Source organism: Indicator indicator, chromosome 6, assembly GCF_027791375.1.
Source record: "Indicator indicator isolate 239-I01 chromosome 6, UM_Iind_1.1, whole genome shotgun sequence".
Taxonomy (NCBI): domain Eukaryota; kingdom Metazoa; phylum Chordata; class Aves; order Piciformes; family Indicatoridae; genus Indicator; species Indicator indicator.
This window is the reverse complement of record NC_072015.1, coordinates 23,122,903-23,267,081: the sequence shown is the minus strand read 5'-3', so window position 1 is coordinate 23,267,081 and position 144,179 is coordinate 23,122,903. Positions and strand designations below refer to the sequence as shown.

The 144,179-nt window shown below is 39.2% G+C and overlaps 1 protein-coding gene and 1 non-coding gene across 2 annotated transcripts; both read left to right on the top strand.

Annotated features, from left to right (window-relative positions):
• The first annotated feature begins 23,905 nt into the window (after window positions 1–23,905).
• COBL (cordon-bleu WH2 repeat protein) lies at window positions 23,906–134,736 on the top strand. Its single transcript, XM_054381982.1, is given in 16 exon segments — window positions 23,906–23,961; window positions 25,409–25,615; window positions 34,008–34,218; window positions 34,856–35,084; window positions 37,161–37,205; window positions 39,625–39,719; window positions 42,791–42,874; window positions 64,919–65,113; window positions 84,354–84,492; window positions 87,174–87,341; window positions 113,439–113,739; window positions 126,004–126,107; window positions 127,359–129,373; window positions 130,016–130,135; window positions 132,183–132,483; window positions 134,483–134,736. Coding segments are annotated over 16 exon segments (4,524 nt in total).
• LOC128967800 (small nucleolar RNA SNORA16B/SNORA16A family) lies at window positions 109,003–109,134 on the top strand. Its single transcript, XR_008489127.1, has one exon. It is a non-coding gene; the product is annotated as a small nucleolar RNA SNORA16B/SNORA16A family (small nucleolar RNA).
• Window positions 134,737–144,179: the final 9,443 nt, after the last annotated feature.

The window sequence follows — 144,179 nt, the reverse complement described above, 5'->3', positions numbered from 1 at the left end:
ATGAAAATACAGGGTCTTCCCTCTCCTGCCTCAGGTATTTCCATTTTTTTTAAAGGTTTCTTTTTCTCCAGCCACATATAAGTCAAACCAGGGATTTGATTTTTTTCTTAGGCATGTGCTTCCCCCCCCTCCCCCCGCTTTTTCTTTTTCTTTCTGTCTTTCTTACCCTTCTTAAAAAAAAAAAAAAGTGTAGCATTGTACAGAGTGACTACTAGGGGATGGACATATTCAGAGTCTGTCTGTTCTCATGGTTTATTGGACTCTGCTGGGACAGAGATGAAGAAATTGCTTGTACTTGCCAGAGAATGAAGAGCAGCAAAATCACTGCTTAACTGTTCAATGCAATACTGGAAATGGAACTTGGGTCAGGTGCTCTAAAGCAGCTTGAGTTTGTATAACCCATTCAGCATGCAGGAGAATGAGCATGACTATGCCATGTTCACTGCCTCTGTTCCCCTCTATTCGCCACCTGTGGTAGCTTTTCTTTATTTATGTGATGGAAAACTTCAGTGTGCCATCTTTCCACTTGTATATTACAGCTAATGACCTCTTTGACACTAGCAATATATTGATCATACTGGTTAAGGGTAAGGAGGTCACTTGTTCTTTTCTTAATGCCAGATACTGCTAATACTTCTTTGAAAAGCCTAAAACTTTATATCGTTACACCCCAGCCTTATTTAAGAATACTGCTCATCTATATAATTATTATTTATTATTGTGTATTCTCAAATTAGCCATAGCTATTTTGGAATGAAATCTCTCTGCATTCAAGTGGTTAAATACCATACTTTCTCCTATTAAAAGTGAGATCCAAGCCTACTGGAAAATATTTTACAAATATAAAACTGCCTGAAGTATAAAACCTGTTCATACAGTTACTGTGGGTTTCTTGCCATGAAAAGCACCGTAAATTCCCCATGCTGCTTCATTTCCATAAGGAGTTACTTGGAAAGAAATATCGCTTGCGGTGCATTGCCAATTATTTATATACTAATTTGCTACCTGAGAATAAATTCTGTATCTTTGAATTCAATTTAGTATTGAAATTAGATGGGGTGGGGTGGAGGGGACTAGGGGGAAGGTGTTAAGCTACTTCATATCTTACAGTTTAGCTTACATTTACCTTGAAAGAAACTTGCAACACTTGTTTTTGTTTGTTTGTTTGTTTTTGGTTTTGGGGGTGGGTGGGGAGGGGGAGTGGAAATTAGCCTTTAAAAAAAAGTTGTATATGAAGTTTTCAGTCATTGGTTTTAAATTTAAATCCCCACTTAGCTGTAGCGTTACAGGACAAACAAATCTGTGCTGTTTATAAAATATTAAGCTGGTTTAATGTAACTAGTCTGTGTGCAAAACTTAGGTGCCAAATTTGATTTGGAGTCCATATATAATGACTGGGAACAGAGATCTGTTCAGACATTTTTTGAGAGGACAGGCACATCAGCCTCTGGTACAGATCAGCCCTTCTAGTGAATGATCCAAATAACCAAAAAAGAGGAAATAAGCTATTTTGCTTCTCTTTTGTAGGTTACCTTTTATACTTCAGCCTTTTGATTAATCTCAGAGAAATAATCTAGCCTGTGCTGGTTTTTTATTTTTCTTTTTTTTTTTTTTTTTTCTGAGCAGATGGTAGTGAAAATTACACTAATTGTGGAGATTGAATTTTCCTTCCCACCTTAGCCAGGAATTGGATAGGTAGAGTTACTTGGGAGAACATAACGCAGAAGCTCAGATGGCAAAGGAATTCCTCATGCTCTGTTTAGCACCTGACTATACCTGTACAACAGTATTCAAATATTCATAAATCGTTCATAAATATTGTTTATTTGGAAACAAAATTCCAAATCACCAACGGGGGTTTTCCCTGCATTATATTGCTTTCACCAAGCATTAAGGTTAAAACCTTAAAACTTTCCAGAGGGATTTTTCTCAGTTTCCTATGCTGCTTTGTCTATTTAACCAGTGATACCGTCACTGTGTATAGAAAGAAGAGCAGTAAGTTTGGTGGCATTCAATTGTGCTGTAGTGATGCAGTTAAGAGACTAAAAAAAAGTACTGTCTTATATGCTAGCAATCAGAAAAATTTTCTCATGAAATTTGTGGAACTAAATGAATTGGAGACTTCACGTTCCTCTTGTGCCTTCTGAGGTGCCTATGATTTGTTCCATAGTGCTTATCACAGAAAATACCTCAGTTCTCCATAATTAAATTATATAGGTGTAGAGGCCCACACAGGAGCTGTTTTGGAGGCTGCTTTTCATGATGGTGGTGAGCAGTATGCACACAACTGCTTGGGAGCAGTGTGAGGAAAGATTAGAATATCGATGCTTCATGCACAGGTCTAGTCCTTGCATACAGGTGGTGCCAGTTAGCAGCCTTTGCACTGATGGGTGGAATAAGGGAGAATGAGCACATGGCACTGATCTGGTTTTAGTGCTCTTAGAAAGAAATATATTGTTCTGTGATCCTATTGGTTTGGTAGGCTCTGGTAGCATTTAAAAACCACTGTGTGTGACTATTTTAGAATCTCTGAAAATTTAGCCCATCTCTAAATTAATTTCATGTATTCATGTTTCACGTGGAGTTCCAGATGGAAGCTGAAAAGCTGTACTTTGGGCAATATGAGTTGAGTAATACTGGAAATAAATGGGACCTTCCTTCTGGAGCCAGAGTGTCCATTGTGTTGTATAGCTATGCTGATCCTTCCAGAATTATTTTGCAATCTATTTGCATCCAGCAAATGTTGCAGTTATGGGTGGATTTATGAGGATGGGGATCTGACAGACCATGTAAGATTGTATATTGGGAAATTTGCTCTACATGGGGAAACTAAGTGTTCCTTGATTATACTTTACATATTTAGGAGAGTAGTACTATGAGTTGAAACAAAATTTGGGAGGTGACTTGTGTTCCTCAAAATACATGTAGAAAACGAGGACTGAGGGATATCCAATTTTACTGCTGCATGGGTGCAGCAGTGTTGGTATCTGATGCAGACTCAAAATTGCCTGAAATTCTGTGTTTGCTTGTATAGCTTCATGCTTACGAGATACAGTCACGGTGTTTCTGTAGTTTGGCTTTGGTGTCTGCAGATTTCACAACTAGCGAAGTTTGGGTCATCATGGTTTCATTGGAATTGCCTAAAAGTACATTTACTTCCCTGGGAGCTCAGAGAAATAGTGTTCACTTAGAGAAAACAAGTGGAAAAAAATGAAACTGCCCCTTCCTAGTGGAGTTTCTTTCTCCTGTCTTTTTTTTCTTGTCTCTCGTAAGTTTCTAATTTTGCGGTATGACAGAAGAGGAAGATTGCATACTTAAATTTGTATCTGGAGTAAAGTTATCCCTGTTCGGGGGCTGCGTTATAAAAGCATTGGGAGGAGCTCCCTCTGCCATGGCTTGCGGTCTGATGGCCACATTCTGCTGGTCTCATGCTCTTTGGTCCTTCCAGGTCTCATCCACAAGCCTGTGGCTCTTGGCAGAGCTGTGGCTCCCTATATAGGTTTCAGTAGCGTTTTGATGTCTCTAATGATGTCCTTACTGCTGACAGTATCCCAGAAAGTTCTGAACCCAGCAGACTCAGGGAGTGGGTGTAAAGTCACAGCTAGGCATGTGATAAAGGAAAGGTTTAGAAATACACAGCTATGTAAATCACTTTCCTCAAGCTGCTTGTCTTTAATTTTTTTCAGTTCTTTCTGCTGTCTTCTTTCACTAGGATTTCCTGTGTTGCAGAAAGAGGCAAAATGCACTCAGAAAATAACATGTGAACTTGTGTAGCTATAGTAATAATCATAAAGTTTTACATTATCAGATTACAATACAAATTTTCCAGCTAATGTGTTAGAAGAAACACTTAGATTATGCTTAGAGGTAGGATTTAGATAATTTTGTTTTCTTGCTTAGTCTGATTCCAGCTCCTTTCAAGTTTAGACAATAAAATTGTAATTACATAAAATTTTTAACAGGCCATATGACATCAGTTAATTTATTATTTCAGTGTCTCTGTGCTTAAATAAGTCTGTAATTCATAATGTGCCAACCTTATGCTTTGTATAAAGATGTGTTCTAATAGAACAGTATTTCAGTGAAAACAAATGGGAGAATTGAGTTGGTGATAATGCACTTCTGTTTTACAGTGAAAAATATTTTCCTTCTTAAGTAGCATTTAATGTTCATTGTATTGGATTACTTTTGTCACAAAGTGGCTCAATTTGTGCATACATATTCAGTAGGTGGAGTTATATTGGTTTAGTACTTGAATATGTTACTTTTTTCACCCACTCTCAAAACTTAAGAGTCAAAACAAGTGAATGTTGTGTAACTCTTGCTACCCTTATGTAAGTCATGTAAGTTTTAGGAATGAAGTTAAATGTAATATACAAAGATCAGGGATCTTTTAATCTACAAAACTAACTTAGTCTTCAGTCAAGGTTCAGAACTTCTCTTTGCTGGTGACAGTTTCATTTTCCAGCAGAGCCAAAAGTAATGTTTTAATGTCTGAATATTTTTTTTTTTTTAAAAAGCACTTGTGACAATATGAGACTTTTCACTGTATATAGCAAAACCATGTATCATTTCTTGCATAGTTTAGTTTCATATAGAAGAAACTAGTGCAAGTAAACTGCAGCAAGTTACCTCATCTAGATTGTTTTAATATACAAAGCATTTTTTTTCTCTTTCAAGTACTTTCTGAAGTGACCAAATAAAAATACTTTTGTGAAGCCTGCTTTTGATTAATTTGATTGAGTTCTACTTACCTACTTAATCTGAACCATGCCTCCTCCTTGTTGTGTAAAGTCGCTTACTGTTGCTAAATATACTTGCGTATTTTAAAGAAGCAAAGCTCTGCATGAGTTTGGCCCATTCAGAGCGGGGTTGTGGGGTAGGGAGGGACCTGCCGGTAACCCGAGAACAAGAGCAGATGCTAAATTAGCAGCTGGATCGTCAGTAACCAGTCCACAAATGTCTGTTGGAAAATGATCTTCTTTGGACACGTGTAGCGTGGGTGTGTGGCTTATTCAGAATTTCTAGCATCTAGTTGCTCTTTTCTTATGACTCAGAGGAAAATTGTGGGACCTTTATTTTTATTTGTGGAGTGACTGGCTACTTGTTTTCATTGAAAGTGCACTCCACGGATCTGTCAGGAAAGTGCTGTTTATTTGGGAGACAAAGTTCAATGTGTCTAAGGCTCTTGCTAATACATGCTTTGAAATCTATGCAAATATTTAGTGTGGTTTGCCTGCAGTCTGCTTTTACGTGGCCCCCAGCCACAGCACACCTTTCCCACTTCAATACAGTGGACTCAGCTATGGCCAGGGGTATCTGTCTGGCTTTCTTTTATATTGGAAACCAATATATTTCTTTATTGCTTAAGCCAATGATTATATTATGTATGCATCTACAAGTCACCATTTTCTCACAACATATTTGTGGTGTTTTTCTAAGCTTGTCAATTTGGTGAAAATTATTCCATTTCCTAGGTACAAAAAGGATATAGATAGGTAGGAAGATGGTGCATGCATACCATGGCCTTAGTGTTCAGCAAAAGATTTTGTGATTTCTTTGTTAATCAGGGAAAAAAAGCCTTGTTGTACAGGGAGGAAAAAGCCTTCCAGATGACTAGTGTGACTACCAGTGATATCCTTGATATTGGCAGGAATTTGTACTCAAGAAAGGGAGTTTATGGCATTCTGATGTCATTTAAACCTCTGAGAAACAACCCCGCCCCCCGCCCCCCATCCCCCGCAAATGAACCTCCTCCCAAATCATGTCTGCACGCCCACGCCACAGTATGAAGGTGCTGTATCCTGTTCAGTTAGCCTCCTCTGGTATTTCCACTCCAGTGCCAGGAGCTGGTTGAAGGTCATGCAAAAGTTAAGGCTTTGGGGCTCACTGCAAGGTTCTCAGTTAAGATGTCAGGAAAGGCTCCACAAGTTGCAAGGAAGATTCTGACAGGACCTCACTTCTAGACTTCTTGGCTGTTTCAGAGAGGGATGCACAAACTGGATCTCCAGTTCAAGACTTTCCTATTGTGGGGAGGATGAAGAAGAAATTTTCAAACACCTTTTTTCATTTGAGAATCCTTTTCTGATAAACAACGTGGCACCTAGACTAGATCATCTCTCCTTTTCCCTAAGAATTAAGTGTCTGTGCGAAAGAGAGGGAATGAGTCAGACAGTGGGTTTCAGCTGGAGTTCAGAAGCCCAAGAAAAAAAAAGCATAAGCAGTTTTGGACTCTGTAGTGGCTATTTATAATAGCCTAAATATAGAAAAATATAACTGTGGAGTCCATATAACTTGTCAGCAAAAGGTGGAGATAGTGCTTGGTTTTTGTGTATGTGTACACACATTATAAACTTGTAATTAACATGTTACTGTCTATGGTCGAGTCATGTATATGACTGCATGTCATATAGTGTTATTTATTCCCAAGTACATGCATGCATGGAGGTGGTTTTATTTTAGAGGGGGAAAAAAAAGAGTTACTCCCCAGTAACTTTTTTACAGGGCAGTTAAGGAGTGTGATTCTTTAGTTGCCTTTTGACAAGGAATTGCTTTTCTGTCTTTGTACACATGACTGTAATTTAGCCTTAATGGAAAAACAGAGTTGCTTGGTATAAATCCTCTAGACAATACACTCTGTTCTAGTGGGGATTCAAAATGTTTTTCTGCATTAGCTGATATGCTAGATGAGACCACTGTCTGTTGTGTAGCAAGTCTGATGGAGAAGGGAGAGAGCAAGGCAGTTCTTTGTGATCACCAAGCCAATAGCAGCTACAAGTTTGGTGTTTAGGATTTGATTTTGATTTTTGGTCTGCTGTTTTTTGGGGTGTTTTGTTTTGTTCATTTGTAGTTTTTTAATGTAATACTTTTAAAAAAGTAATTAGCATCAGCAGTTTACTATGAGCTTTTATCACTAGCAAAGAAGATTCTTCTGGGTAATGCACTTGGAGAGCAGTCAGGCTGTTTCTGTGTACAGTTGTATAGGTTAGCCAGTTCACTCTTTATACTTTCATCTTCCAGTAGTTGATGTAGTTCATGCAGCTGACCTACATGTTTTTCACCAAAACAAAAAATAACCTTTGCGTTACTGACTGTAAAATCATGTAGTTATTCAAATACTCATTGCTGTAATTGTTTCTGTTGTCTTTTACTTGGCTTGTTTTGAAACTTGGGGGAGTGTCTGGGTTTTCTTGTTTGGGTTTTGTTTTTTTTTCAGTGTTTAATGTCAGGTCTAAGTACGACCATGCACTGCATGGTCTCTGCATATGAGACTGTGAATCTCTCTATTACAGAATTTCATATAATTCTGATCACTCTCCAGAAGGTGGATCATCTCCAATGTGTTTAATACTTCTTGAACAACTATATTTTTTTCATAAACAGGACTTAGATATTCTGGACCTATTTGGTCAAGTTCTCTTTGACCTGTTTGTGTCAGTGTGCATCATCTTCTAGTGCTTCTAATTTCATGGATGATATGGAGTAATGCCATCGTGAATGGCCTGTAAAGCTCGGGATCACCCCCACATAATTTTGTAGCAGGGTGCTGCCTGTTGTACATGTATGGAATAAAACAACCAAAAGCTGTTGTTTTATTAGCAATTTATATAATTTATGTAAATATAAATCAGGAGTAATTCAATCTCAATTGGTGATTTGAGAGAACTCACCTTTTTTTTTTAAAGTGATGTGAACCTTTAATGCAGTGTTTTAACATAAAAATATAGTCTTTTTAAAAAACACTATTAATATGGAAAAAATGTTTATGATTTCTCATAACTGAAATTGTTGGAGCTAGCCTGGAAGGTCCAGCTCTTCAGTCTTAAGCTTTGGTATTCAATGCTGACCTTGGGTTATGTACAAGAGCTAGCAAGGTTACTTAAGGAGTCTGCAGAGCAGACCTTTTAAGATCACATAGACATGAATTTAAACAGCACTTGGGATTAAACTGTTTACCCACATGTATGCATCCACATTCTGTCAAATTTTATATCCTTTAAAATTTTGGTTAAAACAGACTCCTTCTTGGACGTGGTTGATTGAAGTCTGTCTATGTAGTTTATGCAAAAACCTGGGGACTGCTACAGTGTTGTGTCTTCTAGGAGAGAAGCAGCACAGAAAATCATAGCAAATGCATGATGGTTTGATGCCTCCATTATCCTTATTCTAGTTTTTGAGCTGCTACAGCCTGAATACCTCAGGTACAAGTTAGAGCAGCCCCTTGAAAAACTTTACTTGTACATCTAAATGTTGTATATGCCTTTTCTTTTTCCCCCAGCAAATTCCTTGCTTTGGGTTTGCAGTGGGAAACATTTACCCTTAGTGTACAGCCTAGCATATTTTCATACAACTTCTTTGCAAATTAGGATCGTTGCACAAGTCTTAGACTCAGAAGTGGAGTCAATTCCTGTCCCCAGGACAGGTATATTCTACAAACATGGGCACAACAGCAGGTGCCCTCACTCTGTGAAGTCTGGTCCTGCAGAGAGAACCTGTTCTTGTGCCCACATTGCACCTGGATGGTTCTGGATGTGGTGTGAATGAAGCAAATTTATTACAAGGTTGTGGGAGTGCAAGGCTAAATTAAAATAACAAATATAATGCGCAAAATTCATTCCAGTAAGTACATCACTGCCATCAGAAAGGAGAAACAGTCACTCACACTGTATATCTTTGGTTTATTTATTAATTTCATTATAGTGTTATCCCAGACACTGACCAATGCAATAGGAGTCTGTTACAGATAGAGAGTGTCTTCTCAGCAAGTTTGCTGATGCTATGAAACTGGGGAGGCTTGGCTCATATACCTGAAGGCTGTGCAGCCATTCAGCAAGACCTGGACAGACTGGAAGGCTGGACAAGGAGGAACCTTGCCCAGCATGGACAGCAATGTGCCTTGGTGGCCAAGAGGTCCAATGCTGTCCTGGGGTACATTAAGAGCAGTGTGTCCAGCAGATCAAGAGGGGTTCTCCTTCCCCTCTACTCTGCCCTAGTGAGGCCCCACATGGAATATTGCATCCAGTTCTGGGCTCCGCAGTTCAAGAGGAACAGAGATCTGCTTGAGAGAGTCCAATGGAGGGCTACAAGGATGATGAAGGGACAGGAGAGGCTGAGAGACCTGAAGCTTTTTAGACTGGAGAGAAGACTGAGAGGGGATCTAATAATGCATATACATATATGAGGGGTGGGAGTCAAGAAGGAAGAGAGCTTCTTCTCACTTTTGTCCTGTCATAGGACAAGGGGTGATGGAGGTAAACTACAGCACTGGAAGTTCCACCTCAACATGAGGAAGAGCTTCTTTACTGCAAGGGTCACAGAGCACTGAAACAGGCTCCCCAGAGATGTTGTGGAGTGTCCTTCTCTGGAGACTTTCAAGACCTTTGTGGATATGTTCCTGTGCTACCTGTGCTAGATTATATGGTCCTGCTTTGGCAGGAGGGTTAATCTCGAACATCTCCTGAGGTCCTTTCTAACCTTTTAAAATCTTGTGATACGCAGAGGTGGTGCTTTTTGCTGTTGGAAATTGCAGTTTTAACGCACAGGGAGCATAATGTAGCGATTCTCCTCCTCTGCTCCCTCCAACACATTTCATACCCTTTCATGTCTACTTTGTCACAGTTCTGCTGGCTACACTACTGCTCAGAGCTGAGTTTGTGGCACGTCACACCCTGCCAAGTTACTGCTTCGACTCCGTTGCTTTATAGGGAAGCTCACTGATGTTGACTTCAAACCTTGTGGCCAGGTTACATGCCCCTGTGTCTTCATGGGGCAGGTGTAAAAGAGCCTCTTCCTGTGTGAAGGATTATTCTTGGCCAAACACAGATGTTGCCATGTATAAACCTAAATCAGAGAGGTATGGCAGGCTTTGAAAGGAACCAGATATAAACAAGGTAGATCCTGTGCATTTCTGTGGCACTGTGATCTCATGAAACCTGCCTAGAAGAGAAGCCAGCTTGTGGAGCTGTGTAAATTGAGCCCTGGAAGAGGAATCTGTCCCTCCTGTTTCTTTCCCCACCCCCTTCTTCCCTCTCCAGCCCCCACCTTCCTTTCCCTTTTATATGCTTGCAGACTGCAGACAGAGAAGCTGTTGTAATCTAGCTGGCAGAGACTCGCTGATGATCAGATATGAATATAAATCTAGTATCAAGAAAAGCAAAGCAGGGCTCTGGTCCTGCTAAGAAAATGGTTTTTCTTTCATTGTCCTGGGAGGATGAATGAAGGAGGCATGATACTTATGCAGTTTGAATTAAGCTGCTGTTTGGAGTGATTTCAGGCAAAACTCTCACTCTTAGGTAGATCACATGGTGTACTATATCTACCTGAAAATAAAAATGGCATAAATATACAACCTCATGGGTCATTTTGGAAAAGTAGCATAACCGTCTGGATTTTGTATTTGAAGAAACATGTATAGCAATATGCCTGAGGTAACAAGAGAAGGAAGTCTTCCCTTCTACTTTTTTACCCACAATTCAGTTGAGATTTTCAAATTCATACCACTTTTTGTATGAGTTACCCCAGCAGGTGGGTAGGTACAGGTACAATCTTGTAGGTTTGTGCTGAAATATAGTGGTGAGGTCACAAAGGGACGTGTTAAATGGCAAACTGCTGATTATATCTCATGTGCTTTGCACATCTTAGATCCTCAAAGTACATGAGATTTTGATTTGACTGGAAAGGGTAATTGAAAGTACAGACTTTACAGGCAGTTTTGTTTGCCAGCTTTGATCAAAGGTGAAAGCATAGAGAGAGTTAGTGTAGGAGGATCATCCAGTACTACAAAACAGGGTAATTTTTGTCCAGTGTGTCTTGATGGCACTGCTGTGAAAAGCTATGAATTTAATATTTCTTGATGTTGAATCTTTTTATCAGACAACATAAAAGAATACCATTTCATTAACTTTTTTAGGCATGGTATTTTTTTTTCCAGTCTGAGAAAACAAAGTACACGTGCTTTATTTTGTGTGACAGCTGTGTTTAGTAATATGTGATACTGAGTTGTCAGTCCTTTTTTAATGCCACATCTTCATCATAACATACAGAAGTACAACTTGTCTTAGAGAATATGACATCTGGAGGCTGTGACTTTTAGAAATGCTCCTTAAGTTTTTGTCCCTGTATAAAATGGCAGTGTTCTGTAATTAATCTATAACCAGACTGGTAATGTGTTGCAGCCAACATTCTGAGGGCAGCTGCTGGATGCATGCAGAGTGTGTGATTCCTTTGATGACCAATTCCTTAGCACGCTGCGTAGAGCAAAACAGTAACTTTCCATGTGTGCCAAGAACAACATCCTCACATTGGCACTCTTTGATTGGAAAATGCTACAGAAGCCACTTCCTTGACATGCTGGCACCTCTTATTGGGAAAAGATTTTAGCTTATATATATGTGGTTAGATTTTACTGGTTAAGGGACTGATAACAGAGAATATAAAAAACAGCCACTCTGAGCAATAGTTACTTTGGTTAGGGACTTATGTTAGGAACAGCTTGTGGGGTTTAGGGCTGCTAGGGACTTCTACTTCTTCTGGGCTTCAGTTTAGGGATGCTGCTAGGGATACACTTGGGACTTCTGTTAGCTGCTTTGTTAAGGGCTTCTGGGACTTCTGCTGTTAAGGGCACTCTGAGACTCTCATAATGCAAGGGATTCTACAACGCAGCAATAAAGGACTTCTGGGAGGACTTCTGAGATTCTCTACCCTCTGCGTTTCTGGAATCTCGTTGCTATATGTCAGTGGGGTTCATGCCTTTGTTTGTCACCCAATGGCCCCCGAATCAGGGAGTAAAACAGTAATGGGAGGGAATATGGAACTCACTTCCAGGAATTAAATCAGACTAATAGCAGCAAGGTTGTTCTGCCTATAGCAGAATATCAGTGGCTTTTCTAGCATAAATTTACAACAGTATAAAATATATTAAAAACATACTCAGTGAGGTTTTTTTCTTTTGGGCTGTGAGTAATTGTTCATCTATAACCTCACTGTGATCTGGGCATCCTTGTTTTAGCATATGTTATTCTTAGGAACTCGCATGTTCTTCATCTGCTGTGTGCTGTCTTGGTGAACTTGTAATCCAGTAGCTAAAAGAAGCCTGGCTGTTACTATTAACAACCAATTGCTTCCTTTTTTGAACTAATACTGAAGCCAGCAGAGTTCCCCAGTTTTCGAGTTGAAGATCTGATTCAAGACTAAAGTGATTTTGCATTTGAGTGTATTAGAAACTGATCTCTACCACTGCAGTAACTGGTGAGAACATTATTTCAAACCCTGGACAGATGTCAGATCTCTTTGTGTTAGTCCACCTTTCAGCTTCTCTGCTAGTGCAATATTTAGAGTGTTGTTACGTGCAAGATGTAACAGCAAAGTGGGAAAGAGCAGTTTGTTTTAGGGTATCCCAAAGTGCAGAAAAGTATTAATGTGCATGATTTCTTTCTCTCTTCTTCGAAGCTTATGTTCAAACTTGAGTATTCTGTTAGTTTTCTGTAGTAGTGGTTGGCATCATATGGAGAGATCATGAGAAATTGTGAATTATGATGCTGATTGACTTCAGTTCAGCCACTGACACTACCATGGTGTCTTGCTATCTGGAGCAGAACAGAAAATAAGTTCAGAATATCTAGTTAAGAATTTAACCAGATATGAATAAGTTGATGTGAGGAAAAATGAGCAGCCACTACTTCATGATCTGGGTCTAACTGTAGAATAAGTGTGACTGATGCAACATTAAGCATTTTTCTGTTGGTGAGCTCTTTCCACAAAATGCTAATAACCACTCAGGAAGTCAAATATGCTTAAAGATTTATTTTAATTCATCAATTTCTTATCCTCAGCATTTTATAATGGATATGTGCCTTGTGATGCATAATCCTACTATACTGACTGTAAAAAAGATGCTTCTGCTTTTCTTTCCAAAATGGCGTACTGTAGAATACTTGTTGTACATGCAATAGGAGTAGAGACAGTGGTCTTTTTTTTTTTTTTTTCCCCACACAATGGCTTATTTGTGATGCTGAAGATCAGCTTTCAGCAGATTGCTGAAAAAAAAAACAAACAACATAAAACCCCAACAACAAAAAAAGACCCACAACAGAACAGACACACTGAATATCTGGCAGTACTAGTCTTCTCTGCAGATGTCATCTGAAAAGCATGACATTTTAAATGGCCTTCAGTTAAGTCTGCATGGAGTGTCACTTCAGTTCCTAAATGATTAAAAACATAGAAGTGAGTTATTTTAAAGTGAGGGCCAGTTTGCAGAGTGGTAGATTTCTTAGATTTAGCTAATGAAAGTGTTTGTAGGTAGGTTTAGAAAACTCCAGCTCTTACCCACCCTGTGTGTGCAGAGCAACAAAATCTAGTAGTTCAGGCATCATTTTTTTTTGGCAGCCCTGCTGTTGATTTGTTGCAGGGAGAAGGCACTCGCTCCAAACTCTTATTTCCCAATTTCCATCTTATCAAAAAGAGATAGCTTGCCTATCAATGGATAAAAATTTTGCTGAAAATGTAATGTTATTAGGAAGTGTGATGAGACTGAGTGGTTCAGCAGTAACATAAAATGTAAAATGTTTCCAGAAGAACAGATATATTTCCTCTTGCTTGTTTCCCAACTGAATTTTTTTTTTACATTCTTTTATTAGTTTTTCAGGTTTTTGCAGTACTCCACAGTTCTTTGTAAGTGTACCTTCTTACCAGTGGTCAAAAAGAGAAGAATGATCTGGCAGGCCATGTCTGACTTTTGCTTCTCTTGCTGTCTGTATCTGTCTTTAATTTTTATTGCCTTTGTTGCTCTAAATTTTTTTCCTCTTTATCCAGTTTGTACAAACACAGCTTTCATATTCTTTTTTCTCTTGATGCCTTCCATCCTAAAGATACAATTCATGTGTTAGTGTTCTGTCCCAGGCTGCTAGATTTTAGAAGGGTTATATTGCTACTGTTGTATCTTGGGTTTCTTGTGCAATCAGGAAATGGTAATTAAAAAAAAAATCCATTGCTCTCCCATTATCTAATTAATAATAAAATTCTATAAATTAATTTCATATGTATTCATTTCTATGTTCTAATTGTACACATTTTTTAGTTCTGTTGGTATAATGACAACTTGTGCCTAGTTTCCTGCAGTTATTATTTTTTTTTTAATGAAAACAACAAACAAGAACGCTCTCAATTTCACTGTTATTTTGACACACAGATATTTTGCTCATAAATAAAATTGGGTAATAAGATATGTATGTTAAGGACATTGCAGGAGCAGATGATTTCATTGCTTAAGATATTCCATTGGTGTAGTAGATGATGCTGACTCATATACCAAGGGAATTAACATTTATCAATTCTGTTTCTGTAAGGATTGTTACAAAATCAGCCAGACTCTTGTTGCAAACCCCTGCCTCCTGGCCAGCTTAGTTATCTGAGATGCTCCTTTGCGTTTTGTGATTGAGTAGATTCCTTCTCAAATGATTGTGTAATTAGCAGTTTTGCCAAAGGAAAGGGGATTTCTCTTTCGGCTCTTGTATTTGCTTTTTCCTTGTGAACAATAAGAACCCAGTAACTAAAAATAGCGTTTAAAAGAGTAGGAGTTGAAACGTCCTCTCAAAACGATGGGATAGTGCCCTGGTAGAGCAGCTGTTGCCAGCCTGCTAAAGCTTGGGTTTAAATTCAGACGGAAGGGGCCCTGCTGCTTGGGCGGAGCTCCCCCGGGCGGCACCTTAGCTGCACTGGTCCTGTGTCCACGCAGATGTGCTCGCTTAAAACTGCAGTTAAGCACCAGATCAAACTGTTGATTCCTTTAAAATATTTACCAACATTGAGAGACAAGTGTTCAGTATTAATATGAATAAATAACTTTTTCCCCCCCTTCTCCTGTTCTTCCCTCCCAAGAGAAATATGACAGGTTTTAAAGCTCTGATAACAGAAGCAAGACTATGAGTCTTTTAAATAGATGCATACTCCTTGATGGTGTTTTTACACACCCGTTTTACCAACAGGTGGTTATGAATTGAATTCTGAAACGTTAAGAAGGCAAATATTATATTAAAATATTAATTATTATTTATAAATACAATTTTTTTCCAAAACCTGATTAATAGGTACGGGTGTCAAGCTGTAGTATATTTATAATGTATATGTACAGTATATAGGCAATATTAACAATTTAAACAGTATTAAAGCAGACCGTGAAAATAACACCGGGAATGTGCGGCGGTGTCCACTAGGGGCAGACTCGACAGGAACCTTGCCAAAACGGCGGCGGTTAGACAGACAGAACCTGTTTCAAAGAGGCTTTATAGAGATAATCAATTACTCACAATATTATTTCTGCGGAATCCTCTCAGGGGCTGCAATATAGTCCAGGTTACACAGAGCAATGGGGAGTTCCACCCAAGTGGAGGGGTGCTGCTCCTAAACCTGTCCCATTCTTTTCTGCAGCAGAAATTAAGAGGAATGTTAGGCTATATGCTGTTTTCTCAATATCATGGGTATAGTAAGTTTTTTCCTTTTTTGTCTTTGTTTCTTATTTCATCTATCTTTTTCAGCTAGCAGCTATGCAGGCAGTGCATGAAAAGGGTGTGTGGAATTACTTTTTAAGCCCAGCTCAGATATTTTCAATTGTTCAGGCTCTTCCAAGTTTAAAATAAGCAGTTAGACTTGTTATGCGACACTGTCTTCACTTATGTTTGATTTAGTTGTCGTTTGCCAAGACTATCAACATGCCAGATATTCAGTGAAAGATATTAAACTTTTAATTAATTATTTAATTAATTATTTACTTTGAGAGAACAGTGTGAAATGAAATTCTCACTTTCCTCTTCCTACCCTTCCTAATGGGGGAAATATTTTTAGCAGGCCTGTGGTGACTGGACAAGGAGTAATGGTTTTAAACTGAAAGAGGGTAGATTCAAATTAAAAGGAAGACATTTTTTGCAATAAGGGTGGTGAAATTCTAGCACAGGTTGCGCAGAATGGTGGTAGATACCTCATTCCTGAAAACATTCATGGTCAGGTGGACAGGGCATCTGATACAGTTGAAGATATCCCTGGTCAATGCAGGGTGGTTGGACTAGATGGCTTTTAAAGCTCCCATCCAACCAAAGCCATTATGATTCTGCTGCCCCATCTCTCTGGACCTAATTGTGCAGTCAAGGACATCTGTGATAAAGCATAGCTTGAACAGCATCAAGGTTGATCCATTTAATAAGTCTTTGGATATTGCCAAGAGAAATGGCACTGTAGTTTTGTCTCATCTCTATATGTGTATGCATACATGCATGTGTTTGATTCGCTCTGGGAGGACTTTTTGTGTTGCTGCTTATGTCAAGCTTATGAATGCTTCCAGGCATTTGTTTGCTACCTTACACAAATAATACATGATGCTTGATAGCAGGGAGCATGGGTGTTGGTACTCACAGACCAGACAAAAGCTTCAGTGAACTTTGTTACCATGCTTATGGACCTAGCAGACCAAGTGCCCTGTTAAGAACAGGCCACCCTCTTGAAAGGATTTGGCATTGACAAGATAGCAAGCACAGGACTTGTGCACAAGTTCCTGCAGTGTTCTCTTTCCCTAGCTCTGAAGGTAGGCAGTGATGACACACAGATGGTTATGGATCTCTTATGTCTTCTGTTATTGCATGGTAATACTTTTGGCATATAACAGTCTGTTTGATGAGGGTGCAAGGAAAAATAAGTTTGTTCTAGCAGTTTCCTGAGCACATCCATTATTTGCTGTTGATCCCATTCTCTGATCTTGTGAGGTTGAACTTAGCCTTTTAGGAGGCCTGCGGTGGCTACAGTCTGGGTAGAGGCATTCTTTCTTTGCCAACAGCATTCTTTGACATCCTTCTGTAGAGCAACAAGGAGCAATCAGCTCGTTTTGCTTGTGCCTCTGCTAGTAGACATCTCTAATCATTTTTTTATTCAAAGTACTGTAAAGGAATATAGTATCAGGAATTGCATAGAAGATAAAGCAATACTGCACAGAGGTAGCTGAATCTAATTACTGAATACAATTTATGCAGTATTTAATCCTGTTTCTCATAGTTTACACCTGCCTCAGAAGCAGAAATGATGGCATATAACCTGGTAACATTTTTTTCTATTTCAAATACATATGTGTGGTATCATTTGGCTAAAGGGAAAGCAGCATTTATATGGTGTGTATCCTATGAATGTAAGAAGTAGGCCTTTGCTCTTTTCAATTAAAGTGTGCAGCAGCTACAGCTGTGAGATGCTTTTGTTTCCCTGAAAGGAAACTGCAACATAACATTGCACCCTTCCCACATGGCCTCATGCTCATTAAGTGTTCTCTTGAAGGGCAGGGGCTGGGTGAGCTTGCAGGAGTAACTCAGCATCACTGTTGTTTCTTCAGGGCTAGAATTAGATTTAGGACACAAAGTTCATCAGTGGGTTGTCGCGTGTGGGAAGAAGCCTCATGATCCTAGTGCCTGTGTTAGTAAAAATTGCTCCTGACTCTTCCACTCTGCTCTGGTTTTAGTTACTCTCTGCTTTTCTGCTGGGTTCAGCATTCTTTCCGCAGCCAGGGTGGTGAACGGTCCATGGTGCTAAGGCTGGTTACTGTTTGCCTTCCAGCTCTAGGAGTGGGTTAATGAATCATTGTAGGTGGATATGCATGGGATTAGGCACATGTATTCTGGCATACCTGCTAACCAGGTAGGCAGCAGAGGAGTAATTTTTGTTTATCAGTGCTGATGAGGAACAAACCCCAAAATTTAGATTTTGAGTAATGAAAGCTGCTAATGCTTTTGTTTAGTTCTGTCAATGTATGAAGCACAGAGCAGTAATGTTTTGGGATACATCATGAGTGTGTGATGGCCCACCAAGAGTAAGATTTTACCTGCTCTGTTGTAGTAGGATAAAGAGATTTGCCAAAATGATAAAACTGAGCTCTTGTAATGACATGGCTTTTAAATAACCTTACTTCTTGAGTAGTTTATCTTTTAAAGTAGAATTTTGTAGAGGAAAGAAAAAGTATGTTTTACCTATATATACCAGTATTTTTTTTTTGCTGCACACTGTAATATAAAAGGGGGTGCAAAAAGGGAAAAAGCTTTAGTTTTGGCTTTGCTGTGGCCTGTGTTTCAAGCATGGCGCTCAAAATTATAAACAAGGTCTGGTACTGGAGGTTACTACTTTTGCTTCAAGAAGTGGAGAAAAATATGCATATATTTTTGATTTAGTTCCAAAATAAGAGGTAGCATTTTTTCTGCAGGATCTCTTAGAACTCTGTGCTATGATGAGGGACCAGGTCTGGCTTTCAGAAATTTTGAATGCTGTCTTTAAGTCTTTCAGCTGCTTTTTCACCATCTGTGCTTCTGTATTCAGTGTGGAAAACCTGAGACTCAGCTAGGAATGTGGGTCTATCACTTTTGTTTTGATAGATTTCACTGTGTTTCTCCTGCCTTGTGACTTTGTTTGGGTGTAGTTTGTGTTTGGCTCCACAGAAGAGTATTGTTGGGAGGAATCTTGCTCTGTAAGCTGCATCCAGGATTTCCCTGGATGGGAATGTCCGACTAAACATCAGAGAGGATGCTACATCTGCAAGTGATTGTCATTTCTCTTTAGGAAGAACAGTGCCAGCATGTATCAAGTGAACAACTGTTACGTGCTGTCTCGGGGAGTGCTCTCTGTATGCTGGTAATTTCACCAATTATCACTATGCCACTGACTTTCCTATTTCAGAGGAGGTGATCAAAGAGTTTGTGGTGTGGCAATACCAACTTTATCTTGCATCCTCAGATTTCCTTGACCTCTCGGACTGATTTTAGAACTGGAAATGATATAAAGTCAGGATGGCAATGCACAAATATAGACTTACTTGGTTTTTTAATTTATTTTTTTTTAATCTGCTTCTTTTTGCTACCTTCCTTATACTTGGTATTTCCAGTTTTCAGTAAGAGGTAGTAAGAACATAAGAGAAATGTGCCTTTGCAGATCTAAAAGGCAGCTGTTTGAATATTCAGGGCAGTACCATGCAGTTGCTCTCTTCATCGCAAAGCTTCTCTAGGTGTGATTCTGCTGGTGTTCTGCTTTGTTCTGCTGCTTGCAAGTTGTGTTCAGACTGGAGAAGGCAGCAAGTGGGGCTGTCAGCATAGAGATGAAACTAAGCTCTGCCAAGGTTCTGGCAGGCTGAAAACTTGGCTTTTTGCAGGGTCAATGGCAGAACTCCCACTGACTTCTCCAGGTCCAGGATTTCTTTGTTTGGATTTCTTTATTTTGGTTTTTATTGGTTGTGAGGAGGAAAACAAAGTTAATCCCTTCCCTCTTCCGTTTTCAATCAGTGTTCCCAGGTGGCAGCTTTCAGATGAGACAGACACCCTTGTTTCAGGATAGTCTGCCAAAAAGTTGTGTAGCCATGCAATGCCATATTTTAATGTGATTTTCATATAAGATGAAGTATAATTGATTATGTTCTTTGCCTGTATTTTTTGGCAGGGAAAGGTTTGTTGTTTTTTTTTTTAGCCATTGGTTTGATTTCAGTTTAATTGACAGAGGGAAAGATAAGTCTAATATAATTGCTTTTTATAAGTCTGTGGAAAGTTGGTAGCTAGTAGTAAGGAAAGGCCTTGTAACCACCTGACTGAGAGCACAGTTGCAGGATAAGGTCTACAGTTGGTCATTAATGCTGCAGAAGTGAGCATTAATTTCTTTAGAACTGAGAAAACTTTCAATGAGACTTTTTTATATCAAATTCAGCCCTGACAAGACAAGGAAGCTGAAGGAGATCAGACATGATTATATTTCTTTGGTTTTGACAAGGGTACAGAAATATTTTCTATTGGTTAAAAGACCAGCTCTAAATGATCATGATTTTGGCACTTGCATTTGAGATAAGTGCACCTTTTGCCGTTTCTGGTGTAATTGTGGCAGTTCATGTTACAAGGCAGTCTTCATGTGGGTTTTGTAGACTGCTGAGTTTGCAGCTAGCTCAGGCTGTCACTGCTGTGATCCCAGTCAGTACTTACAGAGCAGCCTCAAGTATGCTTTCACTGGGTCATCTCTGAGTAGCATTTAGAGCTTCCAAATGGTAGATACCTTTGATCTCTCTGTAATATTTTCTCATACCTTAAGATGTAACACCATTCCCATGGCTTCTAGTCTGTTGTCAGGGATGATGCACGGTCTGGGTTTTACTCTGGAAAGTCTGTAATGGCTCTGACTCATCTGTCTCCTGTGTCCTGAGCCAGTGTGGCACATCAGTAAGATGCCCAGCATAACTGTCCCTGACTTCAGTATGTGTGATAAAGAGGGTGGGTATTTGGCTGCTTCCTCTCTGATTTGAAACTATCTGGGTGTGTGGACATGCCTGATTTATCAGGATATCCTTCAAGGCATGAGGCTGCTAAGTGCTCAGTTGATAACATCCTTTTTTGTTTTGTGAGATTTGAAGTTCATTAAGTACCACATGTGTCTGCAAAATACATTAAACAGAATTTTAAATGGAAACTAAGTAAACGGGTGGGGTTTTGTTGACATTTAAAAAGCATGAAAACATTTCTGCTCTTACTTGAGAAGTTTATGTCAACGTTCCTAGTTTTTCACTTAAGGAACACTTACTGTGAGAGGAGTTTCCACCCAAGGGACACTTACTATGAGAGGGGTTATAGAGGAATGGTGTGGAGAAAGCCTCTGCAGCTGTTGCAAGTCTTGTGAGCTGATAAGACTGCAAATGAGTTTGACTAAGTTAGAGGTTCTGTACTAGTTGCTCTCTATATCAAAGCTGAGTGTTGTCCATAATTATGCAGTGTTGAGGGTAGGTTGGCTTTTTTTTGTGGTGGTGGGTTTTTTTGGGTTGCTTGTTTGTTTGGTTTGGGGTTTTGGTTTAGTTTGATTGTTTAAAATGAATAATTAGAGGGAAAATTGATACAGAAAGGACTAGATTCTACAAACTGTTGTTGTATGGATGAGTTCTTGCCAAATTCCTGCTGGAGTCCATGGGATGAAATCTGCTCTGTACCTGTTAAGTTGCCTTTGCCTTAGAGGGCAGAGAGGATTCCAGAATTTTTTGAGCACTGTGAAAATACATAGAATCTCTACCTTTTTTTTTCTTTTTTGTCTTTCCATTTTATCTCATCTGAAGAAAGACAATCTTTGCATGACGTTGCCACAAAGGTGGAAGAACCAGGACCACTTCTGTTTGAAATAAAGATCATGTTTTGTCAGCATAGGATTGTAAAGTCCAGGCTGCATCCTATTACTTGGTAGTTATATATTAATAAAATATAGGTCCAAAGGGCTTGTGTTACCTTGTCTTGAAGTTCTTAATCTGGTGAATTTTTTCTTTGTTTCTCTTGCATTTCTTCTATGTGCCGTACTACAGAAACTCTGCTCTTGTGGTCAGTTTGTTTTTCCTCTTCCACTTTGGGAAGCCTGATGCTGTTACTGAGAACAGTGCTGGTAGGTTATTTTTTTTCATTGTACAATAAAGTGAGCCTTGGTAAAAGGCACTGTATATTTGTGTATTAGAATCAGCTGCTTGTTTATATTCTTTCTCATTATCAAGGGCTGGATTGAAGCATTTATGTAAGCCATGAGTTCCCACTTGTAACTTTTACTCACAGACTAACAGCAGCACAGACTATCCTCAAGTATGAAGAAGGCTTAGCAAGTGTCTCTGTACTGAGCGAGTGAAAGATGTTTGTGGAGAAAATATTTCTGTTGAGCTAAATTTAGTTAGAGTTTAGCTCACACAGAAGAATGCAGCTTTTTTTATAGTGTGCTGTGTTTATAGTATGGAAAGTACCTACCCTGATTAAAACAGGCTTTTAAATCACATACTTTCTCTGTGAACAAAAGGCTTTTATTACAGAGTGCATTTGTGTTGTCCTTTGTAATCATCGTAGCTCTGACAGAGAGAGATGAATTTTTTCTCTAACTCGCTTTCAACAGCATTAACAGGCTTCTTGGCACCTTCTCAGACTGCAGTTGCTGGAGCCCACTAGAAAGTAGCTGCTCCTGCAAATCCACGGTAGAGCTGTGGATTTCAATCTGTGGTTCATGAAGCTACTCTCTACTACTGAGATGTTTTAAAAGTTGGCTAGGAAATGCAAATTCGTGCCATGTATCACTCTGCAAATGTGAAGTTTAAGGGGATTTGCTTAAACTGAAATAGCTTGAGACCTGTCATTTGGGAAAAGGTTGAAAACTAGGCATTTAAAGCAGTTGCAGTGTTTCAGGAGAATATGTAATCACTATTGTGGAAAAGTTTCTATGAAGTCATCTGAACTGTTGCTAGGTAAGAGAGACTGTAGTGGGAATTTTTTCCCTTTTCCTTTCTCTGCTGTCTCTTAAGGAAACCTAGGTCTTCCAGGCTCAGGACACTTGCTGCCTTCTTTTTTTCCCATCCTGTTTGATTCATTGTGAGGAGCACTGTATTGGAATTGTCCCCTACATGATAGGACAAGCTTCAAAACCAGAAAGCCTGTTTGTGTCAAGAAACAAGTTGATGTGAGTCTCTGAAGCTGCTTGTATTGATGCAGCTGATGTTATGGAGGGCAAGAATTACATAATTTATAAATTGATCTGGGGTCCTTAAATGCTGCACCATGTGACTGAAAAGCTAGTTTGGCATGATCTAGTTTTATCCAAAACTCGCATGTTTCTCACCACCTGCTTACTAATAAAAACTGTAGGCAAACATAAAGGGATCTGAGCAGAAGATGAATCCAAATTTTTTTCTTATTTTTGTTTTTAATAGACAGGTAAATACCTGAGGAGTTTGATTCACAGACATATAGAAAGTCAAGGTAGTTTGACAAATGATAAATCCTTCACCTTTTTTATTATCACTTCCATGAGGAGGAATATAGAAGCTGCAGATTAGTGACTGATGACTCACCAGGTGTATATGGGATAAAAAGTGAATGTTCAGGGAAGATTTCCTATGGAAGAGAAATTGCAGTATGCAAGTAAATATCACAGTAGCTCTCCTTGCTTATTTGTGGAGAAAGTGATTTTTTTATGCACACAGGAACTGAAAGTATTTTCATCACTGCATCAGTGTCCTGCTGAGCTCTCACTGACGTGCATTTTCAGGGCAGTGTAGTGATTTCTTGCAGGTTGAAACAGATCATAAAAATTGTTGGTCAAACACAAATATTGATTAAAAACTGCAGAGGATTCAGATTTTTTTTCTGAACTAATTTTTTCATGATGTAATGTTGCTTTTACTTGTTTTTCTCTGCCAGAAGGTTTATATTGTTACTCCAAACAGTATGTTTAGTCTTTTTGTCTGTGAGACTGCAGATTGTCTCGAATTAAAGAGTTTAGTTTGATAACAATCCTGTACAGTTTGTAATTTTACTTTTTTTTTTTTTTCCCTGAATACTGTTTTGCCCTTGTCTGATTCAACCACTAAGTTTTGGAGGCTTTATGGTTTAGAGTGCTGTTTCTGTGCCATCACACAGCACATACAAGATAATAAGGTTATCAGGCCCAGTCAGCATGGGCTTAGGAAAGGCAGGTCCTGTCTGACTAAACCGATTTTCTTCTACAATAAAGTGACCTGCCTGGCAGATGAGGGAAGAACTATGGAGATTGTCTACCTGGACTTCAGTAAAGCCTTTGACACTGTCTCCCACAGCATTCTCCTTCAGAAACTCATGGCATAAGGCTTGGATAAGTGTACTTTGCATTGGATAAAAAAGTGGCTGGATGGCTGGGCCCAAAGAGTGGTGGTGAATGGAGTTAAATCTGGCTGGTGCCCAGTCACTAGTGGTGTCCCCCAGGGTTCAGTACTGGGGCCTGTCCTCTTTAATATCTTTATTAATGATCTGGATGAGGGTATTGAGTGCACCCTCCATATGTTTGCAGATGACACCAAGCTGGGTGGCTGTGTTGATCTGCTGGAGGGTAGGGAGGCTTTACAGTGAGGTCTAGATGGGCTAACTGTATGAAATTCAATAATGCCAAGCGTCAGGTCCTCCACCTGGGTCACAACAACCCGTGGTAAGTTACAGATTTGGGGATGTGTGGTTGGAATGCTGCAGCTTGGAGAGGGATCTGGTGGTATTGATTGATAGCTGACTGAACAGGAGTCAGCAGTGTGCTGAGGTTGACAAGAAAGCCAATGGTATCCTGGCCTATATTAGAAAGACTGTGGCCAGCAGGAACGTGGAGGTGATCATCCCCCTGTACTCAGCACTGGTGAGGCCACACCTTGAGTACTGTGTCCAGTTCTGGGCCCCTCACTATAGGAAGGACATTGAGGTGCTGGAGTCTGTCCAGAGAAGGGCACCAAAGCTGGTGAAGGGCCTGGAGCACATGGCCTTTGAGGAGCATCTGAAGCAGCTGGGGTTTTCATTGTAGAGAAGAGGAAGCTGAGGGGAGACCTTATTGCTCTCTCCAACTGCCTCAAGGGTGGTTGCATTCAGGATGGGGCCAGCCTCTTCTCCTTGATGACAAGTGACAGGACTAGAAATGGTTACAAGCTGTGCCAGGAGAGATTTAGACTGGATATTAGGAAATACTTCTTCACTGAAAGGGTTATCAAACATCAGAATAGTCTGCCCAGAGCAGTGGTGGAGTTGCTGTCCCTGGAGATGCATGTAGTCCTGGTGCATAGGGACCCTTCAGTACTAGGTCGAAGATCGGACTGGATGATCTTCGAGGTTCTTCCAACCAGATATATTCTGTGATATGTTGCCTGTCTCTCTGGCAGCTTGCCAATAAAGTAAAAATTGAGTTTGTGATGGTTTTATATCTTTGTAAAGTATACTGCTTGTTTGGTGCAAGTTGTGGCTTTTCTGTCTGTCACACATGGCACGTAGCCTGGTACTGAAGAATGAGTTGTCTTCATGGTGCTTTCAAAGATCTATAGTTTTGCAGTGTTGCATGCTAAGAAGTGATATCGTTTATAGTTGATCTTTTCATGATTCTTCCTTATGAAGTATGATGAGCCAGATTTAATACTACTTAGAGCAGAGGAAGAGCACAGAGTTTGTTTCATGTAGAGTAACAACCCAAATATAACTGGATGAAACCTCACTCTGACTCCACTCCTGCTGTTCTGACTTGGAGGAATGTAAATATAACTCTTCCTTGAGTTAGGTCTGGACTTGACACAGCATTTATGTTTGTGTCTTCATAGGAGCACACTTTATACCTGACAGAACAATGGTTATTTCATATCCTAATCATGGAACTGATTCATCACCCGGGACATAGAAAGCAAAGAGTAGGATCAAGTGCATCATTAAAAAATTAGTTTATTTTTAGATAGGATGTAAAAATAAAATGCAGCTTCATTGAAAAATGTCATTATACAGAAAAATGGCATGTATTAGAGGAACTTTTTTAAGCAATCAAAAATTACGGCTGAACAAACATATTTACTTATTCATGTGTTTATACTTTGCTCATGGGAAATTGTTTCTTTTTGCTTTTATTTCTCAAGGAGAAGAATGAAGGCTCGCGCTCCTCCTCCGCCAAATCAACCTTCTGCAGCAAGTAGAATTCACAGAGAGCAGAAGTCACCTGCAGACACAGCTGTAACTTCTGATCAGAACCTTGTTAGCATGAAGGAGAACATGATAAACAGATGGGTGGACTTCACAGTCATTTTACCCAGTGGAGTAGAGCAGAAGAGCACAGTACAAGGAAGGTAATGCTTTGATTGGTTTCTACTTTCTGGAGCCCTCCATTCCCTGTGGGATTCTTGCTGATATTGATGACTCCCTTTCTGAGTTGATGGGGTTTCGCTGTCATGCTTCTCTGGAGCTGTTGTACCAGAGAGTCCTGAGAGCCATGTGTTAGGAAGCCTCTCTGCTGGGGCAGCTCTTGTGTCACTGTTATCCCCATGGATCACCCTCAGCATGTGTATGGATCCTTACCTTCCATGGAGTGCTGCTGTGCTAGTCTTAGGTTATATCACATCCCAGTGTGGAGAGGTTTTGATACAGTGGAAGTAGGTGCTGCTGGCAAAGAGCAGTCCTGACAGCATGCCTGTTTGGAGTCATGCCAAGAAGCAAGCTCAGATGAATGATTCATCACATCCAGAGATCCTGCCTTCACAAATACATTGTTACTGTGTAGACAGCAAATCATCTGGTGGTGGTTAGGAAGCCTTTTCTACATAAAGTGTGTTGTTTTCCACAGGAAGAGTAGAGGCTTCTCCTTGTCACTGTGTACAATCAAGGGCAAACAGTATTGCAAAGACCGTTTTGAAATAACCTTCTTCATCGTGGTCTCTTTCTTCTTATGATCTCTGTGAGAACTGTTTTGAAAGAGGGAGACTTAGTACTTTAAGAAATAATTTGGAAGAGTTTTAAAAATACGTTCAACATTATGATGGAAATGTTTCAGACAATGCTGTGGTAAGTAGTGGTCAAGAAACTGTAGAAAGTGATGATACCTGATTAGGATGATATGTAGATGCCTGCCTGTGCTTATTTAACACTTGGGGATTGCAGTGGTTAGGCTGCATTCATTGCTTGTATATTAGTCTATTTTGATAGCTGAGGAGGGTATGTACAGCAGCTATGTAGTGTCTGGTATTTTTTCTTCCCCCTAATTTTATTGTAGAAATTGCTGTTCACTTAACCACTCTCAGGAGACAAATACAACTTGTATGGGTCAGCCCCAGAGCCAGTGTTGTTGAAGGTTTTAAAGGAAAGCAGTGCCTGTCAGATCTCTCAGATTACACATGTAGTGATCAAGTTTTTATAGGGAGGTTTGGATTTAAAGAGAGAAAGAAGACAACATGAAAAGTAGAACACGACATCAAACCCACCATGAAACAAACACTTCAAGAGCCCTTCATAAGTGGTGTGTTAATATGACCTTTTGAAGAACATACAAGCTACAGGAGCAGAGAACAAATGGGAACTCACAGGAACGCAGGATATTAGGAGTTGGAAGGGACCTCAGTAGATCTTCCAGTCCAACCCCCCTGCCAGAGCAGGACCATAGAATCTAGCACAGGTTGCACAGGAAAGCATCCAGATGGGTCTTGAAAGTCTCCAGAGAAGGAAACTCCACAACCTCTCTGGGGAGCCTGTTCACAGTGCTCTGTGAACTTCTTCCAGACACTCACAGTGAAGAAGTTCCTCCTCATGTTGAGGTGGAACCTCCTGTGCTGTAGTTTATACCCATTGCCCCTTGTCCTATCACAGGGTGCAACTGAGAAGAGCCTGTCCCCTCCCTCTTGACACCCAGCCCTCAGACATTATTTATAAACATTTATTAAATCCCCTCTTAGTCTTCTCCAAACGAAATATCTCCAGGTCTCTCAGCTTCTCCTCCTAAGGCACATGTTCCAGTCCCTTAATCATCCCTGTAGGACTCTCTCCAGTAGATCCTTGTCCCTCTTAAACTGGGGAGCCCAAAACTGGACACAATATTCCAGGTGAGGTCTCACTAGGACAGAGTAGAGGGGGAGGAGAACCTTGCTCAATCTGCTGGACACACTCCTCTTAATGCACCCCAGGATCCCATTGACCATCTTGGCCACAAGGGCACATTGCTGTCCCATGGATCACTTGTCCACCAGGACTCCCAGGTCCTTCTCCACAGGGCTGCTCTCTGATCACCTCCTGACCTGTACTGGTGCAGTTTATTATTCCTTCCCAGAAGAAGGACTCTGCATTTATCCTTGTTGAACCTCATTAGGTTCCTCTTTGCCCAGCTCTCAGTCTTGTCTAGGTCTTGCTGAATGGCCACACAGCCTTCACAGATGTGTCAGCCAAGCCTCCCAGCTTGGTATCATCAGCAAACCTGCTGAGCAGACACTCTGACCCCTCATCAATGTCATTGATGAAGATGTTGTACTGATTCCTGGGGGATTCCACTAGTTATAGCTCTCCAGCTATTCTAATGCAGTGTTAGAGGGGTAAAGAAATCCTGCTTTAAAAATGCCAGGTAATAGAATCATAGAACCACAGAATCACAGCATGGTTTGGGTTGGAAGGGACCTTTAAAGGTCACCTAATCAAACCCCCCTGCAGTCAGCAGAGACATCTTCCACTAGAGGATGTTGCTCGTAGTGCCAGATAATCTGACCTGGAATGGTTCCAGTCTAACCCATGCTGGTGCAGGGGGTTATTCCTACCTCTCCTCCCAGCCAGTGCTCAGAGAGGCATTTGAAGGCAGGATGCACCTCTGCATGTCTGATCTTTCAGTAAAAAAAAAAAAAAAAAAAAAAAAGTACTTTATCACCTGGGTCATAGAGTATTTTAAATCAATTAGAGAGCTGAATTCACGAGTTGTGTGTATAAGAGATACAGGCAGTGTGGACTTTGCTGCTTCAGTGTACACTTGATTTTACTTATAGGCAATTCTGAAACAATGGAAGGCACGTTAGCTTAATTTCAAGTAGATTTACTCACTTGAGCAAATATAATCTGCTAATTTTTCAACATTTCCAGACTTTTCTCCTTGTGGAATAAGATAAATTTCTTCCACTAGAACCAAAAGCATCAAAGTAAAAACACTGAAATCAATGAGAAAAATTCAGATTTACTATCACAATCCCTGTATAATAAACATTGTCTCATACAGTGTTCATTGCCACCACCATTGCTATCACATACCCTGAGACTTAGTATTTTTATTCTAAGAGTCTTTACTTAGTGGACTAAATCTTGAAAGAAATGTTTAAAATTAAAGCTTAGTTTCTGTGTCTGTCTATGTCAATCACTCTAAGCAACCAAAATGTTTTCTGTTCTGTGTAGGTATCCACATCTTTCCATTGTCTCTGTGACAGGTCTATGCCCCTGATGTAGATGGCAGTTAAACTCCTGCTTGTGCTAATCTGCTAATCTGAGTGTTACCAGTAGCATCCCTCAGTGCTGTCTTGAGCACTTGGAGCAGAGAGTGTTGCGGTCACTGGTTCAGGGGCCGTTGGTGACCAATGATGCACGAACCCTGTTGCTGCTCCACAAGAGAAGTCCAGAAATGGACACAGTAGAGAATCTCAGAAGTCCTTTACTACAGCATTGCAGAATCTGAGAGTCTCAGTGTTCCTAACAGAAGTCCCAGAAGCCGCTTAACAGAATCCCTCTATTCCCCGAAGTAGCTGATTATGTAGTATTTCTTATCTTGCACATTAACTCACTTAACCAGTAGAGTTCAGCCCTGACCACAAGCTAAAAATATTCCCCTATAAAAGGTGTTAAAAATAGCTCTATATAAAAGCAAGGCCAGCATGTTGAAGAATATTTACTGCAGAATATTTACTTTTGGCACTCATATGATGTTTTGTTTTGTTCTTCATAAACAGGTTCACAGCTTGTAATTGTTTAGTTAGGGAATCTTGGAAGCTTTGGCTATTTGCAGAAGCAGCAGCTGCCAAAGGAGAGTTAGTGACAAATGTCAGGCACTGATAGCCAGCTGTATGAAGTGGAACATTATGGAAAGAGAGGAGAGGAGCAAATCATCCAAGGAAGTTATGAAATAAGAAAAGGATACCCTATAATGAGCCCTTGTATTAGAGTGGTATCAGCTCCAAATTAGAACACAGGAGGTGTCGCTTGAACTTAAGGACAAACTTCTTTACTTTGAGGGTGACAAGAGCGCTGGAACAGGCTGCCCCGAGAGGTGGTGTAGTTTCTTCTGGAGACTTTCAAATCCTGCCTGTATGCGTTCCTGTATGACCTGATCTGGGTCAACCTGTGTTAGCAAGGGCATTGAACTAGATGGCCTTTCGAGGTCCCTTCCAATTCCTATCATTCTGTGATCTGTGAAAAGACCTTGTGTGTGCTTTGCTTTTCGACCGGTGCTTGGGAACTCGCCACCGATCCAACAGGAGCTGACTGGGCTGGCACAGAAGCAGCATTGGCCGCAATTGTGGGCGTGCCCGTGGCGACCCCACCACCGCCGCTGGACTCATTTCCATTCCAGCCACTGCGGGCGGAAAGTCCCTGTGCCTGTTTAAGCTTTGTTACTCGTGGCACTGTCAAGCACCTTTCTATAATACAGACTGTCTGAACCGCATCTTGTGCAAAGCAGTTCTTTCACCTCCTTTGTATGAGCGACTTTACCATATCCGTCACCACTCACAGCTGAACTCACCGCCGCCGAGGCTGCCGCCGTTTGTGCAGGCGCTGCCGGCAGAGCTGCCGGAGCCGCTGCCGCCGTTTGTGCAGGCGCTGCCGCCGAAGCTTTACAACTACTGCCGGCGCCGCTCTCCCCTGCCGCTTTTGCAGGCGCTGTCAGCACTCTGCTACTGACACTGTCGCCACCTGAGCTTTGCTTCCCTTCTTTCTAACCGGCAGTGAAGGAACCCAAATTGACTCCTGCCTCCACACATCTGGATCAGTGGGAGTTCAGGCATCTGAATAACGTGTTCCCATTTATAAAGGTGCTGTAGCTGTGCATTTCTTGGCTCGACGCTGTGGTCTGAGACTGTTTCTGCATGAACCCCTAGCACCCTGCTGCTGCCTGGAGAAAAGTTAAAAATCCCAACTGGAGCTTGTTTACTCATATCTTTCTCACCACAAACCTATCATAACAACAAGGAACAGCAAATTCAGGCATAGTAAATAGACCACTGTAAAGTTCAAATCACCTAAATATCTCTCAGTTACAGGGACAGTAAATTCAATAAATTCAGATGGGATATTTACAGTGACATTACTATATACCTCATAACCTACAAGTCCTAGGGAATAGTCACCAAACCCCCCAAACACTGCCTTCACCCAACTTCAAGTTTTCTGGCAAAATATCTACAAACAGAAGAATACACTGATGAAATAATCCAATTATAAAGCAACACACTTAAACCAGAATAGACCAAAGGCCACAAAATCCAGAATAACTTCATTTTGGCTTCCTTATCCTGAGAGATTATCAATTAATCAATCGAGCAAGGCCCCATGTTGGGTGCCAATTATTTAAATGCGTTGGGTTGAAATTACCTCCCCACTAATTGGAATTTACCCCCAGAGTAAACTACCCCCCAGAATAAAAAAATCAAACTCAGAACTCGGAAGCAAAATGAAACTGTAACAATGATTTATCAGCAGTCGTGGCTAACCAAGGAGGTCCCAATGGAATGGAGAATAGCAAATCTACAAGAAGGGCTGCAAGGAGGATCTGTGCGACTACAGACCAGTCACTCTGACCACAGTGTTAGGGAAAGCCATGGAGCAAATAATTTTGACTGCCATAAAACACCATTTACAGGATAATCAGGCCATCAGGCCCAGTCAGCAGGGGTTCATGAAAGGCACTTTCTGAAGTGTTACATTTAACACACATTAATTAGCAGCAAGATGAAATCTCAGATTTGGCTGGATTTTGAAATTGTTAGTTGTTGGACAAATTTGTGCAACTTGCATGACTGTCAGCAACTCATTTTCTCAGATGGTTTTGTTAGATGGCTGGTGTCAATTCTTGTTGAAATTATCGTACTCTTGCTGCTGAACATATTTCATGATTTGTGTGGAAGGTGCATGAGTTCATGTAATTCATCAAAAGAGAAGTTTAGTTTTCAAGTACTGTTTGTTTTTTTTAACGATTGAAATGAAATCATTTACATGAGGCAAGATAACTGTCCACATTTTAATGAACTATCACAGTATTATGCACTGCAGAAATACAGTACCATGCCACTTTAAACATCAATGTCTAGCATAGAGAATGCCCTATATTGTGGTTCTGCCAGGTTACTTGTTTTTCTCTGAAACACAAGGACAAAAAACCCATGCAAATTTGAAAGAAGTATATCTGTAAACAAGTTGAGATCAGTATCAGGCAGACTGATACTTTCTTAAATGCTCACTACTGCACAGCGTAGTGAATATTTATGAAAATTTTGGTGTGGGTGGGGTTCACCTGTAGTAAGTGTAAATGTTTCTGTTGGGTTTATGTTACATATGAATTAAACATAGTTGTGAAATACGGATGTTTACAGCTTGAAGACAGTACCAGAATGAGTTTCCATGGCCTGATACCCTTTCAATGTAGATACTACACTTTTATATTTAAATGTTTTCTATGTTAGCAGTTATAGCAGTGCTCTGTTTTCTGAAGCCTTCTATACATCTTAATGACATCGGTTTTCCTTGTTTGATCTTCAGTCATCATCTTCTTACTGTGTTATCTTTTCAATGCAATAACCTATTTCAAAATTTCCACACTTGCCATTTTTTTTCATCTCACACTGTTTAACTCCATTAAACTTGAAATAGGTTACTGTAAAGAAGGTCCTTTTTCATCCCTTGAGGGGAGAGCTATCACCTACATGTTTTAGTCTCTCATCTACCCATCCGTCTGCCCCGACCCCAAGCAGTTTCTCTACTGCTGACAGCTTGCACCTGACCGACTATTCTTGAGCTACAGATGTAATGGTGCTAGCTAATAACCCATGAAGGATTTTGTTTTCTTTGAATTTGCTTCCATTTTAAATCTGTATACAGTTTTTCCAGTCTACACCTCAGAAGGGATGCCAGTTCCTTTAGCAAATATGTTGGCTATGCACCTATTTTCAGTTCTGCTAGAAGAAAAATACCCCTGCGTATGACAGGCTTCAGGTGTGGCTGGTCATTTTTTTTCAGCTTTCCACTGTTTTGTTGATGACAGATACTGGTTTATGAAACCAAAACTTTTTAGAAACATAACTAGTTTTAATAAACCTGTTTTCTCTAATCCTAGGTATTGAATTTTAGGGTGGAAGACTGAAAAAAAAAAAAAAGAACACTTTACTACCTTGTTAGAAGAGAATTTTTGAAAGGTGGAGGAACATAGCTCATATCTGCTGTGTTACACAGTTTCAAGCTCCAGTGAATGTTGAGATACTGACACAAAACAGAATACCTCTGTGAAATGCCATGGAATAAGAGAGGAAAAGTGGCTGACTTTTAACCTTGTGTTTTAAGAATCACACCTGCACTAAGAGTTCTTGATAATGCAAATACTTGAAACCAGATGGTTTTACACAGGGTTAATGCAAAAGAGATCTCTTGTACTTGGAAATACTGCTGGTGTCAAAGGGATTCGAGAGGGGAAGGGGCAGGAATGACCTGAAAGTTACAAACTTGAAAAAAAAAAAATCCTGTCTGCCTTTTGTTCCAAATTTAAATATTCCACTTTGAGTTGCATTATGTGAAGGTTCAAATCTAGATAGAGTTTACAATACTGTAAGTGCATAATTTATGCATATCTTGCTTTCATATTAAAAGGGTTTGAATTGCAGAATTTAACAGGTGGATTTAGCAGATAGGATGTACTTTGTCTGTTCTTGTTATTACAGAATCACAGAATGTTAGTGGCTGGGAGGGACCTTGAGAGATCATCCAGTCCAACCCCCCTGCCAGAGCAGGATCACCTAAAGCAGGTCACACAGGAACACATCCAAACAAGTTTTGAATATCTCCAGAAAGGGAGAGTTCACAAGCCGCCCTGGGCAACCTGTTCCAGTGTTCTATAACCCTCACAGTGAAATAAATTTTCCTCATGTTTCCATGGAACTTCCTGTGCCTCAACTTCCACCCATTGCCCTATGTGCTGTCATTAGGCATCACCAGGCAGAGCCTGGCTCCCTCCTCTTGGCACTCACCCTTTACATATTTATAAACATTAATTAGGTCACCCCTCAGTCTCTTCCTCTGCAAACTGAAGAGCCCCAGCTCCCTCAGTTTCTCCTCATAAGGAAGATGTTCCACTCAATCATTTTTGTGGCTCTGCACTGGACTCTTTCAAGCAGTTCTCTGTCCTTGAACTGAGGCACTCATAACTGGACACAATATTCCAGATGCAGCCTCACCAGGGCAGAGTAAAAGGGAAGGGGAAAACTGTTGTCTGCCATATTGTGAATAGCTAATTGCCAGCTGGTAAGCACACACTGAAGTACAGATATATTTAATTTGTAGCATTTTATCTGATCTGTTTAGCATTTGAAAACATTAACACCATTCCTTCCCAAAGATGGTTAACTAGTGACACATCCACAGCTTATATTGTCTGTTTTTCCCCCATATTAAAACTGAGGTACATTTTTTAACAATTGTTTTTTTTTCCCTCATGCTAACAGTGGATGTTTTTTCTTTCTGCAGTAAAGCTGTGATGGATCTCTTGGTTGATTTATGCAGCCAGTATCGCTTAAATCCATCCCAATATAGTCTTGAACTGAAGTCTTCGGGAGCTCAACAACCTCTGAGTTACAAGCCAAACACTTTGATAGGAGCACTGGATGTACAGATGGTATTTTTGAAAGAAAAGATTCCTGAAGAGAAGACAAAGAGAACTCTGCCAAGGGTCCCTGAGGTTGGTACACTTTAGGGTTAAAATGGCGTCAGGAAACATCATTTCATTCCTATGAAAGCAGTTCTTCCCATCTTTGCATCTTCAAACCAAACGAGAAAGGCCTGAGATTGGCTATAACCTGCTTTAACCTCTTCAACAGATTTGCATGAAGACTGGCAGGTGCCAGCATTTAGACAAAATGTATGTTGCTTGTAGTTCTTATAAATCTGTTCTCATAAAGATCCTTGATTGAAGACTGAGATGATTGAAATGTATAGTAGTGGCTGAAATTCACAGTATTGTGAAGATTCAGAAGTAGCCATTTTCCAAATATGTTTGCTGAAATTGTTGTTATTCTAAATCAGTATAGCTAATTACACTGTCATGCCTTTCAATGTGGTACTTTTAAACATTCGCACATTGTATCTGCCTCCAATTTATTTTCCTTATTCACCTCTTCTTGTTAATATCTCCTTAGTGTCAGGGGAGTTCTGCAGATTTTTTAATAATACTCTTTGCAACAGTGCATGTGGGTAAGTTTGCCCAGGAATAGTCAAGACAATATGAAAGTCCCCAATGCCTTTCTCATTGTAAGCAGAGCTTAGCTATCACAGATGGAGTGCTAAGAGCTCATGTTTTTTTTTTTTTTTTTCTGCAGAAATCTGTGAGGCTGGTAGTGAACTACCTGAAGACGCAGAAGGCCGTGGTTCGAGTTAGTCCAGAGGTGCCTCTCCACAGCATCATCCCAGCTATTTGTGAGAAGTGTGAGGTCAGTCAAGAGCACATTGTTCTTCTGCGAGATGGCATCACTGGGGAGGAGCTGGAGCTTACTAAGTCTTTGGAGGAGCTGGGGATAAAGGAACTGTATGCCTGGGACAGAAAAAGAGGTAAGCTGAGACTGAAAGCATTGGCTGTAGGGTTAGATGATATGCCAACAATATTACTGGCAACTTGGAAGCATTTGTGCTTTTGTTCTTTTGGGGCTCAGCTGAAACAACAGTGCCATCTCAGTCTGGAGAGCAGCATGGATTTGTTCAGTGAGCTGTGCCAGAGTGGCAGCCATGACAGCATCGTGCCCAGCCGTCCCTGGCTGCTTTTGGGCCCTGTGCCAGGCTGGGTTGGCCCCAGGCAGGGCTCTAGTTGGCCTAGGGCAGGACTAAAGGAGGAGCTTTGCTGTCTCCTGGGTTCCTGCTATCTGCTGCCAGTACAGTTGTACATAACATGGAGACTTCATCTAGGCAGAGCCTGTGCTAAGGGTTGGAGAGAAGGAAAGGAGAGACATGTCATAGTTATGGCAGCTGCAAAAGCTGAAAGGCAGAGAAGCAGCAGACTGGAGTTTCTGAAAAACATACTTTGGATAGGTTCAGAAGACAACTCATCCAAAGAGTGAAGTTATTGACAGTTTAATGAAGAGGAGCTAAGAGGTATTTGTATTTCAGTTTTTGTTCTTTTGATTATTCACTGTCACTTTCTGTTCCCATAGACGATACTGTAGTGGCAGCTTCTTGGGTTTGAGTTTTATCAGCCTTATTGTGCCTTCAAATAACAATGTGCTTTAAAATATACCCACTTTAAAAATACACATTGACAAATGCCACTTCCTTTAAGGTCAGAAAGTGATATTCATTAAAACTTTCCCCAGCAGTTTATCTCAATTGTTTTTCACCACCAACACAGTAAATGTCCTTATTTATTGTTTAGATAATGTCAGTCTTGTAGGTGGTGAGTAGCTGGCTTATTTTTTATTTATGTAATTACTTATTTATGTTGGCGTTCTGTATCCTCTTTCTTTGGTAAGTGACAGTTCTACCTCTGTGTGAGTCAAATTTCATGAGTTTAGACTTTTAAGTAAACTAAATGTCTCCTTTTCCTTTGAATTCTAAGGATGCTCAAAAAAAATGGCTGACAACATGTGATAACTCAGTTGCATGTTTGTTTGGGTTTTTAAGATGTGTTTACTGTAATTAAGCTAACCATTTTGGAGCAACATATTTGAACATGCAGAATATGCAACAGGATTCATTCAGCATGGTTCACGGACAACTTGTAGAGTCATTAGCCTCATCTTTCTGTAACCACTTTTCCTTTAAAATGAAAGTGATTATATATTTTCTGATGTGGTACTGGTCCTCAAATCTGGTTGTATCCTGTATAGTCAAAACCAAGACTTTATGTCAGGGCTGGGTTTACAGTGACAAATTATGTAATACTAATTGTATGTATTATGTAGCCTTCCTGCATTTTATTTGCAAAAACACTTCTAGCATGCTGCTCTCTGTATCAGAATTGGTTTTTTATATCCTATTCTTTTTTAACCTTTCAGTATACCTTTCATTATGATAAAATCCCTCTGAATCCTGAGAGTGTTTCAACTTTTCTGCCTTCCTTTTATTCTTCACCACTGCTGTCTGATAAGAACCCTGGTAAATACATATAAAATTTATAAAAGGTTTCCTTTATTCCAGCAAATTCCTTCTTCCCATGTTCTCATTGTAATCTCCAAGAGGACTCAGGAACAGGTGGTCAATGCATTGAGTAGATGTCCAGTCTGTTTAGTATAGGACAGATTTTTAAAACACATTCCCACTAATGAGTAAGGCATCAGAGGTGCTGGAAGCACAGGCTGTGCTCATAACAGCAGGTTCTAGAAAAACTTTGCTCTTGTCAATCTTGCCTTTTCTGAAACAGAACTACCAAGTCTTGAAGGATTAGTAAAAGAGAAGCTCTGCTGCCACCTGCTTACTTAATGTGATTTCACAGTAGAAGCAGCTTCACAAGTGAATCGGGAATAAATGCAAATGCTAGGAGTAGCAGCTCTGCATGTCTGTTGTCACTCAACATTCTTTTTCTGTAATGTTTAGGAAAACAAGTACTGGGAATAGTTAATGAATATTGTTGCTTATGGGGCAATATTAGAAGTTTAATATGTCTTCTCTTGTGCTTTCATTGCTTGCCTTTTCCAGTTCCTCCATCAAAAACTCAGTCTGAACCTACTCTGAACTATAGAGGTACTGTACAATGCTGCTGAGGGAAAACTGTCTTTCCCTTCACACAATTTTATGTGTTTGCTAGATGGATCTTTATGAATGTTGTGTAAAATGCTGTAGAGAAAGAAGATATTTTAGATCTGTGTTGTCGTTTGTAAAGTGTCTATGTGCCTCTACTTTTGGTCAGAACAAGCACACTTCTGTGCATACTGCTTCTTCAGTCATTGCTGTTAAAATCCCAGCATTAACAAATCCTGTCAGTTAACTCTTCTGTGATATGCTATGTTTCTTTATGGATCCCAAACCTTTTCAGGTTACCTAAAACATGATTAGATGAGGAATACTAGCATTTTAGCAGTCTCTTGTGTTCAAAACTAGCATTGAAGGAATATTTTGAGGTCTATGAGATCTTCCACTGATTTCAGTTTACATGCAGTCAAACATTTTAATATCAAACCTATGTGTACACATTAGAGAACTCTGAACAGATAGAGTCTTCTGAATTGCTATGGTAGATAGGGTTTGGTTAAACTACATCTGCGCATCTGCTTCTGGTTAAACAGAAAATGTGTAAGTTTGTTCTATCCTTTCCGCCCACTGAGTCTGTTATGACACATTGCTTAGATTCATTATCCTCAAGAAAGGTATGGTTGGTTTCTAGCTGGCTTTACGTCTTTGTGTTGCTAGTAAAACCAGCGTAACAAAATAGAACTGTGGATAACTTCAAATTTTCATGAAGGAAATCCACCTCCAGTAGTTGACAACTGTCAAGTGAATCTTAGCTCATGGCCTATTGCCCCTTGGCTTCAGATATGCCAGTGCTTTTCCCCCTGATCTTAGTCTGTCATGACTTGCTGTGACTTGCTCTTATACAGAGCATAGTATTGAGGAGAATATCTACTGTGTTTATTTCAGAAAAGGTAATACAAATTTGTAAAGTTTCCTTGTTGTTTTGAAGTGATGTGCTGTGTTCAAAATTCCAATTTACTCGTTTTATACGATGTTTAATGGTGATGTTGATGATTGGCTGGTACTGACAAAAGCTTGTGCTAGCCTTTCATTGTCGTTATTAATAATTAAGGACTATGCAGGGAAAGGAATCGTGATCCACACCTAATTGCAGCCCAGCCCTGGGCAGAAAAACAGCAGTTTCTGGTGAATGAGGATAGGCAGCGGTTAGTATTTGATGAAAGTATTAATTTGTTACTGTATTTTTTTTTTTTTGCAGTGGATCTGCAGCCTTTCTTAAGGATAGTTTCTTCCTGTTTTCCCCTGAGTTCATCATCTTTACTCTTTTTGTCCTGTGAACTACTGTATGTGCTTAACAGCTTCTAACACCCAGCATTTTTGGTTTGCAAAAGAGTTCTATGTGAAAGGTTATGTGCATTGTGTGAATTGCAAATCAGTTTACAGGGGTTCTGGGATGAGGGTGTTTTTTGTGTGTGAAGTAAACCTTTATTTTATGTCCAAAGAAAGTCATTCTTCATTTGCTTTTTAATTGTTACTAAACAAATAGAGCAAATATTTATGGGACAAAGCAATTTTTCTCTGTACATTAAACTTACTATGTGCAAGTGAGATGGCCTGGGTGGGTTGAACCAGGGAAATCTTCATTGCATCATGGAGCATCCATTAAAAAAAGAGTGAGCACTTCACGGTCTGGGTACTGAATGTCAAACCAGCAGATGTTCTCTGTAATGCACACACTTTTCATTTTGCTCATCCAGCTTGGCTGGTGTGGGGAGTACTGGGGGGAGGCTAAACGGTCAGAATTCATACAGTTATTTAGCTGGTTCAGGAAGATAGACATGGTTGAACTCTTACCAACTGAAATGCCTGTAAACTTGCCTCTATTCCCACCTAAAAAAAAAGCACCAAGATAGGAAAAGATAATCGTAGTTAGCTTGTTTGAAGTTCTAAGGAGAGCCTTTATATCAAAGCAAAGGTCTCTTTCCTTTTCATGTATCTTTATCCCAATCCCCATTAAGAGTTTTTCCATTAACTTCGCTGTGTTAAGTCAGTCCTGTGAATTGTTAAAGATAGTGTTTTGTTTTGTTTTGTTTGGGGTATTTTGTGGCTTTGTGGGTTTCTTGTTGGGTTGTTTTTTGTTTTATTTTTTTCAGTGAGTTTTAAGTGAGACATCTAACAAGCATTTCTGAAGATAAGCAACTTGAGCATGTTTTGCCTTTTATTAAGGATGAAATTCTGATTGAAAACATGCTGCAGTGTATTAAATTATTCCATTTGTCTCCATTAGAGTTTGGAACAAACAAGTTTGATGAAAAAGAAAGTGCAGTATCTGGCAATTACTTAGATAATTCAGTTTATAACATCTACAGCTCAGAAAAATACAGCATTAATCCAGGATTTCTTTAAAAATACTGTTCTTCTGAATGTTTATTTTAGAAATGTAAAAAATACTCCAATTTAATTGTTTCAGAACCAAGTCGAAAGGCTTCAGTAAGCAATGAAGCAATAGAAAAAGAAAAGACAAGACTACTGGGGTTATTTAAAACTGATAGAAGAAGCAGCAAGGTAAGTGTTCAGCAGTGTACTACCTCACTAAAGAGTTGTTTTCTTCTCAGAGCTATTATGTCTGTAGGTGGTGGAATTTGTTTTAGACTTTTCTTCATGTTATTTTTGTTTTCTTTTAATTTTTCTATTTACTCCTTCTCTGCCCACCCTTCCCCCTGCCTTTTTTTTTTTTTTTCAAATCTTGTTTCAGGTAAAGGGTTTGCAGATGCACAAACTTTTTAATCAGTACAGTATGATGGAAATAATCAGCTGCTTATTGACGAAGTCAGACACATTGATCATTTACTTTTTTTTAAAGTGCCTAAGGGGTTAGCACAGAGCAGCAGTTTCAAGCCGTCTATTAGTAGTGCTCAAATTACAAAACGCTTTCATGAAAGAATTGATGTAATGTAGAATATTTAAGATACCAAGCAGAAATGATAATCTGTTTTAAAGCATTTATATCTTTAGGAAGTTCTGTGCAGCCATGCCGTTGCCATCTCCAAGTCTGTAAACCAGGGAATCAGGTGTTGAAGAAATAACTTGCACTACTAAACTGAAGGATCAGTATCTGCTAGGATGCGTGTTAGGAATTTTTAATTTTAAATTTTCAAAATTAAGATTAAAAGTAAAGAAATCTTGTATAAAATAATTTTCTTCTCTTGAAATGCCTTTATGAAAAATATGTCATTCATCACAGAAATTAACTATAGAAAATTTTTTATTACTCAAGAACAGAGTAAAAATACTGAGATTTTACCTTCATACTTTTTGTGTCCTTGGCTACAAATACCAGTGCCAACAGATTTTGATTGTAAAGTATTGAATACTCCAGGATACCAGAATAAAGAGACATTTTTTTTCTTTCTAGTTTAAAATGCTGTCCAAGGCTTGTGCAATGGAATCATAAAATGTGTGGTACTAAGAAACATATTCTTGTTAATGGACTGATGTTTCGCTTACCCTTCCAGGCTTCTCAGTCATGTTCTTAGAACTTGAAAGCTTTCCAAAATCTTTGTTAGTTGTCTGTCATTTTGATTATGATCAAATTCAACTTGCTTTTACCGAGAAACAACTTCCTTTACAGACACAGGGAATTACAGTGTTGAAAAAATGGATCTATCCTGGATGATGAGCTATTGTTAACATCTTATAAAGGACACAGGGAAACTGTATTTTATGAGATAGGAAGTCAGTCACTTTTGGAGTCTTTATTCTGCATAAGAAAATACATCCCATTTAGAAGGGGAAAAAAAAGCATAATCCTGGAAGAATTGAGTAAGCAAGAGGTCAGATGGAGCCTCTAGAGCACGCTGCAGGGCTGTATGATGTAAGAACCAAATCTATTGCAGCATGCTGACAATTTCTGCATTAAGCTTGTTCTCTGATTCCATTTTTCTGAACTTCAATATGAGGTGTGTGCTCCTGGGGTTGAAACTCCTGAAGCATCTCAGACTTAACTTGTGAAGTATTTACACTTGCAACCTTAGAAAAAGTTGCTATGAAGTATCCCAATTCTGTGGTTACTGCAGTGGATTTCCCACAGCTGAGTTCGAGATGAGTGTCCCAAGACTTCAAACTCCTCCCTCTTCTCCTGTTGTCTTCTTAATGCTAAGTCAAGCATTTTCTTTACTCCAGGAAGGAAGTCATTGTTACTTTTTCAATTCAAACATCTAGGAGTTTGAACAGAGCTCGATGGGAGAATTACTGAAAACAGAAGAGTAGCACAACGCACAGGATCAAACAGGTGTTCACTAGCCATAATACACCTGTCTTGTTATTGTGGAAGACTTCTAGCCAAAACAGCAGTGAAATTGCCGAACAGACTTAACAGAACAAGTGCAAATTAATGAAGTTCTTTTAAGAAAGAATTTGATAGGCTGGTGAAGAGGTTATATGATGGGGTGCTCTGTGATTTTAGGACACAGGGATCAAAGGCCTGGAGTTCCTGGAGAGCTCCTCTTTATGGTTATTCCTGTATTTTTTACTCCTCCATAGGACTGAAGTTGGTTCTGCTCATTCATTTTTTTTGTTTGCATTATGATTTGCAGTGTTCATCTGTGTGTGTGTATGTCATCCTGCATATTCTGTATTTTACAGCTATTTGACAGCAAGAACTGTCCAAAGTCTTGCATACTTGTAGCATTGCAGAGCTGTAGGCTTTCTCAATGACAAGGCAATTTCTTTTGCCAGGGAATAAGAGTATTAGCCTGTGATACAGACTCTCTTGGATCAGGTGTCGCTGCATGCTACAAGCCTCACGCTCAGATTTCCATGCTCACACACATGCCTGCCATCTTGGCTGCATGCTGAGAGGAACAATTATGATATGACAATGGTCTAACTTTTGGAAAAAACTTTCTGCTGTGTTGAAACACCATGACACAGAATGAAAGCAGAGTCCTATTCTCATGATTGATACAGATTTGTTGACTATATTTCTTTGGTTAACTTTATACTGTCAGGCTTAATGCCAGATCAGGTATGATCTTGTTCTCTTAGTTTTAATTTTATGCTGGCTCAGTTACCCTCTGTTCTCCTGCTGCTGGCATAAAACCTGTAAAAGTGGCATAAGGTCTGTTTGATGTGAAATGTAGTCATGTGCCTAAGGCTAAATTCAGATCAAGTCGGCACTGCTAAACAATACAGTAAAGCAGAGGTCCTGTACACACAATCATGGGATCTAGACTTAAGTGAGATGTATGCTAAGTGCACAGAAACAGTCCTGCCATTGACAAGTGGCAGGGAAAATATTCTCTGCTTTCTCCCTTGTGCCTGTGGACATAACAGAGACTTGCAATCTGGTTCCTGGTGCTACAGGAGTAGCTTGCTACCTGTTTTCCTCCTCACCCTAAAATTTTTCTGTTTCTTTATGTTCTTGTTCTTAAATCTTTCTGCTAATGAATTTCTTAGAGCCTTACCTACATCAGATAAATTTTATGCATTATTTCAGAGTTTCTTAGCAATTCGGTCCAGCACTGCTGAGACAGGTTGTCTTGGTTCTGTGATGAGGTTTGATGCTTTGCTCTGGCATGTTTTTGCTGTGTTGTTTCCTTTGCTGCTGCTGTGTAGGATACTTGTTTGTGTTGCAGACAGAAGAACATTTGAGGATGTACAGGGACTGTGGTGAGGAGGATGTTTTTAGTTCTACATCTACAAGTGAAGGAAGTTTGGATGTAAGTACTAACAGAGCTTGTAGACGCTATTGCATTCCTATTAGATCCTGCAGTTTGAATACCCAGAAACCACTACTATTCCTGATGCTTAGCAAAGCAGTAGAAATAGCTTACTTCTTAGCAGGCTTAGTTGCAGTTTGTGTGTCTTGGTGAAGTTAAAATGTGATGCACTTTCTTCAAATAAAACTTGCTAGCTTTCCTATAAATTTTCCTTTGAAGTTCAATTCTAAGCAGAAGTAAGCAAAAAGTGTTCTAACCAAAGCTATGTAAGTGTTGTTAACTGTAAGACAGTGACAATACTGCAGGAAGTAAGAGTATATTTGCCCTGTCAGTGACATTTAGAGATGGCTTTCTTCTTATAAAATCACACCTCTCAGTTTTATCCCTTTGCATGTCTTCTACAGCATGTCACATTTAATTTGTTTCTTAAGTAGGTTGAGGGAGCAGACTACTTTTGTTTTAAACACTGGAAATAACAGAAAGGATTTTTAAGTATTTCAGTGGGTTTGGGGGTACTAAAATCACAGAATCACAGAATATATGTGGTTGGAAGAGACCTTAAAGATCATTCAGTCCAACCCTTGACCCAGCACTGAAGAGTCAACACTAAACCATGTCCCAAAGTGCCAGATGCATGTGCCACTTGAACACCCCCAGGGACAGTGACTCTACCACTGCCCTGGGTAGACAATTCCAATGTTTGATAACCCTTTCAGTGAAGAAAGATTGCTTAATATCTTGCCTAAACTTCACCTGGTGAAGCTTGTAACCGTTTCCTCTAGTTGTGTTGCTTGTCATCAAACAGAAGAGGCTGGCCTCCTCCTCACTCCAAATCTCCCTCTGGGTGGTTGTAGAAAGCGATAAGGTCTGCCCTCAGCCTCCTCTTCTCCAGACTGAACCACCCCAGCTGCCTCAGATGCTCCTCGTAGGTCATATGCTTCAGGTCCTTTACATGAACCACATTTAGAAAGACATTAAAGTGCTTGACAGGGTACTAACCTATGAGAATTTAGGTTTCTAATTAGGAAATGTGAATCCTAAATACTTTTGTAAGGCTATTCTGGTGGATTAGCAATCATACAAATAGTTTGACTTTTTCTTGCTTTTTTTTTAAATTACATGGCTTTTTGTTATCATACTTTCAAAACATGGAAAGGACTCTGTTACTGACATGAGAGAAGCCTGAAGTGTGAGGTTCAGCTCTGAATCCTTCTTTCCCTTTTTGAGAATGGGGGTTATGTTTCCCCTTTTCCAGTCAGTGGGGACTTCACCAATATGCCATGACTTTTGGAATATAATAGAGAGCAGTTTAATGACCTCGTCCACCAATTCCCTCAGTACCTATGGATGTGTCCCATTGGGTCCCATGGACTTGTACCACACTCAAGTTCTTCAGATGGTCATGAACCTGATCTTCACTTTCAATGGGTAGTTCCTTCTTCAAGCTTCTGCCATTATCTTGACTTCAGGAATGTGGCTGGAGCCCTTGCTAGTGAAGACGGAGGCAAAGAAGTTGTTGAGAACCTCAGCCTTCTCCACATCATTTGTTGCCAGTTCTCCTGTTTCCTTTCTGAGGGGGCCCACACCTTCCCTTGTGCAAAGGATATCTGTACTTGCTTACTTCAGTGGAATTGAATATCCTTATTCAAAATAAGTGATAACTTACATAGCCATATGTGTGAAATACATAAATAGAGTTCATTTTATAAAAGTTTCATTGAGCTAAGACAGGGTGGTGATTGTCCCCCTCTACTCTGCACTGATGAGGCCACGCCTCGAGTATTGTGGTCATTTGTGGGCCCCTCACTATAGGAAAGACATTGAGGTGCTGGAGCCTGTCCAGAGAAGGGCAACAAGGCTGGTGAAGGGCCTGGAGCACATGACCTGTGAGGACAGATGGCTGAGGGAGCTGGAGTTGTTCAGTCTAGGGAAGAGGAGGCTGAGGGGAGACCTTACCACTCTCTACAACTACCCTACAGAAGATCGGAGCAAAGAGGACACCAGCCTCTTCTCCTTGGCAGCAGCACCAGGGGAAATGGTTACAAGCTGTGCAAGGGGAGGTTTAGGCTGGATATTAGTAAATACTTCTTCATTGAAACAGTTGTCAAACATTGGAATTTGCCCAGGGCAATGGTGGAGTCACCATACCTGGAGGTGTTTATTTGGTGTGTGGACCTCGTGCTTAGGGACATAATTTAGTATTGATTCTTTAGGGCTGGGTTAAAGGTTAAACTGGATAATCTTGAAGGTCTCTTCCAATCAGATACATTCTGTGATTCTATGAATTTTAGCAATGTTTCAAGCAGCAGAGACTTCCTCTTTTGCAACATCCTCAGGATTATTTTCTGTTACTGTTTTGGGTCACCAGAAAGTATTTTGCATTTTCTATGTGGGAATCGAGGCCAAAGTTTCAGATTTATTTCTGAAAGGAAAACAGTTTGCCTTTCCTGCCTATAAGGAAATAGACAACTCCTGAAGTGCTATGAGGTAAGGGCAGGAACTTCAGTATGCTTAGTTTAAATCCTTTTCTCATTATGTGGTGATGTGCACTGAATTGTAGCAAAGTAACAGTTTTACTATCCTCTGTATTAATTGAGGGCTTTTTTTGAAACTGAGTGTATTGTAAATGAAGCAGTAATTCGCTCTTAATCTGTTTCAATTTTGTGCTAAGCAGATAAGCTTTATATCCCAGTTGACTTTTCACAACTCAGATGCTATTGAAATACACTGGTGTATAAATGCAACATACTAATAAAGCAGTTGGAGCTGCAGCAGAGTTAACTGTATTTTACATTTAGTGTGCCCAAGGCAGAAAGTCAGAGCTGGAATTTCAAACAGCTGGGGGAAGAAAAATACTTTAAGTCATCTCTGCCGCCTGGTGTCACTCTCCTCTAACAGTTGATCCAGATGAAACCCGGTATTTGGAATGCAGGCTAAAATTAGCTGGATTTATTTTGAAGTCCTTTGTGTTTTCATAAATCAAGAGCTAAAAAACACATCCCAAACATAGTTCTGATGTGGACTTTGTTTATGTAATAAATCAGCTTGGGAATGAAATATTTAGAAGTACAGCCAGGGGCACTTATGAGAGGATTTAAAACTTCAGCATGAAGTCTTATCACACTAGAGTTTCTCTAGTTCAAACAGGGCTTCAGCAGAGCTATGTTAGAGGATTTTCCTCAGGATTGTTTTTTAAAAATCTCATTCTCAGTGTATGTCTGAATATAGGTGTTACGCATAAGAGAATCAGTGAACCTAAATGAAGCAGATTGGTAGGTCTCTGAGTAATAAATCTATCATGGCTATTATTATATATGTCCATTAATAACATGATTAGAGAAAAATGATGTTTTAAATTCATAGCAGTTATGAGATACAGTTAGGTTTTTTGTTTGGTTTGTTTTGTTTTTTCATTTTGTTTTGGTTTTTGTGTCTTACTATAATTGTGAGATGATGTTCAAGAAGAAAAATACTGTGCTAGTGTATGAAAAAGGTCATCAGGAATTCTGGGCCATTGGTAACCTTGGCAATCACTTCTTCAGTGATGGGAGCAACTGTATCCCCTGTAAAGGCTTTAAAAAAAATACATTATTTGCTTTTTGAGGGTCATGTTTGCTCTTAATGTAATACAGTTTTTTATGCCCTCATTGATGACAGCAGTTATGTCATTCAAGAATCACATAGAATTATTGAGGCTGGAATAGACCTCTGAGATCATCAAGTCCAGCCTATGACCTAACACCACTCACTTCCATCCCTGGAAAAATGATGGAGGGGCTCGTCTGGAGGTCATCTCCAGGCACATGGAAGAGAAGAAGGTTATCAGGAGTAGTCAGCATGGATTTACCAAGGGGAAATAATTCTTGACTAATCTGAAAACATTCTGTGGTGTTGTAACTGAATGGGTAGATGCAGGGAGAGCAGTGGATGTAGTCTACTTTGGCCTTAGCAAGGCTTTTGACACTGTCTCCCGTAACATCCTTGTGAGCAAGCTCAGGAAGTGTGTGATAGAAGAACAGACAGGGAGATGGATTAGGAACTGGTTACACAATAGAGTGCAAAGAGTGGTGGTCAATGGTGTCGAGTCCAGATGGAGAGCTATAATTAATGGAGTCCCTCAGGGGTTAGTGCTGGGTCCAATCATGTTCAAGATCTTTATCGGTGACACTGATGAGGGGACAGTGTCTGCTCAGCAAGTTTGCTGATGATATGTAACTGAGAGGCTTGGCTGATACACCTGAAGGCTGTGCAGGCATTCAGTGAGACCTGGGCAGACTGAGAGCTGGGTACAGAGAGGAACCTAATGAGGTTCAACAAGGATAAGTGCAGAGTCCTTCATCTGGGAAGGAATAATAAACTGCACCAGTACAGGTCAGGAGGTGATCTGCTATAGAGAGCAGCCTTGTGGAGCAGGACCTGGGAGTCCTTGTGGAAAACAAGTTATCCATGGACAGCATTGTGCCCTTGTAGCCAAGAGGGCCAATGGGATCCTAGGGTGCATTAAGAGGAGTGTGTGCAGCAGATCAAGGGAGGTTCTCCTCCCCCTCTACTCTGCCCTAGTGAGGCCCCACATGGAATACAGTTCTGGGCTGCCCAGTTCAAGAGGGACAAGGATCTACTGGAGAGAGCCCAATGGGGAGCTACAAGGATGATTAAGGGACTGGAGTATATGACTTATGAGGAGAGGCTGAGAGTCCTGGGGCTTTTTAGACTGGAGAGGAGAAGTCTGAGAGGGGACCTGTGATCCTGTGACTCGACCATGTCATTAAGTGCCGCATCCAATCTTTCCTTCAACACCTCCAGGGACGGCAACTCCACCACCTCCCTGGGCAGTCCATTCCAGTGTCTAGTTACCCTTTTCATGAGGAATTCCTTCCTAACATCCAACCTAAACCTCCCTTGGCACACCTTCAGGCCATGCCCTCTCATCTTGTCACAAGTTGCCTGAGAGAAGAGCCTGACCCCCACCTTACTACAACTTCCCTTCAGGTAGTTGTAGAGTGTAAATAGTTCCCCCCTCATGATATGCTTTGCCAGTTCAGAAGTAGTTGGAAAGAAGGATTGAGTAGACTTACGCAAAAATGATTGGTAATGTGATTTCTCTTCAGCTATGTCAGGTCCCAGGTGATCAGTTAATACTATCTGCTGTCAAGGATTTCACCTCATGTGGTAGGTACTGTTTAGTGCAGTAGGAATAAGAATACTGCCCATGTCATGGAATTATGGAAGGTAACAGTCATCTGCTTCTAATAGTTCCTTTCGTCTGACAACCACATTCACTTCATGTTCCTGCTTTCATGTTCTTGCTTCTGAGTCTTCTGGCAGTGCTTAGGATGATGTTGATTTTGTGTGTATACTTGGACTAGCAGGGTCAAGTCCTGGTATAGTTCTGTTGCATTTCATACAGTTAGAGCTATCTGTGTATGCCGTTAAAGGTGTAGATTGTGCAGTGGCCTTGAAATAATTTAGCTTACTGTTTGTTGGCAAAATGTGAAACTCAACACATGTGAGTAGAGACAGCTATTTAAATACTACAGTAGACTGGTTTGTTCCCCCTATTGACTGGAAAAGATAGAGTATAGTTAAAAGTGTTTTCATTTGTGCAACTATTTACATGATTAAAAGGAAAATAGATTTATTAAATACAAGATATCTCAGGATGAGGTTCACAATCACAGTAGAGTTAGTTTTATTTTGATATCCTGTGGTACCCTCTGGAAAAAAAATATGTGTCATTTTACTGTTGGCTTTCCTTGTTAAGAAAAAGTTTTGCCAGACCAATCTGGCTTGCGAGTGGCACTTGGAGAATTCCAATAGGTAGTAAAAATGACAGTAACCATCTTCTTGTCTGCTGAGGACAGGACAAGAAGTCATGTGCTTTATATAAAGTAATAAAAATTTAACATAGATATTAGAGGAAAAAAATACCTGATTGCAAAGAGATTTCACAAGGGAGCAGGTTCTTAGAGACTTAAATTCATATCATCACCTAATCTGTAAAACCTCCAAAAATGTCTAGGTGATGAGCTACACACTTGACACTTTTACATATAATCAGCTTTTTCTTATCTTATGTGATAGAAGGTAAGAGCTTGAAACGGTGGCTGCCTGACACCAGACTTTAATTTCTTGCTCCAAAGCGTGATGTTATTAGACCTCTTCAAAGAAAATGTCCTGGGAATTAATGAAAATAAATCCAAACAGTACAAATCTCAGAACTAGCTGAACTACTCTGGCTAAAAAAAAAAAAAAAAAAAAAAAAAAAAGCCTGAGGCAGACACCTGGAATGGAAGTTCTCTGTCTATGGTTAAAGCATGGTAAAGTTAAAAGCTATTAAAACTAGTATCTGGTAAAGAGACATGCTGGCTGACCCCTCTTATGCCTGTGCTGCTTAGCTTGTACTACCACAGGATTGCCAACATCATGCATTCAAAAACCACTTGTCAGCAGTTGCCCTCTACCACACAAAAGTGGCTTGAGATCATGAGTTTTGAAAACCATTCAGGGTGGATGTCCCTTCCTTCTATTTGCCCTCTGAGAATTAGATTTGTAGAAGTCATGTTTCTGAACTTCATTTCCTTTTTTTTATTTATTTTTGTAATTATGAAGGTTTTATTGAAAAAATACTATCACATAGTCAATGTTTGCTGGAACCAGCATCTTTGTGTAAGACTGCATGGCTCAGAGTAAAATCATGGCAATGCATTACATTCACGTTGCTCCTTTTAAAAAGACAACTTGGGAATTTCAGTTTCTGCAGTGGTTTTTGCAGGACATTTTGAAGGAGATATTCTCAAGAAACACTTGGAGATGAACAGAGAGAATTGAATATGTTGAATTGAAAGGGCTTGAGTAGATCCATATCTACAAAAAAATTGGACACATCTATGCCTCTCAATGCCTGTTTTAAATACCCAGCAGTGTGGACTGTTGGACACTGGATGTAAGCATCCCAGAGTCAGACTTCCCAAGGTTTGAAGCCACTGAAATCTGTACAGCATGAGCTGTACATTGAACTGCCGCTTCTTCATCTGCAACCTGCTTCTGATCAAGATTGAAACTTTGACTCAGCTGCTAGCTTTTATGCTAAAAGCTTACCACCTACCAGTACTAGCCAAAATGAGAGCTAAGTTCAGTTCTCTTCTCTGCCTTTAGAGATACCAGCCAATCTTCTCTCTCTCTCAGGACCATTATTGGTCATAAGAGAATTATTTCCTCCTTTTGAAAGAAAACCAAAATGCTTGCTGGACTGGAGACTGCCTGGAACAAAGCTGTGAGGTATTCTTGATGTGGGCAGCACCCTTTTGTAGAAATACGCAAGTATTCAGTGACTCAGAGAGAGCAAAAGCAAGCTTAACTATGCAGACAAGTAACAACTTAAGTGTGGTGGCAGCTCTGGGTTCCAGTGTCAGCACCAGAGATGTTTTTCTGTTTTATGCTAAGGAGATGTTAGATCCAGCCTGTAAGTAGTCACTGAAGTTATCAGTAGAGGAGCCAAATGACTGTTGCTCCCTGCCCAGACAAGTGCCCTAATCTTGGTGTCTTTATTCATGTCCTTGAACAGAGTATAATCTTCTTGTCACAAGAGGGGAAAGTTTGTTTCTTTCCAACTAGAAGTTTACCAACCTGGATTTACCATATTCTTAGAGAATCATTGAGCTTGGGACAGAGGGGAGGACAGGAAAGAAATACTTTAGCTGCCTTCTAGCAGCTGCATTTTTGGGGAGCCAGATTTCTTCATTATGCTTTAAAGGCACCCTTGGCTGATTAAGAGATTTGCCTATTTTTTGGATACTGATAGCATTTAGACAGGAGGTTAGAAACATGGTCTATCAGCAGTTTTCATGCTCAGCATGGCCAAGAGTGGATTCAGGCACCAAATGCGAGCAGGCACATCTGGAGGGTATGTGTCAGGCTTATTGAAAAAAGGCACAAAGCAGTGTGTGTTAGGGAGGCTCAGACGACCACGAGCACAGTAAGTCAGGCTAGTGTAAAGCTTTCAGAGCTGAGCTGCATGGCATCCCTCTCAATACTGTGGATGTACTCAGTCGGTCTGGTGTAAGTTGGCTCAGATATCTCCCTTGGATGTTTAATTAAGACCTAGTGACACACCCTTAACCACCTAAATCCTTTTATGTCTGATTCATCTTGTTACTGATTTCACTGAAAAGTTCTGAAGTCAACTCACTGGAAAAAATACAACAATGTGGCAGCTAATAAGACCAACGACTTTTAATTTGCATTAATAAAAGGACATTAAGAAAGCAAACAAAGACAAACTTGAATTCCATCTGAGATTTCTCTAGTGGCATCTCAACCGCTCAGGCTTTGCTTCTTTGGTATTTAATATTAGCAGAGCCCCTTAATAGTGTATAATAGCCCTATAATTCATGTTCAGTCATAATTCATTCAGCATATTGTTCTTAGTGTAACCTGCAAGCATGCAATGCTGTGGAAAATGCCACCTTTAAAGAAAAGTTTATCCCAGCATCAGGCTCTTTTGCAATTAGATAAAGCAGAGATGTAGTCCCTTAAAAAACTCTTTTTAACATATTTCTGTGCACACAAAATGCTTTTTATGTTTAGTATTGGGATGGTCTGGGAAGAAGTCAGGGAATTGTTAATTCCACTGCAAAGTATATTTCTGTTTGATTTAGAATCATAGAATCAGTCAGGGTTGGAAGGGACCACAAGGATCATCTAGTTCCATCCCCCTTGCCATGGGCAGGGACACCTCACACTATATCAGGCTGGCCAGAGCCTCATCCAGCCTGGCCTTAAACACCTCAAGGGATGGGGCCTCACCCACCTCCCTGGACAACCCATTCCAGGCTCTCACCACTCTCATGGGGAAGAACTTCTTCCTCACGTCCAGCCTGAATCTCCCCACTTCCAGCTTTATTCCATTCCCCCTAGTCCTATCACTACCTGATATCCTAAAAAGTCCCTCCCCAGCTTTCTTGTAGGCCCCCTTCAGATACTGGAAGGCCACAATAAGGTCACCTCAAAGCCTTCTCTTCTCCAGACTGAAGAGCCCCAACTCTTTCAGTCTGTCCTCACAGGAGAGGTGCTCCAGCCCTCTGATCATCCTGGTGGCCCTTCTCTGGACACCTTCCAGCATGTCCATATCCCTCTTGTAATAGAGGCTCCAGAACTGGACACAGTACTCCAGGTGGGGTCTCACCAGAGCTGAGTATAGGGGAAAATCACCTCCCTTGACCTGCTGGCCACACTTCTCTTGAGGCAGCCCAGGATCTGGTTGGGTTTCTGGGCTGCAAGTGCACATTTAACAGCTCATGTTGAGCTTCTCGTCCATCAGCACCTCCAAGTCCTTTTTTTCAGGGCTGCTTTCCAGCCAGTCACTGCCCAGCCTCTATTTGTGCTTGGGATTGCCCTGACCCAGCTGCAGGACCCTGCACTTGGTCTTGTTGAACCTCATGAAGTTGGCTTGTGCCCATCTCTCCAGCCTGTCAAGGTCCCTCTGGATATTTAATTTATATAATTTATATAATTTAATGATATTACAAAGCTTTCCAAATGTACCTACTGTAGTAAAAGGATCAGTGTGTATTTATGCCAGTGCCCTTTACAAAACAAAATCAGACATGGCTAATTGTTTGCTGTTGAATCCATATTTTTAGTATGCAGTGTATTATTTTTTTTCAGACACCAGCATTTGGTTTTGTTGTGGCATATCTGAATCATGTGTGACTGTAGATTTATTGTATCAATCTAAAATATATTATTCCCACATGTATATTTTAGATACAGTGAAGATTTTCAACACCAGTTAGGGTGTTCTTTTCTTTTGCAAACCATTTCTGAGGCATGAGCACTAATAGGATTTGATTCTTTTCCAGCCTCTTCTGTGGACAGTGAATACTCAATTTCATTAAAACTAGTGGCAAACAATAACGTTTCTTTTAATTAGATGATCTCATAATTTCCACACATATTTGTTCTGTGCATTATTGTTCGTTGGCAAAACTGAGCTCCTTGGTAGCGTGTGAAACCATATGTCTCAATAACATCTTATGGCAGGTGAGAAAGGATTTGCAAAACAACATTTGCTGACAGGACAGAATGCATTTTACTTTGATGGGGAAGTCTTCCTGAGTAAATTTTATGGCTTAGTTTTCTCATGCAAAATCAAATGTACATGAGCCTTAGCAAGCCTTACAGGTCTCCCTTTAACTCGGAGAGAAGTTGTGTGTGTGAAGCAAAGACTGTGTACCACTAAGTAGTGTTTCTGCTGCTCACTAGTTCATTGCTACAGAAAGAGACCTTCTAATGCCTGTAGTCTCTATAGCTGTATCATATTCTTCTTTTTTGATAAACAACTGTTACATTAGGTTTAATCCGTCTTTTGCATGCATCTCCAATGCTGATCTCCCCTTTGAGCTTAGTGGATGTGATGGAAAACAATTTCAGGCACTACTTTTTCTCTTACTCTCCAGTGTTAAATATTCTACTGGAATTCTCAGCAACATTTTGGGATGCAAGTTGAAGAGGGAAAAGAGTGTGACAAATAGCTGCTGGCCTATTTAAAGACTTTTACACCAGCATAAAGTAGTAATCGCTTCAGTCAGATCCACTTTCTTGAATTTTTCTTTTTATTTTTTTTAGTATAATTTACACTTCTAAGTAGATCTGAAAATACTTGGGAAAACTAAGGGAAGTATTTCTTGTTTTACAAATGGTCAGCTGGAAGTCCAGGAGAGAAAGTAGATCAAGGCAATAGCAAAGTCCTGCAAAGTTCTTAAATAGGTGAGTAGCTGTAGACATCGGATCACTGACTTTTCCAGTGTCATAGCAAGTGCCTGTTGAAGAGTTTTGTTGGTTCATTATCTCAATGATCTGGTGAGAGAGCCAGGTGTGACTGATGTCTGGGACGTGAGCTGTGTAGTCAATCTCTGGAGCATATTGGCACAGCAAGATGTAGATATTACCAGTAGATTTATGATTGTTAGTGTTTATTTCCCCCATGCCTGCCTCCTCTGATTATAATATTTTCTTCTTTCCATCCCAACAAATGTGCAGGCACACATCTTGATTTTAATCTCTTCTACCTAGTTTCACGACAGAAATGGTGTGAATTCATTGAATCTTGTTCTGATTTACAGTTGTTTGCATTGGACGAAAGTCAAGCCAGTAAAATGCACTGTGGAGGTTCACCTTATAAAAACCTAATGTCAGTGGAATTGACAGAAGGGGGAAGGGAAGAAGAAACATTTAAGAGTATTTATTAATCAAGAATTCCAGCAGCAAGGCTTCTCTTGCCTTGATTCTGGCAAGTGTACAGATGAGAGATAGTGTGCAGACCGTTTCTGCACAAACAGAAAGCTCTTCAAATGTAAACATTTGAGCAGCTGGCTTGGGAGATTAGTGCAGCAACGGTGGAAGGGGGGTTGGGGGGTAATAGTGAATAGTGGTGCTGTCTAAATTTAACAAACGTTAAACAAGGTCCTTGTTCTAGTTGAAGGGTTACAGGTCAGAAAGACAATATCAAAATACTGGCAATTGTGCAAGCAGTCAGAGTCATTAACTAGTTTTTAATTAAAAGCAACTTGTCTTTCCAAAGTTGTGACATCTTCCTCCCCACCTTAAAAGAAAAAAAAAAAAAAGGGCTTTTGAAAGAAAATGTTCTCTGCAACCTGTCTGAATTAAGAAAAAGACCCCATTTGATCCTCTTTGGAAGGGCAGCACTTTGAGACTTCCTAATGTTTTGCTTTGGATTTTGAATTGTCTTAATATATTGTTCTACTTTTCCTGTGGCTGAATATTACATCAAAAGGAAGCATTATGCTGAGAGTGGAAGTAGTGTAGGGTCTGTTAGCCTTGTAGATGTGTGCTCGTATGCTGCTTAACACCATCTGGGGTGGTTACATCTTGGTTTCTTAAACCTTCGCCAAGTAGTTACACAACTAGGATCAGGGTATTTGATCATGCATTGGTTTTTTTTTGGATTTTGTGTTTTAATTTGTGTTTTGATCATGCTTTTAAAACAACTCCTTGCCTATTGCTTGTGATCCAATTCAAAAGTGTTTTGTTGGGGGTGCTTTACTTCATTTTCTTAGCAGTAGAGACTGGAGTATGGGTATCTAGAGCCAAATTTTATGTTTAAAAAAATCAGAACTATGCTTTCTGTTCTGTTATTGTTAGGATTTTCATTGAGTTTGAAAGTATACTGGAGAAAATTATTTCCTGGAGAAATGACAGCTGCAGCATAGTTTAGAGCATTACTATCTTTTGGCATTGTAAAATTGGAGTGATCTTCAGAGAACTGATGATGGCTTCGCTACAGCCAGTGGAAGAATTTCTTGTTTTAACTGACTTTGGATCATGTCTTTTATGAGTTGCTAGCCATTATCTACACTAGGCTGTTTTAAAAATCATTCTTTCTTGTGGTACTTCAAGGTGTCTTTTGCATGGACAAAGATCTGATGCTTTCACCATTGTCTCTGAAGGTGTAAGGCCTTCTTTCCTTTTCAATGGACAGTTGACACAGATAAACCTCTTTAAGTTGCTTAATTTAATTCATGAGGTTCACCAAGAGCAAGTGTAGGGTTCTGTGCCGGGGCCAGATCAGTCCTCACTATCAATACAGCCTGGGGGATGAGGTGATAGAAAGCAGCCCCACAGAAAAGGACTTGGGGGTACTGGTGGATGAGAAGCTGGGTATGAGCAGACAGTGTGCGTTTGCAGCCCAGAAGGCCAATCACATCCTGGGCTGCATCAAAAGCTGTGTTGCCAGCAGATTGAGAGTGGCAATTCTGCCACTTTATTCTGTTCTGGTTAGACCTCACCTGGAGTACTGCATCCAGGTCTGGAGCCCTCAACACAGGAATAACATGGACATGATGGCATGGGTCCAGAGGAGGGCCAAGAAAATGATCAGGGCATTAGAACACCTCTGCTGTGAAGACAGGCTGAGGGAGCTGGGGTTGTTCAGCCTGGAGAAGAGAAGGCTCCAGGGAGGCCTTCCAGTACCTGAAGGGGGCTAGGAGAAGTTCTGAAAATCTTGGTGAAAATTTGCCTCAGAATGTAAGTACAGATTTTCTCTGTTCATCGACAGCTGTAACACGTAGAGATTTTCGAAGGCTGAAAGTCATATGTGTCACAATTTCATCAGACCCTTAAAGATGATGAGAAATTAATGTTTCTGGTCTGCGGTAAACTTGTGTAAGGACAACGCTTCCTTAAAATAGAGGGAAACCACTTTTTAATTTTAACTGGAGTAAAAATACTTGCAGTAAAAACTAGAAGTTATTTCTTCAAAACCAAACAAGTACACATCCAAAAAAAATCATTACAGGACCTATTCTATTCATAATTCTGGTCCCTGTGAAAATTTGCTATGCAAATATTAGACCAGATATTTTGAAATTGTATGTTTTATGCAAAATTTCCATCTCCTCTTCCAGTATAAATTTGCATATCCATAATTAAAATATATTAGAAATTATCAACTCTTATGGTTTGATAGTTCCTATATGTTAAAAGAATATATTGCAGAACAAGTTCTCTGTAGTGTTTCAAAATATTTTGAATTTCAGAAGGGCATATCCCAAATATAACAACGCCTATCTTCCATGAACCATGTTGTCCGCTTGATTTAAAAGAATTAATAAGCTTGGGGAAAATAAACTCATTGCAATGATTAATTCATTTCACTCAAGACCTCTGATCCTTATTGTGTTTATTTATGACTGATGAGTGCTTAACACCAGTGGAAATTACAAAAATAATCTTTTGTTGTTGTTGTTGATTTTTGACCTTTTGAACTTCCTTGTTTCCTGAAGTCTTTTGCCAGACCATTAATAAAGATAGTTTTTGATTTTCAGCTTGGTTGTTCAGCACTATTTGATTAAGCTAAATTATTTTCACATAGGGCAAAAGTGTTACTGAAAGCCTATTCAGACTTAGAAAAATGTGGCTTTTTCCATCCTTGCTCTTCCAAGATTGCTCTCACCAGATCTCTTAATGGCCTTCCAAGTCCAAGTGTAAATAGCCTCCTTTCAAATGTTCTTTCCTTATTTTCCTTCTGGCTTGGATTTTTATGTTTTTTCTATACTGGGATTGAATTGAGTTTTGGAGTCCATGTGAATTTTCCTCTATAATTCCTTCTTCTTCAGGTTTCATTAAAATCCATTTTTCCATTAGAGTCTGTCATTAGTTTTTAGACATCTCTTGGAAGGTTTTAATGTGTTTTTATGCATTAAATCCCTACCACAGAAATATTTATTATGCATTCACAAATCTGCATATTAATCCTTTGTTTGTGCTACTGAATCTTCATCAGCTTGAGTTCTGTTCATGTGACTTTTCTTCCACTGTCTTCATGTCAATAAATGAGTATTAGCATCACCATCTTTATGGGCTAACATATGACCAATCACTGAGTTTTCTTGCAGAATATGGTTTCTGCCCTGCACGGTCTCCTTAGTTCATTGTTCCTTCCTCAGGATATAAGGCAGTCAGTAATCTATCATCACATTCACTGAAGTCTTCTATGTTTTACATTGCTGCTCTCCTTTTCCAGCTTTTTGTCTTTGGGTTTCTGCAAGGGCCTCCTCTCAGCTCAGATCTGTTGAATATATTCATTGCATTCTTCACTATAATGACTGTCATTTTGTTTCTTTCTTCAGTTCTTTCTGTCTGCTTTTGTACTGCTTGGCTAAGTATACAGGAGACCTGTAGTGTTTTCTTCATTGTTTTCTGTTTCCTTTTTATAATTCACCGAACTCCCTGCACATCTCTTGTTACAAATCCATTTTCTGTCCCATTTGATGAGGCCTTTCATGCTTTTCTATACAGATTAACTTTTCTGGGTTTTTTTGGTCTAGCATAATATGTGGCAAAAATTTTCCTTTGTCATCCATCTACTGCACTATCAAGTAGTGCTATGCTTACTTAGCATATATGCACATAGCTGTCAAAAAATTTGTAAGTTATCTGAGTAGCTGAATTTGCTGACTGCCTATTTTTTTGTTATCCATTTTCATTTTGGGAATATTTTCAATTCAATCTTTCTCCCCATATTGCCATTATATATTTGTCTTTTTGACAGTCATGAAGAATCTATTTTCAAAATACAGTCTTCTTTTTTTATAGGCTGACACATTTTGACAGTGCACTGTGACAAAAAGAGTTAGATTTGTGGAAGTTAAAATTTTTAGCAGTCTAACCAGAAAGATGTAAAGCAGCCCTGAGAGAGGGTACATATTATATATATATCTATATATATATATATAGATATATATATATGTATAAAAATCAATTCTGGTGTTTTTCCAAAATGATACTAAAAAAAGGAGGAAGGGAAAAAAAATACAAGAGCGTTCTAGCAAATTAAACACAAAATTCTCCACATGCTTCTGAAAGTCAAGATAAACAATTTTGCGCTTGTAAGAAACACAAACAAAGCTTATCCTAAGCATCTGCTGGCATCCAGACTCATCTATAGTTCAGCCTGACTTTAGAATTCACTTCAGATTGTGTCTGCAGCCTGCACTCCTCTCTCCCACTAAATGATGGACTTGTCCTTTAACCTACCATGGAGCATAGAAAATACCTCCCTGGGGTTTGCATATCCAAAACAAAAGCAAGAATATTTACATTTTAGGGTATTTAAAATATATCTGTCATCCGGAAGGTTAAAAACAACAGACTGTGGTATCAGGTGCATAACACAAGAAGGGCATGAAGGAAGTGGGCATATTTGGGAAGCTTGTGCATAAACACCTGTGATTTCTCTGGGATGTATCTGTCGCTTTAATGTCCTTTAAAATGGCACTGGACATCCATGTGTTTTTTTAAAAAACATGGATTTAGTTATATCCACTTACAAAGATACATGTAATGCACGTGTTCTGAAGCTTATGGCTGTTTCATGGGTGTCAGTGAATTTATACCAATGCTCAAATGTCGTCCAATAACTTTGTTACATAGCTCTTAGCTGTATTTCTGGAAGTTGAGAACTTGATGGATAGCAGAATATTAAGTGGTTGTGAGCTGAAGTTTCTGTGGTTTTGAGCTGAAATTTGCTTTTCTGAACATAGATGTACTTGCTTTACAGTGAAAGCTGTTAAGAACAGAATGTTTAGCAATCTAAGTTTCTTTCATTTGTGGGTAAATGGCTTTAGATTTCAGCAAAACAAATTTTCATCCTTCATAGTACATACAGTGACAGAAATTAAACAAATTATGCATTAGAAAGATTTGTACCAAGTGTATTTTCACTGGAGTCGCAGCTGACAAGTTTCTCAGCTGATTCATGAGGTCCACAGAATACATACGTGCTGGTTGCTGCAATGACTTGATTGTCCAGCTTGGTAGGAGAAGACACAAATTATTTATGTGTGCTTTCTGAAGACTGATTTATAAGTCCTGGTATTTTTATTTGCACCAGGCAGCATGCTGTCTGCTCCCCACTTCTGAGTTTTTGAGACACGGCTCTGCCTGCTTTCCCTCTGTGCCACCATTCAAAAAGGGCAGTGACTACTGTCAAGAAAGGTTATTTTTGCTAATTCTGTTGGGATTTAAAAAAAAAACAACAACAATAAAACCACACCAGCAAACAAAACCCAAGGAATTTATATGAAATGCTGTCAGTTAAATAAAAGAGATGATATGAGCACGCAGATGTAAATCAAGTTGGCTTGTCTTCCTTTTTCTGTATGTATCACTATGATGAAAAAAAAAATCATTGCATCTATTTCCTTTGATACACTATGACTGTTTTCTTCATTCTGCCAGGGAGACTTCTTCAGACTGGCGTGACTGATTTAGGGTAGCAGTAATAGGCAAAGATTTTGCTAAGAGTGAAGAATAGTGTGACTTGAGAAAATGTGGAGTGAAACATGGAAACCAAAGAGATTGTTTGGAGGAGTTAAACAATTTTAAATCACCAGAGGTGTTTTAAATGCTTGTATTCTCTAAGCATTGAGGAATCACATCTATCATAAAATCTTCCAAAAGGTATAAAAAATTTGGTGGCCCCTGAATTGCTTGAATATTATACGTACATTGTTGAATTTACAGACTTGTATTCCGCTGCTCTACGTGTATCATCTCTCACTTTTGGAGAATGCAGATTATATGTGTGATCTCAGACTGTCTGAAAACTGAGGGAGGTGGTAGTAGTAGGTGATTCTTACATGAGCAGTTAGGTTTGGCTCTACTTCATCTGTTTCTTCATATTTGTAAAAATTGACAAACATGTGCATGTTTAGCTTTTTTTTCCATGTTCATTCAGTATCCATCTGATCTTCAAATGGAGTTTTTAATATTGCCTCGCACACAGGAAGTGTAACAAGATCAAAAGATTCTTGGAAGCTCTCTCTGCCCAAGTACTTCCTCACACACTCAGTGTTAGCACAAAGGACTTGAGTTAATACCCACACTTGTTCCCTACTTAAAAATTCACAAACAGTGAATTTAAGTCCCTTGGTTTGTTTTGGAAAGCTGTGTGGTTGTTCTTCCAGCTTTTCTACTGGAGAAGAGTTTGGACAGCACAAGACATGAGAAGTGAACATGAATCAATTGGAGCTTGAAACCAAGGCTGCACTCCTAGCCGTAGAGACTCTTTACGTCACATGACCTTACCTAAGTGAGGACAGGAACTAATCAGATAAATTTCTAGGAAAGGAAATTATAGTTAAGGTACAAGGAAAAAAATACAGGGATAGTTAAGCAATAAAATAGCATGATTGCAGATTGTGCTAATCTGTGTTACAGGAAGGTTGTAGCAAGTTCTGTAGCAACAGATTGGTCATGCTACTTCGGTGTGGGAGATAAAATAGAAGACTTTGTAAAGGAGATGGCCTTCTTGCACCTGGCACTGCTAGGATTTCTGATCAACAAACTTTGTACTAAAATGAGAGAAATGTGTTTGGCCACAGTGAGGGAGAACTGGCAGAGGCACAGGAGAGGGAACATTGTCAGGTATTTCTGATTCTGGATGTATAAATTCTAGTGTCCACCAAATGGACCCTGACCACATGATCTGGAATTGCTGGCTAGATACTGCAATAGACTTAAACCAGCATAAGATAACACTGTCGTTGTACAGACTTCAATGTATAACCGGAAACATTCACAGTGAAACCTTGAAAGCCTAACTGCCAGACATACAAAATCAACATGGTGTTGCCTGTATGAATTGATGTTGTGGAAATGAAATAGTTCCTTCTCTTTTAATGTTGCAATGGGTGATCATGTAATTTCCTACCAATAGCAAAATGCAAGGAGATAATAGAGCAACATAAAGCAAATTGAATAAAAATGCATATTTCTTTTTAAGTTCAGAGCAGGAAAAGGTTAACTTTTCCCCCCCCTTTCTGACTGTAGACGGTGTGCAAGTACCAGAATCACAAGTGCTTCAGAGAGTACAAAACCCAAACTGTATTCTGTGTGGCTGGTTAGAAAGGAAAATCTGAGTAGTCACAATTTTGCTTTTTTTTTTTAAATTATGTCTCCAAGCAGTCTCATGACTGCAGTATTATACTTTGGTTTTGAAGCAGGAGCTTTGATTAATTCAGTGTGGTGTTGTCAAATTTAGTGCTAGTATAAGGAATTTTTAGTATCATGTCAAGGAAAGCATCCAAGTTGTGCAGTAGGTCTGACATAAGCTGTCTGGCATTTTAAATGGGCAGTTGTAATCAGTCGTCGTGTCATTCAGCAAATCAGTAGAAGTTTGCATTAATTGAGTTTACATGTCCAACAAGTATACATATTCTTGCTGTCACTGAGTAGATGGATTTGTCTACTTGCTGTAAATCTTACCTTTCATATTTACCCATACTACACCTGAAGAAAATATTTCCTTTGGGATACTTCTGTTCCTATTTTTTTGGTCTCGGTTTTGGAAGACAATAAAGCCGCTTAAGTTTTGCCTTATGCATTTGGTACTTCAAGTACCAAGCTCAATTGATTACTTCTGATTTTAAAACTCCTCAGAAGGAAATTGCATAACAAGACTGGGAGCTCAAATATGTGAGTTTTGGCAGACAGCTGCAGAATAAAGGGCCTGGCTGTAGCAACCTCACAAGAAAAGAACTTGACATTTTAAAAAAATTTTATTGTCCAGTGTGAACGGGGAAAGGGAAGTCAAATCATTCTCCCAGGCAAACTCTTCCTTACTGACCTTTAAATGCCATTTTGTGTCATCAGAAAATCAAGGAGATGCTAATAGCAGAGCTTTGAAAAAGAGAGTTTCATATATGAGTGATACATTTTGAAAACAAACATAAACTGACTTACATTTTTAGACATACCTGTTTTTGTGTGCAGTTACATTTTTAGTAGATTAATCTTACATTATTTCATTAATATTAGTACTAAAATTTTCAGATATAATAAGTAGATACCAGAGCTTCTGTTTATTCTTGGAAAGGGAGAAGTTTGCAAAAGAAATTTTATAGTTCCATTCTAGGTTGATAACCTGCGAGCACAGACTGTCCTCTGCGTTAGGCTCTTAGTCTAGCTTGTGTTAAAGTCAGCAGGCAATGGATTTTGGTAGTCTTGTAGAACACTGATTTCTTAGTGTCTTTTGAAGATGGGGCTGGTGTGCCAAAGTCACCAGGTTATTCTGAGACTTCGTACTTTTATGGTTTTAACTAGCTCCTCTTGTCCTTTCCAAAAATATTTTTCAAACTAGAAGAGCTAAAAAAAAAAAAAATCCTAGAAGTCAAGTATTGATCCCAGAAAAGCATCTTAACTATTATTAAAAATACAATATTTTTTGGATTTTGTAAGTTTAGTGAGAGGGAGAAAGCCAGCTGACAAGTGTAAAGTGAAGCAATGGATCTGTGAAACCTTGTGGTTTCTGTGGGTACTACAGCTGTTTCTTGCCTCCTTCCAACACCTGCTTTATGGAAACTAAATAGGTTATAGTCTATGGTTGTGGTTCCTTACATGTTCAAGACTTTTTACTAGAACGGAGTATAATTTGACTGCTAACCTATACTTCTCTGTCTGTGTTCATACTGCTTTTATCAGGTCATTACAAGTTTGCTTAATTAAGGTTACCTACTCTTAACAATTGCCTTACTAACCTGCCTGAAAACAAACCTCCAAACTCCAGTGGTTTGGAAAGAAGCTGCACTGCACCTAACACAGCATAAAATATGAAAGCTGGGTGAGGTGTTGTCTCTCTAGATTAGGTTTAGAACAAAAGATGAGTCATGCCAAAATAGTCCTGAAATTAAATTAATTGTGTTTTTCAGTTTGCTGCCCCATATTTTTAATTTTTACCTAGGATTAAACTTGGCAGTTGTAAAACAGAGTTAGGAAGCCATGTCACAAGTCACATTCACTGAGTTACACTTGCTACAGAAATCCAGATATTCACCACAGTGATGAGGCAGTCATAAAATTGAAGCAAAGCATTTTCCTTCAATTTTCAGATTGGAGAATTTAGGTTCACAGAACTGCCTCTCTGAAAATAAAAATGATGGGATTTTTGGTTGCCTTGAGTTTTCTGACAGTATGTATTCTGTGGTTTGGGGCAAAATTCCTTGTGAGAGCTTTATGTCCTCAGTGGGTGATTTTTGCAAGAACAGATTGCAAAAGGTGAATTGTAGATTTGAGGGAAGAGTTTTTGCAAGACCTTTATTAGCAGATTCAAAAAAATAATTATGTTGAATTTAAGAGTCAAAACTAAATTAAGACAGAACTAGACATTTTTAAGCAGTCATGTTTCTTAGTCTTTCCTATTTGTAGATTTACTAATGTATGGGCCCATCTATTTCTGTTTGTGTATTAATATACAAGTATGTTAAGGCCTTGATCTGAAATCAATTAAACTTTTAAAATTGATTTTATCAAGTTTTCAGTGAGAGTTAAAGTAATTTTTAACATTAAGGAATTACTGAAATGGTTTCTGTTTCTCCTGTTGGAGCGAGTCCAGAAGAGGGCCCCAAAAATGATCCAAGGGATCGAACACCTCTGCTATGAGGACAGGCTGAGGGAGCTGGGGGTGTTCAGCCTAGAGAAGAAAAGACTCTTGGGGGGGGCCTTAGAGCTGCCTTCCAGTACCTGGAGGGATCCTCAAAGAAGGCTGCAGAAGGACTTTTCATTAGGGTGTATAGCAACAGGAAGAGGGGGAATGGTTTTAAGCTGAGGGATAGTAGGTTTAGACTGGATCTTAGGAAGAAGTTCTTCAGCACAAGAGTGGTGAGACTCTGGAACAGGCTGCCCAGATGCCTCTTCCCTGGGGGTGTTGAAGGCCAGGCTGGATGAGGCCTTGAGCAGCTGAGTCTAGTTGAGAGGTGTCCCTGGGCATGGTGGGGAGTTTGGAGCAGATGATCTCGGAGGTCCCTTCCAACATAGGCCATTCCACGATTCTCCTTCCATCTGGGGCTGTTAAAATCCAGAATAGTGCCTGTTAATATGACTTCTTTTGACCAGGTTAAATGGTTATTTTCAGTAGACTGTGAATGATTATGCTTGATCGGGCAGGTAAATTGGAAATAGTTTGATAGTAGCAGTTTCTCTTGTGTAAATCTGCAGAGGAGACTTAGGTCAAATCAGGCAGATTGATAATAAAATACACAGACAGCATATGATTAATGCAGTGTCCTTATTTAAGAATAAATCTTTCTTTCAGAAAAGTGTATTGCTTCTAATTTAAAGACAATTGCAAATGCATTTGTATAACCATAATTATGTGTCTTGATGAAGCTTGTATTTTAGATAGCAAGCAGCAGTATTTTTCCCATCAATCACAGAATTATAGAATGCTAAGGGTTGGAAGGGACCTCCAGAAGTAATTGGGTCCAGCCTGCCTGCAAATCTATTAAACTGCAGTAGGTGCTCATTGCACCTTCTGTCTTATTAATATTGCCTGTAAGCTTTGTACCAGTTGACCTTTAGAAGTTTCCAAAAGTTAGAGTGTGCAATTCAGAAAGTTTGACAAAAGAACATACATGATTATTCATATCATTGTTTAAACAGTAACCACAGATGTCTTGTTTTTGTATTCTTTTTTTCCCCACTGTTTTTTAAAAGTGATTTTAATCCAAGACATTAATCCATTTACAGGGTTTTTCCACAGCCCCAAATTCCCCTTCAGTGAATTCTCGCTCCAGTTGCCTGGGTCCATCACTGTCGCTTGGTAACATCTCAGGAATGACAGCAAATGCAGAAGTGAAGAAGCGCAGAGCACCTCCTCCACCAGTTGTGACACCTGCGTTGCAGAACATGAATATGAGTGAACAAGAAAAGACAGCAGCACAGGTAACAGTGATACCAAAGAGTGGGCTTCTTTGCTTGATGTGCTGGGCTACCATTAGTTCATTCATCAAAGCTAAAGTCATTCGCAAATACTTTGGCTAGCCATTAGCTACAGCTTACCAATACTCTTCATCTTAGAAAATGAAATTATCAAAAGTCTTGGGAGTTTTGTACATATTTACTGAACTTTCTTGAGACTGCCTCAAGGTTTCTCCCATGTCAAGAATCTCTTTAAATCAGAAAAGCTTTGTGAGGTATTAGGCTAAAAAAAAAAAAAAGTAGAGTGAAGAAAAAGTAAGGCAGGAAAGCTGGAAATTGTATAGAGTGACTAGGTATCCTGAGTTGCCAGGACAGTCTTGGAAAACCAGGTTCTAATCACTGACAAAAACCTTCAGCATATTTTGCCCAGAGTTGTCAGGCTGTTGTCTACATCCATGTTTTCAGTGCTGCTGTGGGATACCAAATAATCTGCTCTGCTTTCTGTTTTACAAAACCTTTTAAAACAGTGTCCTGTTTTTGCTTTTAAAAAAGGTCACTGTTCTGCAATACAGAGAAATAGGGTGAAACCTTTGGGAGGACCTAATCTTTTGTAAATTTAATTAATAGAGGGAAGAGGAAATAGTTCTTGGTTTTGTAGTAACATCCCGGTATGTGTGCTACTAAATATGTGCAAGTATATTAAGACTTTGGGTTGCACCATCAACAAAAAGTATTCCATTCTAAATGTAAACTGTAAAAGTCAGTGTGTGAAGCTATATATGTATGCTAAATAAGAATGCAAGGAACCAGTACCTTCGAGGTTCTGTAATGTGGACTGACTCTTACTCCATTATGGCTTGTCACCTCTACAGCACACTGATCTTTGGAAAATCAATCATATGACTGGGAAATAGAGTAAGGAAGTCATCTTTGAGTTCAGTATAGTGGAGGAGGAGGAATCTAGTGCTCAGTCTCACCGGTCTCACTCCCTGTCACTTTTATTTATCTGTGTTATGGTATATCTTAAGTGCTTTCTCCAGTGAAGTACTGTGTAAGGAAAGCCGATGCACACTCTTGATAAAGGATCACAGGATCTTATTTTCCCATTCTTAGGATATCTAAAGGTGTGACATCTTTCAAAACTGGAATAAAGGCCTTTGAAATAGTAATTATTTATAGACACAACTGAAGAAAACCAGTGTTTTCTTGCACATTTGATGCACTTTCTTTTTTAAAACTTCCTTTTCAAATTCCTGCTTTAAATATTATGATGAAGTTTCTTGTGTTCCCCAGAGTTAAATATGTGTTTAAGATAGAAAGATCTTTTTGTACAAAGGTACTATGACATTCTCTTAAATTTATACAAGTATGGTAATCAGATTATATCATTTTGCCATTCTCTTAGGGTTATCTTCTGGTGGTGTGACATTGAGATTTTAAATTGTGTTTCACAAAACCACCAAAAATCTAAACTCTCTTTAAACACATTAACATTTCGATTTGCAGCATTGTTGCAAATAGATTAAATTGCTGGCTTTCTCAAACTGTTGGGAAACAGTCTGTTTATTGGGTGTAGCTTTGTGTTGACTTCAAAATCTCTTAGTCTAAAAAAAAAGGTATTTTGAAGAAGGGAAGCAGATGAAGATTGTGTCAGAAAATTTTCTATGATGAAGTTAATTTTGGGCAATAGAAATGTCTAGCATAGACAACAAATTCAACGAAGAGCAAGGTAGATTCTGAGAACGGTTGCTAAAGTCTGTTTGACTGCATTTGTTGGGTAAAGGACATCTTTCTGAAAATGGTTGAATAGGTCCAAATATTAAACAGTTATGTTCTGCTCCCGAAGCTTCCAGTCTGAAGGTTACTCAGAGGCCACCCTGTAGTTTGAAAAAGGACGTGTGGAGTATCGTTGAAACGAAGCATAAGTTCCATAAAACAATCAAAAAATGAGGGAAGGGATTAATTATTATGTGACAAGGTAGCAACAGATGTATTGTTTGTAAGAAAATCCAAACAGTTCTGGTTTATCTACGTGCAGACTATGCAAGTTTACTGTGAAAATACAGTGAAAAATCTCAGGGTGTAAGTTTATTTCTTTAGTTTATGGGAAAGAATTAGCACTGATCTTTTTTTTTTTTTCAGGGAAGGACGTAAATTCATTATTAATGGACTTCCTTCCATAAAAAGATAAGATGTTTGTTTAGAAAACTTTATTTATATGCAACTGTTACTAACAGGAAGATCCTGCAAAAGGAGAACATGTTTGTTTCCAGTGAGCTAGCACAGTAATAGAAAATTTGAAGGGTGGTATTCTAAGCTTTCAGAAGGTTTTGGGTTTTCTTTTTTTTTTGACTATCTGGTTCCATTGAGTTGTCTGGAAAAAAGGAAACTGTAACTGTTATGAATACCTTAGTTTGACTTTCTAACCCAATCAGCCCATCACTTCTAATTGATTGGTAAGATTCAGGGCATTCAATTTTCTTTACAGCACAGATGATTCTTTAGAAATTTATTTCTCATCTCCCTGCCTATTTGTTGCAATCAGAAATGTCTGTGTATATGAAAACTGGTATGTTCTAATTTATACTTTAGATTTTCTTCACTCACTTTTCTGAATAGGTGGATTACTGCAATAGAATTATGTCATATTGCAGGTCTTGTTTCTGTGGGATTTACAGTAATTTACCTCCTTGAGGGTAAGACCCCTGCAATAACTTGAGTTATTTTTTAGTGCAGTATCATTAGTTTTCTTTGTCTGTTTAAAGGTAGCATTCCCTCTGAAACTGTTCTAAATCTGTTCTAGAAAATACTCAGTTCTCTTCAGAGCACAGTTGAGCAATGCTGAACATTCACTAAGTCATTTGCAAAGGAATGCAGACTCAAAAGAGTCTACACATTTCTTCCCTGAAGATTCCCCCCCCCATATTTTTTTTTTTTTTTTTTTGCTAAACATCTTCTAAATGATGCTATTTAGAATAATGAGAAGTCACCTGGAAAAAGTATTCTTCAAAACACAAGGGTATGGTGACATTTCCAGTATGGAATCCATAAGGTTAATGCTTTAGAAGCAAGGAGGTCTCTTCCTTTCTTAAGTTGCAATGTGGAGCCCACACCATCCAGAGAGCAGAGCAGAACAGTCTGGGGGTGAACAGAAATGGAATCCTCTATGCAAACAAACTCTGTCCTCTGATACAGTGCTTCAGATGATGTGCTAGCAGAATGTAGGACCACTTTAAGAGTAGTCACAGTGTAAACTGAGTCCCCACCCCAAAAGTCATACACTGTATAGGCACTAAGAGAAAACATGCATGAGAGAGATCACTCAGGGAAAAGCTACACATGAAGTCTGGCAGAGTTAAACCCATCTCCTGAGAGGCTTATTCATTGACCTCTCTTCAAATGCAAAAGGAAGTGTGTTTGGTTCATTTCTTGTAAGACCTCGAATATTTGAGTCTTTTGGAGGTCAAGAGCATTGCGCACCAGCAAATGAGTTTGTGGGAACTGGAGTGAGGGTGAATGATACAGAAAGCCTTAAGGATTTTCTGTAAGAGACTTTTCTACGAAATGGAGTGGTTTATTCGGAAAAAAATCATGAGGCTTTTTGGAGACAACATCAACACTGAAAGAGAGCTCTTCAGTGCCTTCATCAGTAGAATAACTCTGATGTCAGCTCCAGAAATCAGAAGTGCAACCTGTAGGTTGTAATAAAGGAACTGTGTGCTATTTCAGCCACTGTGATTTTCAGAACAGAAGCGCTTTGTACATATGTAGATGTAATAGGAGGTATCTGGGACTTGTTACTAACCAGGGAAATTCCTGCAGTAATAGAGGAATAGGGCAATATAACAGATACAACATTTATATAATGGACTTAATCTTAGTTGTTGTATGGCAAGACAGTGGATTTAAATAAAAATTATATTGTGGTCCAGTTGAAGAACTAGCCTTACACTTTCAGAGTGTTCTACTGTAAATTTTATACAATTCTCAGGTTTTATTTCCATGTTTACATAATTGCCTGGAGGCTGCTGTAGACAAAATAATGTATGTGAAATACCATGGGGTTTGCCCTGCTTCTCATGTTCCTCTCTTTACCACTAGATCTCATACTTGAGTTACAGAGCACAGTTGTTGACGACTCATTCTTCATGAGGGCCAGACCTTTACAGCAGACTACTTGCCCCCAGTAGTTTAAGTAAGGCTAATATATTCTTACCAAGAATTCAAGTGGCTTCATGACATGAATAAAAAGGAATATTGCAGCCAAACAGTTACAGACATACTCTGTCATTGCTGGCAGGCTCCTTTCGCCCTATCTCCAGTTTGGTTTTGACCAATTTTATGCCTAAATGAGAAGTTGAACTTTAAGAGAATCATTTTAACTTGAACAAATATAAATGAGACTTACATATCTTTCCTGGAGAAGATAAGGTACTCGCACTAAAAATTTTCCAAATTTCTTCTTTATATAAAGAAGATACTTCCAGTATTTGCTGTACGTGTTATTAAATGGAAAGAGACTACAAATGTGGAAATGGGGAGGAAATGGTTTTTATGCCATCTTGGTTGATGTTTTCTTGTACTAATCCATATAGCATTTTCCTTCTTTCTTTTATTTTCATTTCTGTTCTCCTGTTGGAAATAGCAGACTCCAGAGACATATGTTCTTCTGTTCCAGTGCATATTGCACGTGAAAGAGTTATGATTCTGCTTGCAATTTTTGATAGGAGTGCAGTGGAGCTGACAGGACATGGGGTTGAGCATCCTAGCCACTTAGCATTTTCATCCCTTTGGTAGGGGTGCCTTTCTTACAGCAGAATTTGTGTTGCAGTACTATTGACTATCCTTTTATATGTAAACCAATATAAATAGAATACACTAGTGACTGAAAGCTTAGGTCACCTTTAGTTGATTGAGCATATTAAGAATCTCTCAAAAGGAGGAAATACTCAAATGTCCTGCTGAAAGCCATTGAATTTGTGACCATCTGCAGGCAATCCTGAAATATTTCAAATGGCACTGCGAGCAAGCATAGCCTATAGTGAAGGTATACCTAGAATGCATTGTGCCAGCAAGAACCATAGAATAGTGTTCAAGTACTATCAATATAGAAGAAATTAAGGCAATGTATGGATAAAATTATATTGAAACCACAATGAACATTGTAAATCCATTCAAAGTGTTTTTAAATCATTAGACTCTCCCAAATTTCCAGAATCTGTCCCTGAATTTGCAGTTCTCACATTTCCCATGTCTATGTGTGTATGCTATAGGTATGGGACTTGGAAGCCATTTGGAAATGTGACTCATTATCTTCCTTAGAAGTAAAATGTATTTTAAAACGGTGGCCAAGATTTTTAGAAATGGTTAGCTCAGCTGTCAGTAACTAGGAAGCTGAGTTTATAGCTTGATGTTGTCTGAACTTTTAAGATGTCAGAAGCTACATATGGTTGCTCAGCAACTCGGTATCTGGCCACTGTGATTTTAAGATCATATTATTTTTCACTGTGCCACCTTCTGTTGCAAAAGGAATTTTAGGTTGAGATCGTTAGTATAAAAATCTGAGCAAAGCAAGCATTTCTTCCATTACTGTCTCCCTAGCACAGCAGGGTTTTTTTGCAAATATCTTTCTTGTGTGTTTGCACAAAGTGATTACCACTCTTCAACCCACCTTACTTCATAATCTAACACCAGAGATTTGTGGTGAGCTGGCTTCAAGAATAACCTTGACTGATGCGCAATCAGACTCAAACTGCTGCGCATTTTCAAAATAACGTATTACCCAGGATATGCAAAATGAAGCCCTTAAGTCATGAATACACATCCTGGAGAACAGTGTAGGCTATGTTCCTTCTATGCACAGCTATGTCAGTAAGGATGCCATCAGTAGAGCTTTCCATCTGTGTGCCCTGTGAGTTAGTTTCTTGAATCTCCTTTGTCCCCGAGTATTTTGGATAAATCTGGTATTTCAAATAACAATACTCCTGTGGTTGCCTTTTCTTTGAGGAGATGCTGAGTGCTTAGAAAGAACCTGTATTTGTGTGGATGATAGCCTTTTTTTCCTTTCATTTTATGGGAGAGGCATGGTGCCAGCAGGGACTGCTATTGTAGGGAAGTTGAGGGACAGAAGAATCATAACTGGATGAGAACATCTACCACAGTTACCTACAGCACTGAGAGGTGGATAAAACCTGCTCGATTAACATCTGCTGTGATCATCTCTGTAAGCACTGTACTCTTACCAGCTTGCTGTCATCTCCTCATCCTTTGTGCATCTGCTCTAATTACTTACTGTGAAAACTCCGCTCTGATCAGACTCCTACATCCTAAGAACAAGAGTTTCAAATTTATTTGGTTTTATTTAGTTGGATGATGCTACTTTTGTAGAAAATATTGTAGTTGTACTTGGGGGAGGGGTTGTATGCTTTTTTGTTCTGCGGCAAAATAGCCTTATGCAGTAGGTATTTTCTTCCCTTTTCACCTCACAGTTTTTCCTGTATTTCTGTATACAGTGAAAGGTAATGAGCAGTTTATGGTGGGAACCATCTGACAGTTGTATTCTGTTTTAATAAGAGCAGATTCAGCAAAAGGGTGGGTGGACTCAGATTAGTTATCTCTCTTTTCACAGGTTACACCTAAGCCAGAAATGTCTACTAGAAATCAATAAGACAGGAGTGCATGGCTTTTTTTATCATCTTTCAGAGAGGAAGGGAGGTTTCTTTTGACTTAAAGGTCTTCTGGGTGAGGTCTTTGCAGCCTTCTCTTATGACACATTTCCTTTCTCCCTGAAATGTTCTGTGAATGTGGGTTTGGTTTTGGGTTTGTTTTTTTTTTTTTTTTTGGGGGGGGGGGGGTTGTTTTGTTTGGTTTTGTTTTTCCTATGGAGCATCCAGAAGTCTCCTTTGAGAATAACAGATACTTTTTTCAACATTCTGAGGAAGGATGCAATGAATCAGTTTCTGCTGTTTTTCAAAACCTTGTCTTTTACTTCTGCAAAATACCGCATATTATAGGTCACTTCTCAGGTTTTGGTAAGTTCCCTGAGGATACGAAAACAGGATTTGTTCTGAAGGAGGAGGGACAATACTTTGTCAGTCAGTTGACTGACTTTTTAATGTTTTGGTTTTTGGTTTTTTTTTTTAATTGATTAAAAGGAGTTTCATGACTGTTTGTATATCTTTTTCATTTGTTACAGTTTAATTCTCTTTGTGTGGATGAATAAGGCCTCAAATGTGAATGCTTTGTATTAATAAGTTCCTTTGTCTTTGATCATTAATGGCAGTATCATGAGTGTTAGCTGTGATCTCCAGTTTTGGTAGCAGACCTGTAAATATTCTCAGGCAATTCATGGTATCTCTCAACAGCAGGTATTTTTTGACAAGGGGAGAGATATTGAATCTTTATTAGAGGTGCTCTTTCTCCATAATGCTGTTCAGATGCTCAAGTTATACAAGCCTTAAAGATGAAAACTTTTTTGTTGGTGTTTTTTTGTTTTGTTTTGTTTTTCAGAAGTCACCAGGTAGTCAGGAATGTATGAGATGTCCTTCCATGGTTTAAGAATAAACCTAATGCTAATTCCCAGAGGTCTGGAGATGATACAGTAATACAGCTGCTAAGAAAACTTAACTCATACTGTCCTCCTATTTTTTGTATTAGAGTTTGGATATTGTGTGCTGGATTGTGTATGATGCCTGATTAGAAGGCAGGGGACATAATTAGCATGATGCAGTATTTTGAGAAAGTCTATCTCTCATTAGAGATAGGTAATTAATAGATAAACCCATCAAAAATGGAGATTCTCTCTTTCTCTATATATTTTGTGTCACATTTGTGCAGCAATTGCTCATTTGGAGTGTACTAGGCTGTAAATACTGCATGGTAATTATGAAACTTTCCATCAGGCTTTTAGTACCCTTGTCTTCTAGAGGATTTTATACCAGTCGTGCTATCTGCATTTCTATTTAGAAGTTTATTTACCTCAGTGATGCATTTCTGTAGATGTTGAGAGTTTATGAGTATGGTAAGACATTTGAAAATTATTTATTTTGCCACACTGACATAAATACTGCTTTACTCTTTCACCAGAAAATTGCCTGCTATTCTCGTAGGATGATAAAACAGTTCAGCATTGCTTTACATTTTTCACAGGTGGATAATGAACATAAAGCTTGTTCAATAACATAGAGAATGCACTTTAGTTTCTTTGTCTAAGGAGCATGCTGTAGTTCCTTTGTCTGAGCAGCAGCAGTGCAAAGTATTCTCAAGATGATGTGCTAGAGTCTGCAGTGCTGTCAGAAATTGAAAAGGCACATAAATACATCTCTATTAGGTCTCTTTCTGCCAAGAGGAACAAGGAAATACAGAAAATATTACTGAATGGTATTGCTAAATGCTACTAATGCCACTTTTTCAGTTTCCATAAAAAAATTCAGAGGAAAAGGGTGAAAGTATAGTTGGTGTTTGCAAGGTATGGGGGAAATAAGGAAAACTGTGTCTCCTCTAAGAAGCGAGGAGAAGTAACACACACACAAAAAACCCTCAGGGTTGAGATAAGGAGTTGAGATAAAAAGAGTTTAATATAAATGAGATAATACAATGCACCTATAATTACCTTAGCCCTGTTTGCAGAAAAAGCACAACAAAATGCAGAAAGCAGTAGCAAGCAGAAGGCAGTGAGCTAATACACTATCCCCCAAACCCACGTCAGCCTCAGCAGAAGAGACCCACACCCCCAAATCCAGACACCAAAAGCTGTACCCGGAACAGGAAACCTCTCAAGTTACAATCTGAACTTCAAGCCCCATAGTATTCCAGTCATCACTTTCATTTTGAAGCTGGCATGATGTGAGCATGGCATGAACAGCAGCAGATTCAACTCAAGCCACGACACTTATGTACTGGAAAAAACATTAGAAATATAATAGAGAATTGAACTATTTGGCATCTCTGCAAAGATAATGAATAGGATAAATGTAGCTTTACAAAACCAGAAATCCTGCCTTACAACTCTCTTAGAGTGTTCTCGACGCATTCAGCACACAGATGGATGTGTGTGATCTGATTGATTTGTCTTTTTGGGTTCCCACAAATTTTTCACCGAGTTCCCTTACCATGGATTTTTAAAGGAAGTCAAGTCTTGATTCTGTAAAGAGGAATGTCATTTTACTCCTAAGTAACTGACAGTAAACAAAGAGGAATCTTGGGTAAGGAGTAAACAGCCTGCACACCCCTGGGGGACATCACTAGTGATTGAGTGCCAGCCACATTTAATTCCATTCACCACCACTCTTTGAGCCCAGCCATCCAGCCAGTTCTTAACCTAGCAAAGCATCCACCCATCCAAGCCATAAGCAGGCAGTTTCTCCAGGAGGATGCTGTGGGAAATGGTGTCAAAGGCTTTACTAAAGTCCAGATAGCCAACATCTACAGCCTTTCCTTCATCCACTAAGTGGATCACCTTGTTGTAGAAGGAGATCAGGTTTGCTAAGCAGGACCTCCCCTTCATGAGTCCTTGCTGACTGGGCCTGATCATCTGGTATAATGGCTGCATAGTGGTACTGAAGCTGACCTGCTCCATGACCTTCCCTGGCACGGAGGTGAGACTGACAGGTCTGTAGTTCATCACGTCCTCCTTTCGGCCCTTCTTGTAGATGAGTGTCATGTTTGCCAATCTCCAGTCAGCTGGGACCTCCCCAGTTAGCCAGAACTTCTGGTAAATGATGGAAAGTGGCTTGGTGAGCACTTCTTCCAGCTTCCTCAGTGCCCTTGGGTGTATGCCTTTGGTTAGGTGTCAGTGGTGCTGCAGGTCACTAATTATTATGGATGCTTCATTCTGCTCCCCATCCCTATCTTCCAGCTCAGGGGTCTAGGTATCTAGCAAACAACTGGTCTTACTATGAAAGACTGAAGCAAAGAAGATATTAAGTACCTTAGCCTTTTCCTCATCACTGAATCATAGAATCATAGAAAGGTTTGGGTTGGAAAGGACCTTAAAGATCATGTACTTCCAACCCATCTGCCATGGGCAGGGACACCTCCCATTACATCAGGTTGCTCAAAGCCCCATCCAGCTTGACCTTGAACACTTCCAGGGAAAGGGCATCCACAACAGGGCAACCTGTTCCAGTGTCACCACCTTCCAAGTAAAGAATTTTTTCCTTATATGTGGTCTAAATCTACTCTCAATTTGAAACTGTTACCCCTCATCCTATCTCTATACTCCCTGATCAAGAATCCCTTCCCATCTTTTCTGAAGGCTCCCTCGAAGCACTGAAAAGCTGCTCTAAGATCTCTCTGGAGCCATCTCTAGGCTTGACAACTCAAACTCACTCTGCTTGTCCTCATAGGGGAGGTGCTTCTGCCCAGTGATCATCTTTGTGGCTCTGCTCTAGACCTGCTTGAGCAGGTCCATGTCCTTCTTATGCTGAGGTCCCCAGAGCTGAATGCAGTTCTCTAGGTGTGGTCTCAGGAGAGCGGAGTAGAGGGTGAGCATCCCTTCACTCAACCTGCTGGCCACGCTTCTCTTCAGGAAGCCCAGGATGCAATTTGCTTTCTGGTCTGTGAGTATACATTGCTGGGTCATACTCAGTTTTTTATCCATCAGCATCCCCAAGTCCTCTACACGACTTCTGTCAGTCCACTCTCTGCCCAGCCTGTCTTTGTGCTTGGTATTGCCTCAACCCAGGTACAGGACTGTGCACTTGGCCTTAACTTCTTCAGATTTGCACAGGTGCACCTCTTAAGCCTGTTAAGGTCCCTCTGGGTGGCATCCCTTCCCTGCAGCATGTCAGCTTCACCACACAGATTGCTGTTGTGAGCAGACTTGCTGAGGATGCACTTGATCCTACTGTCCATGTTGCCAACAAAAATGTTAAAGAGCATTGGTCCCAGCACTGACCTCAGAGGAGCACCATTCATCACTGGTCACCACTCAGAGATCAAGCTGTTGACTGCAATTCTGAGTGTGACCAGCCAGCCAGTTCCTTATCCATCAAATGGACTGGTCTATGCATCAAATCCATGTCTCTCAAGTTCAGAGACAAGGATGTGTAGGACAGTGTCAAATGCTTTGCACAGCTCCAGGTAGGTGACATTCATTGCTTTTCCCTTACCCACCAATGCTGTAACCCTGTTGTAGAAGGGCACCATATTTGTCAGACACAATTTGCCATGTTGGTTCTCACCAGTCACCTCATTTTCAATGTGCCCTGGCATAGTTTCTGGGAAGATATACTCCATGATCTTGCCAGGCACATAGGTGAGGCATGTCTGGCCTGTAATTGTTTAGGTCTTTCTTTTCTCCCCTTATATACATGGGGGTTATGTTTCTCCTTTGGCACTCCATGGATTATCTCTTATGAATGATTGATCTCTTATGGAGTGCTGCTTTTCTGAATCTGTCCAGTTTTGCTACTGGATCTCTGCCACTTTTCTTCAAGAAGAGCATATAACGATGGACCTTTTCTTAATGACTTCCAGTTAATTCCCTTGTGTTGAAAAAGCCACTTGCAAACTGGAAAATCAGTGGTGACATATGTTAAATGTTATAGAAATTATCATCTTTGTAACTAGTCATAAATCTGAGTAGTTTTGTCTTTTTAATATTTCAACTGGAGCTGAATCTGGCTACTGCTAACCTATTGCACAGTCCAAGATGTACTATAACCAATAAGCAGAAAGAAAAGTGAGTAGTAGAAGAGGTCTGTGGTCCTTAAAATGTCCTACACTGCAGTAAATGGCTAAGAAATTAGAACTCAGAATAATTAATTTCCAATTTGAAGGGGATTTGTTCATTTTTCCCTGAAGAGCTTTAAACATGACATTCAGTTAGCTGAGTGAGAAGTATTCAGACTTTTCATGTCTGACAAAACAATGCTCAAATGGCAAACATGAAGCCAGCTGACAGAACATCAGATAATATTTGCTGTGCAGTCTGGCTGCTTAATGTAGCTGAATAAGTCTGCTGTAGCTTGGGTAGTTGATGCAGGCCCAAATTTAAAGAAAGATAAAAGTACAGTGATGGCTGAAGGCTTAACTTGCTGTCATGTATAGCATCCAATTTTGGCAAGCTTAAAAAAAAGCTGCTAGTGAAAGGAAGTAATTTTTATTTCTTTTATGAGAAAAACAACTTCAAAATTAATTCTGGTATATGCACACTTAAACACACTGATTCTCTTAAAGCAGTTATCAAAGGCTACAGCTAGATGATAAAAGCCCTGTAGTGACTACTTTCTCAATATCTTCCGACTATCAGCTAAGGTGATGTTACATTTTAATATATTACAGAATTTTCTTCTCAATAAATCTAAAGAAGTTCAATAGTTTCATTCCAAAGTGCCACCCATCCTCATTAGAGCTCCTGATGCTCAATTTTGTGTTGCTGCACATTTATTTACTGGCAGCATGTGTCCCATTTTATAAACAAGATTTCACAAAGTGTGTTTATTTAACCATTTAACATGCATCACGTAATAATTATGCAAGAATACCAGATTTGTTTGATAGGAGCGCTTTTGATTTCAGCTAGCAGTTAATAAAATAGATACTTTCATTTTTTTTTTGCAAGTAAACATACTTCTTGAGAGCTGAGTCGTCGAACTACATGCAAGAAAATTCTTGGAATAGTCTGTTTTGCCAATATCAGTAGTGTTTGTGATCTTTTGTAATAATCCTGATACTTCTGGCTGTGAGTTCATGGATCACCTGCCAACTATTTCTGAACAGACTATACTACCTGCCTTGGGAAAAATACCACAACTTACCATCTGGTGAGATCATGATAGTATCACTTGACCTCCACATGTAGTCCCTTGTCAAGCACTTCATTGAAAAACTGGCAAGACATCAGGGCCTGAACATACTGTTCTGTGCAGCCCTGAATTTTGGCAGGGTTGCAACATTTAGTAAGTAAACTTCATCTGGTTTACAAGTCACAGACAAATAGGACAGGCTGATGTCATCGTAAGTTTAGCTCTCATTAAAGAGAAAGTATGTGTCCAGTAGTTACTAGGCTTTGTTGGGCAAGGTGTTTAGGGGAAATTGGTAGACAAAGATCATTATAAGCAGCAAAGCTTCTGAAGAGCTGACATTCAGTAAGAAATGAAAAATTACCCTAACACCATGCTTAATTTAGAAACTGGGTTTGTGTCGCTTTTCAGATTTTGCTTGTAATTCCATCTTCCTTAGATCTTAAATTAAAATGGTAAAAAAATAATAGAATAGAAAAATTAACTAAATAAATATGTACTGTATAAGTCAAGTATAATTTAATGGCTTAATAGCATTGCATTCTGGTCATGGTTTAGCCAAATAAGAAAGCAAGGTAAAACATCACAAGGATAATGTAGTAAAAACTATTCTCTACTACTTAAAGCTATTTTTTCATTTGAGTTATATTCACAGTCATCCCAAAAGTAACAGATGTGGGGAGAGGGGAATGGATATCAAGTTCCTCTGACTTCATACCACTTCAGTTTTTCACTGCTTTAGAGGATGGATGGTGCAGGTCACTGGGAGAAAGAGGCTCCTCATTTTGTTTTCTGTATGCTCATCCTACTGCATATGTCATAGCTCAACAGATTACCCTGAAGTCTTGTACTGTTCTATGTTGCTGACACTTCTAGGTGTGGATAGCAAGTGGAGTGCCATTGTTGGTTTCTTTTAACAGAGAATCTTCACAGCAAAGGCTATTTGTAATTTTGGATTATAAAAATCTTTCACTTGTGGGGGGTATCAGGATGTAAAGCCACACTATGCTACAGTCCCTGGTCATACATCTAACTGATATTGTGGTATCACTTTGCTATTCCCCCTTCTTCATGGTTTCTGAAGATTGTGGAAGCAGGGCCTTCTAACTGCCCTTTGTAAGTGCTGGAAGGAACTAGACTTGCGTGGAAATGCAAGGGAAGTGGAAAGGGATGACGTGGACTAGGTGATCCTTAATGGTCCCTTCTAACCCAAACCATGGGAAATTGGAAAGGAATTTGAAAACTATTACTTGGCTTACCACCCAAAGTAGGTTTCCTAGGCATTCTGTGTGCATGGAGATGAAGAGGGCTGTTATAAAGGGGCTTGAACCTTGTTAATAAGTCAGGTATGTTTTTCTATGAATTGAGAAGGCTTCTGAATTGATTGCCTAGGACTAAGTATTACTCACTAGAAATTCTACTTGGCTATCTTTACAGAAGATTTTAATTGTACAGGAAAACTTATGCTCCAGGGTGGTGATGTTGCTTACTGACAGTAGAAAGGGTATGATTCTACTGGTCAAATGTTTGTGTGACTGACACCCATTTTCTAGCCATAACTGACTATAGGCCACAGCCCATCCTTTTTAGCAGAAAGTAGGACAGAGGTGTGAAACAAATTTTGCAGAGCTTCAGCTGGCTCGTAATATCTCTCAGACTTCTAAGCAAACTGTAATCCTGGATGTGAGACTGAGGAAGATAATGTACAAAATCCTCTAGGTCAGTGCCTTTTTCAAAGGCAATGACTCAAGATGACATTCATCACATCAAACTCATTGACAAAGTTGTCAGAAGAAATAGGAGCTGCAGCCCTACTATGTATTTTCAACTCTTCCTGATACTGAAATGAATCTTAGTAGCAAATCCATATGTGATGGTTTTCAAATGTTATTTTTAAGTGTTTTGAGGTTTTCTCTCCCTCCCCCAAATGAAGACATAAATGAGAAGGATTACATTGTATTCAGAGAAACAGAGGAAGTTCTATTCTCTGCCAAAGCAAACATCCGCAGACTTGTGTAGTCTACATGTTTCGATGCATGTGAAAATATTTGGTGTTGCAGAGTGACTTCCTTGAGTGGAAATAATATTGCAGCTAGTAATGAGATTTTGCAAAAGAAGGAAATCACAGCTATCTTAGTAATTTAACATCTCAGATTTGTTTATGGATAGTTTCCTGTCTGACACATTTAACTGAAGAAGTTAAAGTGTTTTAAGAAGATTAGAATGACATTAGTTTTTAACTGCCCTTGACCATGACATTTCACAAAGGGTGTGTTCAGTAAAAACAGATGGAAAAATGAGCTTGGCCCTTCACCTTGTAGTAGCTTCCTTGTGTCAACTTATTTTGTTTTCTGTCACAAATCAGCTGAATATTCAAGGACATCCTTGAGTTTTCTCTTCTTTATTTTATTAATAAAATAGCACAAGAGCCCAGCAATTTCTGTAAAATCCAGTAACACTAAACTTTGTTATTAAGACAGATGTTTTTGCAGTCACCAATGATTTTTGATAATGAATACTGAATTTCATTGCAAAACCGTCTTTAATACCAGAATTATAAAATGTGATAAAAATAATTTGAAGTTAAGAACCATAAAAGTAGACAAAATTATACACTATTTTGTGGCATTTGATTAAAATACTAATCACAGAATCTCAGGATGGTAGGATTTGGAAGTGACCTCTGGAGATCATCTAGTCCAACTCCCATGCTAACGTAGGTTCGTGTAGATCAGGTTGCATAGGAACATGTCCAGGTGGGGTTTTAAGTTTTCCACAGGAGATCACAACTTCTCTGGACAGTTTGTTCAGGTGCTCTGTCAGCCTCAAAAGTAAAGATATTTCAGAAGAGCAATGCAGTTTGCACTGTAGTTATAAGCCAGACTTCCCACTTAACACAGTGTCCAAACACTTCCAACAGCAAAGAATGAGTATGGCTGGTACTCAGCCATCATATGGACCAGACATAGAAGGAAGCATGTTGCAAAGAGCTTCAGAGTCAGGAAGATACAGAGCAGTGCTGTGTCAAACATAGTTGTCCTGCTTCAAGATTTAATTGGTGCTAAATTGTGGATTTGAACTCATGTTGGCAGAGGCTATTTGGTCTGGTCAATCCAAATGTCAGTCTTGCTATCACAGCATGGTTATTTGTGTTCCTTAAAAAGATATTTTCAAATAAGTTTATTGTGGCATCTAACACTAAATTATCAAGATCTGTAGAATTAAAACGACCAATCCGGAGAAACTGCTTGCTAATTTCTAAAGTATAGTTATTTCTGTGCATTTTATCTCGAGGACAAGGTTTTCAGGTAATATACAACATTACAGTATTTAGCTATTTAACAAGGATGTGCTATGTGCTCTTTCCAATGCTGCACTAAGCCAAGTGCCTTTTCTTCTACCATCTCTAGCAAGTGTGTGGTCTGTACTTAATGAAACAGACCTGTGTATTTGTGGTTCTCTGACTATTCTATTCTAGTCCTTAACCTGTATTTGGAGACAAGTAAAAGTAGTGATTCAGACAACTGAGATATGTAGTCAGTGTCATCAAGGGGATTGCAAATGTTGGTAGATACTGGAGAGACAGGATCACAAATCAGTGATACTGTTTCAGGCTTACAGGAGACTCAGTTTCATGAACAATAAACTTGCAGTAAATTTAGGCCTGGTTTGGTCTGTGGATATTGCCTGACCTGCAAGTAGAGGACAAGCAAGGCAAAGGAGTAGAGCTCACATTGCAAATTTATCTGGGAACCTCTTTGTCTTTGAACGAGTGATGAATTTTTGGTGGTGGCAGCTTTTGTTTCCGTGGGCATCCATTAATATTTTCCATGAAACCATATTCAATGCAACCTAATCCAAAGAAAATACAGGACTCTTACACAAGAGGAAATTCAAACTCAGCTGACACATTCACTCTTACAGTAATCACAACTTTTGCAAGAAATGCCACTGATGGAAAATTTCAAGGATTAACCTTCAAGATTCTTTTCTATACAATTTTGACACATAACCTCCCACTTACATTATGCTCTGTATATATTCTGAAATCTTATCTGAAGCCTCCAAAATTTAATAAAGATGTTGAATTTTCACAGAAGGACAACACATTCAGCATATTCCTTAGATACTTTTTCGGCAGTAGTAGAAGTGTTTTTCAAACAGCATGTGAGCCGTTACCTGACTTAAATGAAAAGTTGTTCTTTACATCGTGTGTACTCTTACCAACACAGAGCGGAAGTGACAGTGTCAGATTTAGGTCCTTTTGGCCCACTTGATTCATCTTGAGCTCAGCTGCATAACAAAAGCTGACCTAGCAAAATGAGTTAAAAATGCTACATAGGTGAAGCACAAATCTTAAGCTTGGGGAATAGTCTGTTACACTCAGAAGAGCTACTGTAAGAAAGTTTGAATGGGAAATTACTTCAAATAATGTTGTTAAGGCTCAATTTCTTCATAAAAGAAGCAGCCAACCATAATAAGTTATTGTCAGATTCCATTGTTTTGATATACACCATTGCAAGAAAAAAATGGAATGTTCTTTGGTTTTTCCCATTTATGTTTAGCCTCATAGATTTACCAAAGTTGTCATTAAAGAACTGTTTTAACAAATTTTATGACCTGTTCTTAAACTGGACACTTCTTATATACATTATAGTATTACTGGCTTTAGACAGGCTTTTCATCTTTTTTTATGATGTTTGTGAATTATACTGCTCTTAGCTGACCATATAATTAAATAATTTGTGTGTATGTATTTGGCCAAACTTGTATTATTGCAGTTGTACCATAGCTATTTCTAGCCTTTTCTTTAGCCATAGTAATGTGTTCATCCGTACATCTATTTAATGTTGCTTAGAAGATTCAACTAAATAAGAATGCATAGAGCTGAAAAAAGATAAGAGGTTTTCTAACAAGGATGCTTTCTTTTTAGTAAAGTAGTAATCTTTGTGGAATTTGACTATACCAAATTAAGATCCTTCATTCATCTGGTACTTTGGCATCACTGGCTTTAGTCAGGCTCTGTATCTAGTGGGCATTTAATGAAAAATGAAGAAATAATCCATGGTAGTGGGAAGTAAGACTAAGAAACCTTTCTTTCCTACCCTCTATCCCTTCCATCTTAAATAAACTCTTTCCTATGAAGCTGCAGCTCATCCTGGTTAATGTGCTCTGTGTCCAGTCTAGTTAGTACCAAGTTTCTCCATTTGCAGGATGCAGTTTCACAAGGACAGTTGAAAAGTGTCCAGTTGTCGTGTAGTATGGTATTATTCTCAAAGGTGGGAACTGAGTGCTTCTGTTTTATAACCTGAGACCTTCCTGAGTGCTTTTAAAAAGGAAGGCTAAGTGAGGGAGGCTGTATTCATGTCCTACTTCTTACAAAATTCATAGATTCTCAGACTCAGCATAGGAAAGGACACATATAAATGACTCACTTTTTCTCTCAACTCTGACAATAGCTTTGAACAGTGTGAAGCTACTTTGTTCAAAGAAATCTCCCACAACAAACATGTTTTAAGGGTTCATTAATCCTCTGGATAAAAGGAAAGGTGTTTATTATTAGTGTTTAGGCCTTTGAAATGTTAGAAAACCACTAGGCACTTGTGTACATTAGGTAGCTTCAACTATGGGGAGTATCAGGATGGACAGAGCAGTGAAGTCACGTAAGTGAAGACTGAGGAATCCCATTACTCATGGCCTCAGCTAAGCCTGGTTCTGTCTAGTGTTCTGTCTAGTGCTGTCAGTACCTTTCAGATATAAACATTCAACAGATTTTCCTACATGTGTTTGTTTTTATTATTCTTTTTCCTGAAAAAGGAAACAGAGCTAAGTTCTAGAAAGGTACAGAAAACATGCAACCTGGTGAAAACTTGTAACGTTTTTTTCATATTTTTAAAAGCAGTGATGAAGTCTTGACTCGCCAATCAGTATATTGCAATTACTGGAAACTCAGATTTTCAAAAGTACCTCTGTGAAGCCTAGTAGACATTAATAGAGTACAGTATGTTCTCATATCATCGTGCAAACAAACCTTCAATTCTGACTCTTCTGTCACAATTCCTTGAAGAACAGTATTTCCCTTGAGGAAAACAAAATAAACGAGGGAGAGTTTATTCCCTATACATACCAATTTGAATATTAACTATAATTGAAGATCTGAAGAAACCAATGGAAAAGCAAGATTGCTACAGCTCAAGCTTAACATACATAGTATCATACTTGTCCTTGCTGGGCTGTCTAGTTCCCTTTTACCAAAAGGATCGAATGTGTATTAGATTTGTATTTGTGCTGTGATGTTCATCTGCTGTTCTTGTCCTTTCCTTTCTTGAGTGCAGTATTACTATACTTCTTCTGATCAGTCTTTTTAGTCTCCTGTTGTTACTATAAATGCTCATTATAAATATACTCTGTTGAGAAATTAGGTCATATGACAATCACTTTTTTTTTGTTACCTCACTGACAGTTTATGACATCAACAAAGCATATCCTTTTCTGTGCTTGCTTTTCAACTTTGCTAGATTTCACAAGGAGCATCCCTAAATGATTTACAGAAAAAGAAGAGACGTGCTCCACTCCCACCAACTGCATCTGCTCCATGCACTCCTGCCATGCCAAACAGGACAGAAGAGAGGGAAGACAAAAGGAAGAGCACAATGGGTGAGAGTTGTTCTTTTCTCCTATGTAATCCTGTGCATGTGCCTTCAGTGCTCGCTGTTTGAAGTTTCCTTAATTCTGTTATGCGGTGAGTTTGGAAAGTTTTGTAACTTGGGGAAAAAACACACCTGCAGAATGAAAGTCTGGAAATCAGCGTTTATATTTTTTTTTTCAGAGTAGTGTAGGATTGTAAAAGATAGATACACTTCAGATGATTTGAATGTTTGTAGGGACACGAGGATAATCATAGGGCTGGAGCACCTCTCCTAGAGGACAGACTGGCAGAGTTGGGGCTGCTCAGTCTGGAGAAGAGAAAGCTCCAAGGAGACCTTATTGTGGCCTTCCAGTATCTGAAGGGGGCTACAAGAAAGCTGGGGAGGGACTTTTTAGGGTGTCAGGTAATGAATAGGGGGAATGGCAAAAAAATAGAAATGGGTAGATTCAGATTGGATGTTAGGAAGAAGTTTTTCCCCATGAGGGTGGTTGAAACACTGGAACAGGTTGCCCAGGGAGGTGGTGGAAGCCTCATCCCTGGAGGTTTTTAAGGCCAGGCTGGATGTGGCTCTGAGCAACCTGATCTAGTGTGAGGTGTCCCTGCCCATGACAGGTGGGTTGAAACTGGATGATCCTCGAGGTCCCTTCCGACCCTAACAGTTCTATGATTCTATGATCTGAATGCTGGATGTCTAAAAGCACTATTCTAAATCTTTAAGGTCATGGTGGTTTTACAAGTAAATAGAAATAAGGAAATAGTAAATGGAAATGCTAGTAAACAGGGATGGCTCAGGCAGTACTGAATGCATATGAAGCCAAGCAGCTGAAATGAAGTCGGCAAGCTGATTCAGTATCTCCTCATGTCCTTAACCCGGAAGACATTTTCTTTTCCTGTAGTCCTGCAATAGTTTGACATCAGTTGATCATATTCAGAGTTTTTCTTTTTAATTCAGTCTTCTGTTTTACTATAAATGAATGTCTGCTGAGTCTTCTGTAGAAGAAAAGAACTAGTGCTCTCAAAGGAATGCTATATATAGCTGGAGACAACAAAAGGAGCTCTAGCCTTCAGCTGTATGTGACACCACATTTGCTCTCATAAAGGAACACTGAAAAACGTTCTCCCAAACCTCTTTTGTTATTCAACTGCTAGCTTATTCAGATCAGTGGAAGTTTTGCCCAAGTGGAAGACCCTAAGATTATACTTTTAGCAAGTGAAGTCATTTTAATGTGGGTAAAGATACGAGATAATAACCCGACACACTAGAACTCATTTTTCAGTACGTTAAGGGATTCATTCTTCAAGTGCCATAATGCACTCAGTGCACCTCAGTTCGTGCCTTTGACCTCATGTTTCATAAAGTGCCTAAGACATACAGATATGACATCCTGTCATATATAATTGCTTACATTACAAATGCCTCACAGTTTAGAAGGAGACTTTTTGGCTTTGTTCCAACATTTATTTTCAGTAAATGCTTCACATTTAATGCCTCAGCATTTATGTAGCAGCAGGAGTCCATTATCTTGTGACATGTACGACTCTATTGACATCTCTTATTTAAACCTTCTAAGGGGAGTATTATTGCTATGGCATATAAGAGGAGTTTTCAGCAAATTGGCTTGCTTTTAACCATTGCAGATGCCAATGTCTGTCACTCCTCATGCTTTGCCCTACTGCTGGCCACTTATTCATGATATTTGATGCTTTAACTTTTTGTAAGTGTTCATTTTATATTGTAACAATGTTGCAGATGAAATAAAGCAGAGCAGAGCCACTTCTACTCTGTTCAGTACTGTATACATAAGTGCTAGCTGGCCAGTCTCTGGTGATGTAAGATTCTGTAGTATCATTTACTTTAATGGAGCCTTATTATTTTACACTGACAAAGGACTCATCTGACAGTAGCCCTGTCTTCAGTGCTTTTCACTTTCTGATACTTTCTTGAATGAATGGGTTCATGAAAAAGAAAAAATGTTAGAGCAAGTAAGGATTGGTAAAACGGTCTTTCTTCAGGGCTCTTGCGAGAAAATGATGAGAAAGCACAGATGGCTCTGAAAGCAAGAGAGAAAAGGTGTGAGAAAAGCAAGACTATAGTGAAGGGGAAAATGTGCTGCAAGAAATAGGCAGCTGTATGATAGAAAAAAGATTAAAGCTACCTATGTTGGTGCTTCAGTGCTGGGTCAAGGGTTGGACTTGGGGTCATTGAGGTCTCTCCGACTAGGTATATTCTGTGATTCTGTGATGTATCTCCCAAGTTAGCCATATGAATCAAAGCAAAAGATCCTACTCTCAAACTGGCAAATTCACTTCAGTATTCAACATCAAACCACTTATTGTGATCTGAAAGTATTGTTTGGATCAGAGCACAGGTCCATCTCTGCCAGCATCTGCTCCAGCTTTTGTTCAGTTTGGTTTTTATTAAACCTCTTTTCCCCTCTTTTCTTATGTCTACTAAAACTGGTGATTTTTCCTGTTAGTGATGATGTGCACCTATGTGCTGGACTCAATTCTGATCCTATTGCTGTTGTTGTAATAGAGACCTACATTTTCCTTAATTATTTTAGTGTACATAACAGCAGAATTAGATCCAAAGAGACTTTGGATGTGGGTAAGGAGAAATCAACGTGCATTTGAAAAACAACAAGAAATATAGCAATCATTATTTTGCAATGAAGTAACCCCCCCATAGGTGATGGATGAAAGGTGCCACAAAAGCCTCCTAGAGGCACCACTTGTGGCCCACTCCAGTTAGTGATACCCCCACCCCCACCTTACCTTCCTCCTAGAGATATTGTAGATCCAACAGTCTGTTACAGAGAAGCAGATGTTACAGCATCAGCAGAGCTGGTACCTAAATGTACATTTGAAAATATATGTATTTGCATTTCCACTCTTTTGATGATTACACTCAGGGGTAGCTTTTCCAGATTTTCCTCTCTGCTCTCAAGACATACATGTCTCTTCTTTCCCTTTCTTCCAGCCTGTTGTCTTCTAAAATGCCCAATGTAGTGTAACTAATTATTGTAAGGTAAACAAAGCACTTGTTTGGAGACAGTTTTTCAGAAGATACCTGGTCATTCTACAGAAGTGTTTAAAAAGAACCATCAAACCTTCTAACTGTGCAGCTGGAAGCAAAAATCTGTTGTCTGGTATTCATTGTCTCTGTTGTTCTTTACTAACATTTTTTTTTCAGTCTCTTTAGAGACAAATATCTTTGATAATCAAGAGGTTTGTCAGTCTAGACTGAAAACTACAGGATGTCTCCCTTAGGAAAATTAAACCATTTACAAGACCTGTATATTGTCGAATGCCTTCCTGTGGCTACACCTTTCTTGCCATCTCCAGATAGTCTGTGTGTACTGGAGCATAACAGCTATCAAAGAAATAGGACATTTTCCACACCCTTGTGTATTTGTGAAAAGCATGTTTTCGTGCTACTTTTTTATGCTTATCTGTTGACTGTCTTTAAATCTTTGTACACGGTCCAAGTCTTTGATCGTGTGGGCTTGCCCTGCACACCCATGTAGATCCTGTAAAGGCAGCAAAGCTCTACACATTAATGGCATCTCATGGACACACTTCATTTGAAGGTTAAGAGGGTGTATCCTAACCATGGGTTAGAGAAATGCCTCCGTTAGCTGTTAATTTGACAAAAGATTTTTTTTTTCCACAACGTGCTCTTCACCAAAATTACTCTGCAGGTAGCAGTTACTGTGATACAGTTGGGGTGTTTGCTGTTGCATACTAGCTAGATCTAAAGCACTATTTTTCAAGTCTGTGCTAATAAGGAAATACAGATTGACAAGTCAGTTTTATTGGGAAGGGGAGAGAATGAAATTAGGGAGATCCGTACTAGCACTGGCATATGTGCAGAGACCATATCATAGTTTAAAATCTTTTTTTTTTTTTCCCCTAGATATCATCACCTTCCTTACAATATTTCCTTTATTAAAAATCCATTGTGGCAGATATCTGCATTAATATTTCTGCATCATTTGAGTTTCTACCACTGTTATTTTGCAATGCTTTCCTGATCTTCCTTGGTGATCAAATACCCTTTAATCAATGCACCTCTGATTTTATCAGCCTGATCATTTGCTCTTAAACAAACATAATATCCTGGTTGAAAGGATTTGATTAAGCTTGTACCTGGCAACAGAACGTGAACTCTTATTATCCTCAGTTTACTGAGAGCAAAAGAATAGTGCTTAATGGCTACTTATTTTAGACTTAAAGCATCAGTGTTGGAGAAGGACAAGTTTAGCTTGCGCTTTACCTAGATAAAGATACATGTATAGATTTACATAAGAGGAAAGTGTATAGATGTACCCATGAGGGAAAGGAGCATGTATGACAGATGATGCTAATTATATTGCCTAATGCCATTCTAGAAAGGTGCATAGATACTGTAGTGACTGAGTACTGTAAGAACAAAGTTTTGCAATAATGTGTTTTTATTGCCTGAGAATGCCTCGAGCAGTGCAAATAGGACTTTGGCATTAGAGAAAGTCAAAGAATAAAATTTTCAATCTTCCTGAGTCCGACCTCAGTAAATGCGTTTTCTTTTATGATAAGGTGGGAAATAGGATAAGGTATTTATGCCTGCTATTGGTGAAAGGCATATTTGTTCTGAAATCACCCTCAGAACAGCTTTCTCTGATGAGAATTGTGCTGCTTCCTTTGCTGAAGGAAGCCATTTGTCTTTCACAAGATGAGATTTCCATTTAAAAATTACAATTCTGTGATCACATGGAGTTTAAATTCTTGTTCCGTACAATCTGCCAGTGTCTGTGGAGCACCATACCTCACCCCTCGTTCCCTCCCAACAAAAATACGGATGTGCTCTAGGAAACTCATGTGGAGGGATTTTCTTTTCGTGGAGGATGGTGGTAATTCCTCTTCCTGGTGTTTTCTAAACTTAGGTGGAGTCTAAGTCATTCATGAATAGGGCCTTTAGTAAGATCTTGAGCTTTCTAACTGTAATGGTAAGAAGCTCTTCCAAAACAAGACTACAATTGTACTTCACAGGTTCTGCGATTTGATCGTCTTATTCTCATTACATGGCCTTTTCTCTTAACTTTTGTTCTGGTAGACCCTTGGCTGCATGTTGTGTGCATGTCTAAAATGATAGGTTTATGAGATCTTTTTTTCTCTTTCCTCATTTTACTAATCTGATTAATCATGGCCTGCGTTTCTAAGATTGACTGTGCTTTGGGAATGCAGAAGTGGAGTTCTCACCTCTGATGCTTGGCATGTGGTTATGTCGCATGGGTTGTGAAGTTCCTAATAACTGAGTCGATAGTAAGCTCTGTGCCACATGCCTCAGGTAAAGAATGTACATATTGAAAGATTGCTGCACCCTAGACAAGCAACAAAAACATTCTGTCCTGAAATGTTTTCAGCTAGCAATATTCCTGTGAACCTCCATGATTAGCCCTTATTTGGTTTGCTATGAATTGTCACTAAGAAATGGCATAAAAGAGTAAAAATTGTTGGAAAAAGGACAAGCAATTCACCAGTGAGATCCTGAAGTTCTTCACTCTGACACTGGATAAACTCAGGGTTCATGCTGTGTAAGGAATTGACAATTGGTAGATTTTTTGCATTTCAAAACTCTTCCTGCTTTAAAGAAGTGAAATCATGATGTCAATATGTGTTTGCTGACCTGTCATGGTACACTGCCACAGAAGGTATCTGACCCAGCCTTCTGTTTCTTAGAGATGGTCTATAAAGCAAGAAAACTCAGATGTGTGATGCAGGAAGCATCACTCCTCATATTCATGTATCCTAATCTAAGGCTAAAAGATGAAGCTAAATCTTCAGCATCTTGTAATGTCTGGACAATTAAAATTCAGTAAAACAGACTGTGTAGACACGCTGCATATCAGCAGGTGTTATGCTCTTGGTATTGAGTTAGCTTATACATGAATGGGGAGGTAGAGCATCTGTGGGATTCTGAGTTTTAATACACCTCCTTTGGGCATCTGATTCCTTAATGTTATTAAGCATGTTAACCATTCTACTGTCTGACCTGCACAATATTTATAATTTTATCCTTCTACTCTTTTCCCTCAACAGTTTACTGTTGTGCGTCATTCCCTTCATATACCAAGCACGTCTGACAGACTCTTTCTGTGACCTTGATACCTCTGAACATCCTGTTGCCTCTGCTACCCTGATTCTTCTGTTGCCTTCCTTCTTCCCTTCCTGGAAAAGAACCTTTTTTTTTCTTTTTTTTTTTTTTTCTCCCCTGTCTGGGATTTTGGCTTCCTTTCTTTTTTGAACTCGCACATTCTCTCTTAATTACTATTGATTATTTTTGGCTGTGGTTCATACTCATTTGTGAGCTGTACAGTCCAGAACAGAATGCTGTGTTGTATAAATCTAGATTTGGCCTCAGAAAGATTATCTGTGCATTTGTCTATTCTTTTTCCAAAGCTTCTCTTTATTTTGAGCTATTATTTAATTTCATTTGGTGATTCAAAGACTGTGGTTTTGGGATGTCTTACTTTCAATAGTGTGTCAAGATTTAATGAAAACTTCCTGAAAAAGTTTGGGGTTTGTTTGGGTTTTGGTTTGGTTTGTTTTTTTTCTGTTAGCCTAGGCATAACATTTTGTATAAGATACTCTATTTTTCTTTCATTGCATATGGTTTGTTCCTTTGGAACAAAACTAGAACTGGGTGTGACCTAGTCAAGTTGAAGTGCAAGATTCTTTCTGTATCTTGGCTATCAGTCAAGCTGCCAAGAAAAAAAAAGAAACATATCTGTTGTACCTGTGATCTATAAGGAGCCTAAAAGCAATACTAAAAACCAGTACCAGATGCACTGGTTCGTAGGCTTTGCTTCTGCTTTCATCTTGCTGCTTAGCTTGGATTACGAGTAATTTTATCTTGATGCTGGAGACATCCTATGGAAATCAAGGTGTGTGTTCTATTTCTGTAAAAAAAGATGCAAACACCATTTGCTCAAGATAAATCTTGTTCCACAAGTCTCCTTTTTACAGTTGTACTAGGAATAATCAGTGAGTTGTAATAAAAATACCAGCTATAAGATCATGCTTACAGAAAACTTCTTTGCGCTGCACAAAATTCTTCATGTGAACAGCCCATAAGACATGTATTTTTAATCCTTCTGAACTATAAATGTAGGGTTTAGGAGTTGTAATCGTGCACACACCCAGAACTATTCTGACCTCACATGTACTGTGATTCAAGACATTTATGTTATTTAAATGAGTGAGTTGCAATACATAACTCTAAATTTAAATGATGAAAAGTTATTGTTTTACCCTCAGGCAAATAATCATGTTCATCTTGATTCCTTTCCAGGTAAGCAAAGTACAGAATAAGAAAGTAAAGCATTCCTACAGACAATGTGAAACAAGACTAAAAAGGTTTTGACAGTTTTTAATACAAATGTACTTAATAAGATTTAAGTGATGCTTCCGAAAGTATACTTAGTACCCTAAGGTTCTTGTAATGAAAGTGAAATAGAATTGAACTCTCCCCTGCCAGGTACTTTGTAGAAACTTCTTAAGACAGGACAATGGTTTAATTGTCAGTCTTCTCTTTAAAAACCCCAGCAACTAGGAGGTGTGCACAGTGTGAAGATTAAGAACATAATGCTCCTATTCTCATTACTCTATTTGCATCCTATTTGTAATTACATAGAGTTTCATGCCCTGTGGAGTTCAGACTAGTATAAAAATGGAATAATGAAATGGTGAAATGAAGATTTTTGTATTGAGTATGACGTAGAATTACAGTGTATTTTAAAACAGGTATTTGCCTTGACACCAGTTTAGTTTATAAAATGCTTTTCAACAAAATTGTGTTTTCAAAAAAAGTTTTCTTGCTTGAATTAATACAACTGTGACCTATCTTCACATAGCTTACTGTGAAGAGCTGTCTCTTTCCACATGGTCTGCTCAAACTCTTAAGAGCTGTAGGACAAAACTCAAATACTCCTTACTCAGTTTACTTTTAAAAAAGTCAATTGCAAAATTTGTCACTAAAAATATGTGGGAATGAATATTTTCTGTGAAAATCCTGTGTAAAATAATTTAATGACCAGTTTAAGCTAGCCAGCTTGCCTTTCTGAATTTAAGAACAATTCTTTGCTTACAGTAGCTCACATTCTTTGTTTCTTAGAATTTCCATATATAGCATTAAACAGACCTTTTTTTTAAGAAGAAAAATATGCTATGTCTGTGCAAGAATCATCTTAACTTTTAGAAATTATGCTAAAATATTAGCTTGCTTAAAACCTTCCATTACTGTACACAGTGTGAGAAAGTGCTTTTCAGTGACACTCATTAAATCCAAATCTATTTGGTGAAATTGCATAGATACTGTGTTTCAGAACAGTGGTTAATTTGTTAATAGTGTGTGTGGAAGGGAGTAAGTGTTTAATTGAAGTGTGATTATGGAAACATGAACTTGAAGTTCAGCTCAGTGCTGAGGTATGGCTAGGGAATCTCTGTTTGTTCCAGGCTTCAAAACGGGATTTCTAATGTCACCTCAGTTTGGCTTCTGGAAGAGAAGGAAAGTTTTCCTGTCATTTTCAATGAAAGGAAGAAATGTCAGTTTAAGCAATTTTGATGGAATCTTAGGTGTGGCAGTTAGAGCTAGTTCCTAGCTTAGATATTAATTGCAAAATGGAAAATTACTGAAGTGTCTGAGCGAAATTGGTAAATTAATGCCAGGAGTAGGCCACAAAATAGCAACAATAGATAAGTTAATATACTTTCATTGGAGGACTGAAAACTTTATATCTTGCAGCATAGCTTGTATCTTTCTCTCTCTCTCTGCTGCCTCTCTGCTTGGCTGCTTGGCTTTGCTTCAAGGGATATGGACTGCGCTGCTTTTCCTACTGGCCTTGGTGGCTTTGTTATCTCAATTCCCTCTAAGGTACTGGGGTAGCTTTCCTGCCTTGTGCCACTTCTAATGCTGTATGCATATATATTCTGTAATAGTTTATTGCTGTTGGTCTATACTGTTATATTTAGTCTTGTTATAAAATACAATTTCATTTTTCTGACTTTCCAAATCCTGGGTTGTGGTGAATTTGCTCTATGGGACAGATTTACATGAAATTACTGCAGGGGTGGAATCCAATCCAACCTATAACACTTAGGTTAGCAGGGATATGAAAGGACCTTAGCTTGGTTTTATTCTTTTTATTTAAACCATGGAGATATTAGAAGTGTACTGAGAGTGACATGGAGAAGTTGGTAACAAATTGACTACTATACTACAAATTTTCACCAAAATACTCTTAACGAGTGTCAGTAAGAAACACAATATATTCAGGACTTACCTGCACTGCAAAAAGCATTACTCAGTTACTGTCCTCCATGTTAAGCTATCTGAGGTGAAAACTAAACAAAAAGGTGCTGAAAATTGGAAAAATATTATTGAGTCCTTTGAAGTATCTGTCCCTAATGTCACTGACATTCAGTGCTCTTAGGAAATACGGACACATTTATGATTAAACCTATTCTGATACCCAGTGAACTCGTTCAACCCCTATGAAATCCAGCGAATGAGAAACAGATGAAACTTCCTGTAGAACAGATTTTACTAAATGGCCATATAAAACTTTTTTTATGTTGATGTATTTGGTTTGGCTGAGCTGGTCGGTCTCAGGAAGCAGGGCACTCTACATGTAATGGTTCCTCTGGAGAACAAACGCCATGGATGAATATCCACCATCACTTCCTTCTTTCACTTTGTTCTTATATCTGAGCTGACATCATATGGCAGGGAATATCCCTTTGGCCAGTTTGGGTCAGCTGGCTCAGCTGTGTCCCTTCCTAAGATCATGCCCACCCCTCAGTGTACTCTCAGGGCAGGGAAGTGTTGGAAAAACACAGCCTGTATGCTCGTTCAGCAGCAGCCAAAAGACTGGTGTGTTATCAGTTAGAGTTCTGCAAAACACAGGACTAGAAGGATGCTTTGAAGAGAATTAATTCCAGCTCAGCAGAAATCTGCCAGTCCAGAAATCTGACGAAGGAATGGAACATCTTTCTGTTAAAGGGCTGGGATACTGACACAAATCTCTGTGTGCTGGGTATTGAGATGGTTTAAATGTGTAGACTAAGTCATGAGTGTAAGCAGGAAGGGATTTAAGCACGAGAATCAAATGAGATGGTAAAATGTATTGAAATGTATGGAACCTGACCATGATGCAAATGGTATGGAATAAGGGGTGGAAATTGTATTGAGTTTGGCTGAGCTGGAGTTAATTCTCCTCAAAGCATCCTTCTAGTCCTGTGCTTTGTAGTACTGTAACTGATAACAAACCAGTGTTTCAGCAGCTGCTGGACAAGCATCCAGGCTGTGTTTTTCCAACATTTCCCTGCCCCAAGAGTACACTGAGGGGTGGGCATGATCTTGGGAAGGGACACAGCTGAGCCAGCTGACCCAAACCGGCCAAAGGGGTATTCCCTGCCACATGATGTCAGCTCAGATATAAGAACAAAGTGAAAGAAGGAAGGGGGGGAGATTTATCCATGGCTTTCGTCCTCCAGAGGAACCATTACACATAGAGAGCCCTGCTTCCTGAGACCGACCACTGTCTGCTGGTAGGAAGCAGACTCACATCTCTCTTTGCTTTCACTTATGTGCAGTCTGTTGCTTTACTTATCATAATTATTAAATCGCTTCTATCTTATACCTGGCTTTTGTTATATTTTCCCCTGTCCATCTAAGAAGGGGAGTGATAGAGCAGCTTTGGTGAGCATTTGGCCCCCAGCCAGGGCCAAACCACCACAGCTGACCACCAGAGGGAGCCGATGTTGCCACATAGGTGCAGTAGGTATCAAGCAAGAGTAGTAGCATGTGTGAGTTTTATGGTGGTGCCACACTTACACAAGGATTTGCAGTTCTTTAAGAATGCTGTAAGGTTAAACTTAATTTATGGAGATGTTTTGTCCAGGAACTAAAAAGTAAAATGAATATTTTTTATTACCTGTATTTTTAATTAATTTCATTACAAATAGGAAAATTAAGGTTAAATCATATTTGCAAATGATGGCACTATGATCATGCCTTCTAGACATAAGTTCAGGCTTTACTCTAGACATTCTCATAAAAGGTGGTGGCATGTTGGGTTGTCTATTATATATTGCATAGATACTGCCTTTATAGTTAGGGCAAATTTGTCCATGATGTGGAAATTCATGTATATGGCTGGTGTATGTGCTTAGGAAAAAGTACATAGGAGTAGATCAGATTTAGTGCCAGTACAGGAAGATGTGTTCTGCTGGAGAAGTTTATCAGCTTGAATTCTAGCGTTTTAAAAGCATGAGCAGATTGCTTTACTGTTCTCTTTCACAGACAAATGACTTTGTGACCAGCAATTTAGTCATTCAGAGATTAAAATCTAGGATCCAGAGATTCTCAAATGTCCTTAAATGTCTTCAACATGTAATGCTTTCTTTTTTTTCCTTAACACTGAAATCTTTGAGGATTTAAATGAAATTTGTCTTTCTTACTGAGCAGCTGGATGCTTTTTTCTTTTCCAGTGACAGGGGTATAAAATATTAAACTTAGAACTCATTCCTATTTTATCTTTAGAAAATGTACTACTGGTCCAGAATTAAAACTTTTTCTGGGTAAGTGAATTATGGAGAGATTATTCTACATATGGAAAAAGGAAATATTTCTCTTTTTGCTCATTTTTTGACTAACAATTCGAAGCTGTCTAGAGTGCTCACATTTAAGTGCCAAAGGAGAGCGATTGGTAGAGGAATCACAAAGTCACAGGATGTTAGGGGTTGTGAGGGATCTCTGGAGATCTTCAAGTCCAACCCCCCTGCCAGAACAGGATCATAGAATCTAGTGCAGGTCAACCAGGAATGCATCCAGACAGGTCTTGAAAGTCTCCAGAGAAGGAGACTCCACAACCTCTTTCAGGAGCCTGTTCCAGAGTTCTGTGAGCCTTATAGTAAAGAAGTTCTTCCTCATATTGAGGTGGAACTTCCTGTGCTGTAGTTTACATCTATTGCCCCTTGTCCTGTAACAGGACACAAGTGAGAAGAGTCTGTCCCTTCCTTCCTGAGACCTAGACCTCAAATATTTTTATACACTTATTAGATCCCCTCTCAGTCTTCTCCTCTCCAGTCTAAAAAGCCCCAGGGCTCTCAGCCTTTCCTCATAAGGCAGTGTTCCAGTCCTTTAGTCATCCTTGTAGGCCTCCATTGGACTCTCTCCGGTAGATCCTTGTCCCTTTTGAACTGGGGAGCCCAAACTGGATGCAGTATTCCAGGTGGGGCCTCACTAGGGCAGAGTAGAAGGGGAGGAGAACCTCCCTCAATCTGCTGGACACACTCTTCTTAATGCACCCCAGGATACCACTGGGCTTCCTGGCCACAAGGGCACATTGCTGTCCCATGAAGAACTTGTTGTCCACCAGGACTCCCAGGTCCTTCTCCACAGGGCTGCTCTCTAGCAGATCACCTCCTAACCTGTACTGGTGCAGTTTATTATCCTTCCCAGGTGCAGGACTCTGTGCTTATCCTTGTTGAACCTCATTAGGTTCCTCCTTGCCCAGCTCTCAGTTTGTCCAAGTCTTGCTGAATGGCCGCACAGCCTTTAGATATATCAGCCAAGCCTCCCAATCATCCAGTCGAAATTGTATCATGAATTAGAAAGACCTGTGATGCACTTATTTATTAAACATATGGCCATATAATCTATCATATGCTCATCATCTGTCCCTGTAGTCTGCATTTGTAAAGTAAATCTGTGGTCATGATTCTCATACATTCATCATTTATGCTTACATCCACTTTAAGTCCTCCTTATTGTTTCATCCCAGTAGAAAAGTGCCTCTCGGGGAGAGTTGAAACACATGTGTTTAAGACAGCAGTTCTGTCTTCTAAAGACAGAAGTTCTGTCTTCTAAACTTGGCTTGCAGTCACTGCCATGACTTTGATATATATTTAGTGCATGCAGTAGGCACCATTTAAATTTCCGTACTAAAATACATGTTATTTTAGAATACAGAATGGAAAATTACAGCTATGTTGTTTTCTGATGTTGTCACAAAACTATGAAGACTCCCTTCCAGGGTAGTGGGACAAACTTGGCTTTCACTGTTTACACACTTCTTATTCAGGTGTCTCATGTATAGTATGCAAATAAGCTTCTGTATAGCTAGAGAAGTCCACTGTTAAACTAGTTAAAACTGATAAGTTGACAGAACAAAACCTGATTCTTCAAATAGTGGAACAGTTTAACTATGTGAGCTATACATACTTTAATAACTGGGTGGCATCTTAAGCATACTGTTGTACTTGAACAATGCAGTATGGTGGAATATGTTGAAATTGTCACACCTATACAAACAAAGTCACTCGTGCTTTATCAGTAACAAACTAAACGTCTGTGTCTAGATAAATACATGAACAAGGTCGGGGGGAAGGTGTGAGAACTTTAATCCTAGGTGTGAATTTGAAGTTGTTCTTGATTTACAGATTATGTATGGGCTGAGGAAGGATTAGTATTTAAAATGGCATTGAATTTGTAGTGCAAGATTGTAATGATTCAAATGCTGCAATGCACAGGGTCCCACAGAGAGCAAACTATTGAAAAATTTTGTGTTCTCTGCTGCAGGTAGGTGATAGATAATACCTATACCAAAATGCTTGTCCGTCCTTAGAGATGCTCATATGCACCTCTTCCTATCGTCACTTCCAAGTCAGTAAATACTGACTAAAATGCTTGCCTGCTTTCTTCTAAGAAATTGAGAATTCTGGCCATGTACATTCACTTCTGAGTTTTAGGGCCTGATGGAGCAAAAGGCTGAGAGCAGAGACAGAGTCTCTTTTGTCAGCTCCTTTTGTAGATTCCATAATTGGTTCCTGGCATGGATAAAAGAATTACTTTCCAACCTACTGTACCATAAACAAAGGTGCAGCATAAGGGAGGACAAAGACCTAAAACAAAAGAAGACCAAGGAAGGAATGAGAAAGGAGAACTATGGTAGACTTTTTTTTTTTTTTTAAGACTATTGTGATTAAAAGCTGAAAGTGAAGTGGCTGAATACATAATGGTAACCTCCTATAAAGAGTGAAGTATTGGTAGGGGTTTGCTCTACTTTTTAGAGCAAACAAACAGAATAACTATGATTTTCACTTTAAGCATCTTACCAGTTTCTCAGATGCGTTAAATCAGTGCACAGGAGTCACATAATTGTTTGCCACCAGGAAGTGTTTAGTCTGCTTTCTCCCAAGAGACAAAACAAAAGAAAACAGTTACTTGGGGTTTTGTTTGTTTCATTTTATGTTGGGTTTGTTGTTTTGTTTTTTTTTTAATAAGAAATCTTATTTCAATTAAACACATCATATATAAACATTTTCTTGATTATTCATGATTGGAAAACTTTTTAATGTTTAAAACCCTTGTCTGCTTTCCAAGAAGATGAGACTGTAACCTGCCAAGGAGGGATGGAATACACTTGTCTCCAAGAGGCAAGAGAATCTTTGAGAGTAAGCTAGCCAATATAATCAGGAAGGCTTTAAACTGAAGTTCTCAAGGGGTGGGGTCCAACACGGCCATACATGTGCCATTGCACCAGTGGGAAAATAGACCAGACCAATCACAACAGTAACAGGTAGGACTATGGTGGTTCCTCTTATTCTCCTCCAAGGTCACCTTCTTATTCCATTAAGTTTCTGAAGTGTCTGTATATCAAGGCAAAAAGTGTGGGGAATAAACAGGATGAACTAGAGATCTGGGTGCAGATGCAGGGCTGTGATCTCGTGAGAATTACCGAGACATGGCGGGATACCTCACGTGACTGGAAAGTCATCAGGGATGACTATGTACTTTTTAGGAAAGACAGACAAATAAGATGAGGTGGTGGAGTTTTATGTGAGTAAGCATCTAGAATGCATTGAGCTTAACCTGGAGGGGGATGAAGAACGTATTGGTAGCTTATGCGTAAGAGTTAAGGGACATGTAGACATAGGTGATAGTGTTGTAGGCATCTACTACAGACCACCAAAATAAGAAGAAATTATTGACGAGGCCTTTTATAGGCAGCTGGAAGTAGCCTCAGGAACACATGCCCGGGTGCTCATGGGTGACTTCAGTCACCCTGATACTAGTTGGGAAGATCACACAGCCAGGCATACTCAGTCAGAGAAAGTTCTTGCAGTGCATTGATGACAACTTTCTGCTGCAGGTGGTTGAAGAACCATTGAGGAGAGGTGTGATGCTGGACCTTGTATTAACAAACAAGGACTGGTCAAGGACATTAAGGTCAGGGGCAGCCTTCACTGTACTGACCATTAAATGATACAGTTTAGTATTGTTAGGGAAAGAAGCAGTGTAAATAGTGAAATTTCTACCCTGGACTTTAAGAGGGTTAACTTTGTCGTCTTCAAAGATCTACTTAGAAGAATCCTGTGAGCTAGGGCTCTAGAAGGTAGGGGGACCAGAGAGCTGGTTAATATTCAAGCAGCACCTCCTTCAAGCTCAAGATGAGTATATACCCTCAAATAAATTAAAAAAAAATCATGCAGAGAAGTCAAGAGACCTGCATGTATAACCAAGCTGCTGCTGGAAAAACTCAATTAGAAGAGGAAAGCTCACAACATGTGGAAAAAGGGCCTGCTTAGTTGGGAGGATTATCAAAATACTGTCAGAGTATGTAGAGATGCAACAAGGAAGGCCAAGGCTCTCTTGTAACTAAATCTGGTTAAGGGCTTCTTTAAATCCTTCAACAGAAGAATAGAGGAAAAATGGATCCACTGTTAAATGAGATGGAAGACATGGTGACAAGAGGATGCAGAGATGGCAGAATATCCTGATTGCCACCTTTGCCTCACTCTTTACTGCTGACACCAGCCCTTGGGAATCCCAGACACTGGAAGTAAAGGAACAAAACCGGAGGGAGGAAGACTCTCCACTGGTCAGCGAGGACAGGATTAGAGATTGCTTGGATAAACTGAAAATGCATAAATCCGTGGGCTCCGACAGGGCACATCCACGTGTGCTGAGGGAGCTGGCTGATGTTGTTGCTGAGCCATTCCCCCATCATTTTTGAAATATCAGGGAGAAGAGGAGAGGTGCCTGAGGACTGGAAAAAAGCCAACATCATTCTAGCCTTTAAAAAGGGGAAGAAGCAAGACCCAGGCAACTACAGACCCATCAGCCTCGCTTCCATCCCTGGAAAGGTGATGGAACAGCTCATTCTGGAGGCCATCTCTAACCATATAGAAGAAAAGAAGGTTATCAGAAGTAGCCAGCATAGACTAACAAAGGGGAAATCTTGATTGACGAATCCAACAGCCTTCTATGAAGGCATGACCAAATGGGTAGATGAAGGGAGAGCAGTGGTTATTGTCTACCTAGACTTCAGCAAGGCTTTTGATGATGTTTCCCTTAACTCCTTCATAGGTAAACTCAAGAAAAGTGGGTTAGATGATTAGACTGTGAAGTGGTTTGGAAACTGTCTTAACAACAGAGTTAAGAGGGTAATGACCAGTGGTGCAGAGTCCGGTTGGAAGCTGTGGCCAGTGGTGTTTCCCATGGATCAGTAATGGGTCCAGTTTTGTTCAGTATCTTCATCAGTGACCTGGATGGGGAGAGAGAGTGTACCCTCAGCAAGTTCACTGATGATACCAAACTGGGAGGAGTGGCTGATATACTGGAAGGCTGTGCTGCAATCCAATGAGATGTGGACAGGCTGAAGAGTTGGGTGAAGGGGAACATCATGAAGTTCAATAAGGACAAGTGCAGAGTTCTGCATTTGGGGAGGAATAACACCAGGCAGTAGTACAGACTAGAGGCAGTCCTGCTGGAAAGCTACTCCATGGAGAAAGACCTTGGAGTCCTAGTGGATGGTAAGTTATCCTTGGGATAGCAATGTACTTTTGTGGCCAAGAGAGCCAATGGTATCCTGGGATGCATCAAGAAAAATGTGTCCAGGAGGTCTAGGGAGGTTTTCCTCCCCCTTTTCTCTGCCCTGGTGAGACCACAGCTGGAATATTATGTCCAGTGCTGGGCTCCCCAATTCAAGAGAGGCAGGGATCTGCTGGAGAGAGTCTAACAGAGAGCTGTGGGGATGGTTAAGGGACTTGAATATCTGTACTATGAAGAAAGATTGAGAGAATTGGGGCTGTGTAGTCTTGAGAAGAGATGGCTGAGAGGGGATCTTAGTAATGTGTGTAAATATGTGAGAGAGGTCCCTTCCAATCCCTAACATTCTGTCATTCTGTGATTCTAACTATATGCTGATAAACTGACCAATCAGTTAAAGGAACTCTGAGGTTTAACTGTCCAAGTTTTCCAAAAGATAACATCTGAGGGAAAACCAAACCAAACCAAAACATGCGTATACTGTTATCTACTTGTTTGCTGCACTCCCTTGTGGACATGTCCAGTTTCCTCTGTACCTGGCAGCTTTCCTGTTCTGTGCTCATCAAGCTAATTAATGGGATTCAGATGTTCCTCAAATAAAATCATTTGTCTTCAGCCTCCTCTTACAATGGACACAGATTGTACTAAAAAAGCTTTTCTTCACTTTCAGGGTACATGAAGTGCACACCATTCCTCAAAATACAGGGCTTTGACAGTGTATATATTGCATTTTTTTACACAAGAAGTCCTTGCAGTTTTTCCACAGAATTAACTTAGTGCATGTGAGAAAATTAGCAGACTGAAAGTAGTGAAGACAGAAATCTTTAAATTTACATACTGTAATGTGGAGAGCAAAAAAAAAATCAGTTTGATTCTGTGCAGGGCCACTCTAAGGTGAAAGGAGAATATGATAATCTGATGAAATTATGAGCAACATTCCCTCAGATATTCTTAGTAGATAATAGATTGAGCTTTAATGTCAGCACATATATGAAGAAAGTCTTCTTGTTCTTTCTGCCTTTCTATGAAACTTTTGGAACTGAACTTTAGACTTATCCTTCCTGACTAATTCAGAAGACAGCCATTTTAAAGTTTCTGGGGGGGTTTCACAGACAGACTTACAACAGCATGACCTTCTCAACTTAATTTCTGTAGGAACCGAGACTAAAAGAAATTAAAGACATTTCCAAATTTCCCATTTAAAAAATGACCTTTTATGCTGATCCTAATAAGCCCATTAACTCAGGTGAAAAATTCCCCAAACCAGCTTGTCTGTTTTGAGGATATGATCATAGTGCAGCTTCAAATTCCAGAAATGGCCTTGCTCCAGCAAAGCACTTAAGCATGCTTAATCAAGTACCCCATTATGCAGCATGCACGTTATTACTGAATGAACTGTGTAAATGAAAGCTTTAAAATGCTTCACATGAATAAAAATGCAGACAAATTTTCCCTGTGGGGATTCATCCCATGCAGGAGATATCTGCAGCTTTGCATTTTAATCAGTCAGTGGCAAAACCCAACTGCTGAAGTTGAAGTAGGATCTGATACTAACATCACAAAATATGAAAATGGATAATTTATTCCAGTTGGGTGTTCACATAGATGATGAACATTTCTTGTGTTGGGCTACTGTTCACCATAGTATCAGAGATGACACTTCTATTAACATTTTACTATCTGTAAATCAGTACAGAGCATAATATCTGGTTACCACTCTTGCATGTTTTTCTCCCTCCTGGTATTTCAAGTTAATAGGGAAAGGGAGCCCCAGAGCCAAACACAATTGATGAGATAATTGACTTCACAAGAGACTATGAAAGAGCAAGCCAAGTTCAATTCTGACTTAAGTATTCCCATCTTTGCTTGTGTCTGAAGTGATCTGATCTAGTCCATCTGCTGTCAAAGAGGAGTGGTGGCATTACAGCAGAGCTCTTCTTTGAGCACTTTGGAGTTGACCTATCCAATATTTGCTGCCTTATTAAGCTCCCAGGGAGAGCTTCATTGTGCACCACTGAAAAAGATAACCTCATGACTAGAGCTTGAAGTGCAGTTCTTGATACACTGCATTTGATTCTTGCCTCATGCAGTAATTTCTAGGCTGCATCTGTGTTGCTGGAAGCAAATGTCTCTTGCTTTCCATCCATACAACCAGTGGCCTTTAAGGGCTTCTGCACTATGTCTGTGGCTCATTACTGCTAGCATAGGCCCAGTGTGCCCAGCGGTGTTTTAGCTGGTGAGTGTGCTTGGCATACACTGTCCTGGCTTCACTGCCCTTGGTTTGCCCTCATTCTATCAAGGGAGTCTGGTCTTCAGAGCTTCTATGAAATGTCCTTTGAAAATAGTGTGATGCTCCTATGGAGTGTATCATGCAAGGTCAAGGAGATACTTAGCATACTCCTAGTTTTGTTCTCTGTAAGAATAATTCTTTCTTCACTGGGCAGTTTCAGATAGCAAAGTGTCTTAGTGATGCAAAGCGTTCAGGTTGTCCAGACGGTCTTTCCAGGTGTATACATCAGTGGACATCAGAGTGCTAGAGTGTGAATGTGCAGGAAAATATGTAACTAAACTCAGAAAATAAGCATGCTCTTCTAGGTCAAAATATTTCTGCAAATACAATTGCTGAAGCAAACCACCAGCAAAAGTATATTGAAAATGCTCTTGTTGACTGAACTTTGGAGAGGGAAGCAGGTATTCGTTGATCCAAGAGGAGTCAGCTGATGTACATCAAAAGAGGTAAGAGCTTTGTGTCTTTATAGCACAGCAGCATATGAAAATGTTTTCATATCTAAATAGGGACCTAGCTGTTGAAAACCTTCTGTGAAGGTATTTATGCTATTGGTGGTTTGGCTGAAACATGTTTTGGCCAATTAAATGGAGTTATTTTGTGCTGTCCTAATTGTAAGTTAAACAGGTGGTTTGTGCATGAAACATTCAATTTTCTCAGGCTCTGTCTGAGTTCAGATGAGAGTATAGATACTATCCTACACAAAGCTAGAAGGTGACGTAAGGGAAAATGATGGATGCAGTGGTGGACTGGGGTGCTGTGAGAATGTATAAGAAAAAATCTGCAAGAGTGGTAAGTCACGTTTTGTTCACCACCACTGCAGCCTGGAGTTCACTCTTAGCTTTTGATATTAAGCAAACCCACTATTTGCTGCCATTACTGCCTCTTAAGTCTGTATTGTTACAGAAGGTACTAAAAGCATTTTTTCTCATTTGTGCAGCAGTTCTCAGTACAAGTGCTTATATGCCCAAGGCAAGTATACTTCGTCCTCATAAGCAGAAAGCAGCTGTTGACATTTTTTTTATTTTTATGTGTGTAAAACCTAATGATTTCAGTTACAGATACGTTTTGATCTGATTCTTTTCCACAGTTCCTAACTTCTAAATCAGTTTTAATCAGAAATAAATACAGAACTGTGAGATGAATGGTGTCTCTGTCCTACAGAAAGAGCTCTTAAATCCCACAAGTGTGTGTGTATGTATGTGTATGTGTGTTTGGTTTAGGGTTGGAGGATTTTGTCTCCTCTTTACCGAGTCTGCTGGCACCTAGTCTCTGGGGAAGGAAACTATAATTACAATGGAAAAGTGTTTTATGTTTTTCTCCTCTGGTTTACGCTGGAAATATGAAACTGTAGTAGAGATTTTATGGAATTGGTAACAGCCAAACTTAAGAAAGATAATTAATTGATAGAATAGAGTGCACGGAGGGGAAAGACAGTGAAGTTTAAAAAGATACGTTGAGCAAGTGACCTTTTCTCTGTGGTCTTGAAAATCACCTAATAAAACATTCTTTTATGGCATAGGTGCACTAATCATTTTTGTTTCTAATTGTTACACTGCTTTTCAGACAGTTTTATAGAGTGTGCTCTCTAATGTGGCCTATGAAAATCACCTTCACAGTCCATTTGTTTAGATTCTGCAGTGTGCTTGAATGGAAGCTGACCACCTCTGTAAAGGATATGGATTGCCTATATCTATCACATAAGACTAGTAATTCCCAGCAAAATGGTGGTTTAGTTTTTCAGGCTCATTACACCAGGCAGTATCTGGTTTTAGATCTAGATTTTTCCTTTCCTGCAAAAGCCTCCAGAGAGTCCCATTATTGCTCATGGCATGTTACCAGTGTTACACATGGGGATTTATGAAGTGTGGGTCTGACACTATCTATTACATGATCTTAAATATATTTCCATGTTACCCTTGTCTTCTAACCTACAGTTTCTGCTTGCTCATAGTCTTTTAATTACACAGATTAGGCACACTGCTCCTCTCCTCACACCTAAGTAAAGGACCACTAGAGTTAGGAAAGCACCTTGTGAGTCATTTTAGCTTACTGTTAACCTCAGATAGCAAACACCATGAACTGCTGTGAAAGTCTCTCCATCATATGTCATTGTGTATAAAAGGAAACAAACAACTGAGACTGCTGACTGATTTTTTAAAATCTATCCTTCTCTAAGCCAAGTGGTAATGTTCTCCAGTTAATCAAGGGAAGATTGACACATGATCCTTTTCCTGTCAGAAGGCACTTTGCTCTTCGTGTTGCTTTTGCAACACCCGATCCCTTCAAATAAGGAAGTCTGCTTACTGGTATGGTGTAGAGTTGTCAGAACATCCAACAAGGCCTTTATAAAAGCAAGGAACCAGTAGATTCAAGTAAGTGCCAAAAAGTAGAGGATGAAAAGCAGTTTAGCAGTAGCATGCTAGGTCAAATCAGAAAGGCAGAAATCAGAGAGGCTTTTTCAGTCACTGAAGAAAGGATTGTGGGAAAGAAATGTGGATAATAGAGTCCAATATGTTCATTATCCCCTTGTCTGAAAACTTGTGTTGCATTAGTTCAGAAATTTTTCTTTGTTTGGCAGGTGGTAAAAATAAAGGTCTGGCATGAAAGAGGATAGCAGACATTTACCTGAATTGGTAGTTTCGAAACTCTGAGTCTTTGAAGAGCCAGCAGTTCTACCTGGTGCTGTTTTGAGAGGGAGATTTCGTTATAATTTTCAGCGTAGATGTGAAAGAATCAAACATTAGTGTGCAGACCTTCACTGTTGTTTGTACATGGAAAACACAATGAAGAGACTGGAATACTCTTCAGTTCCCACCCCCTGGCTAGATCCCATCTTGTATTGCCTTTGGTGTAGTAAACATTGTTGCCAGAAAAGCTTTTGTAAAAGTTACAATACTTTTGTGTTGTGATATCAACTAACAGCAGGCAGAATTAACCTCAAGGGGACTGCTTAACTACCTCAAATTCATAAGGCAGGTTAAATGAGTCCACACTCCATTTATTTTTCAACCATAAGTAAGTCTAGGTATCTAAGTCAGCTGTGATTAGCTTGGTATCAACTGTGGAAATGCTGCAGATTCACAAGGTGTATCTAATAATGCTCAATGTGTACCTTTCTGATTATATGCGTGGTGAGACACATCCTTTGTGAGTATTAGGATTTTTGTTACTGGCTAATGTGTGAAGGTATGGATTTACTTCTGCTTGCAGGTTTTGTGCAGTTAACAATGACTGCAATTGAAGAACCTGTTGGAAAATATATGTATGGGACATAAGACTAGGAAGGAGTATAAAAATGTCTCATTATGTGAGAACTGGGAGTCACATGCACGACTCTGTGAATCAGCAGCATGCCCTTATGAAGGTGAAGCATTAACCACAGTCTGGGTTGTGCTAGGCAAGAGCATAGCCAGCAGATCAAGGGAAATGATTTTACTTAGGCTGCCATGAAGCCACATCTGTGTTCATTGTCCAAAAGCAGGTTCAGTTTTGAGTTTCATGGAACAAGATACAAACTAGAGCAGAGGCAGCAGATTCTGGCAGAAGGCACTGAAGATGTACATGAAAGATGCTGCGGCAGGACTTGTTCAGCCTGCAAAAGCAAAGGATAAGGAGAGTTTGAGTGCTGTCTTTCATGTGAAAGAAGAGGAAGAGCTAGTCAGACATTTGTCAGAGATTCACTGCAGAGGCTAAGACTGCAGCAGTGGCAAGTTGCACCAAGAAAGTTCTCAGTTTGGCATTAAACATTGTTCTTTATGGAGAGAAGTATAAAATATTGCCCACCAAGTGATATCCCATAGAGGCTGGGGAGTCTCTATGCTTGGAGATTTTCAAAACTCTAAGCTGGAAGTTACCCTTGCTTTGAGGAGGACATTGAACTAGGTGACCTCCAGGGAGCCTTTCCAAATTAAATTATTCTGTGATTCTGTGACCTAAATTTGATGAGGGAACATTATGTTGCTCTTCATCCTCATTTTGGAGCAGGACTGGAGCTGGAGAACATGGTCCTTCAGCTCAGCATTTCCTGGCCTCATCTTCATTTTCTTCAAGGCAATAAGAGGATCTGAGAGAGGAGTGCCTCGGAGCTCGATCCATTCCTTCCACACACCCCATGCTGTTGTCAATGTGTAACAATGGCCATGGATTTTCTCTTTGTTTCTTTTAACTTAAAAAAAAATGAAATTATGCGAAGAGGCATATTGGACTAAGACAGTCTTAATGGCAATAAATGGAGAGGTTCATCCATTCTGCCTCGTGTTTTAACTGCTCACTGAATGGTTTTTAACTATCTCTACATAAAGAATTTTGATCTATGATCAAATCTGAAATTTTGATCTATGATCTATCTATATTGTAAAATGTAACTTGAGCACATTGTACCTGTATGAAAATTCTTAAATTAATCCTGTGATGTCCATTTTCATAATCTCTGTTAACCATTGCCATAACTTTCCCATTTCTTCCACCATCCTTCTTCCAAGTGTATGAAAAAATGTACACTTTTTAATACTGGGCTAATTTACTGGTACTGCCAGTATAAATAATTAGAGTGGTGGGTTTTTTTCTCTTCCTAGAAGTTTTAAGTACTGTCAGTGAAATAATTACATTGTAATTTGGGAATCATTATAGGAATTAATATTCTTTAACATCATGCAGTTTGTAATGTTTTTTACAACTGTATTGTAATAGACAATTTGAACTACAGCAAAGCAATTTCAGTCCATGAAAAGAAAGTTTTTTGGCAGTGGAACAAGTGATGAAAGTAATTGGAAAATAATTGCCAACCTCTTAGCCAGAACTCGGAGGAACTAAAGGAACTCTGCATCTCTCAAACCATTGTGATTATTCACCATGCAGGAGCTAAATCAGCTGTTACCTCTTTAAAAATGCTTTTGGATATACTGTTTCTGTCCATATTGAATGTGACAATAGACATGTAGCAGTGCTGTAAAACCTGAAGATCAAAGCACTTCAGAAACAATTACAGTCTGACAAGAAATAGACTCTGCTTATTGGATTCAGAGGGAATGATGGTTTGGGCCTTAGTCACTGACTTGTGAGCCTGGGTAGGAAATGTGTCTTTGGAGCCCTTAGGTTTGATTCTAATCTCACTCAAAATCAGTGGTGATTATTTTTGTCATAGTAATCAAAGTGAGTATTTTATGCATGGTAGTCTTCACCTTTTGATCAAATCATTTTTGTAAGTGCTGGTTAGCATTTAAACCATGTGAGGCTTATCTCTCTCTCCATCATTGGCATTCTGTGTAAGTAATGTGTGCATACATGTCATATCAAACTGTGCAAATGCAGACGTGACTCCTCGTATGAACTCAGAGTTCAGTGTTCTCCTAAATAATTAGCGCCTATTGAGATTAAAGAGACAAGATCTCTTTTGTGTTAAACAAGAAGCTTACATTCTTTTCTGATGAACTCTTCTCTGTTTTCCTTCTTGATGATTGTGAGCAACATTCTTGCAAAGAGACATCCCAGTCCTGTCCCACCATCTCCGGTCCTGTTTCATCCTGTCCCACCACTCCCCCCTCTCCTGCAATAAAGCCTTAGTAACTTGTGTTGACCTAATTGTGCAGTGACAGCGCCTGCTGCTAAGTGGGGGAGATCCCTGCTATGGCATTCACTTGGGCTTTGTATACTCTGCAGCCTGGAGCAAGACATAGGTAAGCAGCAGTGCAGAGCATTGAGGGAACCTCCACTTCCACTTTTGGGTGAGATGTCTCATGGAGACTTCAGGATGACTTGGAGACTGCGAGCCAAGTTGTACACTCGTCCCAATATCAGTTCCTACCTAAAGCCAGTGAATGGGGTCAGGCATTACTGAAAAAAGATCTTGGCATCGTTATGTATTTGGGAATACAGACAGACTTCTGAAGTACAGCAATGTTTGTCTAATATATTATCTGTGGCAGCTGTTATTTGTGTATCCAGTCCTGAAGTACTTGATGAATAAATACTCTGTCTTAACCTGGATGTGTCTACATGAGATCACAGAATCAAGAATTGTCAGAGTTGGAAGGGACCTCAAGGATCATCTAGTTCCAACCCCCCTGTCATGGGCAGGGGCACTTCCTGCTAGATCAGGTGGCCCAGACCCACATCCAGCCTGGCCTTAAAAACTTCCAGGAATGGGGCTTTCATCACCTCTTTGGGCAACCTATTCCAGTGTCTCACCACCCTTATGGTGAAGAACTTCTTCCTAATATCTAATCTAAATCTCCCCTCCTCTGGCTTGGATCCATTCCCCCTAGTCCTATCACTACTCAACATCCCCAGAAGTCCCTCCCCATCTTTCTTGAAGACCCTTCAGATACTGGAAGGCCACAATAAGGTCTCCTTGGAGCCTTCTGTTCTCCAGACTGAACAACCCCAACTCTCTCAGCCTGTCCTCATAGGAGAGGTGCTCCAGCCCTCTGATCCATCCTCATGGCTCTTCTCTGGACATGCTCCAGTACACCCATATATTTCTTGTAATAGGGGTTTCAGAATTGGACACAGTACTCCAGATGGGGCCTCATGAGAGCAGTGTAGAGGGGGAGAATCATCTCTCTTGACCTGCTGGCCACACCTCTCTTGATGCAACCCAAGATACAGTTGGCTTTCTGGGCTGCAAGTGTACAACGATGGCTCCCAAGTCCTTTTCTTCAGGGCTGCTCTCAAGCCAGTCCTTGCCTGCCTATATCAGTGCCTGCAATTGCCCCAACCCAGGTGCAGGACCTTGCACTTGGTCTTGTTGAATGTCATGAGGTTGGCACAGTCTCACCTTTTCATGTAGTGTCATGACAGAGAAAATCACAAGGCAGAATCATGTCTACCACCACGTGTTACCTGATTCTCTATAGAATGAGAAAGTTTTAAAAGATACTTCCTGGCTCCTGGAGTCAAGACTACTCAGTAAACCTAAGGTAGGCTTTTTTCATGTCTCATGTCGTTACCCAGTAATGCCCATCCATCTTCAGTTTGCACCAGTGGAGACTTAAGCATGTCGAGGGAGGAATAGGTTATTACTTAATCTGTCCAAGGATAGCTCAACTTTAAAATGGATGTTTTAGTGATGCTCTTAACTGAAACAAGGCTGTTTATATGACACAGAATCGTTGCAGTCATGTTTTATGTGTGTGTTCTCATGTTCAGTTGAGTAGTAATGGCAGTCAAAATGCAATTCTGTTCAGTGTCATGTGATAAATGTTTAAAAATTAATGGATCTGCTCAGTGAAAATAAAAGATTAGGGAAGTGCTTTTGCAAACTGATAGACTTGAAGAAATGGCAACATTTTGTGTTTGCTTGAGCACAGGAATTTAATTGTTGAATAGAAGGATGCCTTTCCTTAGTGCTGTGCTTCAGGATAAAACTGCTGTTGAATGAGGAGATTCTTACGCTGGCAAGATCTGCCAAGATCCAAATGTAACAGATAGGCACAGATTTGCATGTGGACCCTACTAGTAAGAGAATTGGTTTTCGTTATGCTTGTGAATATGTGGGAAGAATGAGCTGGGGGATGGAGGTCCTGCTATAGGTCAGTTTGCTGGATTACGTGAAGGAGAGACTCTAGTGTTGGTACTACAGAAGGCAAGTAGGGCTGTGCTACTAAAAGGATGTAAGTCCCTGAGCAGAAAGATGCAGGAGATAGTTGCCCACAGGCAAGAAGAAGGTGAGGACATGAGAGGGGCAATTAGGAAAAGCCTGCCTCCTCATGTCAGGAACTGGAAGCAGCTACTTTATTACAATTTGCTGTGCCAGCTGTAAGGAGGAGGTCATTTCTGGCATCCTGGTGACAACAGATGTGGCCTGTGTTAGACAGAGGTCTTTTTGCATCAAGGTATGCTGCATTGTGCATTGCTTCCAAATGTTTCCATGTGCTTCTACTCTTTAAATTGATTTCTATCCTACTTTGTTCTGGTTTTAACATATTGTAGCTTTCACTAGTGCTTTGGTGGTGAGTTGTAACTGGGAATTTTTTTCTTTGTTAGAAAGCCAAGCAGGCCATACACTCTTATCTGTTTGTCTATGGTCTGGTTTTGTAGGGTTTTATTATTTGGTGTTTAATGTCAAATTAATCATATTTCTTCTTGATGCTGGTGTTTTCCAAACTGAATTTCTGCCATGAGCGTACTCTAATCCATTCAGTGGCACATATTTAGTTCCCATAATGGTCATTTTTAGATGGAACAATCTCTTAGATTAACTTGGGACCTAGGCTAACGTTACAGAAAATGAGGTCATAGAAGCCAGTTGCTTCCAAAGTCATGACAGAGTCTTTGGATCATCTTCCCTCATTAAAATCGATGCTTAACAGCACTTACAACTTTAATCATGATTTGTAACCCTCTGAATTTTATTGCTTCTGATGTCAGAAATCAATTTCACTGCTTAATGGCATCTTGTAACATCAGAAAAGGAGAACGTTGGTTTGATTTTTATTTTAGTTTTACTCAAAGCTTCACCGCAAAGCTACATCCTTACAAAATAATTTATATGACGTTTTTGACAAAGTTGCTTGCAGTTGTCTGACTTAAAGCAAATATTTTTGTATATATGACACAATATTAAAGTATTTCTCTGTGTTGATCTTTTTTATTGAGCTATATGCTTTAAAAAGTTGTAGATTCTGACTCTAAAAACCAGTGAAATGTATATTTAATCTTAGTTGTACTTGTAGATCTGAGACTTCTTATATAATTAACATCCACCACAAGTGTCAGCAGGATCAGACCATAAACTGATGTTTAGTCTTCCTTCTGCTTACTCAGGTTGAAGAATAGAATGCAGCACATTTATAATTCCAAATTAGACATTTAAATTAGTCTTTATTGATTCCTTTTGATCAAAAGAAGTGTGTTTGGGCTTGATTATGTCTTAGTCACTCAATAATTTCAGTCATTGAAATTACTGACCTTGTTGGGAATTCCCCATTAGTGGTGTAATTGCAGGATGGCATCTAGAGTTGGATATTTCTTAAGGATAATAACAAAATTGTCTTTTTCACCAAAAATACTCTAAACAAATGAAAACCCAAGTAGCTCATAGGAACCAAACTAAAATTGAATATGAAAAATACGGTACTATGTCTAAGCTTCTCTCAAAATTTGCAACTTTTGATAGAGCTAAATGTTCCAAGGGATTATCTTTTTTAAATTATGAAATGTAGGAGAAGGTCCTGGTGTAAGCATGGTAGTGTCTGCTTTTCTGTACACTTGCTACAAGATGTTGTATGCTTTGATAAATGAGATGATTGTTATTCTCCTACTTAAGATATGAAAAACTGAATGTTGGTAAAGTGACATCCAGTGGGCCAGCCATAGATCTGGTTTGCCAGTTCAGTGTCCCAACTGGGAAATGGTATAGACTGGGAAATGAACAGACTCCTTATTGAGAATGTCACTCTCTGACAGCATGGAAGAGGAATAATGAGATTGTGTAGTCAGAAGCAGTAACAGGAGTGATTTCTTTCACCATGTAATTTAAATTTTGATCTAATTCCCCAAGCAACTGTCTCTGGAAAGTTGTTTCTTCATAGAAGTATGGAAATTGATTTGTTCTGAAAGATAGAAAACAAAAACTGTGCAGGACAGGCATGCCAAACCAGCTTTCTAACAGCAAAGAAGGACAAAACTGTAGTCACTTTCCAAATCATCTTTATCCTATATACAACTATTGAATTCCATCCTATTTCTAATATATGTCATGTGCTTTTTTCCAATTACAAAGGAATAGCTTTCTGTGTTTGATTTATGTACTGATGACTTTCAACTAACTTTCCTTGTTATATTTCATTTAGAGAGCCTGCTGCCATCCACAACCTTGGATGACACAGTTCTGGAACTATCAGAGGTGGAAGAAACAGCTTCAGAAAACAGCTGTTTTGCATCTGAGGAGGCCACAGAAGACTCAGGTGTTGTGAGTTCCCCATCTGACATTGTATCTTTGGATTCCCAAAATGGCAGTATGAAGTTGAGAGACAACAAACTGGTCAATGGCTCTGTGGACTCAGCTGAGGCAGATGCGATGCATGGCACAGAGACATGCCCTGTAAAGAGTGCCTGCTGCGATAGTGTGACATCAGACAGTGCTCCACAGAGGTAAAAATTTATTTGCAGCTAGCTCGTGGAAAATACCTTGCATGTCCTCCTTGTAGGGAGTCGTTTAAGAAAACCAACTTCTACTTTTTCTTGCTCTTTCATAAACCAGAACCCATGCCAAATGACTCCTCCCAGTAAAAAGCTCACTGCCAAGTCCCCTGCAGTGACATACTTGTAGCAACAGGCAAAGGTCACTTTTCTGTTTGAACTTGTAGTTAAATTTCTCACAAAAGACCACTTCCCTCCAGAGCTGATTTCTGTGAGAAGTCTGAAATAATTTTGTTAGTTTCGTTCATATTTTAGTTCTGATAGCATGTAAGTGCTTAAAATGTTACTGTGTATTTATACAGAAAAAAAGACATGCAGATCATAAAATGGAAAACTCATAAAATAGAAAAATTCAAGCCACTGAAGGCCAGGTGGAAAACTATTGTATTCACTAAATTTGGGGGATTGATCTTTGGGGGTGTACATGCATAGATATGTTCACCTAATGCTAAACTTTGCTGACATTATACCTTGGGGATTTTTGTCAGCAGTTTTTTTGTGTTGGTTTTTGGTTTGGTTTTGGCTTTTAATTTGTATGTTTGGTTTTGTTTGTTTCATAAACAAACATTTTCCTGCAGCTTTTGTAGGAAAATGCACAAGAACCTGGAATTTAACTAGAAACTGCCTTCAAGTACAAGTGACTCTTGACACCATTTGTTTGCCAAAACTCACATAGTTGGTGGCAGGGCTGAAAAGGGAACCCAAAATTTATAGGACTTTGTAAATACAAACTGGCCAAAGAGGAAGCCATGCCTTCATCAAGTAGGTGGCCTGGTAATGCTGACAGGGATAAGCTCTGTGTGATGCTACAGAGTTGTGGGGTAGGCAGCAAAAATTCCTCTGAATTTTCAGTTGACAAAAAGTCTGGGATTTCTGGTTTCTCTTCATTCAGCTGCTAATCTGTAGCCCCTTCATAAGTGCATGTATCATGACCTGTTTATTTCCTTCCACACATTTCTGAGGGAGAACTTCATCTCAGATCATATAGTGGGTGGTAAATTAAGCCAAAGTTAGTATTTAACGTATCAGGATGATGTCAGGACTTTTCTTTATCCATCAGTATCACTGAGGACAGGGGTCAAGCCTCATTAGATGCTTGCTCAACAATGTATTTTTGTCATGGTTTGTCCTTTTTCAGTTTCTCGGATCCTAATGCAGTCTCAGAGGATTAGATAGGCTAATATAGTAAATGCAATCAACATTCCAAGCCTGATCCCAAAAAAGCAACCCATTAATTTCAATAAACTTAAATTAGATCTTGTAAGCTAACTAAGCAATCCCAGCTTTTCTCAAAATGCAGGATCTGAACTGGTTAGGAAAACACAGATGAACATTCAGTAGGGGAGGAAGATGTTACCATAACTCCGAGCAAAGACAACAAAGCAAAGCCCTGTAAGAACAACACTAATCAAAAAATATTTTGGAATTTTTCTGATTTTTTTTAGTCAATAGAAGATTGACCACAGGCCATTAAGTGACACACTCTGTCCTGGAAGTCAGTACTCTCTACACCTTTCACTTCAGCCAAATACATAGACCATGATTTTGCCAAGAAAAGTTGGACCAGATGATCCTTGAGGTCACTTCCAACCTGTTATTCTATGATATGTTTTGTATATTGCATTGAGATATACTTTTGCCACACAAACACACAAAAGTTTGAGTAGTTGGTAAAAGTGTGTATATAAGAGACATCAGGACATTTCATAAGCTATCTGGCAGAACTACTGTTTGAGGGTCTTGCTGAGCCAAAGAAGTAGAAGCTGGAAGGGTAGTGTGGTGTGCTGTTCACTGCAGTGACAAAGCTGCCTACTCCCCACTGCTCAGCTGCTGCGAGACCAGCACTGTAGTACTGTCTTGGGCCCTCAGTTCAAGAGAGAGATTGGCAAACTCAAGAGGGTCCAGAGGAGAGTCACTGAGAGGGCTGTGAGAGGGAGAGGAGTCACCTGGGTTGTTCTTCTTGCAAAAGCAACGTAAGCAGAAACCTGACAGCAATCTTCCCTAAACGAAAGGAGAACTCAGGAATACACTGTGAAAGGACAAGAGGCAACCGTCACCAGATGTTGTAAAGGAAATAAAAATTGAATAGAAGGAGGAAATTACTCAAAACGGGGGTGTTTAAGCACAGTGGAAAAGGTTGCCCATGGAGGTCAAGAAATCTCCATGTTTGGAGGTTCTCAGAACTCAGCCAGGCAAAGCCTTGGACAGCCTGGTCTGACTTTGAAATTATCCCTGCTTGGAGCAGGAGGTTTGGCTTAACCTTTTCTGTAATTGTATCATGCTAAATAGTCTGTATTTACCTATTATGTCCATAATTTTAAAAGAGAGGGTTTAGACTGAAATAAGAGACTGTTGTTGTTGTTGTTGCTTGGGGAGTGCAGTTATTTTTGATAAATTCCATTTATTTTATAGGCTCTGAGGCAGCAAAATTGCTTCAGATCAACTTTAGGGTATAGCAGAAACTTAACATTTATGATTTATTTTAATCTTATGTAAGCAACCACTTAGAGTGGCATAGCAAAGATGCTGATAATAATATATTTTAAGCTTTTGTGCTTTGAAAGTGCCAGTAGTACTTGAAGGTAAATTCTACTCCTAACCTCTGATTGTAAACAAACCAGCTTTAAAAATTGTGCTCTTCGAAATCCTTTTGAGGTTAACTTGTTTAAGTTTTTAAAAGCCAAATCCTGAGTGGAGAGAGAGAAGGAAAAAAACCAAGATTTTCTTTTTTTAACCTATTTGTATGAAATTCTTGATTTAATGAGATGTAAGTCAGTTTTGAGTAGAATTTTAAGTACAGCCAAATTTGGAGAATATCAGTTTCAACTTCAACTGTCAGAACAGCTGCCACCCCAAAATCTGTTAGGAGCTCTGAGATTGTATGCAGTTCTTGTGGTGAACAGACTACTTTCAGGACCGAAACAGCCTCCTAAATTCTCAAGTTCATGTGGATAAGTGATACCAAGCTGTACTGAGTTTTAGTATGTTTCGTAAGCTACAAAACTTAAATGAAAATTTTATACAGAGTTTATTCATTCCTATTTACTTTCTTCTGGTCCATGTACCAAAATGAAGGTAAGAGCAAAGAAATTGGGAGTAACATCTTGCTACTGTAAAGAAAAAGTGTTTAGCAGCAGTGGATCCAAGTTCTCCTCGAGTCTAAGCTCCACTGAAGCTAGAAATTTCATTCAGTGATTAATTTGGCCAAGGATTAGGGGGAAAAAAAGTTAATGAGAACAATGGAAATATTTAGCTCATCCTTTTAAATTGTAAAGCTGAAACTTGGACTTAAGAAGTTGTAATGCTGAATACTCAGATCATTTTGTACTCTGTGTTGTGAAAATTATCCTAAAAGTAGAAGCAAATTATGTTTGGAGTGTGAAAGGTCCGAGTGATATTTTGCACATCCTCTGTGAAGAACTGAAGCGAAGAGTGGAATCAAGTCCAGAGTTTTTATTGAGGTTTGGTCCAGAGGCTTAACCTGTGCTCTAAGAGATCAACAGTATTTTGCCATGTTGCTTACTTTGGTTAATTGCATGTTTAGTTTTAAATTGATTTTTCGTAGAGTTTCTGGAATTGTTTACTGGTCTCTGTGTAGTCATAGGGGCTGCACCTCATCTGCTGCTGAGGCTGAGGAAAGTCGTGAGCGTTTAAGAATACAGTCTTCAGCATGGAATAGGTTTGTCTGCACAAAGCAGCACAAACAGTACAGCCAGGTCAGAAATGGCATAATACCACAGCCTTTGCACACACAGAAATGACAATCACAGCAGAACTCAAGTCTCCTTCAGTTCCTAGAGCACAGTAACAGCGATATCTCAAAGAAGGTCCCCGGATTCCAGGGTTTCCAAGGTGATGTTTTTGCTCCATGGCTTTGTTTTCCAGTACCTGGGAGTAACTTGCAAGTGCACTCTGGTTTCTCTGACAGGAGTTGGGGGGCTGATGTTAGTGTTGTGATTCGTGTTCTAGCAATCTTAATCCAAATGCACATCTTAATTATCATACAGAGCATCAAATCAAATGTCAAAACGCTCTAGTTCTACCCTGGCTCTACTTCTAACCTATTAAACCATCTTTTGTCTCTCCACCTTTGATATCCCTTTCAGCCACTGACTCTTTTTTTTACCGTAAAAACTATAACACAGCTATCATATCTCATGGTATGTTTGTACAGTGCCTGGTGGAGTAGAATCCAGACCTCAGCTGGAGGTGCCAAGGGTTAACCCTGTATAAATAATTGAGTACATGCAACGTTTGACTGTGAATGTTTTCATATTAACTGCTGACGCTGAACACTGTACTACATAGTTCTCTTTCTTCATATCCTTCCTTACAGTTGATTTCTTTGTGTTACATATCTGTTCACCAAATTTTAATATATAGTGTTGAATGAGTAACAAGAAAACCACAGAGAAGCTGAAATGTTGCTTATGTAGCAGTAAGTACATCTCATGATCTCACAGTGTTGCAACTCTGTCCTCCCATACCCCCTCTTTTTCCCATCCCTTGTGTGGTGTCATCACGCAAGCTCCTAGGGGCAGGGATCAGACAATTTTATATGCCTATAAAGCAGCATGCACACCTACTGTCTGGAGCTTTATAAATAATTACACATGAAAAATTATGTTAAAATAATATTATTAGAGATGCTAGGTCACGCACTCAAAGTTAGGTAACATTAATATTAAAGCTGTCTTTGTAAGCCTAGATTCCCCCTTTTAACCCTAATGCCCACCCCCTTTTGTGCAGTATGATAAAGTCTCTAGTTAAAGTTTTATTTCTTTGTTTTAGAGCACAATTAAAAAACAAGTATAGCAGCATTCACTCTCAGCTCTCATTCTCTTCTGGAGACAGAACCATTTAATTTCCTTTTGCTGTTTCTGTCTTACTCATCACACCAGTATGCGTGTACCACGCAGGTAAATTTCATGCTCAGAGGACTGAGCGTTAAAAAGCATCTCATGTATCAGAAGGCAGCTCTCCTTTTTCTCCAAAGTCTGTTCTTAAAAGGCATTTAACCATTTTGGCTGAAATAAAATAATAGAATGATCATGGGCGTGATACAAATTATCACGTTTGATCTCCCACCCAGCAATGATATGTAATTTCTCAAAGTTCCAAGCAGCTGTTATTGAGGTTTTTAGAAGGGGTCTTAAGAGTGGTTCCTCCAGCCTCTCTCAGGGCAGGAAAAATGTTTTATAACACAACACTTTTGTCATTTAGGAAAGATTTTAAGTGTATTAAAATATGTTTTAAAATATTATTTTTAAAATATATTTTTAAAAATAAAGGGAATTTGGCAGTTATAAAGCTAAAATAAATGCAGATTTATTTGGGACAAAAGGATAAAATACCTTCCAAAGGTCTGAAATGGATTTTCTCCTCTTTTGAGGTTCTGTTTCAGTAGCCATGAAGGAGGAGTATTTTTTCACGTACAGCTAGTGGAGGGTAAAGGGTGGGGGCGGGGAAACCCTCCTGAGATCAGTTCATGCTGTGGGTCTGGACCAGGGATAATCCCATTTCCTCCCTTTCTCTTGGAAGAATTTGTTACCTTTGGCTGTGGTTGGGGTAGTTGAAGCTACTAGGAGGAGGAGAGTTCTTTTTATTACCAACCCGAGAAATACTTGCGCTTTGCTACAAAACTGTTAGGGTTTTGATGAGTTAGTTTGAAACAGAAGCTTGAAAGGATAGGGGTAGGTGAACTTGTTCTGCTTAATTTTTAGCCCATTCAAATTCAAATGTTACAAGGTTTTGTATTCCACTTGGGAAGGACAGGAGGGAAAGAGAAGTCGGTATCTGGAGAGAATTCAGCAATGAAGCTGATCAAAGGAAGAAAAAATACAATAATAGATGGCAGAAGAGAAAGGAAAGGGAAAAACTGTAATGAAAAATAGCATTGTATGTATTACATGTACCTCTTTGCACACATACACATTCTATACAATTAAACACCATTTGTCATTATGGCTGAGAAATAAGGGAGATTTTTATTTTGCTACTTCTCTATAGGATAGGTTTTGTTTTGCTTGGGTAAACACCTTTTACTTTTTTGAAAACAGAAATATAGTTGTAAGGGGCATGGGGGGAAATAGACAAAGGGTTAAAGTGACAGGGAGCACTTCAGGGATGAAAAATTACTTCATTAAAACCCAGATGTCTGATGTATTTGCAAGCCTCTGCTTCTTACATGGTTTTGCTAATTTTCTTCCTTATCTTTGGCTTTCCCTTTATTCCATGAAACTCTTTAAATTTGGATACTCTCATGCATTTTTTTGCTGGCAGATCTTCGTGGAAGGAAGGTATTAATGATATGGTTAAGCAATAGATCCTCACAATCATTGTAGAGCATGAATCCAAATTAACCTTTCTGTTACACTCATCCTCTGGAAAAATGTTGCCTACTTTGGTGCTGTAGAACATTTTACATGTTAGGAAAAGGCTTGGCTTGCTAAAGATGTAGTGCTGGCTTCCAGGAGAGAAGTCTCTGTTTCTTATTTTTCTGTGTAAAGCAAGAGAAGTTACATAACTTTACTGTGCCATCTTTTAACTTACAAAGTTATATTGCACAGGTGACCTGGCTTTGTTAAGATTTAAATCATGCTGGTCCACTTTCCTGACTATTTCTGCCAACCCTATCTGCCTGCAGGCTTTCCAATTGAGAAGCTGTTGCCAGAAGCTTGTGTGAGGAGGGGGGGAGCAGGGGCATGCTTCCAGCTGTATAGCAACTACAAGCTGCTGCTTGTGCAGCAGGACCCTGGAACCAACATATGTTGGGGGACTCTGGAAGCTTAAATCATCATGGTATGTAACAAGCTTAAAGATTTCTAGCATTAAGCCACAAAATGATAAGCATTTTCTTTTGCTTTTTGTTTAGATTTTTGACCCAGTAACCATGGAGGAGGACTGTGAAAGGACCATAAACCCAACTACTGCTGTCATATCTATATTTTCAAATTCTTTATTTTAATTAGGTGATATTTATGGCTGAAGGCACTACTGGACCTTCATGTTCTATATGACTGGAAGATAGTTTAATTCAATCTTTGGTGGTTTTTATTCAGCACGAAACAAATCTAGTTTAAAGACCTTTCTAAATTTGATGCCGCCCCACAGAATTAGAAACAGAGCACAAACCAAAAGATTGCCACAAGGATGATTAGGGGACTTGAGCGTCTCCCCTATGAAGAGAGATGAGATCTCTGGGGCTGTTTAGTCTTGAGAAGACTGAGAGGGGATCTGATCAATGTCTATAAATATCTGAGGGGTGGGAGTCAAGTGGAGGGGGCCAGGCTCTTTTCAGTGGTTCACAGTGATAAGACAAGGAACAACAGGTTCAAACTAGAACATAGAAGATTTCACCTCAACATGAGGAGAAACTTCTTTACAGTGAGGGTGACAGAGCACTGGAACAGCCTGCCCAGGGGGGTTGTGGAGTCTCCTTCTCTGAAGACTTTCGAAACCCACCTGGATGCGTCCTTGTGCGGACTTAACCTAAGTGATCCTTGTCTGGCAGGGGGGTTGGACCTGATGATCTCTTGAGGTCCCTTCCAACCTTTGATATACTGTGATACTGTGATTTGAAGCAGAAATGTTACCTGTACCTTGTTCACAGGAAGTATACACAGCTTTTTTTATCACTCATTGAAGAACATCAAAAATAAGGTTATCTGACATTCAGCAAAGCATGACCATGTACTTTTTCCTTTTCTGTGTTGCCTACCACTTTCAGAAATCTCTATCATAAAGACAAGTGGTGACTTTGCTATCTAACCATTCCTTCCTAAATTGGTTGTGAATTCTATAGATTTTGTGCTTTGACATACTTTGGTCATTCGAACGTCAAATCTGTATGCTGAAGTTCACAGGAGGCAGCAGAAATGGAAAATAGCACTGGTCAGGTCATAGCTTAGATGTCCACCACTTACACTAACTGCTTTCCTGCTGCTGTTACATTCCTTCCTTGGAAGGAAATAGAAAAAAAAGTCATCTACCCTAAGTATTAAAAGTGGAAAGATGGTCTCTAAGATTTTATGAACGATTGCCTTCACTTTTTAAAGGTTACTTTGCTTCACCACTTAAAAACAACATACGTACAAACACCTTGACTTTACTAAATGCCATCTTTCTGGCTGGGCTGAATAGCAAATTGTACTTAAAAAGCTCGAGCCATGTATTCTGCAACTTAAAATTGCTCAGCGTCAGTCTCTTCTTTAGCACTTGATATATACCCAAAATAGAAGTGTTTCTCTTTCCAGCATTTGCGTAAGGAGATAATACTGTGGATTCATCTTGAAGAGGGAAAATTCAGAGACATGCAGATGAGTTAATGTAAGTCCCCGGTATCATACTGAGAAGACTATCAGAGCTGGGAAAGGAGCCCAGATGTTCCAGCATCCAGTCTGGAGTAACAATATCAGCTTTCCATGTCATTCAGTCCCTGTTAGCTGACTAAGACATTTGGGAACTTCTACTGAACTACCTTATATTCACTACACCCCTGCATGTGCTACTGCACAGCATACCTGTCTGAATATGACTTTTATTTGACTATCTCCCCTCCCCAGCTAGTAACAAATTCACAGGAGACATGTTCTCGAGTCTTCCGATAAAGCAAACAGTGCAAAATGAGTGAGACTTTCAGGTCATATTCAGTTAATCTGAGAGATGTTTCCTTTCATTTTTTCTTGCTGTATACTGCCATTCCAGCAGGACATGGGTTTCCCTGTCTTCCATTTCATGTCTGCAGCCCCAAACAGATGTCTTTAATATCCTGCAGTATTTCAGGTGGCACCAAGTGCCTGAGTTTAGGTAACTGAATCTCTTATCCAGTCCCATCTCTGCAGTTTGTGTAGGTCTATGTTGTATTTAAATGCGTACGGTAGCAGTAGTGTCCTCTACCTCGGGTGCCATACATGAGGCTCACCAGAACTCTCAGGAGTTCTTGAGTTAGCTTTATCATTTACAGACCCATAGGTAAAGCTGCTCTAACTATAACAAAATTAGAGCTTCTGTCATTGCATATCCATTGTCTTGCTACTGGTCTGATTTTCTTTCTCATGCAGCATTTCCAGCTAGGTTTATTGGAGAATTTTCTCTCTTTCTTAGACTGTAGATATTGCCATAAACGTCTATCTCCCATGGCACTGATTTGATGAAATGCTGCTCTAAATTTCATTTTGTCTCAAACTGTGCAAATGCCTGCTGAGGAGTAATTCTGCACTGTAGCCTAGGCTCAGCAGAACAGTAAAGGCTGTTTTTTAGTAGTCACTTTGCTCCATTCTGTGCTCTTGCACATAAGTAATAAGTGCACAGGCTTCCAGGAACCCTGCACACTTGCCATTTTGAGCTTGGGTGAAGTGCACACCAGCGCAATATTTTTAGCACCTCATGTTTTACCAGAAAGGCAACATAAAGGTTATCAAGTTCTTCAAGCCAAAAAAAGTTTGTGTGAGAAAATGCCACTGGTAATGTTTATCCAGAATGTAAAACATGGTCATGGAATAAGCGATATTTTTCTTGGATTCTGGCCAAAGCAGAACTGTCAACAAAAGAAAAGTGTGTGGAGTTAGAAGGGAAGAAGGATATGGAAAAAAAAATTAAACAAAAAATTAGATATCCTTTTGTTTTCCTTTCCCAAGTACTGTTGTGAGAGTTTTCTTAGGCATATTTATAAATCCTGTGAGCTACTGGAAACAGCCAGATCTTCACCTCACAAAACATGTATCATATTTCAAATTCTCAATGCTAGAAATTTTAAGAAAAGCTGTGTGATTAATCTATGCCTTCTGTCTTGCTTTGTATGTGATGAACTGAACAGTAGTTCTTGTAGGAATTTGGCAATGCAACAGAAAAGATCTGCTTTTTCTGCAGCTTCATCTTTGAAAGCAAACAAGAATCCTTTCATTTTCACTGCATTATTCTCTTTCCTTGAAAAAAATTCTGTGAATTGAATATTATTATCACAGTTGTCTAGATAAGGAGATTGAAGCAGAGATTGAGAGGCAAATTATGTATAGGCACTGCATAAGTATACAGAGAAGAATGAGAGAGAGATCCACTCACTGGTGGTGCCCATCAAGGAGAAGATAATTTTGCTATAAGGAGTTGTTAGGGAAAAGATTTCCGTTGATTGATGTTGGAGGAGAGGTGGTCAGTGTTAGGAGTACTGGAATCCCTGCTTCAGTCACAAATCTGTCTTCCTGGACAAACTGCCCATAAAATTATCAAGCAAATAGTTCTTATTATTTCCTGGAGAAAGCCCAGCACAGACAATCTTAGTGATACAGATTTTGCTGTATTGTAGAACAGTCAAGCAACTGGCAAGAAAGATGTAATCATCTACCAAAAAGGTGGTGAGCTGGCCTGGCCTTCATGAAATTATGTCTCTTTCCATGATAGAAACAGGTTTATACATTTCTCTTGAAAGATTTTGGAAAGAGCTTCTTCACAGTGGCTTAGAGAAGGACTCTCAGTGTGTCTGTAATCTACTTCTAGCTGTGTACAGCTATCCCACAGGACCAGCTTTGTAAAAGAAGAAAGCAGTATTTGCCTTCCATGCTGATCAGTCTTGTTGCTTACATAGTGCACAGTTTGAATAATTCTCCCATCAAAAATGCTGCATCTGAGTTTGCAAATAAATTGCTTTAAAATTTACTCAGAGGAGAGCAAGTATCTTTATTAATTTTATAAAACTTTCCACTGAGAAACCAAAATGAAATTCAGTCAGTTCATTCTTTCAACCTTCAAGTTGAGAATTTTGTTTGCCAGTCTCCTCTCCCATTTTGAATGCCACAGTAATTTTAAGTCTTTTTGTCAGATTGCTCAAATTGAGTAATCTCATTGATTTGTCTGTGTCTCTGCTTCATGGTACAGTAGAACTGCAGTCTTACCAGTTGCCTCTGCTGAAGACTTTGGCTGATTTGTGCCACCTTCCTCTTCATGCATTGGAGAGAACTCAATTTACCATGAGTCTTCCAGTGTGGGTGCTGAGCCTCAAGATCATCAGTTCACATTGGCTTTCAGTTGCTCCTCCTATCAGCAAAACCAAAAAAAATCAGACAATAAAATGGCAAAAAACGAAGGTACATTGTCAGGGTTCAATGTCAGGGAGTATCCTTGAATCATTTTTCAGGTTGTTGTCTTAAAGGGCAGCACAAATTGCATTTTTCAGGTAGGGTTAGGTAAACAACAACAGAAAATGCATTGTCTGTTACAGTATCTGTGCTACTAAGGGTTTGATCTTGAAAAGAACAAATGTGCTTCACCCCGTCAGAGTCAGTTTAAGCGTAGCTGGAGTGGAGAATTACTTTTTTTAATAGGCTAATCACAAGGGCAAAACTTAGATACAGTGTCACAGACAACTATGTCTTAAATTCAGGTAAGGAACAGGGAGATGGAAAAAACTAACTGCCCAGTGTGAAATCCTAACTTCAGTGATTTAGATAAAAAAGCTTTGCCGGTCAGTATTTTTCTTCCCAGGAAACAGAAGGTGTGTTGTGTAGCAGGTTGCGTATTGTTTTTTAAAATTTACTTAATTGTTCTTGGGATTTTTTTTACTTTCATCTTCCTCTCTTCTTTTTTTTTTTCCCATTTTCATTTGTTTAATAAGCCAAAACAGCACTTGGCACCATTTTGATTTCCAGCTTGTTTTAGGTCTTTGTACAAGTTCATCAAAACCCAGGAAGTTATTTTCTGGCAAAATCAGGACTCTTCGATATATTTCATTAGAAACATCTCTCAAGGGATTAGTTTCTCTTTCCTCCTCCCCTCCCTCTCCTCAGGATGCAGAGTGATTTTCTAGTGGTACTTAGCTGCATTTATTTTTCATTACCATGCAAGTTTTATTTAATTAAGGTGCTGATATATTGGTACAGTGGATGCACAGGACAGCTAGTGGTCTGCTTTAAAATTGTATGGATTGCAAAACCTTTGCCTTGCCATATGCTGCTTTTCTGTAAGCCAGCTGAAATGAGTACTTCACACTGAAGTCAGACCATTTCTTTGTGATGAGGTTTATTAATCCTAGTCTTTTGATCATCAGCACACTGAGTATGCTCAGGCACCAGATATCCTGTATTTTTCATACTTTGGGGAATGAGTTTCACAACTCCAGTGCAACAGAAAGGGCTGAAATGCTATTGTGTTTCAGAGCAACAGTGCAAAGTCAAAAAAAGAAAAAAAAAATGAGGATACCCAACCTTTTTTACTTTCATTTAGCAGGAGAGATGAAGAGCAAGCTTCAGCTGAGCATGAGAATGAAGCTATATTCATTGCTGCACAACTCCAGCAGACTTTGGCTGACCTGGACGAGGAGTTAGAAGGTATGGAAGGTATGTAACTTCTGATGTACAAAAGATGGAGACATAGCTGGCAGTTGCAGACTCAAAACTGTGCTCTGAGACATCTGCACATTTCTCATTTAGATTGTGGGGAACAACTCCACAGGTCTGAGACAAAATGTGGTCCGTCCAAAGTAGTTGCTTTCCGTGTACTTCAGGAGCAGCTGCTCGTTACAGACTCACACTGCATATTTTTCAACCTACTTTATCAGATTGTCATTTTATTTCAGTGTCTGCTACCAAAAAGAGATGAACAGCAGCTTATAGGCACATTTTATGGGCTAGGTTTGGTATTTCACTGTCTTCAGTGAAGCTAAATCAATTTATCAAATCAAATTCATCTCTGCGTTTAATTAACGATGTTTCTGGTTTGTATTTTGTCATAATGAAGTTGTGAAGCAGGAGATGTTTTTGTACCCAGTGCCTCCTCTGTTAAACACATTTTAAAGATAAAAATAAAAAAATATGAAAAGAAACAGAAGAGATAAATGTCATAATGCACTCCTCTTTTTCCTACTGTGAATAAAAGTATTTCTCAGTTAATGGTTTGTCACCAAATGATCTGGAATACCTTTTTTAAACTTCTTAGCTTTACTTTAGTATTTTTGCGGTGGACTTAATTGTGATTTAATTTCTGTGAGTTCTCTAACATTGCAATTTCTTAGCTCCTGTGTTGTAGTCCTTGATTTATACCAGAAAATTTGAGAGGAAAGTTAAGCTTCTTGCACAATGAGGCTTTCTAGAGTCACTGGCAATGAAGGGTGAGAAGAATAGAGGAAAAAATACAAGTACTGTTTCTTTGTTTGCTTGCTCAAGGAAATCCTTCAGCTGGGCTGTTATTACTAACCAGGTCTGGGAAACATAATTTGGAGTTGCTCACTGTTTCTCAGAAACATTTCTCCTTTGGAGTCATGTGGTGAAATACTTATCACTGAAAGAAGTTAGTCAAAGATAAGGAATGAACAATAGATTAAATTCTGCTTTCAGCTGCATTTGTATGTTTCCCACTGGCTGAAGCAAGACGACTACAGAAATATTTGGCTGATCTTAATCAGCAACCAGACAATTAAAAGGATCCAGATCTGTCCTTTTCTGAACTACAGGCATTAATATATTCCTGTTAGTTTTAATGTAACTATCTGATCCATGTAAGCTTGTACTGGCTGTTAGTGAAATTTAAAAGTTATATTGCCTAAATACTGCCTATATGTAATGTTGTATGTGTATTTGCAGCAGTGGACGGTGTAAGCAACTTTGACTCTGATTACGATAATGAAGTGTGGAGGCCACATACAACAACAGTCGAGGCTACCCAAGATGTTACCATTTCTGTTCCAGTAACAGTCATAGATGATGCTCCAGAAGTTAGTGCCTCTAACTCTGCTGGAAGTCAAGAGGCAGAGACAAGAGTGTCGCAAAATATCTTGGCTGACTCTGTTATTACAGGGAACTTTACAAATAAAAACAACAATGCAGGTTCCTTTGATAAAGGACACACAGATGGTGGAGCTCTATGCATATCCAAGGACTTAATATATCAGCACCCAACTGAAAATGAATTCAGCCTCTTGCCTGTGGAACAGAGGAGAGATATGTTCGAATCTCTCACATCCTCTTTTGAAAAAAGAAGTGAAAAAAACTTCAGACTGGAAATACCGCACAAGCATGGTGTCAAGTCTGAGGAATGTAAATCTAAGCTGAGTCCATCTCACTCCAAGGTCACAGCTGAAATCAGTATGGCAAAAGAGAAGATAAATCCACTTAATGAAAGTAGTAACAGGGAAAGGTCTCTGAAAAAAAGTAAATCAGAATTAGAAATCAAATGGCCGCCAGTAAAAAAAAATGAAGCAGAAGACGTTCCATCAACATCCACATGGTATCATCGTGCCCAGAACTCAGCAACAAACTATGAACCTAAAATGGGTTTGACAACCTTTAAAGTTGTCCCTCCCAAACCTGAAGTAAAACATTTTGATAGAGGAGTTTCACTTTCCACTGGTGCCATTAAGATAGATGAACTAGGTAACCTTATATGCCCAAACTCTGATAACAGTAAGCACATACCAGGTACCTCTGGTGATGAAAGTGAGGAAATTTGTCTTGGGAAAGTGAAAGCATTCTGGAGGTCAAGTTCTACTGAAAAGCAAAGTGATGACTCTGCTGAGCATCTTCCTAAAAAGTCAGCAGTCACCACAAACTCTAAGCCCTTTACTATAAAACATGAACACAAACTGGTCTGTCTTGCAGCTCCAAAACCTGCAGCACCACAATTTGTTACTACTCAGGCAACTGAAAGACAGTCAGAGAACGAAAGGACCAAACCACCTCTTTCAGTTGCACAATCCCAGCTAACACCATTAATGGCTCCACCCATGAATAAGGACAAGCTGGAGCTTCCATTTGTAAAGCCACATAGAAGAACTTCAAGTCAGTATGTTGCCTCTGCCATTGCAAGACACATCAGTGCAACTACCTTTAAGTGTGACTCTATGGAATATCATGAGAGAGATGAAAATAAGCAAGGGGCAGGAGAGGTTAAAAATGAAGCAGAAATTTCACCCAAAAGATGTATTGTCATAGCCAAATATAGCCCTGTGGACACAGAATCAGCAGAAACAAGAGAAACACTTTCAAGTATTCTTACTTGCAGTCAGAAAGTATCACACAGGTTTACACCTGGTGATAGTTCTGGCGTGGAAAACAAAGTAGTTAACATTAGGTCACCAAATCAAGCAACTTCTCTGAGTTTGTGTAAAAGTGTCGCATTTACTAAGTCATCTTCCAAGGATTACAACATTCCAGAAGATGATAATGGTTTAAACAGAAAACAAAGTATAGCTGAGAGAAAGACACGTCTTTCTTTTGACCAGAAATGTGAGACTTCAACCCATACTACTTCAGTCTCATCTCCTAAGTCTCCTGATCTCCAAGGAGTTGTATCCTCTTTCAGCACACCTTTGCGAGTCACTAAATGGCCTCCTGCTAATGGTGTACAAGTTAGTTTGCTAAAAGCTTCACCTGAGCTGGATGGTGCAGCAGCAAACATGGGGTCAGAACTGGAAGAGAAACGTGATGATTCAGATAGTAATGCTATCAATGAACTGGATGTTAATGTACAGACCAATATCTTTGGACCAAAGAAGAAGTTCAAACCTGTCATCCAAAAACCAGTTCCAAAAGACACATCACTGCACAGTGCCCTAATGGAAGCCATTCAAACAGGAGGGGGAAAAGAGAAACTCAGAAAGGTAAAGTGGAGACCTTTTTTAGCTTGTTGGGATTGCAGAGCACTGTATTCATCCTGTCAGACTCCAGAGGTATAACTGGTAGTTATAACTGGTAGTTTCTGGTGAGCTGGAGTATACAAAGCATTTGAAAAATTTGTAATGGTAAAATACAGACCAAAGCCACTGCTTACTCTTCACATCCTGTATAGATTACACCACTGCTGCTGCTACACTAGCTTAGAAGAGATAGGCTGCAGAGACTCAGCATAAAGGAGAGGTAACTGAGGTCAGCATAAAAGCCGAACCCACATTTCAGTGTGCTGCATAAAAACAGGAACATACAGCATTGAGTAAACCTGTAAATACCTGAAATGAAAGAAAGAAAAAACCTTGCATTTTGGATTACTAGGTGATACTGGTTTTCCACTGACTTCATGCTCAGAGGATATGAGATGGCATCTCTAAGTATAGTGTTACTATTTATGCATACCCTCACTGCTCAGTGTGAGGATTGTAAAAGCAGGTGTGAAAGAAGACAAGACTGATTAGTCTCCATAGCTTGCACTGCGGTACAAGTGTCAAAAATACTGTTAATAGTGTTTCCAGACTACCACTAAGTAAATACCTCATAACAATGTGAAGTTTATTCTTTTCATATTCTAGGTTTCAGACAGTGCACTAAATGGCAATTACAGGAAACCTTCATATGCTGAGCCAGAGAATGAGCGCTCCGCCCTACTAGCAGCAATTCGAGCTCACAGTGGCACCTCAAAGCTGAAAAAGGTAAGAAATCAAAATCGTAAGTGATCTTTTCTTTTCAGTGTGCTCTGTTCCTGATGGAAGTTTTGAGTAAACCCTGATACCACAAACTAAACAGTGTGCTGCAAAGAGAATATTAAGGGGGAAATAACATGACAGAAGACGAGATCAAACTTACGCAGATGTCGTAGCAGGCCCAATCCTATCCTCTGCTATAAAACTGAACACTCTTTCAAAGGATGTACTCTTAGCTGAGCAAGAATCTAAATTAATTCCAGGGAGTGTACATCAAATGTTTACCATCTTCACATTGAGGTGGTTTTTTTTTTTTTTTTTGGTACTTTAAGAGTATGCAGTTAGATTAATATATTTACATTACATTCAGTCACAGTTACCTGAAAACACACTAGGGCTTCATCATGCATGCTGTTTAGTTGTTAACATGAGCTGGTGCATGCAAGTTGTATGCAAGTAATTGATGTTGATGGAACATCCATTTTCAGTAGAGCTGGGTGGTTCCTTCTGTCTTGAAAGATTTACTTAATCATCAAAGCATCACTTATTCCTAAAAGCAAAAGTTGAATTGAAGCTTTAAGTTTTTTTTACTCAGTTTACTAATCCTGCCAAAGATGTGTATTTGGCAAGGAGCTTCACATTTCCCTTGTGTAATGACCCATATCACATACCCAAGTAGCTGGCATTAAATAGAAAGGATCTCTTGCCTGTGTTAGGAAATGAATTTCATCCCTCAGATACCTTACTGCCATTGCTGTATATAGGATATAGCTTCCTCTGAGCCTGAAAGTCCCTTCCTCTGAGCTTAGGCAGCAGCCACCATCACACATACTTAACTGCATTCTGCATTCATTTGGAACAAATGTAAATTTGTGAAAAAAAGGCTCTGACAATGGTGGTGTATTATCACAGACTTTTTGGAATACCCTCCTCCAGCAGAGAAGCTTTGGCCAGCATTTTAAAGGAAGTTGCCCAGGAACAGTGCACTTCTTTTTCACAGCATGCCACCTGTGCTAGTTAAATTACTATGTTTGTGTGTATACAGGGTAAGGTATAGATGTGCTATGATGTAAGGGCTGTCAGTTTCATGTTACCTGAAATGTTCATGGTTTTATCTGACATGATGTTATTCCAATATATTGTATGTATGTGTGTGTGTGTGTGTTTGTGTATCATGACATGATAGAATATAGGAGCTCTCTAAATGTGGATTATATTTGATGGGAGATGAATTCTCTTATTTTTCACTACAGAAGTTTTGTGCCTCAGTTTCTCTGAGAAAGGAATGCTAATACTCGAAAACCTCCTATTTGGCACCTGATACTGCATTTCCTAATAATCACCAAATCATTTTAATTGCTAACAAGTTATCATGATTATTACTAGTAATGTTATTAACGGCAAAAATACTTGCTAAACAGTTGACAGAAAAGCTGGCTTAGTCTGAAAGATTACCTTCTCCATCTACATGTAGTTAAAATAGGATGAGCTTCCAAGCTGATAATTTGTGAAGGAATTTTAGTTTCAGAAATTCCACAGAAGCATACTTGGAAGAGCAATCCATTTGTTTTGTTCTCAGTGCTTTCACATAGCTCTCTGGTCTTTAAAAAAAAAAAAAAAGTTATTGCTGTAAACCTTAACTTTAATGGCAATTTTTTCAATTAAGCCAAAAAGTAATGAGATTCCTGGGTGGCTACAGCAGCCTTCTTAGATTTTCCTGATTCCAAAACCTTTGTGGTTGTTTCCAAGTAAACACCAAGTCTAACTCTCTCTTACCTTACATACCAAGAAGAGTTACAGGACACTTGGAGCTCACAATAAATAAAGAGTTCATTTCTGAGACAATACCAAATCCTTGATGCTAGTAATCAGCCCAGCTGAGTGATGCGAGTGAATAGTAACAGATGTTCAATTCCATGAGCACACAAAAGTTCTATGTGTTTTACATCATTCAAGCAAAGTAAAATCAGGGTACTGAAAGTGTATCAGATGTCAAATAATTACAGTTTAGTCCTGCTTGATATTAATCACCTCCCTTCAATTGCATCATGAGCAGATCTCTTCATTGGCCTCTGAAGAGCTGCAGAGTTTTAGGAACGCAGAACTGTCCTTGCAGAAGACAGAAGACCCTCAGAAAGAGCAGCTTTGTATCCCACCTGCCCCTGCCCAGCCGCCACCACCACCTCCCACTCAGCTGTCAGCAGCAGCCCCTAAATCCTCTGCCATGGCTACCGGTAACCCTGTAGATGCAAGGCAAGCCCTAATGGAGGCCATTCGCTCTGGTGCTGGAGCAGCAAAATTGAGAAAGGTAAATGTACTTTTACATTTTATTGTGGATGAAGCAACCTATGTTTACTGTACTTTTATAAGCTATTCTAACCACACATTTCTTTATTCCATCAGAAGAAGGTACATGCAGTGTTTAACTGACTCAAACACAAGGAATGTATTTCAAACTTAATATTAGAATTGAAACATGCTTGTGCATATATGCAACGCAGATGAATAGGTAGTAATGTTTTTTTTTTAAGAGAACATCAAGAGCATGGATATAATATCAGAAAGCGTTTTCATGCACTTTTCATTCTTGTGAATCTGCGATACCACTAGATGTGCTTTGGGCAAGGTGAACCTAAGAAAGATCAGGTATGTAACCCCGAAGAAAATTTAGAAATAAGTATTCTTTCCTAACTTCAGTAGTGTGTCCTAAACCTTGATTCCCAACACTTAACCTTGGTTGCACCTGCTGAGAGCTGTCAGTACAATCATGGGATCATTCTAATGTCTTACCTGACCTTTATTCATTGGGTGATATCTTTCATTTCTGTGGTCAGCTATGGGTCAGTCAATCCCCAGATGGCCTGGGTGTGATTTTTAGAGTACTTTCACTTATCTCTTTGATGAAAATTTATTCTTCCTAACCTTAAGTTACATTGCATTTTCTGGTAAAATGAAGCAGGTCATTTGGTCTCAGGGGAGCCATCCAAGTATTACACTGCAGTATCAAGAATAGACTTTGATCCAAGGACTTCAAGGAACATACAAAACCAGATGCAGTTTTCTCAACACGTGATTTAGCTATGCCAGCCATAATGTGTAAATAGCTTTAATCTTGCTTGCTTGTCCCCTTTAATTGTAAAAATACAGCAAAATTTTAACATTAAAAAGTAGCCCCGGAAATCTTGTTTCCGATGAACCAAAAATTACACAAAACCATACGATGGCTGAAACCAATCAGTGTTTCAGGGGACTTTACATCATCATGCAAACAAAAATCTGGATCTGCAGTTATTTTGCTTGTGAAAAATTACATCAGTATTATGCATACTATTATGACTGGCTGAGGTCTATTCAGCTTAGAGAAGGCTAAAGATTGACCCTATCACAATCTACAACTTCTGAATGGGGGCAGCAGAAAGGGAGGTTTGATCTCTCCTTGGTGACCAATGACAGAACACAAAGAAATGGAAACAAGCATCAGGGGAAGTTCAAGTGGGACTTTAGGAAGAGACTTTTCACTGAGAGGGTGGTTTGTCACTTGAACAGGCTTCCCAGGGAAGCGATTAAGGCATCAGACTTGTCAGAGTTCAAGGAATATGTGGATGACACTCTTGGTCTTTTAAGTAGACCTGTGAGGAGTAGGGAGTTTGACTCAGTTATCCATATGGGTCCCTTCCAACTTGAGATATTTAATGATTCTAAGACTACAAATTATAAAGAAGGAATACTCCAGATCAAGCCTTTATTTCCCTGCTTCACTAATTTAGAGGAAAAACAGATTTGGATATTAGAGAATAATTTATGCAGTTTTTTTCCTAGATCTTTCCAAATTCCTTGTTCTTCCAACAACATTACTCTTGCAGAAGTTCCTGAGCAAACCCATAGCTCTAATCATTAAAACAAGTCTTTATCATATCTTTATAGATTTATTTCAAATCAGTTGGATAGCCAGTGTAGATCATGAAAGTAAGTTGGATATAAAAATGTATTGTGCTAAATACCGTGCCCATCTTCTTTCAGAGTAATTTTTGGTAATTTTGTCATTGAAATAGCAGAAGAGTACATCTCTTATTATATGTCTTTTATGAAAATAAAAAAGGGCAGCATTTTGTCCAAGACAGAGTATGATTTTTTTTATTGCTGTGCTGTCTGTTCAGATAGTGGATATGCAAATTAAGTCTCATATATGCAAAAGACATTGTATCACTTTGGCATCTGAGATCTTATACCTTCGATAACTGATGAAATCAAAAATGTTGTCAGATTTCTCAAAAACTTTCTCTCCAGTGTGTATTAATAATATCTCTTCTAGCTTGCTGTGTTAGAGGAGATATAAATTCTCATTATTCCCTGCAGCTGGGCAACTTGTGACAGCAAAAATTGAATCTGTAGAGGAGAGAGAATATGATAGGTCTGTATCAGAGTTTTCTTCTTTAACAGCTGAAGAATGTGTCCTAAGGAACACTGAGGTTTTTGTAGACTGGCTGGCAGGTGGCTTTGTTCCACGGCTGAAGCAAACATTTTCGTATGTTTTGCCTCTTCTGTCAAAGATCTATGATGTCATGATTCGGAGATGTGAGCGCAGCGATGGTTTTGACTTTGTTTTCTAGAAGATTTTGGTTGCTGCAACTAGACAGTAGAGTAGATAGTTCGGTTCAGTAATTTCTTTGTTTTCTCAAAGTTTTTTGTGACAAGAGCTTCTGATGGCAAAATCATTTATTTAGCTAATAGAGGGGAGAACTGGGAAGAGTCTGGTTTGCTTAGTTATGTATGAATCAGTTTGTGTTTATTTGTGAAAGGTTATTTGCCATGAAAGTAGATCAAATGGGTCTGTGAGGGGAACCAAGTGCAAAAAACAATCATCTAGATAAGGAACATCCAAACAAACATTTGAGCACTATTAATATTTGTGAAAAGGCAACTCCTCCATCCACCCCTGATTACACAGCTGTTTGCTAAAGTCATGAACTCCACGGGTAAAAGATCCACTGTGCAGGAAGGGAGAAGTTGTTGCAGGTTGACCTTGCCTTGCTGAGAGTCAGAGTCTGCACCACACAGGCTGTAATTGGGTCAGCCAAAACAAACCAGAGCAAAAATAGGTACCTGAGGGAAATGCCAAGTATAGGTAAGACAGTATGTGCACAGGTCTCCTGTCTGTTTTTCAATCCATTTCTTGGAGTACTGTGCTGGCTTTGGCAAATAAATCATACTTTGTTATGAAGAAACATCTTCTCTTTTATTGCACACTATTGCTGTCCACAGACTCCTGAAAGAAAATTCTTGTGGACGCCAAGCCCAGTTTGGCTTGCTCAGTAAAATGGTTCTTCCCCAGTGCAGTGTGGTTCAGAGACATGCCAGAAAGTTGTTGGGCTGCAGATCCTACCCAAAGGGAATGGAGACACAGACATGTTACTGAAATAAGTGAATTTACCAAACTGGAAAAGTCCTGACTATGTGCAGGAAGGGACCTTTTTCTTCAGTTCTCAGAAAGGTCTGTCAAGGAACCTGACAGGTATTTAACACATCCAAACTACAATAGCAAGTCACAGAGATTACACCAAGTAAAGCCATCAACCAGAATGGCTGAATGTATCTCGCTGGCAAGGAGTATGATTCCCAGCCATACTGTCTGCCTCCCATACAAAGTGGAATCAGTTGATCTAGGAAATAAACAGCTGATCTGACACCAAATTTTGGCTAATTCTGGTGAGCAAAACTCAGGTCTTAGAACTGTACCAGTTGAGCTTCTAGTGTTAAAGGTGAGCTGTTTTTTTCCTTAGATTGTTTCAAGCAAGTTTTATCACAATTTCACGTTCTTAATATCTTTATGTCTAGTTTTTAACTTTCTATCTCAGAAAATGAAGAACAACTTAGCTAGATTTCTGAAATTCTGCCTATCATTGCATGTGTGTTTTTGTGTCTGTGTAACTTGCCTTGGGATTTGCCATGATTATCTGTGGAAAAAAACATAACTACACATGCAAATAACCCGTTAGATGTCTAGCTGTAGGTATAGTTGCAGCACAAGTCCATGCAGGATTATAAATCTTACCCAACAAAGAGAAGCTACAAAAGTTGCCTTAGCTTATATACCATCTACTCATTTCAGGCAGAGTTGTACCCAGGGATTTGTTAGAAGTATTGCAGGGAAATGTGCCTGCGCAAGGTGGGGAAGACAAGTTGCACAGCTGGAAAACAAGTTTTTGCTTATGGTAAACTGGTCACTGTAGACTACATTTTAATGGCACATGCAAGAGAGATTCTGCATACTTCACACATTTTCCAGTCAAGACTTGGGCTGCATCTAAGCAGTCTTTGCTTTTTGCTCGCTGCAATTTTGAAAATTAATTTGACTCCATCACAGTCCCCACAAGCGTTCATGCCAGTGTTCAGCATTGGCACTTAGTCACATGAACTTTTGATATGTGCAGTGTATCATTCTGTTGGCAACCAAAGGAGCCAGGTAAGGTAATTACTGCACCCATTACACTGAGTCCCTAGTATATGCTGGAATAATTTGAGGTTGGTTGCCAACAAGTTATTCACATTAAGTGCCTTCTAGGAAGCATGGCCTAGTTCCATACCTTTACATCAAGCAGTGGACTATTATTCTCACATAAACAGAGGTATATAATTGTGAATGAAGAAATACTGTGTCTTATCATCTGTGTCAGTGGGTGCAATGACAGAGATTACAGACAAAGCCACAGCTGGTATTGGCTTTGATATGCTGGAAATGTGGCAGGAGGCCCAACCAAAAAGTTGGCAAGGCTTGATACGCAGGTAGTCAAAGGAGCTTTAAAGTGATTCTAGTTCCCATGAACAGTGAGAGGCAGTCATTTGTATGCTGTTACTCTATTTGAATTGAAATACAAAATTTAATTTGAACTCTTCACCTTGCTAATAATGTGTACTGAGACCTCCGGTTTTCACAGAATCACACAGAATTATTGAGGCTGGAATAGACCTTCTGCCATGGTTGCCAAGGCCAAAACAGAAGAGTTAGACTTGATCAAATAAATTATTCCTGTTTAGCTTTTGTGGTAACCTTAATTTATACATTTCCCATAGAATAAAAGCTCAGTAACTTTGATTTTGAAAAAGCACCCTAGCGTTCCTATTTAAAATTAAGGATGTGCTTGGATGACCTGAGAACTAGGAAGGAAGAGAAGCATTTGTTTCAGTACATTTCTGAACCAAAGTGTTTGGGAGTTTCCTTTATTTAATCACAAAGCAAAGTACTCATCAATTGATTTTTATGACCAGTGACAGCTAACCAATACTGAACAGATTTTGACTGTCAGATGTTGTGTACTTGCAGCCTGGGTTTCTGTTCATTCCACAAAATGAAGGAAGTTCACAGAAAAATACATCACCTATGTTGCAGTCATCATGTAATTCCTATTGTAATGCCTCAGGTTTGGGAGTTTTAGGGAACATTAACACCTTTCATTAGACCAACTGCTACTACAGCTTGAAAAAGCAGATAAGCTTTAAGTAGTCTCAAGGAGCTGCTGAAGAGACTACTTGAAAACAGCCCCACAGGAGAATATTTGGCTAACAATGTCTAGAGTTAGAGGTTTAAAAATACCTTGAATGATCGTGTGCTTTCTTTATTATAGGTCCCTCTGCTCGTTTGAATGTATAAAGAACAGGTAATTGGAAAGTCTAAGTCTGTATGCACACATAATCATCATCCACGGGCTGAAGTGGCAAAAACGTCAAGAAGTGTAGTTTATTCTCCTGTCTATAAGCCAAAATAAGTTGTAGTTAATTTTCTGTGTGTTCCTGCATAATGGTTCTGAGGGGGAAATATGTTGCTCCAATGTAAAGCTTTTGTGCCAAGGAATTGTGTTTTGCCTCTGAATATTTAAGGTTGCCAATAAACTATTCTTGTTGGCAGGTTAATAAGAGTATAAACACTACACAGTCTTATGTTAATTGCGTTTCTGGGCAAAATTAAAAGCCTTTGCTAGCTATCTGAAAGTAATACTCATTGCAAATTGTTAAAAATATGTAGCTATTTCAAATTACTTACTTGCTTCTTATTTGATTTGGAAAAGGGCTGTAAGCAATTGAGGTGAAAACCAGAATAAAGATCTCTTAAAAAAAATCAAAACAAAAAGGTTATGGTACGCTATGAAGAACCTGAATTGTCATATGCTGGAGTCATTTTTTAAAATTAGATTAACTTTATATATCTGGTGGAGCTCTGAGAAAGCAAGTAATCAATAATGAACGTGAGACAGTGTCTATCAAAAAGTTACTTAAAGGGATATGATGTATAGAATGCTAATATGCAGAGATATACTGAACCCTAGTAACATCTATGGCACTTTAAAAATATTGAGACACCTTAAAGTATATTTATTTGCAAAATACTGTGAAGGTTATAAATAAGATTCAGAGTACTGGGTAGAGGTCCAAGATTTAGAATTCATTCCTGCACTGCAAAATGAAGTGAAGTTGGTTTATATCAGTAACCAGGATTTTTGACATCTCCTGTTCAGGTCATGCATAAGTTGGTCCTTTGTTTCCAATTTATATGACTGTCGTATGTTGTCTCACATTATTTATAGCAGCATCTCTTTCAAATATTGGCTACTTTGGTAGTTATTGTTGTACATATTTTGAAAATATTTAATTAAATAGATTAACTTAAAAAAGACAATGAAAATGCTTTTTCACATTTCCTATATTGTAATGAAACTGAAGAAGAGGAAGTTTGTACATTTACATTTTTGTAATCACAGACCAGAATAACGGCAGACTGTTTTTCCTCGGAGCTGAAATTTTAAATGTATAGCTATGTGATGCTAGAAGTATATGAATCTTTAGCCACCTGCATTTAATGTATCTATATATTATATATTGTAAAATAACAATGTCTGTTAGTGCCATGAATAAAAACAAAGTCAAAACCTGACACGGCTTTGAAAGACTCTTTTAGCCCAGTGTTTTACATTGATAGAAAGAAAAAAGAACTGTAGATGGACTTAAGCAAACCACTGTGCTGTGTTCAATATCTCAAGTCAATGTAAAATGTCTCAAGCCAGGAAGGAGCTCAAAACTAGTCATATGGGAACACTGTAGAAATCATCAACTGGAATCAAGATGTCAGAGTTATATACACTTTTTTTTTAATAATACTATACTGATAATGATCCATTTCCTCATTAGGGAAGCTAGTGCATTCAGAATTGAGATGCTCTCTCACACCTTAGGATAAAAAAGATCACGTCTGTTGACTGATATGCCTTCTTTTTCCATTTAAAGTCTCAGTGTGCTTTAGATCAGAAATATTAACATGTTAAAAATGCTATAACGGGAAAGCATTCAGTCACTCATAAGTTTCAGTGCTGTAGATAGTCCCACCAGCAGGAAACACAGCTTCCTTGATTAGGTACTGCAAGACAAAACTCACTGTGAGTTTCCTTGTCCTTGGTCTTGCCCGAAGGCCCTTCCTTACTACTGCCTCTTTATTGTAATAGATTTATGGGTACTTACTTTCCAGTGTAAGAGATTCAAACCTGAATTTTGAGATAGTAAAATCTTCCAGGCTTTTGCAGTGCAAAGGTTCTGTTTCTGAGTGCTGGCACTGTATAGAATGAAAGTTTATAAAAGACATATTCATAGATAAACTTCTGAGTATAGAATTCCCATGTATAAAAAACTATTAAGAACAGCTGCAATATGAGATGTCAGCTTCACTGTAACAGCAAAAAACTTACAAGAAATCCTTCTGATTCAATCAGTTCAAGCTAAGAACAGAGGGAGAGTTCATCTGTCTACAGTAGGAAGCTAGACTAAGTTCTTGTTGATGGGAGTTGTGTATGCTCTTAATGCTGTTGAAATCGTGGAAGCAGCTTAATTTAACCTTATGTGGGGATAGGCTGTGGGAAGGTGGAACTGTAACATTCACATACATCTCAATAAATAGCCACTGGCTCTGCAGGTCTTGGCCACTTGGCTCACCTTGCAGCCATGGTCCTTCTCTTAACTGGTTTGTTAGTTTGTATCTTAGCTCATCGTGGTGGGACTGGCTGGATCGGGACCACTATATTTCTCACAATCTTGTGGCACACCACAGATTTTACTGTAAGCCCATTTATAATGAAGTCTATTTGTAGGTAGGACCATTCCATGTAACTTCCTATTAACGCCTTTAGTAGCCTTCATTTGGGAAGTAATCGTGCATCGGTGTTTAGTGCTTGTCAGGCAGGCACTTTTTAAGGTCTTAGCCTCCTCATCCCTTCAATTTTCCCTCCTTCAAGCCTTGGAAACTACATTCAGGAGACATGCTCTTGCACAAACTGGCATTCAGTCTGTGGAACCAGGCTGTATCTCATCCAGAACACCCTTGAAATGTGTCTGGTAAAGACATTGTGTCCTCAACACCAAATGTTTTCATTTGTGTAGCTGCTCTCATTGGTCCATACTGTTTGCTAGTGCAGACGCAGCCTGCCTAGAGGTACCCATGCCAATAAGGTCAGTCCCTGACATGTCTTTTCAGGGTGCTTATAGATGGACAATCTGCAGCCTTGTTTCCTTTTTGGCAGGACTGAAAGAAGGATGGTGAGCTCCCCTTTTTCCCAGCATATTTCTTATATCTCTCAGCCTAGATTTTCCCTACGTGCTCTTACCTTAGTTCAACTGGAAGAAAGACTCTGATGTATGCCAGGTTCATCTTATCCTTTGTATTACCATTTTCAGTAACGTATCGAAATGAGGCAAAAAGTAGTATCACCATGGAAATTTATTAGAGAATTTGGATTTGCCATCTTTAGTCCTTGTGCAGGTTTAAGTCAATGTTCAGGACTTAGAAATATCTAGTCTCACATCTCAAAGTTTGTAGGTCTTCCCTCCTCTTTTTCACCTGCTTTTGTTATTTTTTTTTTAACTGAGCTCAGACTATTAATCAGCCATAAAGCCAGCATTAAGTCACTCCAATTAGGTATTAATTTTAAATAATAATATTGGTTGTTGGCATAAGCTATTTGACTTACATGACTTAATTTTTTCTTGTACAGCCTGCTAGCTTGCAAAATATTGGACCAAAAGATTTTTTTGACATGCACATCAATCTACAGAGTTTCAAACATAGCATTCAACTTCCTGTGCTCATACAAATGATTTGCACATTTTATGCTACGTTTACCACTGCCAAAAACTGTCACTTCATCACTATGTAGGAAAAAGGACAAGAATGAGAGATGCATTATGAAACAATGGAAAATGCCACTCCAAGATTGTTTGCAATGTTTCTTCTCTAATCTCTCCAGAATAGAAAGAAGCAGCTTTGCTGTTCAGTGCTGCTTAGTGTTGAGCACAGGGTTTAATTTGAATACAGAGATCGGTACAAATCTTGATTCGAGTCTGTTTGTCTGCATGAAATGTCCATAAATTTGTTCTTTGTTGATGCAGTACGAAAAATAATTGTCTTCTATAACAGTTTATTATCAAGCTTTATGTATGTAGAGTATTTGTGTGTACTGTTTTATCTACTCATCTCCAATCCTCAGTTGAGTTACATATACATTATATGTACCAATGTGCTTTGGCATCGAGACTTCTGCTAAGATTTATGAGACTATTCCTGTTCTTACTCCATTTGTTGCTGTTGAACACACCCCTCTGGTAGCTGTCATAATGGTTGCATTTCCCCATTTGCAGAAAATGACCTTTGCAGTGACAGAGTTTATTTTTTAAAGATAAAATGAAACAAGGACATTTCTGATTTTTCATTAATGTTTACCTAGTTTTGGTGCAATATTGCTCTGCTCTGCTTTTCATGGGTTTTTTGCTGAGTAGAGTGTGGTGTTTGATTCCTTGTTGATGTCTTCATTTGGTTGGAGAAAGTTTCCATGTAGTTGAATTCCCTGGGTTGTTCATTAAAGTATGCTAAGATGGATGAACCTTTCTAAGAGCCAAAATATACTTTTGTTTGTTTGTTATTGTTACTAAACTTTGTTAAGTATTTATTAAACAAATATAATCTGGTTAAGTACTAACAGGCTACATGATGTTAATCCAGATATGATAGTCACCTCCTAAGGTAGTCTGCACATTGAGGATTTTCTTGTTGTTTTGATTGTTTTATTGTTCTAGGGTTTTATTTGTTGCAAGATTTATTACTTGTTAGAAAGATAAAATGGATATATGTATCAGGGATGGGTTTTTTTTCACACTTAAAGACTTCAAGAACAAGTTCACTTCCATTGTCTGCTCCTTCTAGTCACTCACTTTATACGTACAAGAGCACGCACACAGAGAGTTTCCTGCATCTTTTCAGTAACTCAGAAGTTGGTTTAAAAGCGTCTTTTCCATTTTTAACAGTAGCATTTTTTGTTCTGTAAAATAAGAAGTTTCAGAAAGTCAGAGGCTAAGTTTTGATGCAGTCACAACAGTCAATGCTGGAAGCAATGTCAAATCCAGCTCCAGAAAATGCCATCTTCAGCCAATTCCTTTTTCTTTTCCTTTTCCTTTTTTGCTTCACTTTTTTTGTCTATAGACTGGTAAAAAACATATACATGCCATGTCTCTTGTCTGAAGTCATTATGGTTCTCAAAGCCCTAAAAGTTTCCTCCTGAACAAAGCATAGTTGTGTGGCAATTGAACATCAGATTGAAAGAGAACATTATTCTTACACAAACACAACTGTACAGTTTGCAATTCAGGAGCTGAAAAAGGAAACCTTATTGAAAGAACAAGACTGTGGAACATCATTGTCTTCTACATTGTAACCTGTGTTTACTGCAAAAGGAACAAAGCAAACAGTGCAAATATTCATGGGTTTCCTTTGTCCCATTTCATGCATTCAATAGAGAAGTTTCTATCAGAAGCACTGTGATCTGTCTCTTGTAGTGCTTGGCACAGAGAAGTGGGTCACAACTTGAGGGTTCTGGTTTGGATGACTCTACTAATGGGTTGTGCCCCTTGTTTTTTGCTTCTTGCCTTGCAATAAAACAAAATGTGGTTTGCTTTAGCTAGTACTTAAGATGGTAAACCAAGTGCTTTCACTACAGGGATGAGCAAAGCCTCCACAGGTGAATGCTGTTGAATACAAAAAGATTTGTGATTCAGCCTTTGCTCAACTACAGTGCCTAGTCACCTGTGCAGTTTCATCCCCTTAAGCCAGAGGTAATGGTAAAGGAAGAAGTAAATGGATGTCTGCCCTCTGACAAAACCTAGGAGTGAGGCACCTGTGTCCTAAAGAGCTGCAGCCCTCCCTTCGCAGCAGCCCCTACTAGTGCAAATGGCATCCGTACCTTGTAAAGCGGAGCCCACCGAAACAACTGATACATCTCTGCTTTGGAAGTCATCAGAGATCCTGAGACTGCAAGTATCTCTCCTGACAGAGCTACCTGGTTGGTCAAGGTGCTCAAGACCAGACTTGAACTATCCTCACTGTAGACCCTTTGCTGATAAAATCCAGCCCTCAGCCCTTTAGTCAGCCATGGTGGTGGGTGTACCCTAGGCACTCCCTAACTGGCAGACACTGCACACAGAGCAGTGGTTTGGCTGTGTGTGCAGTGCATGCCACTTTTTCATTAACCACATGTTAATGGCTAATGTTCCAAACTTTCCACCTTATGGAAGGGACTGTCAGAGACAATTTTCAGGTGGACAGTGCTGCAGAAGTGCAAAGAGTTCTATTTTTATGTGTTGATGAATAATGTAGCAACAAGTCTGCGTTGCATAAAATTACTTCTCTACTGCTGCTGGGGCCAGCGTTTGTACAAATGTTCTAAGCCCAGCTATACAAGTTAAAGCTTGCTACTTTTATCCTAAGCTTGGAATCAGAGAAGGTCCTTCATTCCAGGAGTGGGCAATTCCACTTCTTCTCATCCATAGTTCTGATCATCTTACCTATTTTCCAAATAGTCAGTTTTGCACTAGGGTGTATATTAGCATTGGTTTTCTCCATAGACAAGGATGTAATGTTTTTCTATTTAAATACCATGGAAATCATTCATCTTCATTGTCTTTTGCTTTATTTTATGGAGCAAGCTAAGATACATTGCCATGCAGAGTGGCCACAGGTTTGATCCCT